General features: G+C 38.6%; 6 protein-coding genes across 11 annotated transcripts; 3 read left to right on the top strand and 3 right to left on the bottom strand.

The window, feature by feature from the left end:
• The first annotated feature begins 4,851 nt into the window (after positions 1-4,851).
• LOC114316209 (Pentatricopeptide repeat (PPR) superfamily protein) lies at positions 4,852-10,941 on the top strand. 4 transcript variants are annotated; one of them, XM_028262876.2, is made up of 5 exons: positions 4,852-5,134; positions 5,352-5,552; positions 5,645-5,881; positions 7,951-9,918; positions 10,215-10,941. In XM_028262876.2, exons 1-5 carry the CDS (start codon positions 5,098-5,100, stop codon positions 10,820-10,822), a joined length of 3,051 nt encoding a protein of 1,016 aa, XP_028118677.2. In that variant the 5' UTR covers positions 4,852-5,097; the 3' UTR covers positions 10,823-10,941. The 4 variants fall into 4 exon arrangements, with proteins under 4 accessions (XP_028118677.2, XP_028118676.2, XP_028118675.2 ...); XM_028262875.2 differs by having other exon boundaries at positions 10,209-10,941; XM_028262874.2 differs by having other exon boundaries at positions 7,951-9,963.
• Positions 10,942-50,016: 39,075 nt separating this feature from the next.
• Positions 50,017-58,103, bottom strand: LOC145793707 (uncharacterized). Its single transcript, XM_082876574.1, has 9 exons — positions 55,535-58,103; positions 55,133-55,440; positions 54,654-55,058; positions 54,365-54,553; positions 53,662-54,034; positions 53,343-53,575; positions 53,013-53,065; positions 52,738-52,961; positions 50,017-50,162 (listed from the first exon to the last, which is right to left on the bottom strand). The coding sequence occupies exons 1-9, from the start codon at positions 57,102-57,104 to the stop codon at positions 50,017-50,019; spliced, it is 3,501 nt and encodes a 1,166-aa protein (XP_082732700.1). The 5' UTR covers positions 57,105-58,103.
• Positions 58,104-59,355: 1,252 nt separating this feature from the next.
• Positions 59,356-62,746, bottom strand: LOC145792976 (protein FAR1-RELATED SEQUENCE 5-like). The gene is made up of 2 exons (XM_082875118.1): positions 62,373-62,746; positions 59,356-62,096 (listed from the first exon to the last, which is right to left on the bottom strand). The coding sequence occupies exons 1-2, from the start codon at positions 62,375-62,377 to the stop codon at positions 59,825-59,827; spliced, it is 2,277 nt and encodes a 758-aa protein (XP_082731244.1). The 5' UTR covers positions 62,378-62,746; the 3' UTR covers positions 59,356-59,824.
• Positions 62,747-103,325: 40,579 nt separating this feature from the next.
• On the top strand, positions 103,326-127,178 carry LOC114316208 (UPF0481 protein At3g47200). 3 transcript variants are annotated; one of them, XR_014333359.1, is made up of 2 exons: positions 103,326-103,792; positions 104,501-107,312. XR_014333359.1 is itself a non-coding variant. In XM_028262872.2 (2 exons), exons 1-2 carry the CDS (start codon positions 103,710-103,712, stop codon positions 126,960-126,962), a joined length of 1,284 nt encoding a protein of 427 aa, XP_028118673.2. In that variant the 5' UTR covers positions 103,353-103,709; the 3' UTR covers positions 126,963-127,178. The 3 variants fall into 3 exon arrangements, 1 of the variants encoding a protein (XP_028118673.2); XR_014333360.1 differs by having other exon boundaries at positions 104,314-107,312; XM_028262872.2 differs by lacking the exon at positions 104,501-107,312 and adding an exon at positions 125,762-127,178 and having other exon boundaries at positions 103,353-103,792.
• Positions 127,179-131,276: 4,098 nt separating this feature from the next.
• Positions 131,277-133,993, bottom strand: LOC114316227 (protein transport protein SEC23 E-like). Its single transcript, XM_082876573.1, has 4 exons — positions 133,971-133,993; positions 132,432-132,513; positions 131,913-131,978; positions 131,277-131,519 (listed from the first exon to the last, which is right to left on the bottom strand). The coding sequence occupies exons 1-4, from the start codon at positions 133,991-133,993 to the stop codon at positions 131,277-131,279; spliced, it is 414 nt and encodes a 137-aa protein (XP_082732699.1).
• Positions 133,994-139,113: 5,120 nt separating this feature from the next.
• Positions 139,114-141,669, top strand: LOC114316207 (Pentatricopeptide repeat (PPR) superfamily protein). The gene is made up of 2 exons (XM_028262871.2): positions 139,114-139,660; positions 140,219-141,669. Exons 1-2 carry the CDS (start codon positions 139,229-139,231, stop codon positions 141,389-141,391), a joined length of 1,605 nt encoding a protein of 534 aa, XP_028118672.2. The 5' UTR covers positions 139,114-139,228; the 3' UTR covers positions 141,392-141,669.
• Positions 141,670-144,179: the final 2,510 nt, after the last annotated feature.

Here is a 144,179-nt window from a genome sequence, read left to right as displayed (position 1 = left end):
CTTTTTTCTATTTTTAGTTTATTGCTCCTATTCTTTAATTAATTTGTTGACTACAAAAGTCTACAAGGAGTGGGATTCTTTATCCCAATTTTCACTCTCTTCTGTTCCCAACAAATGAGAATTGAGACATTATAATAGAGTTTATTTAATGCAGTTTATTATAAGTTAAAAGTTAATAATAAAAAAATATAAATTAAGAACACCTATTATTTAGTTTTTGCTGTTTGGTAATATTTACGTTTTCAGTTTTTTGTTTATATTTACAAAAATTTAAAAAGCTCAAATAAAAACTTGTTTGGTAAAATTTTTGATTTATAAATCAGTGGTCTCAGTTTATAAATTTGGCCAAAAAATGAAAACACAAAAAATGTGTTTCCATTTTGAGTTTTCAGTTTTTTTTTTTTTTTTTACCACCCAACACTACCCACCACCTACCACCATTTTCCACCACCACCCACCCCCCACCACCACCTGTCACCACCACTCACCACCCACCTGCCACCACCCGCCATTACCACCCACCTGCCACCCACTCGCTACCATCACCACCCACCCCTTGCCACCACCACCACCCATCACCCACCTGCCATCCACCACCCACCACCCGCAACTACCATCCACCGCCCGCCACCACCACCCGCCACCTACTTGCCATCACCACTCACCACCCACCTACCACCATCACCAACCACCACCAACACCAACCACCCACCACCCACCACCACCACCATCACCACCACAATCACCCACCCGCCACCTACCTACCACCACTACTCACCACCACCCACTCGTTACCACCCACCACCGTCACCCACCCACCCACCACCACCCGCCACCTACCCACCACCACCCGCTATCCGCCACCCACTTGCCACCACCACCCGCCGCCGCCGCCACTGCCACCGCCACTGCCACCCCTACCCACTCGCTACCACCCACCACCCGCCACCGTCACCCACCCAACCACCGTCACCACCCACCACCCACCCGCCACCACCCGCCATCCGCCACCCACCTGCCACAACCACCACCACCGCCGCCGCCACCCACTCGCCACCACCCGCCACCCGCCACCGTCACCCACCCACCCATTGCCACCACCTGCCACCTACCTGCCACCACAACCTACCCGCCACCACCCACCACCACCCGCCATCCGCCACCCACCACCTGCCACCGTCACCGTCACCGCCACCACCACCACCACCCACTCGCTACCACCCGCCACCATTACCCACCCACCTGCTACCATCACCCACCACCAGCTACCCACCACCCACCGTCACCACTTTCCACCACCGTCTTTCGCCGCCACTTGCCACCACTTGTCATTTTTCACTCTTTTTTATATTTTTTAAATTTTTTAAATTTTTTGTCAATTACCAAACACGTTTGTAGTTTATGTTTTTCTAAAAATAAACAAAAAATAAACAAAAATCAGTTTATAAAATTTTTGTAAATATAAACTGAAAACGTAAACGTTACCAAACACACGGTAATCATTTTTTTTAACTTATTGAAGTTATTTCTAATAAATTGTTAACAAAAATTACAACAAACAATATGTTATATATGTATGCGACTCATACAAAGAAAGTTTAAGACAATAGAAGATTAAAAACAAGGGCAAAGAATCTCATTTCTTATTACTACAATAGTGCACAAATGCATGTCCAGAACAACTTTATGCCATTGAATCATCTTTACAAAAGCACTGCTTGATTTTAGAACAATAGAACAAGTGTGTTTTTCACAAAATGGTATGGTTCCTTTACAGTTGGAGATAAATCCGTTATGAGCAAGGCAAGTCGAAGCGTGTGGGCTCATTATAAGTTTCATTTGTAATCTAATAGTTTCCTTTGTAATCTAGTCGTTCATTTTGTATTTATATATAAAAAAATTAAATTAATTCGATAACCATTGTTATTATAATTGTCATCGTGTGGGTCATTTATTATTTGTAGACTAAAGTTTTCTCCAACCAATAGTCCTATAGAAAACTACACATGTTATGGTTAACATAAATTACACTAAAAAAAAAAAGAGTGCTCCGTTTGGTAAATAATTCAAATTATAGTTCTATCTATTGATTTGAGTGTGTTGTTTGTTTTGAGTTTTTAAATCATAATTCTATACCAATTTCTCAAAACTCAATTCAAAACATAATCATTACTTTTCAAAATTCATAATCAAACACATAATTCAAATTTTTTTTCAAAATTCAATTCAAATTAATATTTTAATATTTTAAATATTTAAATATTTAAATATATTACGATTTTTTTTAATTTTTTAATTTTTTGAATATTTTTAAATATTTTAATTTCAAAATATTATGATTTTAATTTTTAAAATTTTAAATTATTTTATAAAAATAAATTCAAACTCTATTTTATAAAAATATTTTTAAATATTTTAATTTTTTTATTATGTATTTGGTTACGATTTAAGTGTAGAGTTGTGAAAGTAGTATAGAGTTTCGAGTTATGTGTTTAGTAAGTTTTAAAAATAATTTCTTAATTGAGTTTTGTTTTATGTGTTTGGTTACGATTGGAGTGTAGAGTTGTTTTTAAATTTAAAATATTAACATTTTAAATTATTTAAATTTTTTGAATATTTATTTTAATTTTTTACTTATTAAAATTTTTAGATTATTTAAATTATTTAAATATTTATGATTTAAATTTTTTGAATATTTATTTTGAAAAAAAAATTATTTCCTTTATAGTATTTTCAATTAAAAAATTGATTAATGTTACTTTCTGTTAATAATAAATTTTTTTAATTAAATTTTAAAAAGAGTTTAATTATAAGTGTTGATCAGAGTTTTTAATAGTGTGAAAATAGTGTGTTTTGTTATGAGTTATAACAATTTGAATTAAGTTTTGAAAATTCTTTCCAAAAGTCATAACCAAACAAATTTTCTTACTTTACATGTCAAATCAAACTTTCAAAACTCAATTTCACATTCAATTCAAAACTCAATTCAACACTCTATTAAAAAATTATAACCAAACAAATTTTCTACACTCAAATCATAATTTCACAACTCACAAACTTAAAATACAACTCGTACTCTCAAATCATATTTACAAAGTTCTGCCAAACGCAACATTAATTTTGCTTTGAGAATAGATTTATTTGAAAAAAAAAACTTGTTTGGGGAGTTTTTTAAAATTATTTTTAGAAAAAATTCGTAAAGCAACTTACTTTTTAATAATTATTCTTAAAACGATGAATATTTTTAAACTTTTCATTTTTTTTTTGTTTTCAAATAATGCAAAATGAAAATAATACCAAAAAACTTGTCTACTTGAGAGTTCGGGAATATCATAGTGTGATTTAATTTCTAAACTAATAAATTAATAGAGTTAAAAGATATTTGGTTGAAACTATTACAAAAAAATATACATTTCTATTAATAAGTGTTCTAATAACATTAATTAATAAAATATTTAATGAGTAGTCAACTTTAGTTATCAAATTATTAAAAATAAAATATAAATAATAAAAATATTTAAGAACATTAAAAAGGGACTAAAAAGGGAGTATTGGGGGATATTAATGAGCTGGCTGGCTCCCTGATGTAATGGGCGTCTCTGTAGTGTGTTTTTTTTTTTTTTAAACATTTTCAGCTCGTTAGAGCTATTAATGCTCTGTTTTTAAGAGCTTCCAATCAGCTCTATATAGATAAATAAAAGGAAAAAAAAAATTGGAAAGTTATTAAAAGGTAAGGTAGTCTATATGGTACAGATTTTTCAGGAAAGAAGTGATATCGTGTAGTTCAGTACACAGGATACCACCCAACACGTAACGAAACGGTTTTGTCGTTTGCGGGTCGATTTTGACCCACTCGCACTTATATAATTTGAGAAAAAATTAAATTGTAATTGTTCACGGTACGGTTTACGATTTGTACAGATAAGATTTATAAATGTACAAGCAGTTATAGGCAGTGTACGATTTAGATTTTTTTCTTTAAAAATTAATTTTTGAGTTTTTTTTACATTTTGTAAATATTTATTTCGAGTCATTTTCTTTCAATTTTTTAAAATGTTTCAACATTAATAATTAATGAATTAAAAACAACAAAATTTCATTTTTGAACCTTATTTATTCCCTTTCTTTCAATTTTCTATGCAATCAAACTGGGTGTACTATCACAATAGTGGATACATCCAATTATCAATTGGTGAACATAGCAAGAGAAAGAAACAACCTTGCATTGAGACAATGGAGGAGTAATTTGAACAATGTGAAATAGATAAGATAGAATAGATAGATCTAGATAATGAACAAATGGCCCATGTTTTTTTTTTTTCAAAAAAAAAAAAATAAAAATATATATTTGGCTAGGTGCGGGCGGGTTGTGATGGGTGGGGTTCAAAATCGCAATCCGAAAATCTTATATATTTCAAATCGTACCCTATCCTATTCAATTTGCGAAAACCGCCAATACGTGTGTGATTCGGTTCAAATAGGGCAGGTCGGATAACCTCATGTCTAGCCCTACTCAACACTATTATAATTGAATAATACTATATGTACTAATTAGTGTATTAACAGATGATATAGCATAATTTTCGAGATTTTAGATACTTGTAATTTGTATAATGAGTAGGGTCAATAATAATATCATAACACTAATTAATACATATAGTACTACTGTTATAATTGAATAATGTTATATGTATTAATTAATATATCAACTTGTATACTTATATGACATAATTTTAAAAATTTTAATTATTTATAATTTATATAACGAGTGAGATTAATAATAATATCAAAATATTAGATTCATGAATTAAGAATATGAAGGGATAACAATAAATTATAATTAACAATGAGTGTGACACGTGACGTTCTGGATCAATATTTCCAAACAGATACCGTTCCTTCTCTCTCATCTCTCTCTCTCTCTCTCTCTCTCTAGACTATTAGAGGAAGATCATCACAGTCTTGACTTCAAGTATTGAGACTCCATTCATCTACCTAATTTTCTTCTTCATCTTTGCCCTGTCTGGTCGTATCACTATTTTCTCTTTCTACATTGTCTCTCTGTTTCTGCTTCTGTCTCTTCTCTGATTCAGATCAATGGATATCCAAGATCAAAGAAAGACAGCTCCTTCAGGTTCGCTTTCTTGTTTCTCCTAAATTGGGTTTTCTATCTTTTCTCTTTTTTCTTTCTAGTTTATCAAATATTCTTAATAAATGTGCGTGTAATTTTTCAATCCATAGCTTTATCTTCAACATTAGCTTCTTTAAATTTTTTAAAAAAATATGTGTTTTCTCAAGTATCTTGTTGTTAATTTCTTGGAGGTTTTAATGGGGTTTTGCTAAAATTTCAGGGCATGAGAGCCATGGGGTTTATCTATGTCGCAAATGTGGTTGGCCTTTTCCAAACCCACATCCCAGTGCCAAGCACAGACGTGCCCACAAGAGGATCTGTGGAACCATTGAAGGATATAAGCTGGTTGACTCCGGAGAGCATACCCATTTGGCTGTTTCAGACGATGAACATGGCTCTGATGATGATCTACGAACCCCGAGTGAGAATTCTACTTCTCATTAATTGTCGTTTATTTGTTTGATTTAGTCTTCTTGAATTAATTTGTTAATTTTGGGAAATGATTGTGTTAAGGTCCAAAAATTGTGAAGAAAAGCACTAATGAGTTCAGTAGTGGTGGAATTGGTGAGAGGTCGAATAGACCAGAAGATGAAGCGTTTTCTGATGCGGTTACTGAATTTTCTTATAGTGGGTTTAGTCCTGTCAATGAAGAGCGATTCGCGGGTGTCAGAGTGTCTGATAAGAATGTGGAAAATGTTGTGGAGGGTGATCCGGGCATCAACCGACAATTCAAGGTTGATGCAACTGCTGGTAAGCTATTAATGCCATTGGATAATTCTTTGATTTTAGCTTCTTCATGGATTTGACAATTGACATTGCTTCTGGATGATTATACCCAAAATTAATTAATGAATAAAGGCATATTAAGAGATAAGGTTTGCTGGATATTTATAGGTGTTACGTAAATGACTTCATTTCAACTCTGTGGAACTTGAGCTATTTTTGCATTTCACTTGCTTGTACTTTGAATATATAGCTTCTTTTTCCTTTTCTTCCCCACCCCCCCAAGGATAAGTGGGAAAAAAAATGTACTCTCTAGAAGGTGAAGGAAATTGCCTTGAAGATCAGGGAAGATTATTCATTAGTTGTAGAAGGAATGAAATCAAAAAGTCTCTATGAAGCCCATCCATGACAATTGGGATGAGGCTCGCAACATGATAATAACATATAAGAAATGTTGCATCTTTGGTATGAATATGTTACTGGATTACAGTAGGTTGGCATTTTCCTTAAGTCACTCCTAAAAAACCTTGTGTTGCTTGCTGATTGGGTAGTTAAAGCCATCATTTGATAGCTTTTAATTGTGATGCACATATTTAGTATAAAAGCATCTTGCTTTTTTATTGTCAAATAGCACCTCATTACTCTTGATATGTTTACCATGAAAACTAGGTGGTTTTTTACATTTTCACATTCAACTCGATGCCACCAGCCTTAATTTCAACCACTTGGGGGGTCCTTTTTCTTCAGCCTGTATGCTCTATGTAAAGCCATACACACTGTAAAATTTAATGTGTTCTTACTCATAGCTTCACTTTTGGCATTCCTTATGTCCTTTTCACACCTTTTATTTCACGTTCTCACTGCACGTAACCAGACTATCTTATGTTACTATCTTTCATATAATCTTTTATTGATGCTAATTAGTTTCACTTGGATAAATCCTTGATACCTTTTCTTATATTACACTCATGTTGCTCGATTTCTTTGCCACTTCACATTTTTTAAACAGGCTGTCAAGCATTCCTTAATATACAACATTTTCGTACATGTCAGTTTGATAGTTATTTCTTGGTTGCTTTTTGTTTGCCGTAAAGCAGGTAACAAATGAACTCAACTCAATAAGCCTGAATACCAATTAATAGGGGTTGGCCACAAGCATTCATTTCTTTATTGGCTGTATTTAAATACTATGTCCTTAGCTCACATGTGTGTTTAACGATGGACATGTGTCTAAATGATGGACATTTGTCCCCCAAGTATTTGACTCGTGTCGGAAAGTGTCCAACTAGTATAGGTGTCTGACATGGACACACCATCTTCTTAGAAGTGTTTGTGCTTCTTAGACTAGTGAAACAATGAAATTTTAATGTTTCCATCGAACACACTGAAACGCATGAAAATGCAATGCTATATATTATAACAATGAGTTGTTTCGACACAAATTTATTTTTCATAAATATTTAAATTAAAAAAAATGATAAAAGCAAAATTTTGATCCTTGTTTTGAGGCCAAGGCATTGTGTCGTTATCCTAGACCAGATTGACTTGACCTCCGGAGCAATCAAGACATGTGGGAGTGTTTTGTTGGTCCATGTGTCACCACATCAGGCTAACACAGTAACACTCGGGTTTAGGATGAAGATAACATGGAGATAAATTGTGATGAAATGGCAGTGCCACTTGTTGGGGTGGAGCCATGTATCCACTCACAAGAAGTAATAGTTTTTGCTGTTTATATATTTAATTCTTTTTTCCCGACTTATTAGACTACGCTTCTGGTCAGGATCAGAGCATTAGTAGTTGGAACAGGTTATTTATGTCTGATTACCAGATATTGTCCCCCTTTTCTTTTTACACTCATCCCTATCTTGCAGTAAGTTTGTCTTTCTTTCAGTTTTTGTTTATATGTTTTTCAATGCTATGAAATGCTACCTAAATATTGCTTGCCAGTTTGTTTGACCGAGTATTATGTATGTTCATTTTGTGATTAGTATATTCTGTTGTTTGACATTTGTGATTTTTTTTACAATTGTCATTCCACTTCTTGTGTTGGATTATTTACAGTACCAGTTCCGATAACTTTATATGTAATGTAGGTACTGTCCAACTACCCAACAGTCCAACAAACAGCAGTCAAATGCACAATCCCAAGGTGCTAGATACTGAAACCGACCTGTTAGGAAGTGCTATGTCCGTTGAAGATATTTTGTCAAGCTGTAACTCTGATTCGGTGGTAAGTTCCAACAGCAAGACTGAGGAACTTGCTGTTGGGAACAGCAGTGTGAATGGTTCAGCAGGTGATTTGTCCCATATTAAATCTGAGACATTCACAGATTCACCAAAAGAAACAAATGTTGGTGACCGTGAGATGCAATCTTCAACGATGCTTCTTGAGCAGGAGACTGATGTAAAAGGGTGTGAAGAAAGTAACAGAGATGAAGTCTTATCTGACGTTGCAGTCACACCTAATCAAACTACAAGCGAAGATCTAAAAACTTCAGATTCTGTAACAGGGGACCAAATTGTGGAATCGCAGGAAAAACAAATTCATGAATTTGGACCTGTGATGTCTCTGCATAATCTCACCTCTGAAGTTAAATCTTGTGAGCACATGGAGGTTGTGGGTAACACTGATCATATTGAATCAGATTCTGCCCAGGATAGAGATGTTGTTAGTCATGGTGATTCAGTTGATGGATACTGCATAAAAGGGGAAGAGAATGAAAATGCCCATGTTCTTTCAGTAGCCAATATACCTGTGGTAGACCATCCAGAGATCATGGTTGAAGATTTCCAAGACCACAAAGCTGTGAAATTGAACTTCCCTGCAACTCTAGACTCTGGTGAAGTACTTGAACCTGTGGTAGATGATAATAAGGATACCTTCTATGAGGCGAACAGCTCTAGTTTCGTTTCAAATCAGTCAGATCAACACATCCACTTATCTTCTGCAGAGTTGCATGCTTTGGAAGGTGACCTTAAACAGGAAGCTGGAGGCAATAAGGTTTTAGTTGCAGAAATACCTGTTGAAGGGGAAACTGATACTTCAGAGTTGAATCTTAGCAGTGAAGACCTCAGGCCCAACGGTGTAGAAGCCTCTCTGGGGACAACTATGAGTTGGGAAATTCAAACGGATTCCCATCTTGAAGAACAACAACCGCACGATTTTCATGCTGATTCATCACAGGACATTCTGCCAGAATCTACCACAATGGGGCTCTCTGATGTGATTCCTGTGGCTATATCTGCAGATGATGCAGTTAGTCATAAAACTGACTTAAGTGTAGGTAACAATGCTTATGATCAGGAGAAGGATAAAACTGAAATATGTGATACAGATGGAAAAGAGAGTGGGGAAGAAGTTAATGTAGAGCTATCAGCAAACATAAAAACATCCTCCGAATCTGTGGACGATTTTTCTGTGTACAAAGTTAATCAAACTACCAACTTTATTGGAGAAAAGTCTGCAATGGAAAATTCTGATCTAGTTGAGAATGAAAGCAGAGATATGGCTGTGCAGGAAAAACCTGAAACAAACTCGAGAATGACCTTTGAATCTGCATGCAATCTCTCTGAATCCGAAGTTGTAGATGATGGAATGGATAAAGTTATGAACTTGCAAGAAACTGAAACCACCACATATTTTGTTTCAGATTCGGGTGACGTTGGTCCTGATGCAAGCCACTTGAGAATTACAACACAAACTCATTCTGGTTCACAAAGTCAGCAGGATGAAAATTCTGAGGATGCCATGAAAGAACCCAAGTTCAACAGTAAGAATGAAGTATTGGCAGACACGGTTGGTGTGACGTGTGAGGGTGCAAAATCAAATAATGATAGTGGTGCTGAAGCATCGCAGAAAATTTCAGAAATTCCTCCAGAGCATTTGCCAGCAGAGTTGGGTTTTAGCATGAAAAGCTCTGCTACAGTTGACAATGGCTATTGCAGGGATGATGTTTTGGGTGTTTCAGGCACTAGTACTGAACACCTGAAGGAGGAACGTGATGAAAACTTTACCAAACAACAAATTGAAGTTCCCGCAGTTGATGTTTCTGTTGATTCAGGTAGCCAAACTGATAGTTTGGAGGGAAACTGGGGTTCTGTTTCAGGTACAATCCCATGTTTCTTTAGATGGGAAAACCAACAATTGAAATCTCCCTGCAAAATATTTTTCTTATTTAACCTAGTTATAAGTCTGAATCATAGTTCTGTAGCCTCCATACACAATCTCAGTTTCTGTTCATATAGTTGTCCATTTTGCATTACAAGCTAAGTTTTGATTATAGTGATTCCAGCATTTGATATATTGAAGTCCTCTCTTATATTTAGTTTGTTTGCTTGCTTTTTGTGGAAGGAGCAGTGCTTTCTACCCAATCAGATGCAGTGGCTGCCATTAATGCTCAAGCTTTACCAACAACTGCATCCGAAGCACCAGCACAATCAGAGATGCAAAATCCCAAAACTACCTTTGAGGGACACCATTCTAATAAATCTGATGTTTTTGAACCCCCATCTTTCATGACATTGGTTGAACGTGGAGACAGGGTTGACCAGAATGCTGCTTCTGATGACATCCAGGCAGGGTTTCCGTCTTTTACTAATGTTGATAACCAGTCACAAGGAAGGAAGAAAAATGAAGAGATTATTGCCAAGGTAACAAATTGGAGCACTGGGAAACAACACATTCCTTTGAAAAGCCTTCTGGGTGAAGCCAATCTTGAAACCAAACTGAAGTCCCCTATCCCAAAACAAACTCCGACTGTGACAAAAAGCAATGATGGCTCAGCCGCAACTGTGAATTCAATTCTGGGTCCTGAAGCAACCGCCAATCAGGTTGCCGCTCAGAGAGAGATGGGGAAGGAATGGAATTCTCCAGCAAGGTATCTGTCTGACAATAAGAAAGAGAAGAGGAAAGTCAAGGGGAGACCATATTGGGTACCCTTTGTGTGCTGCTCTTCAGTAAATTAGGATCTGTAATATGTTTTTGTTTTTGGGAAGTACTAAGTAGGGGATGTGTAATATCTTGGTTATCTTTGTAGAGACATTTATAGATAAGATGCAAATCCCATTGCACTAGTTTCAGTTAAGATTGCGCAGGTGAACTATGGTCACTGATTATTGAACTGCAATAGTGCTTATGTGGTATTTGCAGTAATTGTGTAGATTAATGCTGCTGTAGTTTTTTTTTTTCCGTTGTCGTCTTGATTAAATCCCACCCTGTTCATACAGAGTCCCTTGTTCTACATGTACCAGGTAATTATTGGGCCCTAGTCTTTCACGTGACTTCGAGGGGAGTGGGGGCTGGAACTTCTAATCATTGGTCTATCTCTCGACATTTGAATTTATGACTTGATCATATGGAAATTGTAGGTTTGGCCAACTAGCATGATTTTGTGCGTTGATTTTGGAGTTTTTAGTGTAATATGACACTCGTATGTAGCATTTGATTGCACTCATCTCATACACTGCAGCATTTATACCATTTAGATTTGGTGTTTGTTTGAGGTTAGTATAGGATTTTTATGTCAGATGGTAGCTTCGAATTGTAATAGTTGTATGTTTCGGTGTTTGGTTTTAATTTTTTGAATTTAATTTTTTAAAAATTGAATTTTTGTTTTTAATGAATATTTTTAAAATTTTAAGCATTTTTTTTAAGATGTATTTTACTTAGATGTATTTAAAAAATAAAATATTTGTAAAAAAATATTTTAAAAAATTAATAAATACACAAGAAAACGAAAAATATATTTAATTTTTTTTTTTATATTTTTTGTATTTAATAATTTTTTTAAAGTTTTTTTTTAATAAATATTATATTTTTTAAGTATATGTATGTTAGATGTATTTAAAAAATAAAAAGATTTAGTAAAAATTAAAAAAATATAATTTTTTTTTAATTTTTTAAAATGTAAATTATGAGTTACGAAACCAAACAAGGTGTTGCTTTTTTATTCAAAATGGGCTTATGATCATTTTAGGGCTATGGATGGTACCTTCATTAGTCGTCAGGCTCAACTTGTGCAAGAATGTTGAGGCTCTATTTTTCAAAACTCGCATTTAATTATTTTTAAAAATAAATAAATAAATTTGATTTAGAGTTTATCTGAAATATATATTAGTGTGAAAGTTAATTTTAAATTAACTCAATTCAATCACTAATAAAGACATGGACTTTTCTCATGTGTGCCTTGCATATGGTATGCAAGGCACTTACACCCTTCCATTTTGCATTTACACATTTATATGTATTGGGTTATATCAAAATATTTGGAAACTTACACATTGGTGACCTGCTAAGCAGGTCACTTTCCAGGTAAATTAATAAAATAATATATTATATGACTAAAGGTGTAAATGGTCACAAGAAAAGTATAAGTTTTCAAGAAAGGCGTAAGGAATTTCAGAAAAGGCGTAACTGATTACTGAAAAGTATAAAGAAAGTATAAATCATTTACACCTTTTATGAACACTTACTCCTTTTGTGTAAGAATTTTTGGCATAAGATTTATACTCTTTGCTTCGAACATACACCTTTTGTGGAAGCCCAAGTTAAAGCTTTTCGGAAGTCACTTATACCTTTTGTGAAAAAATAAATTCATCAAATTTACACCTTTTGCTTCAGCTTATACCTTTTCGTGGAACTGCTTATCTTTTTTTTGAAAAGTTACTCCTTTTGTGAAATAATTTTTCTCATAAGATTTATACTTTCTTTTTCTTCAAACTTACTCCTGTTGTGAAAGAGTATATAACCACAAAAGTATAAGTGTTATGCCAAAAATTCTTACACAAAAGGAGTAACTTTTCAAAATATATATAAGCACTTCCACGAAAAGGTATAAGGTTAAGAAAAAGGTGTAAATTTGATGAATTTTTTTTTCCACAAAAGGTATAAGTGACATCCGAAATAGGTTTAAATTGGCCTTTCACAAAAGGTGTAAGTTCGAAGAAAAAGTATAAATCTCATGCCAACAATTCTTACACAAAAGCAGTAACTTTTCAAAAATGGTGTAAATATTTTCACGAAAAGTATGACGGAGTAACATTTCAAAGCGTTGATAACCAGAAAAGGAGTAACAAGGGGTTCATTTCAAAATGTTCGTAAACACATAATGAGTAACATATGTTCATCTGAAAGTAGTAAACACAGAAGGAGTAACATTTCGAAGTGTTCATAAACCCAATTGAGACAACCACTGAACAAATCAAAGGGTCGTGACCCGCGCTGACCACCCAAGCGTCGGTGGGCTCCGGTGCTCACAGCCTTCTGAGATTGGCACCTCCACCGCAAATCAAAGGTTTTTTGAAAGATTGGCTATCGATCTTGGTCTCTCTGTGTCAATGTCGGTCTCTCTCTGTCGATCCTTGTTTATCTCGGTCTGTCTCCAGCGATCTTGGTATGTCGGTGTCCATGTGGGTCTCTTCTCTGTCGATCTCTGTCGATTTCGGTCCCTCTGTCGATCAGTGTCCATCTAGGTCTCTATGTCTGTGGATCTCAGTCTATCTCTCTCTCTCTCTATCTCTCTGTCCGTTGCTCTATACTAAAAACGGTATCTATATCTGTCGATAACAGTCTGTCGATCAGTTATACCTTTTGTGGAAAAATAAATTCATCCAATTTACACCTTTTCCCTAAGCTTATACCTTTTTGTGGAAGTGCTTATATTTTTTTGAAAAGTTACTCCTTTTGTGTAAGAATTTTGGCATAAGATTATACCTTCGAACTTACACCGTTTGTGGAAGGATAACTTAAAGCTTTTTCGCAAGTCAGTTATACCTTTTGTGAAAAGATAAATTCATTAACTTACACCTTTTGCTTAAGCTTATACCTTTTCGTGGAAGTGGTTATATTTTTTTTGAAAAGTTACTCCTTTTGTGTAAGAATTTTTGGCATAAGATTTATACCTTTTCTTCGAACTTACACCGTTTGTGGAAGGCCAACTTAAACCTTTTTCGGAAGTCACTTATACCTTTTGTGAAAAGATAAATTCATCAAATTTACACCTTATGCTTAAGCTTATACCTTTCGTGGAAGTGCTTATATTGTTTTCGAAAAGTTACTCCTTTTGTGTAAGAATTTTTGGCATAAGATTTATACCTTTTCTCCGAACTTACACCTTTTGTGGATGCCCAACTTAAAGCTTTTTCGCAAGTTAGTTATACCTTTTGTGAAAAAATAAATTCATCAAATTTACACCTTTTGCTTCGGCTTATACCTTTTCGTGAAACTGCTTATATTTTTCTTGAAAGTTACTCCTTTTGTGAAATAATTTTTCTCATAAGATTTATACTTTTTCTTCAAACTTACACCTTCTGTGAAAGAGTATATAAGCACAAAAGTATAAATGTTATGCCAAAAATTCTTACACAAAAGGAGTAACTTTTAAAAAATGGTGTAAGTATTTTCAGTAAAAAGTGTAAGCTTAATCAAAAGGTGCAAAATTAATGATTTTTTTTTCCCCAAAAGGTATAAGTGACTTCCGAAATAGGTTTAAGTTGGGCTTTCACAAAAGGTGTCAGTTCGAAGAAAAAGTCCAAAGTATAAATCTTATGCCAACAATTCTTACACAAAAGGAGTAACTTTTCCAAAATGTTGTAAATATTTTAATGAAGGAGTAACATTTGAAAGCGTTGATAACCAGAAAAGGAGTAAGAAAGGGTTCATTTGAAAATGTTCGTAAACACAGGAGTAACATATGTTCATCTCAAAGTAGTAAACACAAAAGGAGTAACATTTCGAAGTGTTCATAAACCAATTGAGACAACCACTGAACAAATCAAAGGGTTCGTGACCCCCGCTGACCACCCAAGCGCGGTGGGCTCCGGTGCTCACAGCCTTCTGAGATCGGCAACTCCACTTGCACCGACGCCGCAAATCAAAGAATTTTTGAAAGATTGGCTATCGATCTTGGACTCTCTGTGTCGATGTCGGTCTGTCTCTGTCGATCCCTGTTTATCTCGGTCTGTCTCCAGCGATCTTGGTCTGTCGGTGTCCATGTGGGTCTCTTCTCTGTCGATCTCTGTCGATCTCGGTCCCTCTGTCGATCAGTGGCCATCTAGGTCTCTATGTCTGTCGATCTCAGTCTATCTCTCTCTCTCTCTCTCTCTCCGTTGCTCTATATTAAAAACGGTTCTCTTTTACATTGACATACTTGGTTGGATTTGGGGTCGGAGTCGCTATTCCAAGCCTTCACAGACTCGTCTTCTCTGAAACGGAGTTCTACTGGGACAAAGGCCAAGCCCTCCGAAACGCCCTTGTCTCTCACATTGCCATTATCCGAACAAGAAAAATACAGTGTGATTGGATTTTAGGAACTTACAAAAAAAACGAAACTTGGACGTTTTGCGAAGTTACTTACATCTCTTTGTGGCATAGATCCATATGTTTTCTCCGAACTTACACCTTTTCTAAAAGTCCAACTTAAAGCTTTTTTGGAAGTCAGTTATACCATTTGTGAAAAAATAAATTCATCAAATTTACACCTTTTGCTTAAGCTTATACCTTTTCGTGGAAGAGCTTATATTTTATTGGAAAAGTTACTCCTTTTGTGTAAGATTTTTTGGCATAAGATTTATACCTTTTCTTCGAACTTACACCGTTTGTGGAAGGCCAACTTAAACCCTTTTCGGAAGTCACTTATACCTTTTGTGAAAAGATAAATTCATCAAATTTACACCTTTTGCTTAAGCTTACACCTTTCGTGGAAGTGGTTATATATTTTTCGAAAAGTTACTCCTTTTGTGTAAGAATTTTTGGCATAAGATTTATACCTTTTCTTCGAACTTACACCTTTTGTGGAAGCCCAACTTAAAGGTTTTTCAGAATTCAGTTATACCCTTTGTGGAAAAATAAATTCATCAAATTTACACCTTTTGCCTAAGCATATACCTTTTCGTGGAAGTGCTTATATTTTTTTTGAAAAGTTACTCCTTTTGTGTAAGAATTTTTGGCATAAGATTTATACCTTTTCTTCGAACTTACACCGTTTGTGGAAGGCCAACTTAAACCTTTTTCGGAAGTCAATTATACCTTTTCTGAAAAGATAAATTCATCAAATTTACACCTTTTGCTTAAGCTTATACCTTTTCGTGAAAGTGCTTATATTTTTTTTGAAAAGTTACTCCTTTTGTTTAACAATTTTTGGCATAACTTTTATACCTTTTCTTCGAACTTACACCGTTTGTGGAAGGCCAACTTAAAGCTTTGTCGGAAGTCACTTATACCTTTTGTGAAAAGATAAATTCATCAAATTTACACATTTTGACCCTCTCGTGGAAGTGCTTATATTTTTTTTGAAAAGTTACTCCTTTTGTGAAATAATTTTTGTCATAAGATTTAAACTTTTTCTTCAAACTTACACCTCTTGTGAAAGAGTATATAACCACAAAAGTATAAACTTGATGGCACAAATTCTTACACAAAAGGAGTAACTTTTAAAAAAAAATATAAGCACTACCACGAAAAGGAATAAGGTTAAGAAAAAGGTGTAAATTTGATGATTTTTTTTTTCCACAAAAGGTATAAGTGACTTCCGAAATAGGTTTAAGTTGGCCTTTCACAAAAGGTGTAAGTTCGAAGAAAAAGTATAAATCTCATGCCAACAATTCTTACACAAAAGCAGTAACTTTTCAAAAATGGTGTAAACATTTTCACGAAAAGTATGAAGGAGTAACATTTCAAAGCGTTGATAACCAGAAAAGGAGTGACAAAGGGTTCATTTCAAAATGTTCGTAAACACAGAAGGAGTAACATATGTTCATCTCAGAGTAGTAAACACAGAAGGAGTAACATTTCGAAGTGTTCATAAACCCAATTGAGACAACCACTGAACAAATCAAAGGGTCGTGACCACCGCTGACCACCCAAGCGTCGGTGGGCTCCGGTGCTCACAGCCTTCTGAGATCGGCACCTCCACTGGCACCGCCGCCGCAAATCAAAGGTTTTTTTGAAAGATTGGCTATCGATCTTGGTCTCTCTGTGTCGATGTCGGTCTCTCTCTGTCGATCCCTGTTTATCTCGGTCTGTCTCCAGCGATCTTGGTCTGTCGGTGTCCATGTGGGTCTCTTCTCTGTCGATCTCGGTCCCTCTGTCGATCAGTGGCCATCTAGGTCTCTATGTCTGTCGATCTCAGTCTATCTCTCTCTCTCTCTCTCTCTCTCTCTCTCTCTGTCCGTTGCTCTATATTAAAAACGGTTCTCTTTTACATTGACATACTTGGTTGGATTTGGGGTCGGAGTCGCTATTCCAAGCCCTCACAGACTCGTCTTCTCTGAAACGGAGTTCTACTGGGACAAAGGCCAAGCCCTTCGAAACGCCCTTGTCTCTCACATTGCCATTATCCGAACAAGAAAAATACAGTGTGATTGGATTTTAGGAACTTACAAAAAAAACGGAACTTGGACGTTTTGCGAAGTTACTTACATCTCTTTGTGGCATAGATCTATACGTTTTCTCCGAACTTACACCTTTTCTGAAAGTCCAACTTAAAGCTTTTTTGGAAGTCAGTTATACCATTTGTGAAAAAATAAATTTATCAAATTTACACCTTTTGCTTAAGCTTATACCTTTTCGTGGAAGTGCTTATATTTTTTTGAAAAAGTTACTCATTTTGTGTAAGATTTTTTGGCATAAGATTTATACCTTTTCTTCGAACTTACACCGTTTGTGGAAGGCCAACTTAAACCCTTTTCGGAAGTCACTTATACCTTTTGTGAAAAGATAAATTCATCAAATTTACACCTTTTGCTTAAGCTTACACCTTTCGTGGAAGTGGTTATATATTTTTCGAAAAGTTACTCCTTTTGTGTAAGAATTTTTGGCATAAGATTTATACCTTTTCTTCGAACTTACACCTTTTGTGGAAGCCCAACTTAAAGGTTTTTCAGAATTCAGTTATACCTTTTGTGGAAAAATAAATTCATGAAATTTACACCTTTTGCCTAAGCTTATACCTTTTCGTGGAAGTGCTTATAATTTTTTTTGAAAATTTACTCCTTTTGTGTAAGAATTTTTGGCATAAGATTTATACCTTTTTTCGAACTTACACCGTTTGTGGAAGGCCAACTTAAACCTTTTTCGCAAGTCACTTATACCTTTTCGTGGAAGTGCATATATTTATTTTAAAAAGTTACTCATTTTCTGTAAAAATATTTGGCATAACTTTTATAGCTTTTCTTCGAACTTACACCGTTTGTGGATGCCCAACTTAAAGCTTTTTCGCAAGTCAGTTATACCTTTTGTGAAAAAATAAATTCTTCAAATTTACACCTTTTGCATCGGCTTATACCTTTTCGTGAAACTGCTTATATTTTTCTGAAAAGTTACTCCTTTTATGAAATAATTTTTCTCATAAGATTTATACTTTTTCTTCAAACTTACACCTTCTGTGAAAGAGTATATAAGCCCAAAAGTATAAATGTTATGCCAAAAATTTTTACACAAAAGGAGTAACTTTTCAAAAATTGTGTAAGTATTTTCAGGAAAAAGTGTAAGCATAAGCAAAAGGTGCAAAATTAATGAATTTTTTTTTCACAAAAGGTATAAGTGACTTCCGAAATAGGTTTAAGTTCAGTTTCACAAAAACTGTCAGTTCGAAGAAAAAGTATAAATCTTATGCCAACAATTCTTACACAAAAGGAGTAACTTTTCCAAAATGGTGTAAATATATTAACGAAGGAGTAACATTTCAAAGTGTTGATAACCAGAAAAGGAGTAACAAAGGGTTCATTTCAAAATGTTCGTAAACACAGAAGGAGTAACATATGTTCATCTCAAAGTAGTAAACACAAAAGGAGGAACATTTCGAAGTGTTCATAAACCAATTGACACAACCACTGAACAAATCAAAGGGTTCGTGACCCCCGCTGACCACCCAAGCGTCGGTGGGCTCCGGTCCTCACAGCCTTCTGAGATCGGCAACTCCACTTGCACCGCCGCCGCAAAGCAAAGATTTTTTGAAAGATTGCCTATCGATCTTGGACTCTCTGTGTCGATGTCGGTCTGTCTCTGTCGATCCCTGTTTATCTCGGTCTGTCTCCAGCGTGGGTCTCTTCTCTGTCGATCTCTGTCGATTTCGGTCCCTCTGTCGATAAGTGTCCATCTAGGTCTCTATGTCTGTTGACCTCAGTCTATCAACGGTTCTCTTTTACATTGACATACTTGGTTGGATTTGGACTCGGAGTCGCTATTGGAAGCCTTCCCAGACTCGTCTTGTATGAAACGGAGTTCTACTGGGAGAAAGGCCAAGCCCTCCGAAACGCCCTTCTCTCTCACATTGCCATTATCTGAACAAGACAAATACAGTGTGATTGGATTTTAGGAACTTACAGGTTTTCGGGGGAAAAAACCGAACTTAGACGTTTTGCGATGTTACTGACATTTCTTTGTGGCATAAGATTTATACTTTTTCTTCGAACTTACACCGTTTGTGAAAGCCCAACTTAAACCTTTTGTGTAACAATTTTTTTCATAAGATTTATACTTTCGCTCCGAAGTTACACCTTTTGTGGAAAAAAAAATTCATCAAATTTACACATTTTCCTTAAGCTTACACCTTTTCGTGGAAGTGCTTACACCATTTTTCAAAAGTTACTCCTTTGGTGTAAGAACTTTTGGCATAACATTTATACTTTGTCTTCGAACTTACACCATATGGGAAAGCCCAACTTAAAGCTTCGTCGGAAGTCACTTATACCATTTGTGAAAAAAAAAATTCATAAAATTTAGACATTTTGCTTAAGCTTACACCTTTTTGGGAACATATTTACACCATTTTTGAAAAGGTACTCCTTTTGTGTAAGAATTTTTGGCACAACACTTATACTTTTTCTTCCAACTTACACCTTTTGTGAAAGACCAAGTTAAAGCATCTTCGGAAGTCACTTATACCTTTTGTGAAAAACAAAATTAATGAAATTTACACCTTTTGCTTAAGCTTACACCTTTTTGGGAACATATTTACACCATTTTTGAAAATGTACTCCTTTTGTGTAAGAATTTTTGTCATAACATTTACTCCTTCTGTGCTTATACACTCTTTCACAGAAGGTGTAAGTTGGAAGAAAAAGTATAAATGTTATGCCAAAAATTCTTACACAAAAGGAGTACGTTTTCAAAAATGGTGTAAGTATTTTCTCGAAAAGGTGTAAGCTTAAGAAAAAGGTGTAAATTTGATGATTTTTTTTTTCCCAAAAGGTGTAAGTGACTTCCGAATAAAGCTTTAAGTTGGGGTTTCACAAAGGTGTAAGTTGGAAGTTAAAGTATAAATGTTATGAAAAAAATTCTTACACAAAAGGAGTAACTTTTCAAAAATGGTGTAAGCCCTGCCACGAAAAGGTGTAAGCTTAAGCTAAATGTGTAAATATTTTGTTTTTTTTATCACAAATGCTATAAGTGACTTCCGACGAAGCTTTAAGTTGCCGCTCACAAACGGTACAATTTCTTGAACAAAAGGAGTAATTTTTCAAAAATGGTGTAAGTATTTTCACGAAAAGTATGAAGGAGTAACATTTCAAAGTGTTCAAAACCACAAATGGAGTAACAAAGCGTTCATTTCAAAATGTTCGTAAACACAGAAGGAGTAACATCAAGTGTTCATTTCAAAGTATTCGTAGTAAACACAAAAGGAGTAACATCAAGTGTTCATTTCGAAGTGTTCATAAACAAATTGGGACAACCACTGAACAAATCAAAGGGTTCGTGACCCCCGCTGACCACCCAAGCGTCGGTGGCCTCCGGTGCTGACAGCCTTCTCAGATCGGCACCTCCATTGGGACCGCCGCCGCAAATCAAAGGTTTTTTTTCTCTCTGGCTATCGATCTTGGTCTCTCTGTGTCGATGTCGGCCTATTCTCCGTCGATGTCGGTCTCTCTCTGTCGATCCCTGTTTATCTCGGTCTGTCTCCAGCGATCTTGGTCTGTCTGTGTCCATGTGGGTCTCTTCTCCGTCGATCTCAGTCTATCTCTCTCTCTCTCGCTCTCTCTGTCTGTCCGTTGCTCTATATTAAAAACGGTTCTCTTTTACATTGACATACTTGGTTGGATTTGGACTTGGAGTCGCTATTCGAAGCCCTCCCAGACTCGTCGTCTCTGAAACGGAGTTGTACTCAGAGAAAGGCCAAGCCCTCCGAAACGCCCTTCTCTCTCACATTGCCATTATTTGAACAAGACAAATACAGTGTGATTGGATTTTAGGAACTTCCAGGTTTTGGGGGGAAAAAACGGAACTTACACGTTTTGTGAAGGTACTCACATCCCTTGTGAAAAAACTTACACTATTTGTGAAAAGGTTACACATTTGTGAAATAATTTATTTTATAAAATTTATAGACCTTTTCGTTGAAATACTTAAACCTTTTGTGAGATGTATTAGTAAAAATCATGTCTATTAAAAAATTTACACGTTTTATTGGAACTTACACTTTTTATGAGAACAGAACTAAACCTTTTTTGAAATAAGTTACATCTTTTGTGAACATGCTTACACCTTTTATGGAAATCTGAATTATATTTCCCTAAATTTTAAACCTTCAATGGGAAGTTACACCATTGTGACATATCTTTCATGTTTTGTGAAAATTACATACATGTTTTTGAAAATATACACCTTGCATGGAAGGAGTATTTGAATAAAATTTATACCTTTTGTTAAAAACATAAACCTTTTCTGAATGATTACACCTTTTTGTGGGAATGCTTACACCGTTTCTGAATGGTTACTGTGAATAACTTTTTCATAAAATTTAGACTTTTTATGGGATATTACAACTTTTCTGCCAGCAAAACTTACACCTTTTTAAAAAATTTACACCTTCTATGGAAAATTTGTTTTCAGCAAGTTTACACCTTATTTTAAAAGCTTACACCTCTTCTAAAAAGGTACTCCTTCTGTGAAGCAAACATGTTTAAAAAATTGTACACCTTTTAAATAGGAGTTACATCTTTGGTGAAGACAGTTAGACCTTTTTTGAAAATTTACACGTTGTATGGAAAATAAGCTTTTGATAAAGTTTGTTACGGCCGTTTGGTAACACTTACGTTTTCAGTTTTCTGTTTATATTTACAAAAATTTAAAAAACTCAAATAAAAACTTGTTTGGCAAAATTTTTGATTTATAAATCAGTGATCTCAGTTTATAAATTTGGCCAAAAAATAAAAACACAAAAAATGTGTTTCCATTTTGAGCTTTCAGTTTTTTTTTTTTTTACCACCCAACACTAGCCACCACCCGTCACCATTTTCCACCACCGTCTTCCGCCTCCGCCACCACCACCCACCCCCACCCCCACCACCACCACTACTGCCCACCACCCACCACCCACTTGCCATCCAACCGCCACCACCCACCACTTGCCATTACCATCCACCGCTCGCCAGCACCACCTACTTGCCACCACCCACCTGCCACCACTAGCCACCCACCACCACTTGCCACTCACCTGCCACCACCACCACCCACCACCCACCACCACCATCACCTATCACCCACCTGCCACCACCACCTGCCACCCGCCACCGCCACCACCACCACCCACTCGTTACCACCTATCACCCGCCACCGTCACCCACCCACCCACCCACCCACCACCACCACCACGATCCGTCACCTACCCGCCACCACCCACCACCATCTGCCATCCGCCACCCACATGCCACCACCACCCGCCGCCACCACCACCACCACCACCACCACCCGCCACCGTCACCCACCCACCCACCAACACCACCCGCCACCACTCGCTATCCGCCACCCACCTGCCACCACCACCCACCACCCGCCACCATCACCACCACCACCTATTCGTTACCACCCACCACCCGCCGCTGTCACCCATCCACCCACCCACCCACCATCACCACTCGCTATCTGCCACCCACCTGCCACGACCACCCACCACCCGCCACCATCACCACCACCACCTATTCGTTACCACCCACCACCCGCCGCTGTCACCCATCCACCCACCCACCCACCATCACCACTCGCCACCACCTAGCACCTACAACCACCCGCCATCCGCCACCCACCTGCCACCACCACCCACTTGCTACCACCCACCACCCGTCACCGTTACCCATCCACTCAGCACCACCACCCGTCACCTACTCGCTACCACCACCCACTACCCGCCACCACCACCCACTCGTTACCACCTGCCACCATCACCCACCCACCACCACCACCACCACCCACCACTCACCGTCACCACTTTCCACCACCGTCTTCCGCTGCCACTTGCCACCACTAGCCATTTCTCACTCTTTTTTATATTTTAAATTTTTTTAAACATTTTGTCAATTACGAAACGCGTTTGTAGTTTATGTTTTTCAAAAAATAAACAACAACTAGTTTATAAATTTTTTGTAAATATAAACTGAAAACGTAAACGTTACCAAACACACCAAGAAATTATTTGACAAAAGGTATAACCTTTTCAAATATGGTGTATGTTTGTCCGTAGAAGGTGTAAATGACCATAGAAAAGATGTAAGTTTTGTTTTTCACTAAAGGTGTAACTTGAAATAATAAGTGTAAATTTTACGAAAAAGGTTTTTCCACAAAATGTGTCATTTTTCAAGAAGTTGTAAATATTTCCGAGAGGAGGTGTAAATTTTTGAGAAATGTTAGGGATCATGAAAAGTCTCTCATGAAAATGATCATGAAAGATTTGTGACCCTTAGATTACCCTGATTAGTGTGTGGTGCTTTATTCTAAGTGTAATCTAAAGGTCACAAATCTTTCATGATCATTTTCATGAAAGATTTTTCATGATACCTAGCATTGCTGTAAATTTTTAGGAAAGGTGTAAACTTTAGGAATAGTTGTAAACTTTGTGATTTTTTACAAAAGGTACAAGTTCCCAAATAAGGACCAATCATCGAAGCTGAATGTTTCGTTTTTACAAAAGATATAAGTTCCCAAAGAAGACCAATCCGAATTAAAGCTGAATGTTTCGTTTTTAGAAAAGATCCAAGGTGTAACTTTTACTAAGAAAATTAATGTAATGTAAAGATATAAAGTTCCAAGGTGTAACTTTTATGAAGAAAATTAATTTATAAATGATGTCAGTTTTCATTAAAAGGTGTAGGTTGTCAGAACAAGTATAAAACTTTAAAAATTGACGAAGTGTTCAGAAGAGGTGTAAGTTCCGTCGGCCCGTCCGTCTCTCTTCCATCTCGGACCTCTCTCTTTGTTTGTCTTTCTGTCTGCCCGTCTCTCCGTTGTTCCATTTCCCCGTAGCTGTAGGGTTTTACAGAGAACAATATTTGAGTGCTGAGCTTAAGTTCTTGGGAAGGCTAGCCATGGAAGTGGATGCGTAAATACTTTTTTTGAGTTGATTTTTGTCGGTGGAGCACACCCGTAAGGGTTAATCGAGCACCACCGTCGGTTCGTCTGATTCGGTTGGTATTTCCTTTATTTCGTGCTGGTACATTATCTGTCTCCTTGTTTGTCTTCTATCATTCGCATATACCTTCACACCCAACCCGAAATCGACCCAATAGGAACTGTTCTGTACTCCATTTTGGTATTTTGTGCTATTCGAATAGGAACTCTTCCCTCTGCTAACCGAAATGGACCCAATAGGAATTGTTCTGTACTCGATTTTTGTATTTTCTCCCTTCCGAATAGGAAGTCTTCCCTCTGCTATCAGTGCTGCAAGTTGAACATAGGTATGATAGTAGTTAGCAACAAGCATAAAAGGTGTTCTGCATTTACATGGCGAACTTGTTATGTTGGGTTATATATAACGAAAGAAGACTTTAAAAGAAATTTGTGTAATGTTGGCACGGGAAAAACAAATTTTTTTTTTCGAGTAGCCAAAAAAGAAAAAATAAGAAACTCGATAAACAAACAATGACTAATCTTGTTTCCGCAACAGGTAGCACACTCGGTTGAATTGTGCTTTAAATTTTGTTGTACTCGGTGATTTTATATTGCCGGAACTTATGTTTAGAAACAATCTGTGGTACACGGACTCTTCAAAATAGATCAAATACCCGTGTCGGACACCTGAGAGTCGGACAAGGGTATGGGATATGTGTCGGATACTTTTCAACGGACACTTCTTATATAATTGTATAAAACACAATTATTATATGTGCAAATTATTGTGAAATTACTATAAATGTGATTTTGACACCGTGAGTTACATATAGTACCATTTTATGGCACATATTAGATTAAAAATATGATATTTTTTCCCCACACCGTGTACCATTGAATGTAGGGTTAAGATATAATGAGTCGGACCTGTACATGCATACCGCACCTGGGACCCGTACCCGAGTCCGTGTAACACAGTAAACAACTCTTTCTTTCAGTGCTGAAGTTCATGCATAGTTGACGGTATTCAACTTAAAACATAGGAAAGCCAATTGAAAGAGTTGAAATGAGGATGACGATTTCCAAATTTTGTAGAGAGCTATTCGTTCCCACACCCAATTCTGAATCAAGAGTTGAAGCATTCACTTTCATGGCTAGCCTTTCCAACAACTTAAGTGGCCGGAGACGATGGCTGAAAACCAATACCTTCTCCCCACCTGAGTCGGAGAACCCTAACAGATTAAGGAAGAAGTTTGCCTTCAGTCCTTGTCTAATATCCATCTTTTCTAAGATGTGGTCCATCCGGGCATCGTCAATGCCCTCTGTTTCTGTGGTTGACGTGTCTGTAGGTGAAATCTTTAGGAGGGATCTCAACTGTGCGTGCACATACAGTGTGCTCCCATCCCAGGTGATGTTCAACTGCTTAACGAAGTTGTTCAGTTCTTCAACTTCACGAACTGTCGTAAGGGTGAGGTGAAGAAATTCAGAGAAGTCAACAAGCCCAGGCAATTCACGAAGAAAATCTAATTTGTAGAAATGGACAACCTTGCCTGTCATTGCACGCAACTTTTGAATGACGGTTACCTTTCTCTTGAAGTTATCATCTTGCATATATATACAGCAGTTACATTTGAAGAGGAAGGTAGCTGTCATTCATGAGTTGCGGGCTGTTTGAACTTCATTGAGCGTAGAAATGAAATGCGTACTCTCATTTGTCTTTTTTATGACCTTCGTGCAGAATGAGAATGGATGGGTACGTTAGTAATATTTTTTGGCAGGCAGTGGCAGTCTTGCTTGTTTCATTGTCACATACAATTGATGAAACTTGTTTGTACGCCCGGAAAAGTGTTCTTCTCTGATCTGCCCACTGTCTGAGCACCCGAAGGTAATGGAGCATGGGCCAGGATTGACCCACCTCGATTCTCTGCAACCAAGTTGCTCAGTAGGAAATTGAAGCCCTCAACTTGATGGCTGGCCTTGCCAACAACTTAAGTGGCCGGAGACGATGGCTGAAAACCAATACCTTCTCCCCACCTGAGTCGGAGAACCCTAACAGATTAAGGAAGAAGTTTGCCTTCAGTCCTTGTCTAATATCCAACTTTTCTAAGATGTGGTCCATCCGGGCATCGTCAATGCCCTCTGTTTCTGTGGTTGACGTGTCTGTAGGTGAACTCTTTAGGAGGGATCTAAACTGTGCGTGCACATATAGTGTGCTCCCATCCGAGGTGATGTTCAACTTCTTAACTACGTTGTTCAGTTCTTCAACTTCACGAACTGTCGTAAGGGTGAGGTGAAGAAATTCATAAAAGTCAAGAAGCCCAAGCAATTCACGAAGAAAATCTCATTCGTAGAAATGGACAACCTTGCCTGCCATTGCACGTAACTTTTGAATGACGGTTACCTTTCTCTTGGAGTTATCATCTTGCATATATATACAGCAGTTACATTTGAAGAGGAAGGTAGCTGTCATTCATGAGTTGCGGGCTGTTTGAAGTTGATTGAGCGTAGAAATGAAATGCGTACTCTCATTTGTCTTTTTTATGACCTTCGTGCAGAATGAGAATGGATGGGTACGTTAGTAATATTTGTTCGCAGGCAGTGGCAAACTTCTTCCTTAATCTATTAGGCTTGTCCGACTCAGGTGGGAACAAGGTATTGGTTTTCAGCCATCGTCTCCAGCCGCTTAAGTTGTTGGAAAGGCCAGCCATGAAGTTGAGGGCTTCAATTTCCTACTGAGCAACTTGGTTGCAGAGAATCGAGGTGGCTGCATCCTGGCCCATGCTCCATTACCTTCGGGTGCTCAGACAATGGGCAGATCAGAGAAGAATACTTTTCCGGGCGTACAAACAAGTTTCATCAATTGTATGTGACAATGAAACAAGCAAGACTGCCACTGCCTGCCAAAAAATATTACTAACGTACCCATCCATTCTCATTCTGCACGAAGGTCATAAAAAAGACAAATGAGAGTACGCATTTCATTTCTACGCTCAATGAAGTTCAAACAGCCCGCAACTCATGAATGACAGCTACCTTCCTCTTCAAATGTAACTGCTGTATATATATGCAAGATGATAACTCCAAGAGAAAGGTAACCGTCATTCAAAAGTTGCGTGCAATGGCAGACAAGGTTGTCCATTTCTACGAATGAGATTTTCTTCGTGAATTGCCTGGGCTTCTTGACTTTTATGAATTTCTTCACCTCACCCTTACGACAGTTCATGAAGTTGAAGAACTGAACAACGTAGTTAAGAAGTTGAACATCACCTCGGATGGGAGCACACTGTATGTGCACGCACAGTTTAGATCCCTCCTAAAGAGTTCACCTACAGACACGTCAACCACAGAAAAGTATTCTTCTCTGATCTGCCCACTGTCTGACCACCCAAAGGTAATGGAGCATGGGCCACGATGCAGCCACCTCGATTCTCTGCAACCAAGTTGCTCAGTAGGAAATTGAAGCCCTCAACTTCATGGATGGGGTTTCATCTGGTTTTTGTGCCTAGGATGAGCACCAATTTGTGTCACAGAAGAATCGTGTCCTGATTGTTTAACCCCGTCATGAAATAGTTCAGTTGCTTCTTTGTCATTTGTAGGCGGGCCTTCATAAAAGTATGTGCGTGTAGTCCTTCAGCCCTAAATGAAAAACACAATGTAGTCCTTCCTCTTGAATATTTGTGAAATTATGCATTTATCGCTTGTACACATAATTGTTTTAATTGTAAGCTGTGTGAACGAAATGCAAAATTTCCATGTGTGCCCTTTCTTTTGTCTGTTTCAAAATCTGTATATGTGTTGGGAATTTCTGCGTGTTGTTGTCTGTGTTTACACAAAATTTTAAGGTTAACAGCCACATGTTACAGCCGTTTGTTTGTGTTCCTGTAAATATTGATTGCAATACTTTGCAGGAGTTGTCGTCATTGCATCTGATGGATATTGGTCACCTCGCACCAACAATGTTAGTTTTCTCCTTAAAGACTTGCTACCAGTTGGTTTCGTACATATGTTTGTAAACAAACGAAATCCATCACCAAGGAATACGCTGATTTTTTTCCGGATCAATTCTTACAGCAGCCCTTGTACTTTTGTGTTTGTGTTATTTGTTTTGCACAAATTTTGAATGGCCTCGCTTTGCACCATCAATTTTGAACTTTTGTTTCAATTACGTCCATTTGATTTCAACTCTTCACTGTTTTGTATCAGAAAATATGCATATACGTGGCAACTGTACTTTTTGTTGTAGTCAACTTATAACTTTACTGAACTTACATAATCTGAATCAATTGACATTACAATCTTTGTTTTAAAAATGACAAACGGCATTAGCAATTTGACCGAAAATGTCCACGAAATTTGAAATGGACTGTCATAATTTAGGTAGTTTAAAGTGCATCGATCGAAATTAGATGACGGACAAAATGTGTACACCACCCCTGTAATTTTCCCTTCAATCTAATTTGTATGATTTGCTCTTTCATAAGGGGAAGGAAAAGATTGAAGACAATTGCCGAACAACATATCCAAATGTCCGACACTATCGCTGGCTCTTGTCGAAAGCGGCCAGTTGCACCATTCATTTGTTACAGGTACTAGTTGTTTATTTTGACAATCTGGAATTACATATTTCGTACTGAAATTACGCGCCTCGTCGAAGTTCAGTTTGTGATGTTTCAAATTGGTTTTGTTCCGCATGTCTGAAAATGTTTAACTTGGTGTCGATTCAGTCCCGGATGTACGAAAGCTGTCTTATGCCGATTTCGGGGCCAGCGTGACATAAAAACTTGCATATATATATATATATATATATGTATTCATATTTCACATTTAGTGATGATAAGCTTGACGATGCTTGCATGCAGCCAGCAACAATTCAAGGAAATGCAAGGGCCAGACAACACTCGACGAAAAATGGTGAGTGTTGAAATCTGTATTCTCTATAATACAGTATGATGGAAACACATCGTTGGGTTGCTATCCACACGCTGTATTGAATGGTCGTAGTGGGCTTGTGATTGTTTCGCGTTTGTAGGATTGTAGCATGTAATAATGTCACCTTCCTATTGTTTTTGTAAATTTCAATTCGTTGTAAAAGTCCAGCTACGTTTTGTCGCTGACTTTTTGCTGCAACTGTTATTTGTATTTGCAATCTTATTTAATTAGCAACAATGCACGCGGATTGCGTTTCGTATAAAGTTGTAGTTACAGTAATTTCGGACTCATAGTTGTTACTTGTCTTGTACGTCTGTCATTTTCTTGGTTAAAGACTAGAAAGAAGATTGGGGAAAGGTGGAAGGCACTCCCCTCTGATGAGAAAAAGAGGTTTGTCGAAATGGCTAAGGCGAGCGCTGAGGAACACGCCAAAGTAGTACCATGTGCACCGAAGTCTGAAAAGGTCATTACGTACTTCATGTTTTCGTAAATGCATTTGGCTAGGTCCTGCTTTGCTGACATTGTTGGTTGTATTTTTGTATTAATTTAAGGGTAAAAAATGTGCAGGGTAAAAGGCAACTCCGCATATCATTGAAGTCAATTGTTGAGCTAGTTAACCGGTTCAACGAAGCACAAAAGCAGGCAGTCATTGACATTGGGTTTGCTGGCCTCCTGGGGATGAAGTGTACACGTATAGATCACGACTTGTGCGCATGGTTGGTACAGAACTTCGATCCTGACAGTAGTTCATTGAATGTTCATGGTTGTCAAGTCTGGCTCACGTGTAAGGCAGTTAATGTTTTATTGGGAATACGGTGTGAAGGCGATGACGTGCAGTTGGCTGGGTCATTGGAAGCATATCCCAATATCTACGATGAGGTTGGAGTTGTTAACGGAGTCATTCCTTTGAACAAGTTGAGACTTTATCTGACCGAGACTGCTGGTGCGGAGGACGAGTTTCGGCGGAAATTTGCGCTGTACATGTTGGGGGCCATGTTGTGTCCTACCACAATGACCGGGTTGAAGCCATCGTTCATTCATGCCGTGAAGGACGTGAATCGTATGCGAGCTTGTAATTGGGCAAAGTTGACACTGCAATTCCTTCACAACGGTGTTCGCAAGTATAAAGGTCATCGCGGTGCAACTGGATGTGTTTTCCTGCTAATGGTATGCCAATACCTTGAATTTTTTTTCCATTCCACCCTTCATGTGTTTCATGCATTGTTCTGTCATGGTTCAACAAATTGGCCTTGATTGGGACATACAATGGTACCTGCTTTGTGAGTACGACAAACAGCACTCTTCCTGACCAAGTATGGTACTTGCAGAAATAAATTTTGTGTGAGTACCGTCATGAATTTAAGAACAAAGAGTACAGGGCAAAAAGTATGCTGAACCTCAATGGAGGAACCAATGAAAACTACGTTGCGAAGAGGGGAACATGTACATAAATTTTTTTTCTTGGTTTCATCAATAAAGTCCTTGGTGTGCTGTACAATTTTTTCCCCAAAAAACATTGCATGATATGTGCCTATAAAGTTGACAGCATCCTCAACAAAATCGGTATGCTATGTACGTTCCACTGCAAAATTGAGAATAATGAATGTCATTGTTACTGAATATAGTTCATTTCTGTGGGAAGAACAACTTAATTATGGTATGCCCCTTAATGTCCACAGCTGTTGTACCTTGATTGTGTTTGTCTGAGCTCGACTACGACGCGGTCCACACCTCGGCTTCATGATTGGGGTGATACCCAAATACGGGAGACGCTGCGACGTATCAGAAGGAAGCAAAATTTCCCAACAATTGCGGTAAGCACTCCTACCACTGTGCACATTTCACACCATCGACCCACTTGTCTTCAACATACAATGTCAGACTTCATTTATGCGTTTCTATGATTAGGTGGAGTTTGATTACAGTAACGCCGATGATGCTGACATAGATGCATGCCATGTCGAGAACCAACAAACAGGACAGTACAATGAAGTCCGTATGAGCAATTTGGAGTCCGACATTCGTGAACTGAAGGAAATGATGAAGCAAGTTCTCCACAACCAAACAGATTTAATGGAGATGTTGCGACATTTCGAAGGCAAGCAAGTTGTTCGCAATGACAAGGTAATCCATCCAAGCATTACGCAATTTTCACACAGTTGAGCCACATCATTTGAATATGGTTTGTAAGACTAAGTTCACGAATGTGTATGTATAATTAGGTGGAAGGCAATGATGTGTGTATCATTAACCTCTCCTCCAATGTTGCTCAACTGAAGGACATGCTGAAGCAACTGCTTCAACGTTTCAGTTTAGGCTGCAACGAACCGTTCACTGAACAAACCAATTTACGTGAACTGAAGCAAATGCTACACCACCTCATCGAAGGTATATTCTCTACACCGCAACCGGCAGGCGTGGCCAAACAGGGTGTGGACCCTGCTGTTGGAGTCGAGGCGCATGAGGATGGCGTGGTCAAACCATCGGACGAAGTTAACCCAATGGAGTGTAATATTTCAGATGTACAAGGGGTGGATCACCAACAACATATTTTGAAGGGAACCTTGGCAAGGGACAAAAGTCATTTGCATGATGGGCACAAGCTGAACATCGAAGAAGGTGGCGACAACAACAAGAAGGGAGGCCTTCAGTCAGGGGAAACATATGAAACTGAAGATAAATACAGTCCTGACCTTCAGTCAGTGGGCGTGAAGAACGTGGCGTGCGATGTGCATACTTCTCCTACTAAGCTTGGCAAACCATTGGGAGCAACTGGAATCGTTAGAAGAAGTGCAAAGGGAAGACGAAAAGGAAAAGGAAAAGGAAAAATGTGCGGAAGTGGAGTTCAAGCCACTGAGGTCGGGGATATGCAATTGTGTATCGATAGCAAAACAAATAGTGGAGTTGACGACAGCAGTTCACCTGTGGATGTTGATGGTGTGGACAACGTGAACAAGGTACAAATACTGCCTTTAATGCCCCACAAGTTGTGAATACCCAATTCATGCCCACATCAATAATGTGAATCGGTAATTTTACAATCATCTGTGTTGTATTGTACTAGTTGTCAAAGAATTGCATGTTTGCAGTTATGACTGCTGCTATATGTTAGTACACATTTCTAACAAACTCCGCACCAAGCATCACAAGTTGGGAAAACTCTGGGGCTCACAGTTTTTACATCATTTCACGTTTTTTTTATGACTACAGACCTTGTAATATAAGCTTCAATATTTTTATGAAATGTGTACTGTTAGTTGGCTGTTTATTTTTGTAGGACTCGTTGACGATGTTGGACAGCGAAGGGTTGTTATCGGCGGAGGAACAAAAACTTCTTCACTATGTATTTGACGATAGCAAAAATGAAATGTATTGTTTCATTTACTACTTGCAAATTTTCAATGACAGTCCACTGTGAAATAACTATCGTTCTAAGGATCATTTATTGCTTGTAGGGACATTGTTGTTTCCATGAATCTTCATGGACGGGCATGTGAAGTTGGCACCCGGCGTGACATGCGCACGCTCAAACCAGGGTCGTGGCTATCCGACACTGTAAGTGTTGGCTGCACAAATATGAATCTGCGTTTTTCAGTACCCCTAACTCAGAAACCTTTCTAATCAACTTGCCTTGTGTCTTGCATACAATGTTCTAGCCAATCAACTTGGTGGTGGTGCAATTGACTAATCGACAGAGGGATTTACACAATGACGGGAGGCACACTGATTGGTTCTTTCCCGTATATCTGTCGGTAAGTAAGTGTTTAAAGCTACGTTGTGTATTGTGTATGACATATTTTGACAAATGTTTCCGTCAATGACCTTTACGCATTACACATGCAGACTATGATTCTAAATAAAGATATGCAACCTCTGGACCATGAACATATCGTCACATCATTTTTCGGACATGACAGATACACTGGTGCGATTGATGCATGCCAGAGGGTAATATCAATGTTCATCCCGTTATATTAAAACGAAAATATGAAAGCCATTACATGTTTGCATGGCCTCTAAACAAGGTCTGCCGTTGTGTTTTCGTGTAGATTTACGTGCCTTTCAATTACAGAGGAGTGCATTGGTTGTGCGTTAAAATTGATATGGTGGACCGTGTAGCCTACCTATTCGACTCAGTCCCATCCAACCGACCGAACAAAAGGAAGCTAAATGCAGCTAAAATTTTGGTATGTCCTTCTGGTGCATTTCTGAACACTACAAAAAACTTGAACATCCTTTACGTAAACCAACTTCAACCTTGTGGAACAGGTTGAAACTATGCACGACTTGCTGCAACTACACTTTGGAAATGATTATGTTACAGACGTGCGTACCTTCCACCGCTGCATGTTAGACGAGAGGCCAGTACAACAACTGGACGAGTAATCCACAATCCCTCCCTCACATTAATGTCTAAGCTGCATGACTGACTTAATGAACCTATTACGTATTGACGACAACTTTAATGTGAAATTATTTTTTGTAGCACGTTTGACTGTGGGATGTTCGTCATCAAATTCATGCAGCAACTTGATTTAAGCCCCGGTCCACACAAGGTACATTCTACCGCTTAATTTTCATTTGTCAATCAAATCCTTCCTCGTACGTCCTCCAATTTTAACTGATTTGTCTTACGATTTTTGTGGACAAAGTTCGCTCCCTCTGTGCGTCATAAGTTGTTGGTTGACATCGTTATGGATGTCAATAATGCAAAGATCGCAGAGTAGCGGGACTGCCTTCATATGAGCAATGCCACAAGCTAGGCCAGTGATGGGAATGGGCTGCCAGTACGCCACTAATTTGGGTGGCAATAGGACTTTAACTAATTTTTTATTCTTTGATTTCAATATGGATGTTAATTATGGGTCCCCAGTATTGTTTTTGCTAGACGATGTAAATATGGACCAACTGTAAACATGGATCAAACATGTCGATGTAAACATGGATCAAACATGTCGACGTGGCTGCTGACTTAGTACTGTTTTGTTTACGCATGTTTCTTGTTCGGATGAATGCGATTGTAACTGTATATAATTTACGGCTGCTTTTGTTACCGAAGTTAATTTATAATTTAATTACAAAAAAGGGAAAATTAATTTTCAAAAATGAAAGAAACCACATTATGAATGAAAACTCAATACTCTTCGTAGGTAAGTTATATATCAGCCCATTAGCACATATGACTCCAGCCAAACAAAAAATTTCATGGCTTACAGGGAAGGATAAAAAAAAAAAAATCAAATCTACATATCTGCTGCATCATCAGCAGCGTCTTCTGAAGAGTTGTCCGTACTGTCTGACTGACTGTCCTCATCCATTGTCTTATCAGACTTCGCTTCGTCCGCCGCCAATTTGTCATCGGTCAGCCAATCAACGTTCTGCTTGATAGCGCCGACTTGCCGCTCCAAACTTGACAACCGTGTGTCCACTTCATTCAGCCTTTCGTAGATAGCTTGCAACTGCTGGAATACAGGAGCAACATGAGCTTCAACAATAGCTTCAATCTTGTTCGAATCAGACATTTTGTAGGAATATGTGTATGGTTTATTTTACTGACTACTTTTTTAAAGGAATGTACAGATTCATAATATTACACAACACTATGCTGTAAGTATTTGTAATATATGGTACATGACTTGTATGTTTGCAGAAGACCTCATGCATTGTGACATACATCGTATTAATTTCTCAAACTGGCCGAATTCATCTTGCAAAAATTCGTTCCTTCTTGCATGCACCAAGTCATCCGTTCAGTACCCCTGATCGTCCATTATTTGGCATTTCCAACACAAATGCATTGTACCTTCCATCAGTACTATCCCACTGTCATTGATTTCCACACCCACAGTTCATCATACAGTCACATTCGTCATTTGTATTTGTGCCCCAACCCAATTACATGTCTACTCATCCATAAAGGTTAGCAAAATTGCTCTTATCAGATACATATGCCGTTCCAATTGCACCGAACCTTTAAATGCAATACCCGCAGTCATTAAGTTGCTTTTACGCAGTTTGGGTAGTTGTTGCCACCAAACAACAATAAGTGTGTTCACGTCTTTAAACCTACCACCAACGTATTAATGACTATGGGTTGAAGGTAATTTAACATTTACAACCAACCACAAAAAAGGTTGCAACCAGTGTTGTTTCCTTTGCATTTGGGTTTGTTTTTGCGTACATATATTCTTCGTGAACCTGCGAAAACAAAGTTGGACTCAATCAAGAAGCTTCACACCTATGGATGCACACCACGGTAAATGTGGTCGTGGACAATCACTTGCAACGGCTGGCAGCTCCCGACCGAAGTCACCAGAATTGGATTATGCAGGTGGGTATATTGATTCCTTCGGTGATCGACGTTTCTTTGAAACAGGGTTCCCACTGTGGAGTTTTGAACCTCTACGGGATTACAACTGCACCCCAATACAAGATGCTTGCCTGGGGAAGTATTTTGGAATTCCAGTTTCACTGTTTGCCAAACGAGTTCAGTGTGAACACCACTGTCGATGTGCTTTTCTGAAGGTCACAAAAGCCCGATCGGTTGAAATGCAGCGGCAATTCCCTCATGTCAGCGACTCCCAACTTAGGCATCGTTTGCAAAGTGAGGTTGATCAAATGACTCGTCGACTCATTAGGAACTCACAGATAGAGGATGCAAAGGCAGAGTCGAAGATACATGGATCGAACCCGGCATCTGCGATAAAGGCTATAATGGAGGATCCTGCACTGGTGTCGGACCCTGACCTTTCAGATTACTCAGACTCCGAAGTTGTTGATTTGAGCAAGGATTAGCAGACCTGGACATGTGTATGACATAGTAAGCGTAGTCTTGTGAGATGGCATCGTCGCGCGAAAATAAACGACTTAAAAACTAACAGACCGTCATACTCTGCTAACCATTGCAACGGTGCATGCATTAACGTCTTCATCAAAATGATTTGTTGAAGGTATTTTTTTGGGTCACCGTCCTCGACTAAAATATGTCTTATGATTTTTGTTGGTACGATGACAAGGTAATTTTTTTGTAATGTCAATGACCGATATCAGAAACTATCATTAACCTACGTTTTGTTGATTACTTCATGTTTGTGAATCGTTCAATATGGACAACAAGGTTTAAGTGTCGGAATCATTGACTGGAATCACAAGCTGTAATTGCAAACAAAAATTGTGCACAACCAGCCAACGGTCTCATACACTCTTACCATCAATATGGGCACAAAATGTTTTGTTTTTTCAAAGACGACGGTTGTGTGGAAGCATACCCCATGGGGTCAACCTGTGCATTACCAATTTTTCTCCCATTGTGCATTGTTATGAACTAATCAACTCCCCTTCAAACAAAAAAATATACAATAGACCATGCAGAAACAGAGTATTGATATTCATTAATGAAGAAGTCAGCACGATGGTGAAGAAATGTACCACGCATCCTACATCTGCTTTCAACTTGCTAACAGATAATAGTTGAGGCCACAGATAAGTGACAAACAGATACTAGTTGACAGATAACAGATTTGCCAAATCTGTTAATTACAAACAAACCTGCAACACATAACAGAAGTTGTTCATTACAACCAAAATTGATGCACCCAGATAAGAGAACCTGCAACAGAAAACAGGCCACAGATAAGTGACAATGCACCGAAAAAATTCAGTCATCCACAAACCATCCACAAAATTCATCCACAGAGCATCCACAAAAATGAATCCACATACCATCCACAAAATTCGTCCACAGATCTGCCAAATAGCATCCACAAAGCTCTTACAACGACACCAATGTTTCCCAAAATTCATTACAGACTAACATTATAAGTCACATCATAATAACTTATAAAATTCATTCCGTACATTCATTCCATAATAAAATTCATTCCACAAAGCTATTAAGTAAGTTACATAAGTTACATCATAATAAAATTCATTCCATAAACATTACTTACATAATGAAGTACAATACAACAAAAACTGGTACAAACTTCCATTCAATTTCCCAAAATACAAACAAGTACGAAAGTTACATGATCAAGTACAAAATGATAGAAGGGCTGTGCTACATCCCCCGAATTTGGGGGCCCCTAATCCCCCGAAAAATCAGAACAAGGCAAAAAAAAAAACATGCCCAAAACGACGTTGCTTTGGGCATTAGGGGGATTAGGGGGGGCATTTTTAGGGGGACAAATCATTTCTCAATGATAGAAAATAGGAAAATGATTTGTCCCCCTAAAAATGCCCCCCTAATCCCCCTAATGCCCCAAACGACGTCGTTTTGGGCAAATTTTTTTTTTTTTTTTTTTTTTTACCCTTTTTTTTCCCTTGGTTTGAAATTTAGGGGGATTAGGGGGCCAAAAATTAGGGGCATGTAGCAAGGCCCTAGAAAAAATAATGAAATACACCATCGCTTTGATTATATTTTCTATCCTTTCAAGCCTTCGACCATGGTCATTTCCCAAGTCATGAAGCCGCGTCCTTACATCGTTGAAGTGTTCTACTGTTAAAGCATCACCAGCTCTAGTGTTGGAAGGGATTGTGGACATAACGCCTTCATCATCTTCAGCCACGAAGTTAAAGTAATTGCAATGGGGAGTGGGAGTGGTACTCTACAATGCATGACAATCAGTTAGTTGAATACGACAAATATTACTGTGACTACTAAAGGATTAAAATTTCCAATACATACTTACATATTTTGATGGGCAAACAAAGCACAAACGCCCTTCATTTCCATTCTTATTGTTCTGACAATACGTATGGCAGCGGTTCTTCCACAATTGCACAGCCTCGTTTGTAATCTTATGTTGCTAATGTTAGAAGAAGAAGCCATTTTTTAAATCCGCATACATGAGAAATTTGTAGTGGTCTGCTATGCTTCTGTTTGATGGGGTTAATAGCAGGTTTAGCTTAATTTGAGGGACAGAGTGTGTCTTTACTGAAAACATCTATTTGTTCAAACTGCCATGTTTAATAGCATTTGCACAGAGGTTACACAGACTAAACTGTTAATAGCATTTGAACAAACATCGCAGCTCAATGTACACACGTAGCATTTTGAAACTGAACAAATACAGCAGTTTCAAACATAGCATTTGTGATTAATTACACACATGTTACACACATAGCATTTTCAATCTGAACAAACATGGCAGTTTTACAAACATATCAGGTCAATGTCAAGTAAATTATCAATCACACATGTTAAACAACTATTATCAACAAATCATGCTGAAGTGAAATGATTAGGGGCAGATTGTTGGAGACTGTGATTCAGTAGTTATCAAACTGAAATAGTTATCAACAAATGACACATGTGATTTTCAACAAAGCACACTGAAATACTTATCAACAAATCAGTAATAGTTATGAACATTTAAGTTCAGTTTGATAATAGTTACCAATGTTGATAATAGTTAATTGAAGTCACGCAGCTAACACATTAGTTGATAGCAGTTCATTACAACAATTCATGCGTGATTGACAACAAATTCAGCAAAATCACATTATCAATCACACATTGAAAATTACACAACTATATGCATTCGTTCAACTAATTATCAATCTGCATAATCATACTATGTTCTGCAAAGATGTGATCCTTTCATTTTATGTTGGATCAGTTTCTGCGTATTCATACTACGTTCTGCAAAATTTATACTTTAACTCTAAAAGGTAAATGCATAAATGTTCGTCACAATATGTGCCGCATTTTTCAAGCATACCATTTATCTATCTGCATAACAGTAATTTTCAAATATATTTTGTGAATCACAACCCTAACTTTTTTATTTCAGCGTTTGGAGGACGAACCTGGTTCATCTATGGCCTGAAAGCCCACGTTATCGTCAACAAATTCCTTCTCTACAGCCGATGGTGGTCGCGGTCGAGCTATGGTTCGCGAAACAGAGAAAATGAGGGCTACAGCGGTGGGTTGGGTTTACGAGTGGGTGGCCGTCGGGAGTGGTCGCCGGTGAGGCTGGGTTCGGTGGAGGAGGAGTGATTCGGTGGAGGAGGAGTGAGTGTGACAGTGAGGGGGAGTGAGAATGAGATTGAGGTGTATACTCTGTATAACCTGTATAGCAGAGCGGGAAAACGGAAATTTATGTTTGGTTTGCATTTGGGAGACGAGTTTTAAAGAAAAAATTTTCTAAAAAATTGTTTGGTTTTAGTTTTTGTAAAAAAAATTTCAAAATCACTTTCTCTCACTTACATATCAATCAATCACTTTTTCTCTCTCCTCTCTCCTTTCCAATCACTTTTTCTCTCACACACATCTACTCAAATTCTCCCAAAATATCAAATCATTCCAAACTCCCAAAAAAACAACTCTCCCAAAATACACAACCATTGTTAACATAAATTTCAGAACATAAACCTTACACTTTTGATCATTTACCATGTGTATTATCAAGAAATCAAGACAAAATGACATACCTGAATCCATTGATGAACGGTTAAACGGAAGCGTGATTATCAATGAACTCTTTGTTATTGATTATGTTATTGCCTTCTAATCCTTTCCCCTTTGGTGCCTTATGTTTTTCCTTGAGAGGATTTATAAAATAAAATGGCAGTGTTCTTCTTTTTTCACCTTTTTCACTTGGGAAGGAATAGGGACCATAACCTTTTAAAGGTTGTAATTGGTTTTCAAAACTGAAAGGTTGTGGAAGTTAAAAATGAATGAAAACTAACTTTAACCATTATTGGTTTTAATTTCTATTTATTGGTTTTCAAAACTGACCCACCAATGGTCACGTATACTAATACAGCTAAATGACATAGATCAATCATGGATGCGTAGCATGGAATTACATGTCATGTGATCCATACATGCCTATTTCCAACTGGTCCTACTTAACTTTATTGAGATCAATACTTCACAATACGTAACAGAGCGTAATAAACAGAATATTTCATTTCTGCAGAAATTAATCAAATTACATAGATAAAACTCAAGGCTGACATAAAGCAGTAATATAAATACAAACTCCCACTAAACCAGAATGTTCTCAAATAGAACAACACCCATCTGAGCAGTGTGCTCATGAAAAACCTTGGGTGGTAGTCCCTTCGTAAGTGGATCCGCTATCTTGCAGTTTGTCCCAATGTGCTCTATGGAAATCTGTTCACTCTGCACTCTTTCTTTTACAACTAGGAACTTGATATCAATATGCTTTGATTTTGTCGAGCTCCTGTTGTTATTTAAAAGAACAAACCCAAAAAAATTTTAAACTCTCTCCCCAAATTTTTTTTCAAAAACAACTCTCCCAAAAACAAACCAAACAGTCTTCATTTTAATTTTTAGTCCATAAGCCCCTCCTTGTGCCCGTCCTTGCAGAGCCTTCGGGCCTACTTTTAGGCCCAATTTTGATAATCCAAACCGTTCATATTTTCTGATTTATTCAGTATATCATACCTGTAAAAAATCAAGTTGATTTATTCACTGTAACGCCCTAAAAATTTACCCATTATATATATATCAATGACATGCATTATTTAAAGAAAACACTTCAATAATTCATTATAATATTCATCAGAGTCTTACTAAACAAAAACATTACATGTAACATCAAATTTAATGCCCTAACGGCTTACATCTTTCCAAGCCAACACTTGGACACAAAAGTATGAGTTCTAACTCAAATATAAATAAAGCCCTAGGCTTGAGTGTTTACATGTACTAACAATAAAATAAAACAAATAACTAGAAATAGTCTTCAAAGTCCAAGTCCTTCAAAGCTAAGTCCTTGGAGGTAGCTTATCACCTGAACCTGAAAATGATGTTCCCATAAAGGGTGACCCACAGCCCAGTAGAAATATACTAAACCACATATAAGCAATGAATAAAGCAATAGCGTTCAACAGATGGTTAACCAAGATAATCAATTACTTCATTTTACAGTCTCCTGACACTATTGTCTAAGATACGTTTTACTTTCCAACTTTATCAACATGGCTCAGAACCTGGCCAAACTTACAACAGTGAATTATATATATCATATTCACATTCTTCCAATATCAACAAACAAATGAGACTCAAGCTCAAATCAAAACACTTCATACTTCCAGATTGATACACATTTTAGTGTTGTATCAATAAAACACTTCTATATAAATAAGCACACATAAAAGTGATGCTAATGGAGTCCATCCCCTATCTCCTCCCAAACAAAATCCGGTTTAGAGGTCCATCCCCTATCTTCCCCTAAACCGTGGAGTACATCCCCTATCTCCTCCCACACAAAACAATGTATGCAAATGCAATGCTCAATCAATACACGTATTTTCTGTATCAATGCAATAGTCAAAAATTAATGACTTAACCAATGTGATTAGTTTCAGTTATTCCTAATCCACATGCAATGTCTACAACAATCATGACTATCCTCCACCGATAGCCCAAAACAGTTATTTCTAGACTGGAAATAAATATATCAATATCAACAATTCAATAGGTGAGTGATTTAAATTATACAACTACTCCATTTAATCAATGAATTCCTCAATTTCATGAATTTAACAAAATTCCCCAATCTCCTAAAATTAATTATACAAATTAATTCATTATTACAACTAGGGTTTTTCCCAAAATTACCAAAGCATTTCCAACATATCAAAATACCAAAACTTAGAACAAAACTTATAAGATGGAGTAGGAAATCCCTACCCTTGAAGAAAAGAACTCGAATGGAGAAGATGACGAAAACTAAGGTGCTCCAAACCCACGATTGTTCAGATTAAACGGAAGCCCTTGACCCTCTCTATCTTTTTAACAAAGGACTTAGGGTAGAAATACACTCTAAGTAGATCAAACCTACGAGAGAAGGTGTGTAGGGAGAGGGAGAAGACGGTTCTAGGGTTTTAAAATCAAAAAGGAGATGAAAAACGATCCAGAAAGTCGGATCACGGATTTTTATACCAGTCGCCCCGCTCGAGCGTGGAAACCCCCGCTCGAGCGCCACTCACAGACTCCCGCTCGAGCGGCGAATGCACACTCGCAGAATTTTTTGCAGACAGGTCCCCGCTCGAGCTCCCAACTCCCCGCTCGAGCGTCATTCACGACTTCCCGCTCGAGCGTCTAATCCCCCACTCGAGCGGCCAACACTACACAGGACGTACTGGATGGGTGTATTCCCCGCTCGAGCGTCCAAACCCCCGCTCAAGCGGACAAGCCAAAATCTGGGCAACTAGACTGGGTTCCTAAGCTCAACCAACCTACTCCAAATCTTCCCAACACAACCCAAGACTGAAAATAAGGATTAAAGGGTGCAAACAACATACTCTCAACAATCAGCTCCACAGAACCTAAGTCTATATATAACAAGTAAAGAAAAGGGAAACCGGGATCGCTATATTCACTCTCTCTGCTTCCAAGTCCCTATGGAGCCTCCCTTTCTCCTCCCTGCCTTGGCGCGCTCGCCCTCCAATTCCCTCTAGAGATCGCCTACTCTGCTATCCACCTCGTCCTTCTGCCTGACCAGCTCCTCATTATTGCTCATAGCCTCTTCATGTCGCTCGACCGCGGCGGCACAGGCTCTTTGGGCCTCGTCGAACTTCTTCTGCTCGCCAGCAAGTTGGAACTCGAGCGACACAACCTGGCGGCGTGTGTCCTCCAGCTCCGCCTGAACCGTTTGCAGCTCAGTGTGGGCGCTCTCCCAACTTGCACTCTTCTCCTTCAACTTTGCAAGCTGGGCATTGGCCTCATCTGCCTTGAGTAGGGCCCCTGCTAAGGTGGTTACCTCTATTTGAGCGAAGTATAACCCCCTTAGCAGCTCAGCCTCGTTGAATCTGGATGCCGAGCGCAAGGCTGCCTCTTCTACAATCCCTACAAGGCGATCTGCCCCTGCTCTGGCTGGGCCTTCTTCTCCATCCAGCCGCCCTGCGGTCCTACCGACTCCTCCTTCTTGAGGTAGAAGACCCCCCTGAGGCTGTCCCTCCCTCCTTGGCCCAGGGCCAACAGCCTCATCCTCCACTTGCCTTTCGGGGACGACCTTTGCGCCCCCTACGGCGATCGCCGCCACCACTGGCACCACCTCCATGACCTTTGAGGCAAGCATTTATTACGACAACACCTCTCTGTCGGAACAGGACCCCCTTACCCTGAGCAAGGTAAGGTACAGCATAGGCTTTCGGCAAGAAGAGCAGGTCGGAAGGGACAACGAAATGATGAGAAAAGGATATAAGCAAATGTTGTAGACAAGAAAAAGGTTAAGTTCTCTATTTGGAATCCTCTCCCATATACTCTGCTTCTTTCCAACAACTTGCTCGTCGGAGAGTTCGCTGGGGGACAACTCCGTTCCCCGTTGAACTTGCCTGCAGGTTATCTGGTGGGCTTGATCATTTGGACACGGCCTGGAGGAGCTTAGACCTGTCTGATCCATACACTGGGACAAACAACATTAACACATAATCAGTGCAAATTTCCTGTCACAAACATCATATCCAAGTACAACAAAATCTATTACTTTGAAAACACAAAAAATTAAATTTAAAAAATATGAAAATACTAAAATAACATAAAAATAGCAACTTCCTAACCACCTTTTAGGGCTGGTTTGGCATGTTTACAAAAAGTCAAAAGTCAAAAAGTCAATATTTTTACTTTGATCACATTATTTTAAGTCACATCACCTCTCACACACATCATTTCAACCCCTAACCCAAACGGAACTCATATTTCAGAAAAAGTGAAAAAATACATTTATTTATATTTAAAAAGTGAGGAAAAAAATTGGACTAAAAAGGTGCAATTTTTGTCTTTGTGGATGAAAAAAATGTGGATGTTTGGGTTAACTTTTTGACTTTTATAAAAAAATGTGTATTACAAAATTGTATAAATTAATGTGTAAGGCAAAATTAGAATTCGGAATTGTGTAGGCGTAATTTTTGACTTCCTGTGAATAGTAATAACTTTTTGACTTTTTGATTTTTTTTCCCAACTTGCCAAACTTGGCCTTAATATGTAGTGTCACGTACGTTTCCGTTTCCCTCCCAAATTTGGAACAAAAACCAAAGTCGGCAGACAGCGCTTTTGAAATCCCACAGACGCAGTACTTTTCATGATGACACACATGCCGTAGCCTTTCTAATCTCACCAACTCATTTCCATTTCCCATACAAATTTCGGCTACTTTGCTGTCCCTCATTCTCTCTCCATTTCGGTTTTGCTGTCCACCTCCAGTAACACACTCTCTCTCTGTGTCTGCATTTCGACTGCGCCAGGTCGCCGACGGTAACAGTCGCCATTTTCTCGGGCATGTGTGAGTCTGTCTATTTTTTATTTCGGAGCACATTATTATTATGACCTACTGTGTTCCACTCGCACGACATTACCATTTATGAACTATGAAACTGTTCCTCCTTAGGTAATTGAAACCATACGTACGATTAGGTATACAAACTACACGGGTGACAAACTGATATTGCCATTGAGGAGTTCCAAACTGACAGACGGTCTTCGTTGAGCAGTGTAGTCGGGTTTTTATTTCTCTGTATGAGGGTAAGTTGCGTATGGGTGCTGTTGGGTTGAATGTCCGATGTGGCCCTGTTTCAAGTGTGCGCATTGGTTGTTGATTCGGGCTTCAAGTCGTAAATACTAGAAAACGAGTACAACATATGGCAAATTAATTTTCGTAAAACAGTGGCATGCCATATCTGCATAAATTAACGACAACATATCGTAGTTGAAAATAAACGAAAAGTACCACTCGTACAATGCACGTACGACTCAATGGTCCGTTGATTGTAAGTTGTTAACAGTCAATTTCGTTTTGTTACAATGTGGGAGTAACGTTCTTTCTGCATCCTTATGAATATTGCATGCAATTCTTTGCAGGAATTATCGTAATTGGATATGGGCGACATCTCAGACAATGCGAAGCAACTGCGAGTTTATGTCGTTCAGTATTTGATACATTTAGGTTTGCAAGGTTATGTTTCCTGTACCTACTAAATACCACGGTCTGTTCGTCTATGGCATATTGTGCCGTTATGTACTGCCTTCAGGAGGTTGTGCGATTTGAGTTTGACACATTTGCGATAGCCTCAAATTGCACCATGAATTTCGTGTAATGGATTAAAACTGTGTCGATTTCTTACCAGAATATGTGCACATACGGCACATGTCGCGTATTCTGCGGAGAGCATTTGTGAAATCCATAATTCACTGAGTTATACTAAACCACTTCGGTTCATCATTTTCGGTGACAACGGAAAACGACATTACCAATTTCACGAAAATGGCACAACTTTTGAAATGAGAAGGCAAGATTGACTAACTTGAAAGTTAACCGACGAAGATGATAGGATGCACAAAACGTACATACCACCGATGTAATTTGGCCTTGAACAAAATTTCATTTACGCTGATATTTGTTACAGGCAAAGGAAAACATTGAAGGCAAGTGGCAAAGGTTCAGGAATGGAAAGGGTTGACATTACCGAGCCCCCTCGTCGAAAGCGGCCACTTGGGCCATTTATTTTTTACAGGTTCGATCCGTGTCCTTCAAAGCGGCTCACAGTACGAATCCCTCTCGTCAGGAACATGTGACAGTATTTTTGCACAATTCTGCATTACATATTTTGAACTCATAGCTTGCGCCTGTGCAGATTTCAGTTTGTACTCAAAAGAAATTAAGATTTTAGAGACCAAAAGTAAGGGCCAAAATAATTTGGACCATTTATAATTGTTGTTGCAGAAATGATGTGGTTATTATATTTTTAGCAACCAAAATTGGACATTACGGATGCATTATTATGTAGTTGGGACCAAATTTGTTTGTGTCACAAATTGTGTACGTATATGTATATATATCCATCCATATCTAACATATACTTGCGCCGAAATTGACAATGGTTGCAGCCAGGAACAATTCAAGGAAAGACGAGAAGCAGACAACCCCGGACCAAATATGGTTAGTGTGCAGACATGTAGTAAGTAGAGTACCGTGATGGAAACACGTGACTGCTGTGATAGCAAAGTATGGACTTCTATTCCATGCGCGCACCAGTCATGTGCTTCCATTGTGTCGCATTCAGCGATTTCCAGCAGTCATAGAAGCCATATTGCATGTTCTTATAAACTCCGATTATGTGTAAAATGCCATGTCCATTTTTATTTCAACTGTGTGCGAAATAGTAATTTGTATGTGCAAACATATGTAAATACCAGAAAATGTGCACACATTGCGAGTGATACAACTTTTGCTGACAATTATTTTGGACTTACAGCTCCTATTTGGACTTACACTTACAGAGCCGAAAGGATATTGGGGAAAGGTGGAAGGAACTCCCCTGTGATGAGAAGAAGAGGTTTCAGGACATGGCTAAGGCAAGTGCCAAGGAACTGGGCGAAGAAGTTGCAAAGAAATCTGCAAAGGTACTTACGTGCTTAGTGTTTTCGTAACTACATTTGGGGAGGACCTGCTATCGACACAATGTTGGTTACTTTTTTGTATTAATGTTCACGTTAATCACATTGCAGAGTAAAATGCAAGTCCGCATATCATTGAAGGCAATTTTTGATATCGTGAACCGGTGTAACGAAGCACAAAAGCAGGCAGTCATTGATATTGGGTTCGGTGGCCTCCTGGGGTTAAAGTGTACCCGTATAGATCACAACATGTGCCAATGGTTGGTACAGAACTTCGATCCCGACACGTGTTCGTTGACTGTTCATGGCCGTCACCTGAGGCTCACCTGTGAGGAAGTGCATGTCTTATTGGGTATACGGTCAGAAGGCAATGACGTGCAGTTCACTGGTTCAATAGACGCATATCCCAATATCTACGAAGAGGTTGGAGCTGTTAAAGGAATCATTCCTTTGAACCAGTTGAGAGTTTATCTGACTGAGAGTGATGGTGCGGATGACGAGTTTCGGCGGAAGTTTGCGCTGTACGTGTTGGGGGCCATGTTGTGTCCTACCACAATGACCGCGTTGAGCCTGTCGTTCGTTCATGCCGTGAAGGACGTGACCGGTATGGGGGCATGTAATTGGGCAAAGGTGACACTGCAATTCCTTGTGAAAGGTGTTCGGAAGTATAAGATGAAACTTCAGCGCCAGGCAACTGGATGTGTTTTCCTTCTAATGGTAACGTAATCGACCGTTGTTTGTTTGTACCATGCCGATTACATATTTCATCCATTGCTGTGCATATGGTTCAATAAAATGGCAGTCGTTGCGAAATACAAACTTACCTGTTATTGAACAGCATGACAAATATACCTGTACGGGCCACATTTTTTGTAACCACGAAAAGCTTATCTTTTGAACCGGAAAGCTGCATGGGGATTCTGCCATCGAGACACATAAACACATACATATGATTGTGTTGTAAGTTGTATGCATTGTTAGCGAATACGGATTACTTTGCTCGGAAGTGTATAGTAAATATCTTTTCCCCCTTACAATGCAGCTATTTTACTTGGATCGTTTTGCCCCTCCCTGCAAGAGTACGTCGGCTACTACACGCTCCATCCCTCGGCTAAATGATTGGGGTGATGCCGAAATACGGGAGACGAGGCGACTTATGGGAAGGAAGCAAATGTTGCAGCAACATCAGGTAATCAACCCATTCGTTCTGCACATTTGACAGCATTGCCCCACCTGTGTTATGGATAACGGTGACAGACAGAATATGTGTTCCTATGACTAGGTGACAAGCACCGACAAACAGTGACCCATTCCTTAGCGTACGTCATATTTTCAGTTTGTCCCTCCCTATTTACTCTGAAATACTCAAACTTTTGGGGGGAAAACATGAAGTTTCCATGTGGACGATGTTGTAGCCTTACAAATTCAATTTTATGTACTACTTCTGTTACGAAATGAATTTTCGTTAAGCCCTGAAGTCAGATTTTTGGAAAAGCTTGAAGATTTTGGTTTTTTAACCTTGTAAAAAGGTCAAAACATTGTCGTTCAGTTATTGTTAGTTAGTTTGTAATTGAAAGTTTCTCTTTGTTTATGTAATTGGGAAAAGGTAAAGTGGTAAACATGGGATCGACTGTGAAGTTTTTATCCACACCAGATGAGCATCATTTACAACAACATTTTTTTTCCATTTCAGACGAATGGAGTAATTAATTTTTATTAGATATATTTAATATGTAAAGTGTGTACACATATGTTGTGTGCAACTTAAGAAAGCAGACGGAAACTTTACGATTCACAGTTGAGCTCGATTAACGATTCAGTGCATTACCATTTTCATTTATGATTTGAATCCCGATTTGACAACTATGTTAGGTGGAGTTTCATCCAACAAAAGCAGAAAGCAACGACATTGATGACGCAATTGACACACACCATGTCAATAACAAACAGAAACCACGGATTGATGATGTTCGTTTGAGCAAGGTTGAGACCGACATTGGTGAACTGAAGGAAACCATGAAGCAAGTGCTTCACAGCAATGCGGAAATAAGGGAGATGTTGCTCAATTTTCGAGGGAAGGAAGCTGTTCACAATGCAAAGGTAAGCAAAAGCAATCAGTACACATGCTTCACACAGTTCACAGAGGTTACTTGAAGATGAAATATCGTACCAGGTTAATGTATGTGTTTGTGTGATTAGGTGGAGTCCACTGAAAGAAATTGTAACATTAACATATCCTCCAGCATTGGTGAACTGAAAGGAATGCTGAACGAACTGGTTGTAGCTATATTGTCTGGGAAACAACCGTTTACTGAACAGACACACATTGCTGAAATGAAGCAAATGATGCAGCAAGTGCTGGCAGGTTTATCGGAAACAGCACAATTGGCTCGCTCAGAGGAAAAGGGTGTTGACCCTACCATGGGAGTCGAGTTGCATGATGGCGGCGTGGTCTTCCCAAATTATTATGGTAGCCCAAATGAGGGTAATGTTCAAGATTTACAGGGGGTGGATTGGGAGGACAATTATGTGAATGGAATGTTGTCCAATGAGATAATTGATATGCACGTTGGACAGTTGCGTACCGTCCAAGAAGTTGGGGACATGCACAACAACCGTCGCCTTGCGTTGGAGGAAACATACGCAAGCGAAGAAAGCAAATCTCTTTCAGTTCAGTTTCTGTCCATGAAGAACGTTGCAAAACAGGGTTTATCTTCGTTTGATGATTTGCAAACCTTGCCACCAATGCGAGGAGAAGCAGACAATGTGCATCCTTCTGCTGGTAAGGTTACCCAAACATTGGGAGCGGGACAAATTGTAACAGGCACACGAAAGGGAAGAGAAAGAGGAAGAGGAAGAGGAAGAGGAAGAGGAAGAGGAAGAGGTGTTGAAGCGACAGACGTAGGGGATATGCATTCGTGCAACGATAGCAAAATAAGTACTCGACTTACTGCCGAAAAATTCCCAAGTCGCCACATCACTTCACCTTTCGTATGTTTCATTACCAATTGATGCCGACAGCATTACTGATCATAATAGAACCATTATTTGTGTTGTATTTTAATATTTGTCATTCTACTGCAAGTTTGCAATAACAAATGCTGTACAATTGTCTTACAGATTTCGGACAAACTCCTGTCCAAACTGCACAGGTTGGACAAGCGGTTCCGTTCAGAGGTTAGACATCACTTCACCAATTTTAGATGCATAAGGATGTGTTATGTACTTTGCAAATTACATTTCTGAACAGTGGTGAGTTAGTTAATTGTTTATATTAATAGGAGGAGTTGATGTTACTTGATTGTTTATATTGATAGAAGGACTTGATAACACTGGAGAGCAGAGAGGTTTTATCAGCGGCCCAAGACGAAGTTGTTGACTCTGTACTTGACGACAGAAACAATGAAAGGTACGGATGAGTTTAGTACTCGCAATTAACCTGTTCCGTAGTATTTGTGAAATAAGTTTGAATTCCACAATTTTCATGTGTCGTGCTATGTTTATTTGATTCTTGTAGGTATCAGTTCTTTAATTTTTCATTCTCTATGATTTTGATGGGTTTATGATGGGTTTATCCATGTCGTATGTAGGATTCTCTTTGAATTTAATGCAGTGGGCTACGGAAAGATCAGTGGCTAAATTTCCTGTCTGAAGTTTTCTTCTTTTGGTCTTATCCTGCACACATGTACCTATTGGGAAAATTGCAAACCACTGATATTTTCACAAAAATTTTAACACATTCATGGAAACCTTTATAATTTTAATTATGAAACTTAATAAAGTTTACCAATGATTTGCAAATTTTTTTGAGAACTTATAATGAAGTGCAATTTTCCCTACCTATTTTCTTCTACTCTGCTTACATTTTCCATTTTGATCATTTTGGATATTGTTGGCTCCAGTTTGTAAAAAACGTGTTTCTTTTTTTTTAACTTGCTGACCTGTAAATGAGCATTTCAATTTTCACATATTATTTTAGCAAATACTATTGGACATGTCATGAGTTGTAATATCTAAAACTTTGTCTTTTCATTTTGTTTTTTAAAAACTAATCTTCATTGGATTGGAGCCTAGTAGAATCAGGAATATCTGCCATAGTTGTACAACAGGAAAAACTAATCTTATGTTGTAGAGTCAAGCCAGATACGTTTAAGTTTTACTAGGCTGTAGGTTGCTTCTTACTGATTGATGTATACGTTTTATGTAGGGACATTGTCGTGTCTATGAATCTGCATGAAATGCCTTGCGAATGTGCTACGCGACGTGACATGCGCGCGCTGAAACCAGGGGCATGGCTATCCGACACTGTAAGTCGTGGCATCTGACAATGTTATTTCCACTATATTTGCATGATGGACATATCCATGTAGGGACATTGTTATTTCGTATTACATTTAAACAAATGGCAAACCTTATTTCGCAAGTTGCCTGGTCTGTTACAATGTTCCAGCCAATCAACTTGGTCGCGGTTCAATTGACTAACGGACAGCGGCAAGTACACAAAGACGGTAGGCATACTGCGTGGTTCTTTCCAGTATATTTGTCGGTAAGTAAGTGTTTTAGGTCGGTTGTGTATTGCAGAAGACATATTTTCAGAAAACTTTGGCTGACTGAACTTTACACACTAAACATGCAGACTTTGATACTAAATCAAAAAACTCAACCTCTGAACCATGAAAATATGGTCAAATCATATTTTGGACATGACAGATATACTGGGGTGCTTGATGCATGTGAGAAGGTAATATGAATGTCCATCCCATTGAAGCGAGTAGATTTAATATGGACGTCGGTAATATGAATGTCGATCCCATTTACTTGAATGCCAATGTAAATATGAAAGTGCGTACATGTTCGCATGCCCTCTAAACAATGTCTTCGCTTGTGTTTATGTTTATGTGTAGATTTACATGCCTTTCAATTATCGAGGAGTACATTGGGTGTGCCTAAAAATAGATATGGTAGACCGTGTGGTGTACCTATTTGACTCATTGGCATCCGCCACATTGGACACCAACAAGTTGAACACAGCAAAAATGTTGGTATGTCGTGCTGAATTTCACAAATCTACTTCCACACTGTCACATCCTTCACATAAACTAACCGTCTCATTCTGCAACAGGTTCAAACAATGCATGCCTTACTGCAACTACAGTTTGGAAATGAATATGCTGTAGACATGCGTACCTTTGAGGTGCGCATGTTAGAACAAAGGCCATTACAACAGCTGGACGAGTAATCCACAAACCCAGCGTCACATTGACTTCACTCTTGAATCACTCATTTAACGAACCTGCTTATATTTTACGAGAAACTGAATGTTACATTTCATTTGTAGCACTTTCGACTGTGGGATGTTTGTGATCAAGTACATGCAGCGGCCTGATATACCCAGCGGTCCACACAAGGTACATTGTACCGCTTAATTTCCAATTGCGAAATAAATCCGTTTATTCCCTACCGCTGTAACCGTACCTGATTTGTGTTATTCGCTTTCTGTACATAGTTTCATCCTTCTGTGCGCCGGAAGTTGGTGCTTGACTTCGTTATAGATGTGAACAATACAAAGGTGGGCGAGTATCGTTCGTGCATGTGATTGATTGCAATTACAACAAATAGTGCAGCGATTTTATCATGGCCTGCCAGTACGAGTGTAATTTCGATGCCCAACCACAATTGGATTACTGCATCAGCTTGTCGTGACAACTTTTTAGGTCGCAGCTGTGATAATACTAATTTCCTACGCGTATTGATTGTACACATAATTCCAATGTTTGGGACTCGAACAAACGAGGGAAAGTAGTCATGTTTGTTTGCTTTTATCGTGGCCTGTACGTAATGTGATACACATAATTCCAATGTTATGGGTACAGTACAGAACAAACAATGCAATGTCATATTTGCCCAAATGACTATACTAATGTTTGTCCAGTGCAATGTGATATTTGTCCAACAAACAATGCAAGTTGAAAGTAGTAATGTTTGTTCGCTTTTACCACATGAATTATGTTTGTTCGATTTTTTTTAATGCCATGATTTTGTCCAAAACAAAGCAAAAAAAAGCCCACAGAACAAACAAATAGCGGTGACTATAATGCACTTTGAAGGGGAATTGATTACTTCATAAAAATGCACAAACGGTGAAAAATTGCACAAAAAATAAAAACAACCATACAACAGACCATTAAAAACACAGAGTATTGATATTCAATTTTTTTTTTTGTTCAGCAAAACAAAAAATTGTATTGATGGAAAAGCACATACAAGGTGTCAATGATACATCAACAAAGAGGAGGTTGGAGACCAACGAAGAGAAACAAAAACAGAAGGAAAACAATAACAATGTAACTCCAAGCCCATCCTCACAAAACCACATAACAGGGCAACCAGATGAAACTCCAAGGCAGCATGAACAAACTTCAGACCATACAGCCACCATTGAGACTTGAGCCTGAACCTTCAACCTCCATTGAGACTTGAGCCTGATCCTTCAACCTCCAAAAAAAAAAAAATTAGTACAGCAGCAGACCAACAATTACAACAAGGCCCGCAGCAGACCTCCAATAACTTTCCCCAATCCAACAGCAGACTTCTAATACAGCACACCAAAACATCATTCAAACAATTGCAAAAAGGCCAATATGCAGCAGCAGACTTAAGCCTATTCGTTGATCCCATATAGCAGCAGCAGAGTACATATATAGCAGAGCAGATTTGAAGCACAGCAGAGCAGCAACCAGAAATGAGCATGCTTGACCCCATAAACTAAGCCAGAGCAACAAGCCAAAAATAAGGCAAAGCATAGCAACATTGAAGCACAGCAGAGCAAAAGTAGCCACCAAGAAGATATGGTAATACCACAGACTGACCAAAATCCTGCATACCACAGCTTGACCAAACTCCTGCACCCCAGTTTCAAAAAACACCAAACACCACCCCCTAAATGAGACTTTGATACTATCCAGAATACAATATATGTCGTCCACTGAATACTGTAGGCCTCTATAACGTTGCTTACAGCAAAGTGCAACCCTCACTTTCACCATCTCAGCCAATTCAGGCCCATCAACAATCTTATCATTAAAAAGGCAATCATTCCTATCTTTCCAAATCATTCCTAGGTGTGCAATACAAAAGAATACATATATAAACTAGCCTAGGATTTGGGGAACAGAACGCCTAGAACACCCCACTCTGATTGAGCATCTGCCAGCATGGCTTGGGCTTGGTCCAACTCAGCTTTAGTTGTCTGAATGGATGCAGAACGATGTCTAATTTGGGAGAGCATCATCCTTGCTTCTTGATTAAGCTGGTCGTGTTGCTGCTGCAGATGAGCCTTTCTTTGCCGGACAGAGGCAAGTTCTGCCATGAGTTTGGCTTCCTCAAGTTCAAGTGCTGAGTGTTGCTGAAGAATGACTGCAGAGGTCTGCTGGCTGAGTTTGAGTGAAGTAGATATGGTGTGGGCTTCGTTTAGGAAATCCTTATTGGTTTGAATATCCTTCGAGCAAGTCTGAACCATCTCTGAAAGGGTTGGCCATTCTGTGATGATCTTGGCCAATTGCTTTAGTTGAATGGGGTTGAAAGGATTAGGGGAGAGGTTTACAACAGCAGAAAGACAGGCCAAGGTTTCATCAGGTTTGTGGAGAATGATTTCTTCAACTGGGGTGTTAATGAGGTTGATGAAGGTGGTTAAGGTTTGTTGAGTTTCAGCATCAAACAGATGTAGCCTTTGAGGCAATGGGGATATTTCGTCTAGATCTTGTTGAAGAATAGAAACTTCGGCCCAAATATCCTGGCATGGACCGACGGCCTGTGAACATTAATAGTTTGGTGAGAATATATGCTTGCAAGTAATAAAGAGTAAATAGGATGAGGTTGGCAATGGTAGTACCTGTCCTGATATCGTGCACGCAGACGGTTGGCCTTGTTCAGCTGTGGTTGTCGCATGAGGACGAGTTGTTTCTGGTACTGATGAGATGGCAGCATCAGCGCCTTGAGGGTGTTTCTCTGGTTCTGCTAGCAGGGGAAAGTCATGAGGACCTTCAAGTTCTGTCTCGCCCATTGGTCGTGGAGATGAGTCCTGTATTATGTCCATCCCTATAAATTGGAGAACAATACCAGTTACTTAAAGAGAAGTTTTTTTTTCCCAAACGAACAGTAACATTTGTATTTCTATTTACCTTGGTTGTGGTGAACTTCTGTTCAGGGGATTTTGTGTTGTCATCTGTTGGAGAGGATTGGCTGTTGATTGAAATGTCAAATTCAATCCTCTGTGATTCTTTGTTTGACGTTTGGGAATTGGAGGGGTTGGATGGTGATGGTTGAGGGCTAGAGACAGAAGGGACAATGTGTTGAGGAGAAGTGGAAGGATGTTGTGATGCAGACTGTGTGGATTGCTGTGGCGAAGACTGTGAAGCAGGTTGTAAGGAAGTTTGTTGCGATGCTTCAGGTGGTGGTGGAGTTGGTTGTACAGTGGGTTCTGTGGGTACATTACTGATTGGACTGGGAATTTGATGAATGTGTTGAGGAGAAGTGGAAGCATCGTCATCATCAGCAGCAGCAAGGAGTAATCTCCTTCTTTTTCTCTGCACAAAAGTAAGTGATCAGTCGGGCGTGAATGCAAATTCAGATGCTGTAAATATGTAAAGTGAAGGCTTACTTGGTAGAGCTGCCCTGAAGGATTTGATGTTGTTTCGCCAACCATTTGGCTGAGAGGGATATCCCACTCACTTAGGTCTGTGCTTAGAGCAGGAGCAGTGGAAAGCTCTTCTCTCTTCTTCGCCGTGACCTCTGTCTCAGCAGGGGTACGGGTGGTAGCTCCTCTCTGTGCTTGTGTCTGCGCGGCTGCGAAAGAGTCTGCCATTAATTTCGGAACTGAGGGGGTGTTTGTCTGAGTAGTTGCATCCATTGGATCCTTGCCTTTACGTTGGTCCCTAACCAATGGTTCAGCAGCAGGCACAATTTTGGCTGTCAAGGGTTAAACAAGTTAGTGTTGTAGAGAAAAAAACAAAACAAATTGCATGACACAGTCAGGGATATGAAGTATATGAATGAAGGATACCTGTAGCCTTAAGCTTGGAAGGCGAGGATATGCGGCCCTGAATATGAATACAAGTATCGTTAAGGCAGCTTTCAAGTGGCTTGTAGAAAATAATGGCAGTCATAAGTCCCCACCAATGGTCAAAAGCAGCCGAGCAGTCCGAAGCAGGTTTGAAGAAGAAGGGGCCAAAATCTTGGAAAAGTTTGGTGTTCTCTGTCAGAATGGATTCAGCTTGTGTAGGATCTTTCAAGTGGATTCTGGACCCAATCTCCTCATGGATGGTTGGGTGGAAATAAGGATAAGGGATAGCCTGGGAAAGACCAAATTGCCTGGACCATTGATTGGGACAGTATGTCTCAAAACTGCAGCTGGATAGCTTGGCGGAGGATATGGAACAGCCAACCAAGACATGTCTACAGGTGAGAATGTGTCTCCAACTCTCATTTTGTTCTTGGACTTGCTCATTGTGTAAATCAGAAGGGTCTGTGAAGAGGAAGCGAAGTCTACTGGAGGAGAATTCAAAGTTTTGAAATGGCATGTACAGGTTGGAAGGTCTCTGCGAAGGAAGGTTGTAAAACATGGTAAGATGATTTGTGAAAGTGAGTTTTGAATGGCTGTTATAAGTGAGCAGTTGCTCAGCATAGGAGTGGCAAACAGGTTTCAAGGTGTTAGGTGGTGGGGGTCGTGCCTCAGGGAAATAGGCATACAACCAGGCCTGGAAGAGCCAGAAGGGGCCACCACAGTTGCCAGAAATCTTCTTGTCGACAAAGGAAAATAGGGCCTTGTAAAGGGTGGCAAGAAGATAAGGGGCTAAAGCCATAAGTTGGCCGTCTTGCATACACAAGGCAAGGGGGAGGTATTCTTTCGTGATCTTGTACCCAGGGACACAAAAAAGAAACTCACAAAGCCAAAGTAAATAAAAAGCAGTTCTTTCTTTGTCATCGACAGGGGAACCACGCTTGCCTTGGTATTTTTTGGCAAAATCTGTATAGCACATGTCAGTGTTTAAAGTAAATGTCACTTTTGGAGGCTCAAGGAGAGCATGAATTGGATTGCCCAAGATTGGCAGACCAGTCAAGTGAGCTACATCTAAGATGGTAGGGGAAATCATACCAAAATTGAGGAGTAGGGAGTTACTAGACTGCGACCAAAAGCATGCAGCAGCAGCAATCAGCCCTTTCTCCACGTCATAAATTTTAGTCGACAGTCTAATTGCTTCAGTAATGCCCTGGTGCTTCCATACTTCGGCGTCGTGACCTTCAATTCTCCTGGCCCAGCTTCGCCAATCAGAGTCTGGTGACCTCCACCCTCTGAGTGGGTTTTTGCTGACATTCCAGTTAGTCCACTTGAGTCCAGCTTGGTTGAGAAGAAGGTTCTCACCATTACCAAGGGGATAGTATGGAGCTAGCTCGTCTGGGAAGTAAGACGCGAAGGTAGGGCCTAGAGTAGCCTTAGCGACAGAGCTTGGGCTGGGCAATAGGGTTGCAGCAAATTTTAGAGGAGCGATAAGTGCTCTGATAGGGTCCGGGAAGCGGAGTAGGTCTTCATTGTTCTCCTCAGCTGGAGATGGTTGAGATTTTTTCGGTGCCATGGCTTAGGGTTTTGTGGTGCTCTGGTTTTGAACGGCAATGGTTGAGAAGAAGGAGTACAGTCTGGGGAGTTCGAATCAGAGGGAAATGAAGTGGTTTGAAGTTGAAAGGGTGGGTCTTTTATAGCTTATGATGGGGCTAGTATATTTAAAAGCTCTTACATTGGGCTGTACTTTATGTTTGTTTTGGGCCCAAACAATGGCCCCCTCGTTGAAGTTAAATATCATATGACTTGGACCCCCATGACCCCCTCTCTCTCTGATTGGCCACTTTCTTTTTTTTTTTTCAATTTCTTATTTTTTTTCCTTCTCCAAACAGCAGCCCCCACGTGTGTGTGTGTGTGGGGGGGGGGGGGTGGTGATTGGGGGGGTCTCAATCACTTCCGCAATATTTAACTTGAACATGGGGGCCATTGTTTGCACCAAGTTTTGCCAGTCTCTGTCGACAGATGGTCCACTTAATCGAGGGCATGTGGCCAAGTCTGAAGGAATGTCCACGACCTGAAAGTGGGCTCTCTGCATGTGGGTCACCTAGAAGTGATAGGGGAAGTTTTTACCACCAGTCACGGAGTTAGCGGGCACACTTTCAGGAGGAAGCATGAGACAAAGCAGGAGCCTTGCTCTGTCGACAGAAGTTTAAAACAGTTGGTGGCCATGAAATAAACACAAGAAAAGGGAGCTCAACAGAGAGAAGTGGAGGTTTAGTATTGATATCCGTATACTGTTTTTGTGGCCCATCATTGCATGATCCCACACGTCTACACCATAACTGCCACTGTAACTGCCCCGACTTCGAATCTTCAAGTCCACTCTGCCAAATATTGACTCTTCCCTGTCGACCTTCCTTTTCACCATTGTGGGGCATGTCCCTCATCATTATGAGACAAAAATCGACAGAATATTGTCCACTAAACACAACCACAGTCCTTGCAAACTGGGTCAATGAACCGCAACACTTGGCCACTCACAGTTACTGCCCCTGACTATGAATCATCAAACTCTGCCAAATATTGAATTTTCCCTGTAATTTAATCAAAATATATTCAATGTCGGTAAACTTGAAAATACGTTTGAAATAACCTTTTTTTGTATTGTAATGACTTAAACACAATTGTTGTCCTACATTTTACGTAACGAAAATACACAACTTATTTATATCAAAAACAAAATATACATCTCGGGTTTATAATCAAAAAAATGGGAACTACTTTTTTTTAAAAAAAAAGTTCACTCATATTTTCACCTACATTCTGATTGGATATTAGATTAAAAATTCCTCTTTGCACCTATTTTTCCCACATCCTCCTAACAGCTGCTCCATTCAACTAACATTGAATCTTGCATGCCACCTGACTTACACGCTGGAGCAGTTACTGGCAGTGCTCATGGATTTAGTGGCCACCCTCCAAGAGGAAACATGAACGAATTGGGAGTCTGTATCTGTCGAGGAAAGGCTAAAAGGACCTGGGCACAGGTGGTAACTTCAATTATATGCACTTCGACAGGTGGCAACTTACTTTCTACATTGTAACTTCTGTGTAGTTTTTTCCCTTCTACTTTCTACTTTGTTACAAACAACACAACAACACAACAACTTACTTTCTACTTTCTACTTTCTACTTCGTTACTTTCTACTTTGTTACCATCACTTCATCGAAAGAAGTCTTCATCCATTTCAGGCATTTGAACCAATACCACAATTGCTTGATTTTCTTCTTGAACTTGTCAACTTTAAATTACTGCTTCGTTGTTGTCCATATAGGCCCACCATAATTTTACTAACAATAAACCCATAGTAAACATTAAATAATTTCACAACTCCTGTTCGTAACTCGTAATTCATATACCGATCGGCATGGAGATAAAGTAACGAGTTCGTTGGGTTACTTTCTCCAAGTAACACCCAAAATTAACTGCCACTTGGATTATGTACAAAATGCATGTGCTGGTATGTAATTTTGCAAACCCACTTGGACAAAATTCGTATTTTACTCGAAATATAATACTAATTTACGGACACAAGTCATAATAAATCAATACGAAGCGAAACACATCGTTAGTTGATAAACCACACCGCAAAAAACCCTTCAGTTAGATCCAACCAAATATGGAACAGAAACAAGCAACCCGCAATAGGAATCTTGGAATACAGACATAAGCCAATTCCCCACCCAAAACAACACACAGACAACCCATATATATCTCACCTCACCTTCAGTTAGTTTTGAAAATGACAAGTCACTGCAAACACAAATGACAACATCACTCTAAACAATATGGGAAATTTACAACTCGTGGCCTTGTACATAAGTAACGTTGTGCCATTTCCTGGCATTGTACATAACCAATTATTTACACGTTACGTACAGCAATCCGTGCAAAATGAAAACTACATACATTATTTCCATGTGTTTTCAATAGCTAAGGGAATAAGTAAATCATACAAATTATACAATTACCTGATTCACCTCATCAATTGTGTTCGAATCATTTTTCCACACTGCTGCTTCAACACTACCGTATTGGCCCACAGGCTGCTTGGAATCAGGAGAAACATCAAAAAATAGTCGCCGTTGCTTAATGTGCGGTGTACTTGGATCCACCAACCCAGTTTTGCAGCGAACGGGCAATGACTCCGCATTGTACTCACGGTCAGTTATGTGGGGTGTATCTGCATCTGAGTTATTACCCACTGTTCGGCTAAACCGAACCTTAGGACACGTTCACTTTGTGTGCCCAATGCATTTGCAATTCCCACATTTTCTTGGTCTTCGACAGTTGGACGAGGCCCGTCCTGGGTTCCCTTTTGTCTTCACAACATCAGGATCTTCTACTCCAAATTGTCGACGGAATGAATGTTTCCCTTTGTCTCCATTCCCACCGTTCAAATTCCTCTCATATAACTCCTTCATCCGGCTCGTCATCGGAAGACATGCATCCCTAGCATCCTTGAAACCTTCCGTTGATTGCGAGGCATAGAAACACATTTCGTTGTAGGAAGAACACAATATCCCATACCGGGCCGTCTGTGTTGTAGTGCTATCAATTGAGGGTTGAGGCCATTGCTGGCCATCCTTGCTTGCAGCCCTTGTCCATCTATGCAGCACACAAGTTGGGGGAATTTGCGTTAAATTTTCAGCTTTCATAACACATATCATGTGGCAGCAAGGTAGCCCCAACGACTCAAACTTCATGCAAGAACATCTCATTGCAGCATCCATTGGACTGTGTGTTACTATCCATGATCTGTCCTTCACTCTGTACTTATGAATATAGTAGCATTTCTGACCATCCGGCAAAGGGAACACATCCTTCACATTCAACTTCCCCTCTTCTAAGATTTCATCACGGAACATTCTAAATATATTTCGGGTGAATAGCTCAGCTCCATGTCTCTCTATATCTCGCAATGGAGTAATCAATACCGGAAAAGTGTTATTTGTTTCAGCATCATCTCCAGCCTCGTTATACCTTATCCTTGCAAGAGCCCGATCATAGTGCCTAACAAATTCATATAGCTTCAATTTGTGTTGGAGGAAGGGATTGAAATAAGCATTCATACACTCCGAGCGCTGAGTGCTCTTCATCCCAGCAAAGAAATGTCCACGCATATATGCCTCAGCCCACATATGACGCTTCTCATATGTCTCCAACACCCAACTGTTGGTTTGAAGTCCAAATTCTTCAACCATTGTCGTCCAGCCATGCTCAAACTTTGTCTCATCCGTTTCCATGTCCATGCACTGCTTGAAAGCATGTGCAAAGCCACTTATGTGAACATTTGAAACAGCATTTTTCCCAAGATGCCAATTACATAATCGATGTCTTGCATCTGGAAATACTCTTCTGATTGCCTCTCGCATCGACTTATCCCCATCTGTCAGTACGGACACAGGTGCTTTATTGCCCATCGCCTCCATAAATGTTTCCAAAACCCATGTGTATGTCTCAATTGTCTCATTAGCTAGCAAAACACATGCAAATATCGTGGTCCTAAAGTGGCTAGTCACACCAGCCAACATGACAAACGGTTTCTTGTATGCATTGGTTCTGTAAGTTGAGTCAAATATCAACACATCACCAAACTTTGCGTAGTCGGCCCGCGATTTCGAATCTGCCCAGAATAGATTTTGTAACTTGTTATCATTACACACATCATACTTGTAAAAAAAACGTGCATCAACATCAAGTTTTGCGCATAGGTAAACCAACGCACCCTGCGCATCACCATCCTCAACTTCTGCTCTACGTTCGGCTTGAATATGGTTGTGCAGATCCGTGCGGATGAAACCAACATTCTCATAAGACCCGGACTGATTTACCATATAGTCCATGATTTGGCTAGTCTTCACACCGACATTGCGCATAGCCATTGCTTGAGCTTTGTCACCGCTGTTTAAACTGCGATGTGACCTCAGATACATCACACAGTGTTGTTCCGCCAATTCATGGTTGTGGTCTGCGACGAAGTGAGTCACAACATACTTTCCCCCTTCACCAGCATCCGCATCGTACCGTATGCGAAATTGGGCTTTGCAACCTACTCTTGTTAGTGCCTTGGGAGCTCTACTCTTCTCAGCAACACGGTCCAAGTATTTTGGTAATCTCTGACCTTCCCTTGAACACAACCACAGCCTACTAACGACCTTTCCCTCTTTATTTGTGTTAAATCTGGATTTTCGTATACTAAATCCCTTGGCTTTAGCATACGCATTGTAGAAATCTTCTCCATCTTCGACCGAATCAAATTTCTGTTCCAGAATAGCACGTTCAACATCACCAACCATGTCATTGCGATGAGCATCGTCAACCATTTCTTTTTTCACATCGGCTCCGCCATCTTCAACGTTCATGTTGGTTGCTTCTTCATTGCTCGGACCAGCTTCGCAACCATGATCAGGTTCTGCCCGACTTTCATTCATCAAACGGATGTCATCTGCTTCATTTGGAATGTCATAATCATCACCTTCCCTTTTAACTTCCGCTGGGGCCATACTGCACATGACATTACTACCAACAATTACTTGATGACCGAAAATTGTTAACACAAACACAAACATGACATTTTCACACGGGTTACCTGTTTGTGCAAACACAAACACTCGCTTGAGAAACAGAAAGAGAAAGGTTAGCTGCCAATGGAGGGGTTTCCGTTGGAGCGAAGCGTAGAGCGGTTGAAGTTAGGATGGGGGTTTAGTTGAGGGAAAATAGCTGAAGTGAACGGGCCAGAGAGACAGAGAGGGAGACAGAGAGAGGGACACAGCTCCATACCTCATATCTAGTTCGAGAGAAGGGCTTCACTTCAGCAATGGAACCAACACAGCCTTCTAGTTACGTTGTTGTTGGAAATCGCCCGTTATACTGTTCCCTACAGAGCTTCGTCAATGGAACGAACCCAACAGGGGCTTCTCCCTGTTAATGGAAATCAACGGTTACACTGACTCAACCTTACACAGAGAGGAGAACAGAGAGAGATAGAGACGAAATACAGAGAGTGAGTGGGATGCAATCATGCAAATACAAGCATTAACCGGTTGCCCCGGTTTCAACTTTTTCACGATTAAACAATTCAATGGTCTTGATCAATTATTGTAATCTAACGGCTAACAATTGGGTTGCATATGGTGTGCAACCTTAAGGGGGTTGCACACTTAAGCATGACCTATTAAGAATAATAACTTTTTTTTGCATATTTAATTTGTTATTCATAAATTATTTTAATAAGGATTAAACATTGCCACTTGTTTACTTGCATGCCATATAGGGGATGAGATCCAATTATGTGCCTTGGACTTGCAAAATTTGATTAGACTCCATAGAATGATTAGAAGAGAGAGAGAGAGAGAGAGAGAGAGAGAGAGAGAGAGAGAGAGAGAGAGAGAGAGAGAGAGAAAAGCCTCATTGGTAGCTCGAAAATAATATGGCTCGAATGGCCCGAGTCCAAAACGACGTCGTTTTGAATTTTATTTTATTTTATTTTATTTTCTTTCTTTCTTGTGTTTTTCTGAAGATGAAGAAAAAGAAGATGAAGAAGAAGAAGAGACAAGAAAGAGAGAAGAGGGAGCTGGGCATCATCATCAACATCTTCATCAACACATCATCATCATCAATCAACAACATTTTCATCAACACATCATCATCATCAATAACGACATCATTATCATCATCATCAACAATTTTTTTTTTCTTTTCTTTTTCCTTCATCTTTAGATCTAGATCCACTAGAGATCAACAACAACAACCAACAATCACCACACAAAAAAAAAAAAAAATGTAGAATCTGAAATAGAAGCAAGAGAAAACAAGGAAATTATAAAAAATGAAAGCAAGATTTTTAAAATTTGTTTTTGGGTTTTGTTTATTTTAAGAAGTTGGGGCAAAATAAATTTTAAAAAAAGGAGCTCTAAAAGTTGAGTGTAGAGAAGGGATTTGAGTACAGAGAAAGGGAAATGAACAAATCAATGAAAATGGAGGCCTCCACCCCGTCGATCTTTCTTATCTTCCTCCTCCGCCATCACCGCCATCTCCATCTTTTCTCCTTCTTCTCTCTCGCCTCTTCTCTTCTCTCAATTTGTATTCAAAAGCAAGAAAAAGGCAAAAAAAAAAAAAAGAATACCAAAACGACATCGTTTTGGGTATTCGAGACACTTTCGGGCCAAATTTTTTGAGCTACGAAGTATTATTGATATATATATATATATGCTACTCCTTTGATTAGAAAATGTAAAGGAAATCTGCGAAGTGGAGTAAAAGAATAAGAGGAGGAGGTTAAGAAGGATGCATATTTTCCTACCATTTTATCGTTCCATTTCAATCCTACAATTAATTAAGAAAACCCTAACCCTCTCATTTTTTTTTTGTTGAAAATTTCATATTATAATCATATGATAAAATGATTAAACTTGTGGATAGAATTTTATTTATAATTGTATGTAAATTTATGATTTGTATATCAAATATTTGAAAATATTGATAGTCTTAAAATCATGGTATTATTGTGGAATTTGGATTTGCATGTGTAGTTTATGCCATTAAAAAGATTATTGAAGTTTTTATTTGGCCCTTAAATCTGTCAGAAAGTTGTACGAATTTTTAAAAAATTTTATACTCAGAATTTTGAGATGATTTCTTTTACAAAGTTGTTTAGAATGATGTCTAGTTCGTCCACGAATTCTTTCAACAATTATTGAGTTTTTTACGAATTTATATAAATTTTTAACCAAATCTAGAACTGTAAGACAGATTTTACTATGTGTTTAAAAAATCATTAAAAATTTTATATTAAACCAAATCTGGTAATTTCTCAATAAAAAATGAAATTTGAGAAGTATAGTTTTATAATAAATTTTTATATTATGGATTTAATTTATAAATTTAAGTATAGAATTTAAGAAAATGTGATAAATCTGTGTCATGAAATTTCTGAGAATTTTACGAAATTATTTATAACTTATTTTTGAGAAATTCTTTCTAAAAAATGACCTAAACATGTTTATTGAATATTTTGTAGATTTTCACGAATTTTAGAATTGTATAAATAATTTATTTATAATTTTTATTACCTAAGGTATATCTTGAAAATTTCTGGGCAGGTTTAAGATCATTGCTTCAAGTAACTAGTTGGATAAAAATTAATTATTGTGTTGGTCTAATTCATTAAATATTGTAAATTAGTAATCCATGTATGGGTGTATTGTGGTTTATGTAATATTGTGTTAGTCTAATTTTGTAAATGAAAAATCCATGCATGTGTGTGATTATGGTTTATTTTCTTTGTATCTAAATTATTATTTCATACAATGGTTTAAATAAATTGCTTATTTAAATTTTGTACATTTATTTATTATTGTGTGACATGTGTGTAACTTGACTTTTTCGCGCCCCCTTTCGGAAGGTTTGAAAGAAAGCCCTACAGTTCGGACTCCCGCGGTTCTGAATTTAATCTCACAAGTGTAATATGAAATTGATAATCACCAAAGAGTCCAAATTTGACAAATCTTTTGGAAAATCAATTTTGAATCAAAATATCAAAATTGGACTGCTTTGCCAGATACAGAGCCGCTATCTAAATATTTTATTTTTGGAAAAATTTAGAAAACCCATGACTCGTGCCAAAGGCCACGTGTCCGTCATTACCAAAGTTGCCTCGGCTTGGGAACTTAGGTACGAGAAGGAAAGGTCATGAATTGAGCACCCCCACTCGCCCGATCAAAGATCGGCCTCTACTAATCATAATATGATTTTTATCAACATTATATGCTCTTGTTCCGGTTATTAGACTAGCATTACTACGTGATGCGCACAAGCAAGTATAAACTAGTTTGCTCAAGTTGGAACAATTCAATTTCATGTTTGTTTGTGAAAATGACTTGAATTTGCCACCTCAAGTGGGCTCAAAGTTTGCAAATTTGCCACTAAACAAAGTGGGTTTAAAGCTGTGAATTTGTCACCAGACATAGTGGGCTTAAACATATATTCGTTGAATTGTTCCAATTCAAGCAACAAGCCTTAATCCATAGGCATTCAAACAGTTATAGCAAGTAAGCATTTAGCTTTATGGTAAGCATGCTAGATATGGTAATCACTCACACTCATGCAAGTATGCTAAAGTACTAAAAACTCACCTAGTACTCTAGGCCAAGAAGATATGAATTAGAAAAAATATGCATGATTCCTAACTATGCCAAATGTCTTATGCAACACATGCGAAGAATGCAATTAATGGGCTCGACTACTAATATGACATATGAATCAATTTGATAACATACGTTCAAACATGTATTCGAAGAAGTATTTAAACGACAATGCAGTTAGAATGATATGCTGAGCCTCGGTGCATGCAATACAAAATGAATGGATGCAAGCATAAGGTATGCTAATTGAAACATGTCCCTAATCTAACCATCAAAAGCGGGTAAATAAAAGGGAGAATGACGTGAGGTTGAAAGACATACATATTATTACATTACGCTCTCACGAAGGAGAGTTCAAATGAATAATCTAGCTAACCAAACTAAGCTAAGCTAATTAAGCTAATTATTACAAAACTTGAATAAATAGCTCCACTAATTAACTAATTTATTACAACACTTGAAATGAATAATGAACTAACTATCTAAGCTAATTAATTAAGAAAACTTGGCTAAGCTAATAAAATATTTACAACACCAGCTAATTAGCTACAACTAATTAGGCTAATTAAATATTACAATACAATTTATTCGCAACTATGCCAATAATACTAATGAATTAATTGCATTTGATAAGAACATAATGGAAGATGGAAAAAGGTTGTATGCGCATTGTTTGAAAGCTACTCTGTCTGCCCAGGCCATCTCTGTTTCACCTTTAGCCACTGCCTCTGTTTTTGCAAAATTGCACTACTGGCCACACACCAAGGGCCGGCCGTGCATCACTGATGGTCGGCCGGGTATATAGATGGTTGGCCGTGCATCAATTTGGTGCAAAGCTTTGTTGCTGTGTTTTGAGGTAAAATCAGTGCAGATAGAGCATTCTCAAGCTCTGTTTGTCCTTCCTTCCTTCTTTGTCATGGGAAATCCTCGAGAGTGGGTTGGAATTGATTCCAAAACCATCAATGAGCAATATGATTGCTTGATGATCTCGGATTCAATTTTGGACAAAAGTTGATAAAAATGTAAAGAATAAGACCACCCCCCCCTCTCGTCATAGTATGAACTCAAAAAGGAAGGTTTCCATGCTTCAAGAATCATCAAAATGCTATGAATTAACATGTGACGACTTTTGACACAAGTAACTTGGCATAAAGTCTAGCCAAGTTGAAGCAATTTTAAGCCATTTTCTTTATGTGTGTTGAATCAAGTTTTAAACCAATTTTATTAGGTCTTGCCATTCTTTAGTCCATTTGTATATGGTGATGTTAAAGTCCTCTAAACAAGAAGTAATGTCAAACAAGAGGTTCTTCTAAAGCATAAGAGAAAGACCACACCGTTGGCAATGAATCTTTGGAAAGATTAAGCCATTAAGTGGGAACCTTTCTTACATGATTCAAACAACCTCAATTGGTTGGAATCATTCTCAAGTATGAAAGAGATGAATGATGGATTGATTATTAAACTTAGACTCTTAAACATGGAAATGAGTAAAAGAAAGCTATATAACAAGCAACAAGTTACACATGCTAACTTATAAGATCACAAATGTACTAAACAATGCATGAACCAATTGAAAAGGCTTGGACAACCTTAAAACAACCATTAATACATGAAAAACAGAGGTAGAACATGCTTAAAAAGAGCTTGAAAAGCTAAACAATAAAGAAAAGAATTAAGGCTAGTAAGCAAGAATAAGGAGGGGTGGCTAACCCCTCAACTTTTGAAGCTTCAAAACATGATTTTTAGCCTTTGTAAACCTCTAAAAATCAGTGTAAATATCAAAGGAAAAGAGTAGGAAATAGAAGGTTTGAGCTATAAGTAAAGGTGTAGAAAGAGCAATCTCTCTCTACTCTTTTTGTAACTCTTCAAACCCAACCCCAAACACTTCAAATAAGCTCAAAACACTTCAAACCAACAAGAACTATGAAGTAAGTGAAAGGAAAGAAGGCAAGAGAGAAAAAAACAAGCTTATACCTTTCAAGGGGTAAGCTTGTTGTTGATGATTCAAACTTGGTTTCAACTCACTCTCAAGCTTGGATTATGCTTCTCCAAGATCAACCAAGGCTCTAGGGTGATAAGACAAAGTTGTATATGGAGTATAAAGATGATACAAAGAGGTTAGGTTAGCTCAAAGCTTACTTGCAATGGAAGAAGGAGGAGGCAAGAGCTCTCAAGGTGTATATATGGTTTCTAGATTTTTGTTCAACCCTTAAAACAATCCCAGAGCTTCTTTTTTTTTTTTTTTATAGAATTCGAGCTCAAAAGGTGATAAATATCTTAAAAAATGGACAGTTGGTGACCTTCTGCCCAGAACAGTGTTTATCGCCATCGAGGACCGGCCAGCCATTCATAGCTACGGTCGGCCATCACTGATGCACGGCCGAGCCTTGATGGCCTCCCCTATTTTTTGGTTCAAACTCAGCTCAGGGTGAGAAAAGGTCCAAAAATGAAACTCAGAAGTTCAAACAAGGTAAATGTTGAAGATTTGAGGTTATTTCGGGAGCCTGATTGAATTCGAATCGCTGCGAATTCACAATTTAACTTTCATCATCAAGTGTATTGAATCAAGCGTCTAAGCCTTGAGGGCGGTCAAAAATGGGATGTCTACAGTTGGCCCTCTTTGACAGAGCTCGAAGTCATAAAATGACATGAGTGAATGTCAAAGCCTAGAGACGACCCATTTTGACGAAGCTATAAGACTTGGACAAGAAAACAAGACATAAATAAATATGTTAGGTTTTTGTTCTTGGCAACCCCGTTTGACAAAACTCCTTTACGTTGTATTTGATTTCGCACTTTTTATTTCAGTGAGGCTATGAGTGTTTAGGTGCGAATCCAACCTGAATTGTACCTTGCAGAGAAGTTTGTGATGTTAATACTTTCAAGATTGCCATTTCGCTGATTATGATGGGGATCGAGCTGCTCGGTCAGCTGGCGGGGGTTGAGGGGGCAGCACCCCTTGGCGGGTCCGGGGCAGCGCCACGGCGGGGTCGAGGGGCAGCGCCCGCGAAGCAAAATGCAAAATTGCATTCAAAGTTGCCTGTCCGCCCTTGCTCGCTCGAGCGAAGAAGTCCTCGCACGAGCGAAGGCTGCGTCTGTGTAAAAGCCTGAAAGAGATGAATGTATGCTCGAGCGAAGGACGCGTGGCTCGAGTGAAGCCACTTATGGAAAACACGCGTTTTTGGTTCCTCGCTCGAGCGAAAGAGTCTTCGTTCAAGCAAGCATTGCGATTCAGATTTCTATAAGTACGTGTTTCTATCAGATTTTAGGATTACTTCTCCAGATCTTCTTCTTGGGTTCTAGGGTTTATATCTGGGGATATTTTGCTAGTTTTCTTTAATGTTTTGATTGAGTATTCAACTCATGGTTTAAAGAGTATACATCAAAAGGATTATTTGTTTGTTCTACACAAAAGAGAGAGTTGTTCTTCGGTGGATTCTGAAGAATTCGAGCCTGAAGCTTTGGTGGATTCCGGAATGGCTCATCGTCAAGACAATTCCGAGGTGAAGACGGGGTTGGAAGAGGCACATAGAGGTTGGTTCAATTCGGGCGTGGATTTGCTAGGTAATTGAGAGTATACAGTGGCTCATCGTCAAGACAATTCCGAGGTGAAGACGGGGTTGGAAGAGGCACATAGAGGTTGGTTCAATTCGGGTGTGGATTCGCTAGGTAATTGAGAGTATACCTGTGTAATTCCTTTATATCTTCTTAGTGGATTGTTTTATGGCTGTTGCCTGTGGTTTTTTTTATCACAATTGGAGGTGTCCAATTGTGGTTTTTTCAGGTAAAATCGTTGTGTCGATTTATCTTGATTGTTTGATTGGGATTGTTATATACTGCTTAAAATTGATACACAATCACAAATCAACATATAGGGGATTTTTAGATTTTTCAAAATAGTTGCGCCCTTAGGCTGCCTACGTATCCCTTTACAAGGAATCAAACCAACGTAGTTCTGGGACAAGATGCAAATGATATGCATGATGCAAGAACATAACTTATGATCATGCAATAGGCTGCGCAATGAAACATTTGAATGCGAATGTAATACAAAGAAAATGCCACAGTTAAACAATATCAGGACCCAAACCCACCCCTGTAGGTTTAGCGTCATGACCGGCCAATAATCACAGATTACCTATGGCCTCCATACAAACAAACCTTTCCTATAAAGTACGGGGCTCAACGGAAGTCTAAAATGTTATAGAATTCATCCATTGAGTTGTGCATATATAAGGAGAGCAAATATATTAAGCCAGATTTTGTTTAAAAAATATCTTCATCAAAAGTACAAGCCATGCAACACAAGTACAATTCATGTTTTACAAAACGTAACCCCAACTATCTACAAATACAAAACCATTAACTATATAAAAAGGGGTTAGACAAGCATGGCTCCTCCCGAGCCTGATTACTTCACTCAGAAACTCCACAAAAGGCTGACTCAGGTAGACTCAAGGCTATCTAACTCTGATGTTCAGCTTGCCCACCTACATTTACATATATAAATAATTAGTGAGTTAGTGCTCAATGAGTAATAACAAAATAAAGAGGTTATATGAATGAAGTTCGACAATATTACGAATAACAAATTTTGACGTCAATATCCATTTGAACTAACATGTATTACATTTGATAAAATAATAATGTTGTTATAGCAATAGAACCTCGAGGGTCAGTCACAATGTCATATCCAATTATCCAATCGGCCACGGTATTAATCTCCCCCGGGCAAGGGTCAATGTGCCGTGGTATTAATCTCCCCCAGGTAAGGGTCAATACGATTGAGTCATGAATACATTTTCAAAAGGGAACTTCATTCTTCTATAAGAACTAGAGTTTCAATATCCCATTCATATATCGATTATGATAATCATAACGCTTTCGAAATAAACATAATTGAACATATCTTTATAAGGTTATTACTCACAGTGGTTTGAGTTGTCACTACGCCTCGGTCATCCACCTAGACGAAACACATAACAAAGTACAAATGAAACTCCATTCGTTTTAATTCAATTCTCTTCATACCTCTCTAACTTATTGTATGATTATATAAGTCCAAAAAGGTGCCTACGAATGTTAGGAGTGGCATGAGGATGCAAATATACACTTAAAAGAGTTGGTAAAATTTTGCTGAAAACAGGATCTCCGCTCGAGCGCAACTTTCCACGCTCGAGCGGGGGTTCAAAACGTAGGTGGTCGCTCGAGCGTGACAACCGTCGCTCGAGCGGTCTGCAAAAGTACAGGATACATGAAATTCCCGTTCGATGGTCGCTCGAGCGGAAAACTGAGAAAAATGGTCCTCGCTCGAGCGCTACTTTGGTCGCTCGAGCGGATTATAAAATTTCAGAAACTTCTGGGAGTCCGAATTCCTCGCTCGAGTGTGTACTCCCCTGCTCGAGTGGACATCACGAATTCTGGAATTTCCAGAACTGTGCTTGAAGTTCAAACATGGCACTCAAAGCTTCAAATCTTTCATTTTTGGTATAAAAACATGGAGAGTCACTATGTAACATGAAAACACTTCCAATTTGAACCAATTTATTCAAAATCATGGCAATTTCTCAACCATTAACTTCAATTTCAAGTTGTAAAATAAGTCTAACTCAATTTGAGTATACATTTCACCAAAACATGTTCAAAATATGATCAAGTGACATGAGAGGCATGAAAACATGATGGATTCTCTAAAATGATGTATAATTGTGCCATGCATGAATGAATTCCATGAAATTCCAACTCAAATATGCATGCATGTAAGCTATTCAACTCTATTATTCAATTTCTTGATATTCATAGCTTATTTTCTTTAATAACATGTTAATGAGTACAAATATGAGAGGAATTCAACTTCTATATGCCATATCTACATGAATTAGTGATAAATGTCATACCTAGTGTTGAATTTAAGTGTGGTTTTAGCTTGATTCTTCAATCCCCTAGCAATTCCCTTCAAATTCTCATTCCTCTCTCTAAAGTGTTGAGTTCAACCTCCCTCTCTCTCTCTCTCTCTCTCTAATCTCAGCCCAAGAGTGTATAGAATGAGTTCTTAAGTTAGATTGAGCCTTATATACGATGTAATTAGCTTAGCCTAATCAAAGTTGATTAAGATTAATTAACTAAGCTTAATTCTATTCAACCCAATCAGTTTGTTTTAATTATTTTGATCCAAATCAAATTTTAATTAAAGTTGCCATAAAATTCCAAATATTCTAATGAGCCTATTGGGTTAGTCAATTTTAGTTTCTGAAGTCGTTTAGGCTCCCAATTTTCGACTCTATGTCGTCAATTTAAATAGATATCCTATATATCAACAGATAGTTGCAGAATTAAACATGTAATCACATAACCAAGCACATAATTATGCAATTAAACTCATTAAAATTGTATAATATACTAGTTTGGAGGTCAGGGTCATCACAAACAAACTGAAACAAGGCATAACAATTCAAATCAGGAAAATAAGTAAGTAAATAAACACGCCACGCGCCATGCGTGAGAATCATGAGCCAAACCACATTTTATGTAGAAAGGATGTAAGAAAATTAAAGCTTAACTACGCAACGTGCATGAAAGACGAAGAGTGACATAACCGTCGGGCACACCCAAGGTCTTAACCAAGATCCTAACGCGTTGTACGTGTGAGAAGGAAAATAGTGGTGTGAACACTGGGACGTACCCGAATGTTTTTAACCGAAGGGTGGTGTGAACATTGGGACACAACCCGAATGTTTTTAACCGAAAGGTAGTGTGAACACTGAGCATACCTAAATGTTTTTAACCGAAGGGTGGTGTGAACACCGGGACGCACTTGAATGTTTTTAACCGAAGGGTGGTGTGAACACCGGGTGTACCCAAATGTTTTTAACTGAAGGGTGGTGTGAACATCGAGACGCACCCGAATATGTTTAACTGAAGAGTGGTGTAAACATCGGGCATACCCAAATGTTTTTAATCGAAGGATGGTGTGAACACCGGAACGCACCCGAATGTTTTTAACCGAAGAGTGGTGTAAACACCGAAACGCACCTGAATGTTTTTAATCGAAGGGTGGTATGAACACCAGCCGTACCCGAATGTTTTTAACCAAAGGGTGGTGTGAATACTGGGACGCACCCGAATGTTTTTAACCGAAGGATGGTGTGAACACCAGGCGTACCCGAATGTTTTTAACCAAAGGGTGGTGTGAACACCGGGACGCACCCGAATGTTTTTAACCGAAGGATGGTATGAACACCAGGTGTACCCGAATGTTTTTAACCAAAAGGTGGTGTGAACACCGGGACGCACCTGAATGTTTTTAACCGAAGGGTGGTGTGAACACCAGGGCACCCAAATGTTTTTAACCGAACGGTGGTGTGAACACCGGGCGTACCTAAATGTTTTTAACCGAAAAGTGGAATCCTAACGCATCATACGTGAGATGAGGAGGGATGATGAACATACGAATCGCATGAACGCGACTTAGAAGAAAACATACATTCTTAATGGAGATACATAAAACCAAAATTAACAAAGTGCTACAATAAAATGAAGGCCAATTTGCCACTGTGTTAAAACAAATAGGCTCCAAGCTGGATACAACACACTACATTCCAATCCGATTGCCAAATGGATGATAATCTTACTGTGGCACAAATGATTTAAACTAGAACTCCTCTGAATGAACCGTACATACAATATCGTCTGATTACGATAGATCATAATAAAATAAACTATGATTCAGTCCAAGCACATTTGAACAAATGCAGTTAAATAAACAAGTTTTAAACAAAACAAATGTGCTCACACAATAATAATAAAAACAACTCTTCTTTTCTTTTTTTTTTCTACTCTTTTATATTTTTTACTTTTTCTTTTTCTTTGTCTGTTTTTTTTGTTTCTTTACTAACCATGAACTTTAATCAATACTAGAAATATAATAATAAAAACAAAACTAAACTAAATAAACAACAAAAGAAAACAAATAAAACTAAATTCACCAAAGGCCGGCCAGGCCTCGCCGATGCACGACCGGGCCTTGACATAGCTGGTCGACCTTCGGCAGCAATAGCAGGGCAAATCGGTAAAACCGATGCTCGTGAGTTTATAAACACAAAATAGCCCCTCTTTCTCACATACCCTAGGTCGAAAAACACCCCTCTCCCTCTCTAAACTCCCTTTCTCTCTAGATTTTCACTCCCCTTGAGTTACCCAATAACCCTTGCAAAATTTTTCTTTAAAACCCTTTTGATCCTCCATCTTTTGAACCGATTGAAAATTGTTTTGATTGAAGTTTGGGTTTTCACTTTGTTTTCTCTCACTTTTGCCCACATTGCTCATATTTTCCTTCTATCCCCTATTGATTTTCTACAATTTCTTCACTTTCTCTCTCTTAGGGTTTGGAATTTAGGATTTTACCTATTTTCACTCATCCATTTCACTTTTTCTATGGCTAGTGATGAGGTTTCCATTCTGAAGTCTGCCATAGGTATTGGTGCTGCCCTTGGTGCAGATATGGAGGCAGAGGAAGCCGCTGCATTGCCTCCCCTTGCCGAGAGGCCTTTTGGTGCGGCCACATACTAGCCCTGTACACATATGCCACTCCTGGCAGCATCTTGAGATTCGAGGGCTTCATTCCAGGGTTAGATGAGGACACTCTACTGCGAGAGCCCATAGAGCATATATCTGTCGACGCTTCCACGGTATACAACTCTCCCCCCATTTTACTTTGCATACACGTTGAAAGTTGAACTTGATGAACAAACCACTTATCTCTGTTATACATTTACTGATAAAACTTTCAATTGATAGGTGATCGCCAGGAGGATAGGCGGCTACAGCTTTATATCCGGCCCTTGATGTTGGTATGAGTGTAGATATCTCATTTTTAACCGTTCTTAAGACTTGGGCGCTACTAATTGTTTACTTGGTGATGAAAGATGTGCAGTGTAAATATTCGATTTCTTCAGCAAGAAGAGCTTCAAATCCCAACTTCACACCCCTTTTTGGGCCAAAATGATTTTGACCAAAAGATTTTAGACCTTAAAACCCTCTCTTTCAAAATGGTTTTTGAAAGAGTTCCTACAATGTTCCGACGCTCGCATTTTGTTAAATGTTGCGCTTTTCGATAAACTGAGCAAGGACAAAGTGGAAATGAATAAAAGAGAGGTGAAATCTTTGAAAAATCTTTCAAAACACTTTTTTTAGGGGTTTGGATTTGAAGAAAATGGGAGAGGAGAGAAGAAAACTAGTTGAGGAGAAGTTTGGCATAAATCCAGGTAGGATCAAAACTGAGCAGTCTTCACTAAAAGAGGCATATCTTTTTGTATACTTGAAATTTTGGTGTGAGGATGACACCATTGGAAACAAGAATTCAAGGGCTTCAATTTAGGCTCAAGAATGACCTACAAAGGAGTTCAGATGAAGGAGTTATGTCCAGTTGAAGTCAGGTCCCAAAAGTAAATTTTTTTGGCCAACCAGAGCTGGAGCAGGCCATAAATGGGATTTTCTGGCCATGTGCCACATGAATGGCCTTTTTCGACCCCCTGCCATCCAATAGTGATCCATGTCGGCCAACAATGGACATGTGCCGGCCATCGATGGAAAAAGTCAGTTTTTTTGCAGATATTTGTTCTCTAGCTGTTACAGGTGTCCCTTTTGGGATATTTTTGACCTGGAGCCTTATTCTTCTATATATATAGAGAACTCTCTATGGTTTTAGAGGTTAGAAACATTTTAGGAGTGAAATATTTTGAGGAGTCTCTCTCTCTACATTTCTCTCTCTCTTGAACCTTTGTGCATACAAGTGTAGATACACTTCTCCTTTGCCTATACATCCTTGACCAAAGTTGCTTATCTTTGGGATGAGATTCCTTGGGACCTTCTTTGAGCTTTAGAAGGTGATTTTAGCTTGATTTGGTGCCTCATTTGTGCTTAAAGTGTGCTTGGCTTCAAAAGGTATAAGACTCACCCTTTAAGCTTGTTTTTGCACACTTGTTTTGTTACCTTTGCAAACTATTTTTGGCATGGTTTTTGGCATGTAAAAAGTTCTATTTTTCAGTTCTAAAAATGGTGGTTTGAGTCTTTGTGATTTAGGGGGTTGTCCCCTCTTTTGGCTCTTTGGCTTGTGAGGCTTTTTGTGCCATCTTTCATCACCTTTCTAACCAACTCTTTTGGCCTTTTAACCAGTGAAACTCAAAGGTTTTTCATTGGCTAAAAGCATGTTTTGAAGTCTAAAAATGGAGGGGTTGGTCTCCCCTCCTTGTGCCTCACTTGCATGCCTAGTTAGCATCCTATGGTAGCATGTTTTTGTAGCTTATCTTAGCTTTATCTCAGCATGTTTTAGCTATTGATTTAGCATGATTTAGCTCTGTTTTGGGCTGTCTTGGTCATATGAGCCTTGTCTTGTGTAGTTGTAGTGCAAATGGCTTCACTAGCTTGGCATTTTGGGCCTCTAAACATGTTTTGCTTAGAATGATTGCATGTTAAAATGTCATTTTACATGTACTTTCAGTGTTCATAGCTCTATCACATGCTCATTTGCTTCACTCTTTAATTGCTTTTTAGAGTTACTTTGAGACTTGTTTGTAGCCTAACATGTGAGCATGTTTTTCTACTCTTTTGTGCCTTAATCTCAGCAAGTTTTGGCTCTTATTTTGGCATGTTTTAGCTCTATTTTGAGCTGGTTTGGTCAGTTGATCTTTGTATTGTATGCCTCTAGTGTAGTGCTCTTCACTAGTTTGTTGTTTTTGGTTTTTTAACATGTAGTATTATTTTTCATGCCATTTCAGCACTAAAAAGTCTGCAACCTCCTTCATTTCTTCACTTTTCCATTTTTTTTGAGGGTTGGTTAGTCTTAAGGTTGTGTATAAGCTTGAGATTGAGACCTGTGCTCAATGGTTTTAGCTCTCTTTTGAGGATTTTTACTAACCAAAGGCATGATCTCTCTCATGTCTTAAGCCATCTTTTGGTTGACCCCTCTCTTATTAGAGGACACTCATCTCGGAAAAATTGACTAAAGAATGGCTTGGTAATGTTAAAATGTGCAAACAAAAATTGGACAAGTAAAACATAACCAAGATAAGTATGTTGTGTTTGCATTGCATTGTGTTCAATAGGACGTTATATTGAACACAAGAAAAATTGGTTCATTTCATACTTGAAGTGATGAAATGAGCCAATCTTCCTTTGTCTCCATTGCCTTTGATCATCCATGATAAGGAAGTGGTCAAGAGTCTTGTTTTGTGCATTTATTAAAAGTGTATAACTTGGATCTTTGGCCATTATGCATTGAAAATGCTTGATTGGTGGTTTTGGATCCAAGAATGCCACTCCTTTGATGTTTTGAGATGATAAGGAGAGGGTGCAATACAAACATGTCCTAGAAAAACCCTCTATTTTCCTCTGTCTGTGCTCTGTTACAGTGTGGCAATTCAGCACACCAATGGCCGGCATTGCTTCATCCTTGACCGGCAACACACCCTTTTGGCTGGCAGATGGCCGACAGTAAGTCTTCATGGCCGGCAAGCCACTGGTGCATTCCTCAGCATGGAATTCGTAAAGCAGAGCAGAAAGTTCTTGGAGTAACCCTACAAATAGAGCCTCTCAAAATCAAACCGGTGGGCTTTTTGGGGCGAAAACCGAGTGCGTGCATATTCAACTTTCCAAAGCAGAGTTGAGGCAGTGTAGTTAGTGCTTTACATGTTTAGTTAGCATGATTTTGTAATTTAATTAATTAGCTGCTAATTAGTTAAGTGTTGTAATAATTAGTAAGTAGTCTACTAGTTATTTGATTGGTTTGTAATAATTAGTCTAATTAGTTTAATTAGATTAGTTTGATTTTCTTTGCTGAGTGTAGCTTAGTTTATTTATTTGGACCCTCCTTCGAGAGGGCGCAATGTTGTAATAAGCTTGCGTGTGTGTGTGCATGTCTTCTAACCCCACTTCTTTCTCCTTTTTACTTAACCGTTTTCGACAGTTAGTTTTAGGGCACGTTTCAATTAGCATACCTTATGCTTGCATGTTTGCATCATTCATTTGTATTTCATGCACCGAGGCTCGGCGCATCATTCAAACTACATCGTATTTCAATACTTCTTTGAATACGCGTATCAAATTGTTACATTCATATGCCATCTTAGATAACCGAGCCAATTTAGTTGCATTATTGCATGTGTTGCGTTAAGCATCTAGCAGAGTTAGAATCATGCATTGTTTCTAACTAGTTTTTTTGTTTTGGCTCGGAGTACACTATAAGTTTTATGCTTTAGCATACTTGCATGAGTGTGAGTGATGCCATGATAGCATGCTTGCCATGAGGCTATTTGCTTAAATGATTAACTGCATGAATGCCTGTGAGTGAAGGCTTGGTTGTTTGAATTAGAACAATTCGATAAATGTGAGTTTTAAGCCCACTTTATGAAGTGCAAATCATGTTTTAAAGCCCACTTGAGGGTGGTAAATCCGCGCTTTAGCTCATTTGCGAGTGACACTTTCAAACCATTTTCGAAAACAAACATGAGCCGATTTGTTCCAAGTCTTGTGACTTAGTCTATACTTATATGTGTGTGTCACATAGTAAAGTTAGCTAATAACTGGAACAAGAACACATGTGTTTATAAAACAACATATCATGCTTAGTAGAGGCTGATCCTTTGATCGGGCGAGCGGGGGTGCTCATTTCATGACCTTCCCCTCTCGTACCTAAGTTCCCGAGCTGAGGCAACTTTGGTGATGACGGACATGTGGCCTTTGGCATGAGTCAAGGGTTTCCTAAATTTCTCAAAAATAAAATATTTAGGTGGCGACTCTGTAATCTGGCAAAGCAGTCCAATTTTGGCATTATTTGATTTAAAATCTGATTTTCCAAAATAATTTGTCGGATTGGACTCTTTGGTGTTTATCAATTTCACATTGCACTTTGTGAAATTAGATTCGGAACCGTGATAGGAGTCCGAACTGTAGGAGACCAATTCATGCCTCTCCGAAAGGGGGGCGTGCGAAGAAAGTCGAGTCTACAATGAGTGGCTTCCTATAGAGGTCTGCACTTTGGTAGATACTGCTGGCTTTGGGCCTTTCTGCTCTGGGCTCATATAGATAAGGGCCGAGTCTTGGCTTTATGGGGACCTGGTAGAGAGATGGTGGGACATCACCGGCTCATTTCACTTCTCTTCTACTGGGAAGATAACACTCACCCCATGTGACTTCTCGATGTTGACTGATTTACAGGTTAGGGTCAGCGGCCTAGTTCCTTTCAATCCAGATATGACTCAGTGGAGAGATGTACAGCTCCAGCTTCTTGGGGCGATCCCAGATACTACCAGCTACGGGATGGTACGCTACAGCTAGTTCTTGGAGCACTTATCCAGCACATAGTCAGCCACTGCAGATGAGGTTGCTCAGTACACCCGTGGCTTCCTCATATATCTTCTCGGTACTACCCTGTTTGCAAATAGGGTAAATACCGTGGGATTATATATTCTAGGGGCATTGGTACATCTTCCTAAGGTGGCGGATTACGACTGGGGTGGCACAGGTCTGGCCACCCTATATTGCTACATGAGCTCCGTCTCCCGCTGCAAGACAGATTCACTCGGTGGCTACTGGAGGGTTTGGGAGGTACACTATACACTCACCTTTCTGATATGCTTTAAATTCTGTTCACTGTTGCATTTCTTGCTCATCTAATCCGTTTTCTCATGTCATTTATTTGCCTTTGGTTTGCAGCTTTGGGTCTACACATATTTCACCTCGTTAGCTCTAGTTCCAGTAAGACCGATTGAGTTGTCTGTACCTTGATCTCGGTACTACTACTCGCGGTTCGAGCGACGTCGCCTTGTAAATCACACCTTCCCATATTTCCGTCGCTTCTTTGACACTATCACGGCAGATCATGCATTGCACTGTTTCCCACACTACATGGTCACTCTTATACTATTGTACTGTTATACTGTACCATATTATCATTCTCATACTGCACTGACTTTTGACACTGCACTAATTCTAACACCGTACTGCTATTCTGACATCGCAGTGATATCTGACACTGCACTGATTTTCTTATACTACACTGATATCTAACATTGCACTAATTTTCTCAGGTTGACTAGTACCCTTGGGCAGGCATCCCCCAAGTGTCGAGGGCGACCTACATTGCTGTCTGGCATGCTTCCATGATGAGGATCTTGTTCGAAGGCCCTTTTAGTCCGGCATACTACTTGGGAGAGATATTCATCGGCCAGACGCAAGGTGTTGCTGACCCTAATATTCCACATCCTCCTTCTCCCGGCATGATGGTGGTAGATGATTTACAGGGTGGTCCTAAGCTCGACCTCTTGATGATAGGTGAGGACAGCGATCATCACCATAAGCCCAGAGACTTTATGAATTTCTTACACAATCGGGTGATGGCGCCTCTTACTCTAGGCATGGCTCGAGCTGTGCTAGAGATTGCTGCTGCTCTTGCTGCTGAGGCTGGCGATGCGCTCGTTAGAGGTGCCCCTGTCGTTGCTCCCATTCCTGGATTGCCTGTGATTTCCACCAAGATCATATATATGCGTCTAGACGAAGTGATCGAGCAGATCCCACTTGAGCCCATCGAGGAGAGGGACCGCAGACTTGTGTTTGCCCCAAGCGTTAAGCAGGTACGCTTTCTTTTTATGCTAGTCCATGCTGTACTTTAGCTTATTCTCAACCATTACTGTTCACTGCTCAATTAGTTCTATCTGTTTTTCTCAATTTCTGTTCTTTTGCAGATTCCCCGGGTGTACGGTGACGAGCTTCTTTGGACGATCGACTAACTACTCATCATGGTACGAAGGAGGCAGACGACCTTAGTCACCCATGGGATTGAGGTACATTCTGTGTGTAGCCGACTGTCGTTGCATATTATACACTTCTGATCACTCTATCTGATATCTATTCTTTTTCAGTTTGATCCGGCGCTAGCAGTGCCTACAGGACCTTCCGCAACTAGTAGTCGGAGACGGGGCCTAGTGAGAGGCCGAGGAGGCGCTGATCGGGGAAGAGGTTGAGTGAGACAACGCTTACCTTTCGAGGAGTCTTTTGACGGGTCCACGACCCCGGAGGATAAGGGAGAGGAGATTGACCTACAGTCGAGCAACCCCAGCGATGACAGTGATGCACTTCCTCCACAGCCGAGGAGGAAGAGAGCGAGGATGGGCTACTAATGGCGATGATGATTTTGCTTTCATTTTGCTTTTGCTTTTGCTTTTGCTTTCGTTTTGTTATGTAGTTATAAAACTAGCTTTGGATAGACCTTTTTGTTTTTCAAAAACTTTCTTTTATTTTGGTTGTGTTAAACGATGATCGAGGTTGGGCCTGCCAGTTATGAAAGACAAGTTTTGTTGAATAATCTCTTTGCACAATATGATGAACTGCATTACCCTTGCATTTGTAACCTTCGGAACTATGAATGCCTTGCTCTTGAATTGATTCATGAATCGAAAAATGACTTATAACCAGTTAAAACATAAAATACAACTCGATAATGGAAAAATGAAATGAAAACAACTAGAAAAAAACTAACAAACACTTGGTACAAACAAAACAAAACTCAAAAGTACAGTTAAAGTCCATTCGAACAAAGGTTAGCTTTCGCTGCAACAGATTTGCACTGGGCTAGCATCAAGACCCAGCCGAGCTTCACTGATGCACAACCAGCCATCAATGTGATGTCGGTCAGTGTTGTCCAGCTGTCATGCTCAGCTCATTCTCAGACTCTATAAATAATGCTCCCATTCTGTTTTTCGGGCAAACTTATAAGTCCTTGATATTTTGTTCTAAAAAATGGAGATGTTACTTGTCAACAGACTTCGGGATTGGATAGCTGCTTTGGATGGCTGGGAAAAGATGAATTTTTGTGGTTTTGGCCTAAATGTCTTTTTTCCTTTTAGCCACAATTCTCTTTGCTTTCCGTTCCTTCATGCCGCGGCTAGCTGCTGGAACCCGATCACACATGTCTTTAGCTTCGGGGGAGAAGAAATATACCCGACAATTGAAGAATTTCAAGCATTAATGGAATCCCGACGCGATGAGGAAATCATACCTTAACCCCACTTTGGCCCCGTCCAAGCTTTGGGGCAGATGTGCGGGCTTACTCTACACGAGGTTTGATCTTTAGTCCACAATGGAGAACTGGATATTCCCAGTCTGATTCATCGATTTTCTAACATTGGTGATCGAAGTAGCATTCTTTGGCGAGGTTTTAGGCAACATGTCCTTTGCTTGTGTATGCTGGCACACTTCCTTTTTGCCCTTAGTTTTGGTGAATTAAGCATTCAATTGGTCGAAGTGGCCCAAGGTTTAAAAGAAGGCAATAGTTGCATTGGCTTGGTGCTGGTTGAGACTTTGATGGGCTTAGATGCCTTCCATTTGCGAAAGACTACCAAATTCGTAAGGAGTCCACTACTTCTTCAGGTAATGTTCCCACCCTTTTTCATATGTGTTCGTCACATCACTCGGCACTCATGCTTTGTTTTTCTCTCAAAGTCCTTTTCTCACTTTTCTCTCAACATATATCTCTCTATTCTTTAATCTCTCTTTTCTTTCATCCCTCCCCAGGTGTGGCTTATGAATAAGTTGAAGGTGGTGGATTCTTGCCCTGAGTACTCAGCTCGAGGATACTTCTTCCGCAGCAACTAGTGGATTTCCAGAATGAGGGATGGTGGTGCCACTGGATGTGCGACAAGTCTGCTGTTGACATTATTTAGTGTTGCCCCTGGCTTAATCTGACCGAAATGATCTACAACATGACTCGGCAACCTGGCATTTAGCTGATCGGCCTAACACACTCTACATTTTATTTTCCATTCCGGTTCAAGCGTTAGTTTGGACATGATCAAACTTGCCTAGAGGAGGGTGTAGAGTACCCGATTTCGTTCCCCGTCCGAGGTTCACATTTGGCTAGGTACCTTACTACTTGGAGGACGAGAGAGCTTTTGGCTCCCACCCCTAGTTTCAACTGCGTCCTTTCTGGCGATTGTCTGGCTTGGCTCGAGGATGAGGCACAAACCGAGCCCACTTTGGCATCAGAAGCTTCCATGAGCACAAGCGGGGGACGCAGGAGCACCTGACTCATCTATGCCCCTAGTTTATTGCTTTGATCTTACTTTTCATGTTTTTTGATGTAATAAAAGCAACTTTGATTTGTATTGAAAATTGGAGAACTTTGTATTGAAATCAATGAAATTGAAGTTGTGAGCACTGAAAGTTTTCCTTTTGGTCCAAAAATGGTCTGAGTTGTAAAAGGTAAAATTTGAATAAAACCGACTTTTATTAAAAATTTTCAAAACCATTTTCGATAAGGCTCATCACTTGACACATACGGAATCAATCCTCGAGATGTATAACTCCAAATTCGAAGATCACAAATTGCCCCTTGATTGAATAATACTGCTCAGCACTGTAACCAGCTCTCAGAATAAAGATCACAATCGAACTCTCAGATAAAGAACAGACAAAGATGACCTGATTAGACACATGGACAAGACAGTTAAGTTGAAGGTGTTTACGGCCGGACTTCAAGATAAAGTTGCCTACGTATCCCGAAGATGGGAATCAGGCCTTACGTAGTTCGATTCGGGTTTACTCGAGTATTAACACCCTCCTTTTGCAATCTAACTTTTGCCAAGGTTGCCCTTTAGGGTTTTCAACCTTACGAGCTTAGTTGTTCTTTATTTCTAATTTTTGCCTAAGTTGCCCTACTGGGTTTTCGGCATAGCGAGCCTCTCAAGGATAGTATTTCTTTAACTTGTCCATGTCGATCGGTTAGGAAAATTCTAGGCCATCTAGGTCCATGAGAGTAACAGCTCCACTCGACCAGATAATTTTGATGATGTAAGGACCAGTCCAATTGGGTCTGAACTTGACTCTAAGGTCATGGATAGGAGCTCGATTGTCTTTCAGCACCAAATCCCCTTCTTTGAGATTTTGGGACTTAACTTTCTTGTTAAAAGCCCTGGCAATCCTTCTTTGATAACCCTGAACATGGTACAATACTTTCAGCTTTCTTTCATCAAATAACATCAGCTCTTCGAACCTGTTCTGTTGCTAGTCCGCCTCTACTTTTTTAGACTTAGCCATGACTTGCAACGACGGGACTTCTATTTCGATTGGCAGAACAACTTTCATCCTATAGACAAGAGAGTAATGAGTTGCCCCTGTAGACGTCCGAATTGAAGTTCTATAACTGCAGAGTGTAAATGACAATTTATCCGGCCAATCCCTGTAGGTCTCAACCATTTTCTGCAAAATATGCTTGATGTTCTTGTTGGCGGCCTCAACAGCTCCATTGGTTTGTGGCCAGTATGTAGATGACTTATGAAAAGCCACATTGTATTTCTCCAACAAGTCTATCATCTCTTTTCTTGAAATGAGAGCCATTATCTAAAATGATCTCGTTTGGGACTCCATAACGGCAAATGATGTTATTTCAGATGAACTTAGCCACATACGTTGCTTTCAACACTGCATAAAATTGAGCTTCCACCCACTTTGTAAAGTAATCAATTGCCACTAGAATGTATTCATGCCCATTCGACCCTTTCGGTGTGTCTGCCCCAATGACGTCGATTTCCCAGACTGAGAAAGGCCATGGTGAAATCATGTTGTACAACTTCGACGGCTGGATATTTATGTGGTTAGCATGAATTTGGCATTTGTGGGATCGTCAAATGAAACCGATACAATCCTCCTCCATGGTAGACTAGTAATAACCTTGCCTGAGAATCTTCTGGGCTAACATTACTTTGTTTATGTACGCTCTGCCCTCTCCACCATAGATGGCCTCCATTAGGCGCTTTGATTCCTTTACTTCGACACATAACTTGTGCATTCCCAGATGACCTCTTTTGTACAGTTTACCTCCGCAAATGATAAATTGAATAGCCATCTGCCGTATTGCCCTTTTGTCTTTGTCATTTGCCCCTCGTAGATAAACCTCATTTTTCAAGAAGTTCCAGATATCATAGTACTAAGGGTTTTGATCTTGTATTTCATCTATTGTGGCGATAGTCTCGTAGGCTGACGTATACCTCTGCTCAATGATAATCGGACGCATCCGGACTCCAAGCGAAATGTCTATCATGGATGATAGAGTTGATAAGGCGTCAGCGAACCTGTTGTTCTCTCTCAATAGATGTGTGAAAGTTAATTTTTAAAACCTAGGAATCAGAACGTCCAGGGTTTGGTGATAAATCTTCGCTTTTTCTTCTTTGACCTTCCAGTCTCTATTGGCTTGAGACATAACTAGGTTCGAGTCCCCGATGACGTCCAACCTTTTTGCCCTTAGTTTTAGTGCAGCTTCCAAACCAACGATACACGCCTCGTATTCTACTTCGTTTTTGGATACCTTGAACCGGAGTTTGAAGGCTAAAGGTATATGAGAATTGTTGGGTACTATCATCAATACACCTATCCCACAACTATATTGATTAGACGCTCCACCAAAGTACATTGTCTCTTCTTTAACTTACAGAATAGCTTCATTTGGGAACAGTATTCTACTGCTCTATCCCCTTCTACTGGGTGATCTGCCAAGAGCTCCACTACAGCTCTCCCCTTGACTGACTTACGAGTGACATACTTTAGATCAAATTCAGAGAGAAGAAGCAACCAACGAGCTAGCCTACCCGTAAGCGCTGGTTTCTCAAAGAGGTATTTGATGGGATCTAATCTTGAAACCAAAATTACAGAGTGAGCTAACAAGTAGTACCTCAACTTCCTGGTAGCCCATACAAAGGCTAAGCAAGTGTAACAACCCTGACCTATGATTAACGTTAATTCATGCTTAATTACGCCTAATAAATAATTGAAGTGAAATGTTGCATCATATGTTGCCTTGTGTGTATATATATCTATTTAACATAGAAAGACCTGTTCATGTTTTTATTTTAGTTTGCGAATTAAAGGCTGTATCGGCATCTAATTCAGAAATTAACTTGATTTATGTGTTAATTAGAATTTTTAGAATTTTATGGTAGGTTCAATTGAAATTTGATTCGGAACAATTAAATTGGATTAGTTTAATGCCCATTTGGTTAGCTTTATTGAACCATCACTAGTTAGCCCATATAAGGCCACTACCAAGCCAAGACTCCCTTTTACCCCTTTCATTTTTGAGCCCAATGTGTGAAAAGAGAGAGAGAGTGAGAGAGTTTGAAGCCAACATTAAAGGAGGAAGAGAATTAAGAAGAAATTGTTGAGAGTGAAGAGGATTTGAGAGTTTCAACTTCAATCCTTGTGAACTCAAGTCTCTAGGTAAGAATTTCATCCTTAAGCCTTGAAATTTAGACTATAATGCATGAACACAAGAGAATTATATTGATTGATGCAAGAATTGAGTTAGAAATGAAGGGTATTGAGCAATACTATGCATGCATGCATATTTTCTCACATTTTGAGTTCAACTCCCAAGAATTCCCTCATGCATGTCTTGAATTCACCTTTATTTTGGGATATGATCAAGTTTCATGTTGTTTTATAGCATTTGATCATGTTTTGAGAAGCTTAAGTTCAAAGCAATTCATGCATGTCATGATCATGGATCATACATAAATTTTAAATTGATTTTTTGCACAATTGGCAAGCTATTTGGCCATGATTTCTTGAAAAGATCCTTAATTGATGATGTATTATGAGTTTCTAAGTGTTCCTTAAGTTTTGGCCTAGAAAAATCAAGTTTTAATGCTTAAAGATTGAGTTTTGAACTTAGAGATCAAATCTGGAAATTTCAGAATTTGCACCTACGCTCGAGCGTAGGGGTTCACGCTCAAGCGACCACTCTAAGTGTGTGTACTTCCGCTCGAGCGACCTGAAGCCCACTTAAGCGTGAAATGCATGTTCCCAGAAGTTCATATGTTTTGCAGATCGCTCAAGCGACAAAAGTCACGCTCGAGCGAAGGTCTGAGTCTCACGCTCGAGCGGGGATCGAGCGTGAAAATCAAGTAACTAGTACTTTTGTCAAAAGTTTGCAGACTGCTCAAGCGAAGAAAGTTACGCTCGAGCGGACCCTCACATTTTGCATGTCTGCTCTAGCGAGGAAAGCCACGCTCGAGAGTGGACTCTGTTTTCAGCAAGTTTTGAAAAATTATTCCAAATACATTTTTGCATCATCATTCCATCCTAGGCATTCCTAGGCCAAGATTAAGACACCATAATGAGGACAAAGGCTAGAAGCACACTAAGAACAACGAAATAAATTATGTACACTCCGAGTATGTGTTTCAATGTGTGTATTTGTTATGTTATATAGGTCACGCGCTGCTAGACATTTAATTTGCTTATTCTGTCTGTTTACCTTGGAGCCTTTGTTATCTGTGAGTAATAATTTTGTAAAGCTATGTTCAATTTATAAGTATTTTCTGAATTATATAACGTGATCTGTTTTCTGAAATATTATCTTCTGTATGAATGAATGGTTTTCCAATGTTTCTAAAATGTATTTGTGGCATTCTTAGCTTCAAATGACATCTGTTATCTGTTCTGTTACGTCCCAATTATGGGTCAACTGTACGTCTCATGAGCCAACTGTTATGGATCCTTATGTATACGTCATATTTATGGGCTAATTGTATGTCTCATGAGTCAACTGTACCGTCTCCGTGCACGTGAGTCAACTGTATGCCTTTATGGTCGTCCCTTTATGGGTCAACTGTATACCTTTATGGCCGTCCCTTTATGAGTCAACTGTATGCCTTAATGGCTGTCCTTTCATGGGCCAACTGTTTCTGCTAGTGCTAATGAATGTGCCACGTATGATTAACTGCAAGTTCTAATTATGATTACGATTCTGAAACTGTATCTGTTATGTACTATGATTTCTAAACATAATTACAAATTCATTTCTGACAACTATTGAATTCTGTTTTCTGTAACTGTTATGGACAACATTCATTAAACCCCTTTACTCTGTTATTATTCATTAGGCTCCAACTCACTATTTATATTATGTATGTAGGTGAGAAGGCACTTGACCAGGCCCATAGTTGACGGTCTATGTTTCTGTTTTGTTAGCCAACTACCGTGCCTCCTAAGGAGGTTCCTTTTGAGAGGGTTATGTCAATGCTTTAGTTGGGCTTGTTTTATATATCTGTACTTGGGCTAAGTACCCTTTGACCCTATCTGTGTAATTGAGTGACGTAAGACTAATGTATTTTTGACGTCACATCTGTATATATATAAGTTTGTTTTGAAAATTTATGTCCCATGTATGTCTGCACAACTCTATGGACTATGTTAATTTTGTATATTTGCTTTCGCAGCCCCTATCTTATGTTATCCTGTTCAGAGGCCTTTGGTAATCCAATGATTACTGGCCGGTTACGACGCTAAACCCATAGGAGCGAGTTTGGGTCGTGATAGCAAGCTTTCTCCAACGGAGTGTAACGGGTCTCATAATCCAGCATTTTCTTGCTCAAGTAATAGATGGCTTTCTCCACCTTATCCTCAGATTCTTGAGCAAGCATGCATCCCATCGTTGTATCTGTTACTGATAGATATAAAATCAAAGGCTTCCCCAGCTCCAGCGGTGACAACACAAGCGGATTCCGAAGGTACTGCTTAATCTGCTCAAAAGTGAATTGACATCGACCATTCCATCAAAATTTCTTTCCTTTCTTTAGGAGACCAAATAGTGGTTCACAAGTCAAGGTTAATTTAGAATAAACCGTCTTATGAATTGCACTTTACCTAGAAAGCCTCGTACCTCCTTCTCAGTCCTTGGTGGTGTCATTTCTAGGATGGCCTTGATTTTAGAAGGATCTACCTCGACGCCCCTTTGTGTGATCAAGAAACACAGTATTTTCCCTGCTATTACGTCGAAAGCACATTTCTGTGGATTCAACCTCAATCTGGATTCTCTGATCCGTTGAAAGAATTTCTTCAAGGCGGCATAGTGGCCCTCTCTTTCTTTGGAATTGACAATCATATCGTTCACATACACCTCGACCTCTTTATGGATCATATCATGCAGAATAGTGGTTGCAGCCCTTTGATAGGTAGTCCCGACATTCTTCAGCCTAAACGGCATCACCCGATAGCAATAGGTTCCCCACAGCATAGTAAAAGCGATTTTCTCTCTGTCCTCGGGCGCCATCAGAATCTGGTTATACCCAAAAAATCCGTTCATGAAGGAGAGCAATGCATGACCCGCAGTGAAGTCCACTAATTCATCGATGTGCGGCAAAGGAAAGTCGTCTTTCAAACTGGCTTTGTTCAGATCTCTGAAGTCCACACATACTCGAATTTTGCTATCTTTGTTCAGCATTGGGACAATATTGGCCAACCAAGTTGGATACTCAGATACTTCCAAAAAACCTGCGTCGATCTGCGTGGTGACCTCTTCCTTAATCTTCAAAGCCCAATCTGGACGTATTCTCCATAACTTCTGTTTAACGGAACGGGCCTCTGGGTCGAGAGGGATCCATTACTGTATAATCTCAGGATTGATTCCAAACATATCCTTGTAGGACCACGCGAAAACATCATTGAAATATTTTAATAAAGCGACTAAGCGCTCGCGCTCCTCCGAGGACAACGTAGACCCGATCTGGACCAGACGCGGATTCTTCTTAGTACCCACATTAAAAGCAATGATTTCATCAGCAAGGGGTTTTGCAAACCTCTTATCCTCCCGATTAATTAAAATTTTCAAAACTAGAGAAATTCCTTCCTCTTCATTTTCATTAAAATTTTGAAAGTCCTGATCAATGCAATAAACAAGCGGCATAGAGAAATACTTAGAATCTGCAGTGGCATTCTCATTCAAAAGGTCCAGCTCATCTAGTTCTTCGGTTTCAACCGACTCAAAGAAAAAAGAAAAGGATGACCTGGGCAAAACCTTGGCATCCGAGTTATCAACCCCAGGAATACCGAACCCAGACTCAGAAGAACCGGAATCTGATTCCGACACCACAGACTCTGTGGAATCAGATTCTAGTTCACTACCCGACTCAGAACTACTAGAAAGTAGCCCTCCTCTAGCTAACAAACGAGGAATGGTGCGTCAGATGCATCCAAAATACTATTAGAAGGGTTCATACCCAGTTGGTCCCCGATCATGGAAATTGTCAGGTTATCCCCCAAACTCTCTGAGTCGATCGGAGGATCCGAAAAGAGACATGCCAGTATTGCTCCTACTTCAAGCTCGTTGTTATCAGAATCATTTTATGTGCTCTTCTCAGCTTTAGCAGTCGGTTTAGCCATTTCCTCCGTATCACTGTCTTGCAATTGCAAGTCAAAGAAAATTTCAAAACCGGAAACATGCTGCTTCTTAGAGTTGAACCAGGGTTCGGGAAAACCGCAAAATGGGAAGTCCTCTCCCTCCCGAACAAAATGACCATTTAGGGTTCCCTGGATTGGTCTGTGCACAAGCTTATAGCACTTCTCGGTCTGCTTAGCTCTGGCCCTGCTTGCCATTTCTTTTCCTTTTCTAATCCAATCATCTTTGGTGGGCATATAGCCAAGATCAAAGACATGTGGATTATGTGGCACATCAGCCAATGCAGTAATGCTCTTCCGGTCACTTCTTCCCAAACCCATTCTTGGCACATGTTGAAGCTCGTTCATGAAGTAAATTGATTGGGCACTGACATACAAGCCCACATCAACTGCCAAGATGGTTTGCACTGCCCAAGCCTCAGCTAGGGTAAATCTAGAGAGGAAAGCATTCTCCTTGCCATGAACAATTTCCAGCACAGGTGTAGTTACCTCTGGCGGAGGATGTATAGATGAATTCCCAAACACAATAGCCATCCCCTTCCCATGGGAGTATTTCAGTATTTAATAAAGGGTAGAGGAGACAACTTTTACTTGGTGCAGCCACAGTCTTCCTAGTAGTAGATTGAAAGTCGCCGGCACATCCAGAGCTGGGCCCACTTGAACTCTGATCTGTACTGTGCCAATCATTTCTCTACTGGTGTTGTCATACGCCCGAATCACTTAGGCTGTAGGCACGAAATTTGCTGGTTTCAAATCGATGGCATAGGCTGTACGGGTTGGGCAGTCGTTGATTGCTAACCCAGTATCGACTAATACCACGGGCACCCATTTTTCTCTGCACTCTACAGATATGTACAGATGCTTGTTGTGTGTTGAGCCTTCTGGTAGTAGTTCCTTGTCTGAGAAGGTTAAAGTTGGCACAGCGCCTCCTGAGAAGACTAATCCAACGAGTTGTTCTGGAGTAGTTTCAATGGACAATTTAGCTTTATCCATTGCTGATAGCACAACCTGTCGGTGCACGCGAGAAGCCATGAGCAGACCCTAGATTGAAATATTGGCTTGGATCTTCTTTAACTGTTTCAGCACCGCTTCTTCTTCTAATTGCTTTTCCCTCTGCTTCTCTATCTTTTTATCTTTCTCGGAGGCTTCAGCTTGGTCTAAGTGCGGGGGCTTGAAATACTGCCCACTCTTCGTCATATGGTCCACCTCTTCAGAGTAGCAAGTATTGTCTGGCAGGTCTTCACCCCAATCCTCGTCAGTATGGGCCAGAAGAAGATCATCGTCCTCCCACCAAACACCTCCGGCAACCGACAAACAATTGCCTTGTTCCGATCTAATTATTCTCTTATTAGAAACATCCCCTGCAGGGTGTTGAGCTGTTCTAGCCTTCTGTTTGTATTGATCCCTTTCTTGCATAAACAACTCCAACGCGACTTCCTACTTTGTATCCAAAGTACTTATGACGCCTAATTCCTGAGCTAAATTATTGATACTGGTGCTCTCCGACAATTTCCCCTTATTCTTGGCCATTCCGACCACTAAAGTTACTCTTGCTCCCTTTTCTTCAAGTTTTGGTTTGGTTTCTTTCTCTTTGTTAGGCTCGTCACTAAGCCACCCGGAGTTGTCTGTCGACCCATTCAGATCAAACCAGTCAATCTGCACGTCTCCATGATCTTGTTCATCATAGAACTGGAGATTGTCTAAGTCTTCTTCCAGCTCCACTACATCATCAGACCTTGGCTTGGGCCATCTTCTCGAACCACATTAACCTCTGCCGCTGTCGGTAATACCACTTCGGGTTTGGCTTGATCCACTAGCACAATGTAACAGCACGGGTCATACACCCCTTATATAAATCCACAAGGCTCTCAGGTAACAAACTGACACTCTCTTCCAAGGCTAACCTCCATTTTTCTACCATTGTCACCACCACAGGTTCAGGTTGAGGTATGGATGTGTCCATCATGCACAAGTCCGTGATTTTCAGGAATGAACACAGCCAGTTTAGGTAGGTGGGAGGGGGTAATATATACGCTAGGGTTATATGGGATGGCCAGTGTATGTATTAGATTTAAGTGCCGGGGTGGAAGAACTTGGTTGTGGGCTGGTGGTTACATTTGGGCTTTGGAGTGGTACTATCACCTTGTTGTCAATGAGATCTTGAATCTCATGACGCAGCCTGTAGCATTGGTTGGTGTCGTGACTGTGTTGCTGGTGAAAAGCGCAGTATTTAGCTAGGTTGTGTTTAGGAAGAAGAGGATCGGGTAGTGGGCATTGTTCTAACGGCTTAAGGTGCCCCTTTTTAATCAGCATCCTCAAGGCTTGGGATAAAGGCATATATAATGGGGTAAAGACCCTTTGAGATCGGGCTTGGCTGTTTGAGGTTTGTGGATTTGTACTTGCGAATGGATTGGCAGTTTTGGGTGTTGTGATGACGACATTCACATCAGATGGTCGTGCAGTTATGCTTCCACTCATGGTTGCATTAGAACTGCGTGTGAAAGGTCTCTTAGGCTGCTTTTTTCCATCAGTGATCAACCCCTGTTTCATTGCATCTTCAATCTGAACCCCTATCTCGTGAAGCTCAGTGAATGTGAACAATGGCAAGACAATCATCTTCTGCAATAATTTCCCTTGCAGATTGCGGACCACCATTCTGATTTGATCATTTTCTGACGGCCTAGTAGTCATCATTGAAGCCTTGGCCCTCCATCTTGTTACAAAGTTTGAGAAGCCCTCCTTTGGCTCTTGACGGGTTGCTTCAAGATCTCGGGTTGTAACCTTGATCTGGGTATTGTAGAAGTACTATGAGATAAAGTCCTCCGTCATTTCCTCCCAACTCTGTTTCACAGAGTCCTTGAGTTTTGCAGACCAAATAGCCGTTATTCCTGACAAGGTTTGGCCGAAAAGTGATAACTTTTAAAGTCTGGTAAGGCCTATTGGTCGCAGGATATCAGAGAACAACCGCAAGTGAACCATGGGATCCCTAGAGACATTGAACCGGTCGATATGTGGCATTTTGAACTGGTCCAACAAAGTTACTGCAGAGTTGGTATATCCATCCTCGATTTCAGGGATTGAGTTCACACCCTGTGCCCACTTGAGAAGTTTCTCCAACTTGTTGACCTTTAGTACCGTCGGGTCAACTTTAAATTTGAACGGCGCCTCAGTTTGGTACACCAGTGCGTTGGAGGCTTGTGGTGGAATGGGGTCTACCGGGTTGCCCAAATTCTCTTGGACATTGACAATAACTCTGGGTGCTGGAATACCCACTGAAGGTGCATGAGATGCAGAAGCTACTGTCGGCTGTGGTTACTGTTGCTGCAGCCTGTTTATCACTTCTACTTGGTGGGCTGTAACTTCAGCTTGGCAGATAGCATCTTGCTGCATGTTTTCCACTGTTTGTTGGAGATGACGGATCAAGTCCTCTATACTGGCTGCAGGATATTGAGTCATTTCAATAGGTAAGTGATCTCTTACTGGCCTGGATGTAAAGGATTGTCCATGATTTGATGTAGGTGATTGCTGAACGGGTGAATTATGCCTAACCCTTCTCCGTCTGGTAACTGGTGGGAGTGAAGGAAACACAGGCTATCCTCTGACAAGATCCCCAGATCTGTAAAGTCTTCTAACGTGGGTCCAGAGTTCTTGAGGGGTAACAGAACTGTCCAAAGCAATTGTGATAAACTACCTTGCAAAAAAAAAAAAAAAAGCAAAAGGAAAGCGAAAATCAAAAATCGCACAGCACCTCAGCTCAGATATTAACAACACAGTTTTAATCAAAAGTTGTAGCACTGTACTCAACACTAAATTCTGCCCCCAAATCTAATCCTCAAATATGATACCCAAACTTGCCACTGATACGCACATTTCTGTAGAGTTTCACTCTAAAAGTACATACCAGTTAAGTAAGAGCCAAAACACCCTTATGAGGGGGTAAGGCTACCCTGTCCTAGTTTTGTCAAGAACTAGGGTTCACTATTCAAGCAATGTGGTTTTCATGCAATCCTGCATTCGGGTAAGAAACCTATCCTAGTTTGGAACAGTCTCTATGGCTTTTGATATGCAACTAGGCCGATTGATAAAAAAGGGTACCTCAGCAAGACTACCTAATATACTTCTCACACCTACCACCGAGAAGTGAAAGGAGGATCAAACAGTACAACGGTAGTTTAGATCCAAGGGTTGTGTTCCCATCGTGGCAAAGCCTGCAACCTGTCAGCCTTTTGGGAAGCTTTTTCAAGCAAGCCTCTAGCAAACCGTTCAGGAATAGCAGATGGCAAACACAGTGACTTAGGCATACCAATGCAAATGCAAATACAAAGAAGCATATAAGTGTAGATAAAATGTCATATCATGAGTTCGAGTCAAGTTCTCCAATTCTCCAGCGGAGTCGCCAGAAATTGTAGCTCAACTTTTTCGCGCCCCCTTTCGGAAGGTTTAAAAGAAAGCCCTACAGTTCGATCTCATACAATTCTGAATCTAATCTCACAAGTGCAATGTGAAATTGATAATCACCAAAGAGTCCAAATCTGACAAATCTTTTAGAAAATCGATTTTGAATCAAAATGCCAAAACTGGACTGTTTTGCCAAATATACAGTCACTACCTAAATATTTTATTTTTGGAGAAATTTAGAAAACCCATGACTCGTGCCAAAGGCCACGTGCCCATCATTACCAAAGTTGCCTCGCCTCGGGAACTTAGGTACGAGAGAAAAAGGTCATGAATTGAGCACCTTTGCTCGCTCGATCAAAGATCGACCTCTACTAATCATGATATGATTTTTATCAACATTATATGCTCTTGTTTCGGTTATTAGACTAGCATTACTACGTGATGCGCACAAGCAAGTATAGACTAGTTTGCTCAAGTTGGAACAATTCAATTTCATGTTTGTTTGTGAAAAGGATTTGAATTTGCCACCTCAAGTGGGCTCAAAGTTCGCGAATTTTTCACTGAACAAAGTGGGCTTAAATGTAATGGCTTGGGTTCTAATACGTATCGAATTGGTGTAAATTGGCGCCTGTCATTTTAAAAATTGTATGGTTATCGGACTCTTGACATTGATGGGTTGGAAAGTGAACCTTAAATGTTATAATTGAAGACCCTTGAGTGATGTTTAGAACCTTGATTGAAGTCTTAACAAGGTAATTAGATAAGAATAAATCAAAAGCCCCAAATTTGAGTTTTTGTTTTTGACCAGCCTTCACTCTTTTGCCTTTTTCTCTTTTTATACTTTGAATTTGGATGTGAGGCTAGAACCAATGGAAAGCTTGTTTCCGGGGCTTCGATTTGGACACAGGAACCACCTAAAACAGAGTCCAAACGAGAGAGTTATGTTTGGTCCAATTTTGAGTTTCTGTGCTGAAAGCATGCTCGCTCGAGCGAGATTTTCTTCACTTGAGCGAATAGTGCAATTTTTAGAAATTCTGAGAGCTTCTTTTCTCCGCTCGAGCCAAGCTTTCTTCACTCGAGCGAAGAGTATGAACTCAGCAAGTTTTAAAATCATTTTTGGTCCACTTTTTCATTATTCTCTCTTGCTTATTCTCTCTGTTCTTCCTCATTTCCACCATTATTGTGGGTTTCAAGCTTGAGTTTCATCCCTTTCTTTTCACTCTTCACCCCATGTTCCTTGTATCAAAATGAAGAGCACGCCTAGGGCTTTCAATCTATCTAAGTGGATCATGTTTTCGTTGAAGTCAAAATTTTGAGTTTCTCTCTCTCCTTGTTTAAGGTAGGGATTTTCCTTACTTCTCTTCAATAATATCTTGTGGATAGATGTGTGATAATTTATATTTCATAAAACCCTTATTTGAGGAGATTTTAAAAAAAATACATGTGAAAGAAGCTAGGGTTTTTAATTTTTGGAAGTTGAATTGATGATTTAAGTGAAATATGAAATGTTTGGGTCATGAGAATGTGGTTTGGTGTCAAATAATTAAAAACCCTAATTTATGTTTAACCCTAGTTATGAAATCTATATTGGGAATGAAAAAAGCTTCAATTGACCTTTGATTTATGAAATTAAGTTTATGTTTTGTAGAGATGAGAATAAATAATGATGAATAATGGTTGGAAAATAACTATTGTATAGAAAGATTATGTGGGAGAAATTAAGATGAGTAATTAAATTAATTAATTAATTAGGGATAATTTATGATGATTATTGTGTTGTGAAATAGAATATGAAGACTTGATAATAATATGGAAAAGTTAAGAGACCATTGGAATATAAGAATTGAGAATGCTTCTAGAAATGTGTCATATGCTCTTAGTAAATGTGCTATTGGATGAATTTTGTAATAAAAAAATATGAATGTTGTTATTGGTTTTGTCAGGATGGTAACAACGAATGACTTGATGAATACTAGAGAATGTTGTGAAACAAAATGAGTATGTGTTATTGAGCTAATAAGTAATGGAAATGATGAATGAATGTGTTGGCTTTGCCCACAAATCATAATGAGCAATGACTTAAGAAATTGGTGGATTGTGAGGTTGCCTTGGGGTCCGTTTCCCGCCGTAGTTGAGCCGGCAAAGCGTGGTGCTTAACAAAAGTTCCACTTTCCTTCCGATGTAGCGCTCGGTAAAGCGTGTGGGTTGATGAAATGTGCAAAGGTTCCGCATTCCTTTCGGCTTGTGACCGGTAAAGCATGAGATTCCGCGTTCCTTCCAGCTTGTGACCGATAAAGCATGAGGTTCCGCATTCCTTCCGGCTAGTGACCGGTAAAGCGTGTGGTATGATGTTAAGGCTTGATAATGGAGCCGGTGTCTAATTTGGATTGTGTGGAATGATTATAATGAGATTTGTACATGTGTTTGAGATAATGGAAAGTGAATAATCTTAATTGGGTAAATTCGAATGTATGGAATTGTATGGGTTCTTTTTATGTGGATTATAATGGGTTATGATGTGTTGTGACATATAGGAGAATGACTCATTGTTATGTTTATACTTCTAGGTAAAATTAGCAAGGGATTCTTGAAAAGACTTTTTTTGAAAAATATATTTGACTGATACAGAAACAAAAGAAAGAGCTTTTTCTTTGAAAAGTTTTCATGAATTTCTTAATGAGAATGGTATTACCTATATGTATTGTAATTCGATTATGAAAAGAGAATAATGAATTTTGTTTATATCACACTTTAGCATTTCATGACCAAATGTATCTAGGGACCTTATTGTTTAGAATCAGGGAAGATTCATGCTGGACTTCGTGTTCATCCTAATTATTTTAACCATTTTTTAGGAACAAAGTTTGGAACAAAAGACTGAGGATTGAAGAGTTTATTTTCTCTTATATTGTCATAGTGTAAATGAGAGATGTTTGTTGTAATAAGAGATTCATGTGTAATTCAATGTGAACCTTGACATGTATTATTGTTGTATTTATTCGAGAGAGAATAATATTATTATTATTCCATGTAATGAGTATTTGTAATTATAATTGTAGTTAATAAAGTGGACTTGTATGGAGGGTTTTGGTTATATTTTCGAGTAATAGAATTTGGGACGTGACATTAAAGCTATGAATTTGCCACCAGACATAGTGGGCTTAAACATATATTCGTTGAATTATTCAAATTCAAGCAACAAGTTTTCATCCATAGGCATTCAAATAGTTATGGCAAGTAAGCATTTAGCCTTATGGCAAGCATGCTAGATATGGTAATCACTCACAGTCATGTAAGTATGTTAAAATACTAAAAACTCGCCTAGTACTCTAAGTTAAGAAGATATGAATTAGAAAAAAATATACATGATTCCTAACTATGCCAAATGTCTAATGCAACAAATGCGAAGAATACAATTAATAGGCTCGGCTAATAATGTGACATATGAATCGATTTGATAACATACGTTCAAACATGTATTCGAAGACATATTTAAACGACAATACAGTTAGAATGATGCGCTGAGCCTCGATGTATGCAATACAAAATGAATGGATGCAAGCATAAGGTATGCTAATTGAAACATGTTCCTAATCTAACCATCAAAAGTGGGTATATAAAAGGGAGAAAGACGTGGGGTTGGAAGACATACACATTATTATATTATGTTCTCACGAAGGAGAGTCCGAATGAATAGCTAACCAAGCTAAGCTAAGCTAATTATTACAAACTTGAATAAATGGCTAAACTAATTAACTAATTTATTACAACACTTGAAATGAATAATGAACTAACTATCTAAGCTAATTAATTAAGAAAACTAGGCTAAGCTAATCAATATTTGCAACACCAACTAATTAGCTAGAACTAATTAGGCTAATTAAATATTATAACACAATTTATTCACAACTATGACAATAATACGAATCAAATAATTAATTGCATTTGATAAGAACATAATGGAAGACGGATGAAGGTTGCATGCGCATCACTTGAAAGCTACTCTGTCTGCCCAGGTCATCTTTATTTCACCTTTAGCCACTGCCTCTATTTCTGCAAAATTGCATTGCTGGCCACACACCAAGGGTCGGCTGTGCATCACTGATGGCCAGCCAGGTATACAAATGGCTGGTCGTGCATCAATTTGGTGCAAAGCTCTGTTTCTGTGTTCTGAGGTGAAATCAGTGCAGATAGAGCATTCTCAAGCTCTGTTTGTCCTTCCTTCCTTCTCTGTCATGGGAAATCCTTGAGAGTGGGTTGGAATTGATTCTAAAACCATCAATGAGCAATTTGATTTCTTGATGATCTCAGATTCAATTTTGGACAAAAGTTGATAAAAATGTAAAGAACAGGACCACCCCTCCCTCTTGTCATAGTATGAACTCAAAAAGAAAGGTTGTCACGCTTCAAGAATCATCAAAATGCTATGATTTAACATGCGACGACTCTTAGCACAAGTAACTTAGCAAAACGTCCGGCCAAGTTGAAGCAATTTTAAGCCATTTTCTTTATGTGTGTTGATCCAAGTTTTAAACCAATTTTATTAGGCCTTGCCATTCGTTAGTCCATTTGTCCATGGTGATACTATAGTCCTCTAAACAAGAAGCAATGTCAAATAAGAGGTTCTTCTAAAGCATTAGAGAAAGACCACACCATTGGCAATGAATCTTTGGAAAGATTAAGTCATTAAATGGGAACCTTTCTTACATGATTCGAACAACCTCAATTGGTTGAAATCATTCTCAAGTATGAAAGAGATGAATGATGGATTGATTATTAAACTTAGACTCTCAAACATGGAAATGAGTAAAAGAAAGCTATATAACAAGCAACAAGTTACACATGCTAACTTATGAGATCACAAATGTACTAAACAATGCATGAACCAGTTGAAAAGGCTTGGACAACCTTAAAACAACCCTTAATACTTGAAAAACAGAGGTAGAACATGCATAAAAAGAGCTTGAAAAGCTAAACAATAAAGAAGAGAATTAAGGCTAATAAGCAAGAATAAGGAGGGGTGGCTAACCCCTCAACTTTTGAAGCTTCAAAACATGATTTTTTGCCTTTCTAAACCTCTAAAAATCAGTGTAAATATTAAAGGAAAAGAGTGGAAAAGAGAAGGTTTGAGTTATAAGTAAAGGTATAAAAAGAGCAAGCTCTTTCTACCCTTTTGGTAACTCTTCATACCCAACCCCAAACACTTCAAATAAGCTCAAAACAGTTCAAAACAACAAGAACTATGAAGTAAGTGAAAGAAAAGAAGGCAAGAGAGAAGAAAACAAGCTTATACCTTTCAAGGGGTAAGCTTGTTGTTGATGATTCAAACTTGGTTTCAACTCACTCTCAAGCTTGAATTATGCTTCTCCAAGATCAACCAAGGCTCTAGGTGATTAGACAAGGTTGTACATGGAGTATAGAGATTATACAAAGAGGTTAGGTTAGCTCAAAGCTTACTTGTAATGGAAGAAGGAGGAGGCAAGAGCTCTCAAGGGGTATATATGGTTTCTAGATTTTTGTTTAACCCTTAAAATAATCCCAGAGCTTCTTTTTTATAGAATTCGAGCTCAAAAGGTGATAAATATCTTCAAAAATGGACAACTGGCGACCTCCAGCCCAGAACAATGTTTTTTGCCATCGAGGACCGGCCGACCATTCATAGCCAAGGCCGCCATCACTGATGTACAGTCGGGCCTTGATGGCCTCTCTTATTTTTTGGTTCAAACTCAACTCAGGGTGGGAAAAGGTCCAAAAATGAAACTCACAGGTTCAAACAAGGTAAATGTTGAAGATTTGAGGTTATATTAGGAGCCTGATTGAATCAGAATTGCTGGTAATTCACAATTCAACTTTCATCATTCTATGTATTGAACAAAAAATCTAAGCCTTGCGGGCTGTAAAAAAATAGGTGTCTACAATGTGTAATATTTTATGTTGGGAATTTTAATGAGTTGGTATAACATTACTTGGTGATTGAAATTTGAATAATTTGTGATTAATATAAAAATTAATTGAAATGATTAACTATCCGGAGTTAATATCAGTAGTCTAGGGTGAGCCCTGGTTTTTAATAATTTTTATATAATTGTGTCGCAAAACTCTAAGATGGCATGAGACTTATTTGAACGCTTATCGATATTTGGTTTTGGGATAAGGGTGGATGTACGGGTGGCACGCAAGGAGGTTACATACCCTTGGCAGACCGTTCCCTTGGGGCAGATCACGGATGCCACGGCTTGGGTATATAACTCTGGGTGTGGGTGTCCTTGGTAGTTCTTGAATATTTGACCAAAGGGGTTTCCAAATTAACCGTGGCCATGACTTAGTGGTTGGTAAGAAAATCTCTTTGGTGAGATTTTGAGTGTCATCTAAACTAATAAAAGTGTCATCTAAACTATATTATCATGCTATTAATTCCATCATTTTCTCTTAGTTGTCATGATTATTATCTGATTAATTTTCTCTTAAAAAGAATGGTAGGTTAGTTATGTTTGCTTACTGTGTTGCAAAACTCATGGCATATATTTTGTTGCCTTGATGTTTTATGCCAGATTATGACGAGGAATGGACTGAAACCGAAATTGGGGCCGCTGCTAATATAGAACCGTGGCTAACTTGAAATCAAGAATATAGCAAAATAAAATTTTATTATCTTTGATTTAGTAATTTAGAATGTTATAAAGTTGTTGTAATATTGTATGCGGACTTGTGATTTTGTTTTGTTGTTAAACTTTGACTATGTGAGAATTTAAATTTCTCTAATTAATTATTAAAATTTTATTTAGCAAGTTATTTATTATTTAAATTTTATGATGTTCAAAAATTTTTTTTTTGAGGCGTCACACTATTCATTTTTAGGGTCATTAATTCTGTGGTGGGATCTTGGATTTGTAGAAATACAAGAAAAGACAATATGAAAAAATAAAATGGATTAACTGTTTGTAGGGGTGATTATGAATCCATCCAATCTGATTGAATTGATCTAACTTGATTAATTTTGATTAGATGCGTGTCTTTTGGTAGATGGATGAGGATGAAATATTTCAAAATTTACGGATAATATTCAAATGGCAGAACAACTATTCCGTACCCGTATGAACCCAATTTGCTCGTAGATGAAATTCAAAAAAAAAAAAAAAGAAAAAGAAAAAGAAAAAGAAAAAAGAAACTGCCAACAAATAACAACATAGAGTAAAAATAATAAAATATATATTTTGTGAAAATGAAAAATAATACCTTAAAAATATGTATGCGTGGTGTCATAGCTTATAGACAAATAATACATATTTTTTTAGATTACTAGTTAGGAGAAATTTACAATGTGCACCCTTTTAAATGGTGTACATTGTAAAAAAGTAATGATTTTTTATGATGAACATTATGATTGTTTGTGATGTGTGTTATGACAAAAATCACAAAATGTTATAACATTATCATTCTTAACTTTAGGGTACACATCATAAATTCACTATTTATAATTTTATTACAAAATGTCATAACACACATCATAAACAATCATAACGTTCATCATAAAAAATTATAACTTTTTTACAATGTACATCATTTAAAATGATGCACATTGAAAATTTCTCCTTTTTGTTATGACATTTTGAGATTTTGTTATGATATTTTTCAGTGAAAAAAAGTTATGACTTTTATAGTGAAAAAATTATGACATGCACCCTAAAAGAGGTGTATATGGTATGCCTTTCATAACTTTTTTCACAAAATTTCATAACTTAAATGTTATGAAAGGCATACCATATACACCTCTTTTAGGATGCATGTCATAACTTTTTCACTATAAAAGTCACAACTTTTTTTCACTGAAAAATGTCATAACAAAATCTCAAAGTGTCATAATAAAAATCACAAAATGTCATAACATTATCATTCCAAACTTTTAGGATGCACATTAAAAATTCACTATTTATAATTTTATTACAAAATGTCATAACACACATCATAAACAATCATAACGTTCATCATAAAAAAATTATAACTTTTTTATAATGTACAACACTTAAAAAGATGCACATTGCAAATTTCTCCTTTTTGTTATGACACTTTGAGATTATGTTAAAAAAAGTTATGACTTTTATAGTGAAAAAGTTATGACATTTTGAATTTAAGTTATGAAATTTTGTGAAAAAGTTATAAAAGGCATACCATATGCACCTTTTTGAGAGTGCACATTGTAACATCTAGACATTGTAAAAATTATGAATTATAATTCAAAAAAAATACTTAAAATTTGTAAAGTTCAAATCACCAAACTGATTGCATCAATCCGCCAACCTGCACGGCCTACTCAATCCATATCCGCCAAACCAGTGCACGGATGTGGATTGACATTTTTCAATAGGCCTAATTTTGAACGGATGGGACAGGGAATGTCACTTGCGATCTCCAATCATTCCTAACCGTTTGTTATCATTTTCATTTTTCATTTTCTGTTTTCATTTTTTATAATCATAAAAAAACTTGTTTGATAAATTGTTTTTTTAATATATCTTTTATTTTAACAGAAGACACTTTTTAAGAAAATTTTAAATTATATATTTTAAGTCTTTTGAATTTTTCTTTTTGTACAAAAATGAAAACAGTGGGTGTTATTAGAGCACTTAATAAAATCTTTAATATATTTATTGATATGTTTGTTAATATCCCTAACATTAATATTTTTTTAAAAAAAATTATTGATAAACATAATATATTTTTACATAAAAACCTATTTACGGTTAGAAGTTTTGACAATATGCATTTTGATTTGAAATAAAAAAAATTATAAAAGGTTGCACAATATATTTGAGTCATGCTAATAATAACTGCATACGAATTAAAAATGTCAAAAAAAAAAAAAAAAGAGAATCGCAATACAAAATATTTTTACTTTTACTTCATACTTTTTCGACATTTCAGTTATTACATTTTTTGTCACATTTTTTAAAAATACATAGTATATAAAAATTCTGTTGATATAAGCAATTGAAAGAGGACAGTAGCAGCAGAGACATAGACATGCCAGTCAACCTGGATATCTCCGGGAAGGCCACAATGACCTTGAAATCCACTTCAACAAGAACGACAATAACAGCCTCTGCAAAACCCTACCCATGAAGACCCATACCACACTCACCAATCCTACTTCCTCTACCAATCCTCCTTCATCCCCACTTCACCTGAAAAGGAATTCCCATCATCATCATCACCAAACACCAAAGCATGTAAACCGCAGGAACAATTCCAGAAAACAAACAACCCACTTTGTGGACACCTTTCGTGAAAACAAGGACCTCAAAACCTTACTTGAAAAGCTCAAAAGAGAGTTCAGACCCTCTTCAGATGCTCAAAGATGATGGGGATTGGACTAAAGATCACTTCTGGACTGTCCTCAGATTGCTCCTACAGTCCTCAAGATCCAAGGAGGTTCCCCAGGTCACTACTCTCTCTCTCTCTCTGGTTGTGAAATTTTGGTTTTGGGTTTTTAATGATTTCGTTGGCTTGATTAATGTTTCTCTTGAATTTTGCAAAAATAGTTGTTGGTTTTTTCTGAGTAAATCAGGAAATACATGTTTGATTTTGATCAATGTGTGCGTTTATACTGTTCTTTATTTATTTATCCTTTTCACTTTTATCTCCTGGCTTTGTTGGAAATCTTGGGAAATTGATTTGGGGTTTCTCTAAGTTTGGTGTTTCTTTGTCATTTGGAGGTTAATTCTCTGTTTGGTTGCCAGGAAACTGAGGTAAACGAAAATTTGAATCTCAGGATCAATTTCTTTGGTTTCTAAAAAAAAAGCATCTTAATTAACCCTAGTATGACTTTGTTTCCTCTTATTCTGTCATATTTCTAGGCAGACAAATCAAATAAATCTTTTGTGTGTGTGTGTGTGTGTGTGCGTGTGTGTTTTGTTGGGATTCTTAGCATGGAATTGAAGTCTCGAAGTATATGTGGGTAGGTTTTTGATTTGTGGAAGAACATTGAGAAATCACGGATTAATCTATTTAACTACGAAAAGATTATAGGATTACTAGTTGAGGAGGGACTAATGGAAGAAGCAATATCAGCACTTCAAGAATTGATGGGTCTTGGGCTTAGACCTTCTTCGGAGATCTAAAAATTCCATAATTCATGGTTTTTGCTAGGAAAGGGAGGTTCGAAGATGCTTTGTGTTATCTCAAGAAGATGGAGGAAATCAATTTGAAGCCAGATACGGAGACCTATAATGGGCTTATCCGAGCATATGGGAAATATAGAATGTATGATGAGATGGATCAATGTTTGAAAAAGATGGAGGCTGATGGGTGTTCGCTGGACCACATTACTTATAATTTGCTAGTCATTATTAGGATCCAATGAAGATGTACGGAGTGGCCTGGAAATTTATTTTGTTTTGTCAAATGAAAACGGAAAATAGAGCAAATCAAATTATGAATGGTAAAATTTGTCTTGAGTTTTTCCCTTTATCTCTCAATACGATTTATGTATGGGAAAGAAATAAACCTTTTCGTATAATTCTGTTGACCAAGTCTACGCTCCTCCGTACGGCGTCGCCTTATCACCTGAAAACACAAACGTGAGCTAGCCGGCGGGTGTGTGCCGGAAATCTCTCCGATGCCTAAGTCAGCAAACTTGACAAATAGACAAAGCTCTGTGAATTCAGAAAGCAAAGTTGTGTGTTACCTCCTCCAAGGTGATGTTGTGAGCTTTTATAAGTTTCGTGTGGCACAATCCTAGTAGGACTTCTACTCCTCCATGCAGAGTCCTGCTAGGATTCATACTCCTGAAGGACAATGCTTATCCTTCAACAGGGGGCCTCACTGCTTAAACCAAGTAAGATGGTTTTATCTTGGCCGAACTACCATACGACCAGAATAACACTACCATATTATACAGGCAGGTATGGCCGATCTGACTACTAGTTCGGCTCTTCCTTTCCTTGCTTTTATCCCGACTGCGAATGCTAAGACCGAGCTATCCATAGAAGTGTCAAGCCGAACTAACTCAAACTTCCCTGAAGAAGGTTCTCTCACTCTGGTTAGAGGAGATGACCGGGCTAATTCTGTAATATGCCGCAACCGAGCTACCCCCAAGCCTATCTGACAACCGAATTAATCGTGTACTCCTTTTAACCGGTGTATCCACTGTCTTTCGTATTTGGACCTATCTCGGCCCAACACCCAGCTCGGCCCATTTTATATACATAAATTACCCTCTCAATTGCTCCTTAATTCCATCTGCATAGCACGATAGGGATTATCTGTTCATCAGCCGAGCTACAGTCCCCAAACCTTCTAGCCGAGCTACAACCATTTAGCTTATCCTACCGAGCTAAACTTAAATCGAGCCGCTCTCATCCGGTCACAATGTCTTTTCAATCACCAAAAACTGAATCGCTTCCTATTTCGTATACACGTGGCACGTTCCCATTCGCGGAAGGCAGCTGTCAACGCCGTCTTCGTATTTCACAATTTTTGAACAGTTCCCGCCCTTTCTCTCTCTTTCCATAAAACAAACATTCTGCCTTTGAATCATTCACCTACACTTTTCACCTTCTTCTCTCTTCGTGCCTCTGCTTCTCCAACCTGAGTTCATGTTCTTCGTTGGTGCTGTCGCTCCCATCACCAGCTTCATCTTCTTCTGGTAAGCTTCAAAAAATCTGTTTTGTTTTTCTTCTTTCTGCTTTCGTTTAATCCATTGTAGTTTGTTTTTGAAAAACATATTTTGTTTTGCCCTGTACTTTTCTGGAAAAAACTTAACCATAGAACACTTGAATACATGCAATATCCTGTAGAACACTGGTTTTTGATCAAAAATCACCATTTAACCGAACTAGGACACTGTTCGTGCTAGGTGTAAGTCTTATCAAGACATACCCGAACTAGAACTTGTGAATAGATCAATAGTTTTAGTAAGTCTCCATCTTCTGATTGACTTTAGCCGAGATAAAATGCACCGAACTAAGTATGAAATTAGCATAACGGAAACCTTAGCCTTCGACCGAGCTGAGTCTTCAGGGCTAAGCCAGCTTTCTTAGTTTCTTAAACCGAACTCAGAAAGCTGCCCCTAGAGACTCAACCGAAGCAACCAAACCCGTAGTCCGAACCGAGATAACCAACCCCTTGCTCAATCTGAGCTGCCCAGCATCCTGTTGACACCGAGATAGAAACTGTAGCATCCCACATAGCCGAAGTAGGACTTTATCTTGTTTTTATTTGTAGCACGGTCCGATGATCTGTGCTTAACCCCTATGTTTTTCACTTTGCAGACTTAGGTTGCCCAAGCACTCCTCTGCGCGCTCAACCGAGCTACTGAGCACATTCTTCCGACCGAACTAACTTATTAATAACTTATACAATAAATGGAGAAGTATAGGTATCTAGTAGACACTCCGGGCGACCTAGCCGAATTCAGAAAAGACTACCATATACCTGATGACGTTCACCTGATTTTAGCCGGAAAGGATGTCATTCCTTGGGATAATGAATGCTTTGTCCCCTTCACCCTTTTGTCAATTATTGAAACCGGACTATGATTTCCAGTCCAACCTTTAATCTGCGAGTTTCTTAGGCAAACTAGATTATGCCCTACCCAACTATCCACCAATTCATACCACATTATAATGGGAATAGCCGAACTGAACCGCCAAGCCGGACTAAACCTTGGCCTGGCTGAAATCTTCCACCAATACTCCATTGGTTCAAAAGAAGATGGGTGGGTCTACTATTTAAGAATACGACGTCGCCGAGAGAAGATAATAAAACACACACCGGATAAAGACTTAAACGACGACGACTTTTTCTAGGTGTCTGGGAACTTTGAGAATCATTAAGCCCAGATTCCTGGCCGACCTATAAACTGGAAAAAATGAGAACTCGGTATACTTACATCGGTTTTCTTGCTTGCTTTATTATATCTCGGTTTGTTAATCTCTTAGCCGGACTAACAGTTGTCTTCTTACGCAGATTCTGCCCACCTTCACTCTTTATACAGCTACCCAAACCTAGCCACTTTGCGCGCCGCACTACGGTATCCAGAACGTAGTTGGGCCAAATTGCTGAAGTTCGAGCCGACCTACAGATACAGTGGTCGTCGAAAAGCCAGAGTGACTGATTTTCTTCTTGAAGACGCCCCAGAGCCGGACCCAACCTTACCACAAATCAGACTAATTCCACTAACTGCTGAAGAGGAGATGGCCAAAAAGAACAGAGTAAGGGCCCTCTTGACCGAGACCAACAGGGCCGAAGTACCACCAGCAAGTCAAACCCAAGAAGCGGTGGTGGCGCTTCCTACGCAACAACCGTCCTCATCCCACCGAACCAAGCAGGCCCGGACTACCGAAACTGAACAACGCTTGGTTGATGAAGACGAAACTGTTCTTCCACCGAGCCCGCCACCGAGCCCCCAACCAGAGCCTTCTGACCGAACTACCAGCAGCTGGGCACTAAAACTTACCTTCAACAACCGAGATATCCAAGACTCTGACTCGGTTGTTGCTGATAAGGACCACCAGTTGGCCTTCAACCTGGCCAAGAGTGTGTGCCTCTCCAAAGATATGGAGCACCACCAAAAGCAACTAAACACCGAACTGAAGGCCATCCGGTCCTCAACAAAATCGATGATCCTGGTAAGTAGCTCTGTCCGTTTTTCTGTCTAGTTTTTTCAACTTTTACTTCGGCTAAAGGGAAGTCTTTGTTTTGTCAGGCCATTCAAAAAAACAATATCACTCATAGGAAAGTGCTAGAGCTCAGGAAAACAACAAGGCAAGCCGTGACAGAAGCCGAAGCGAAGACGGCCGAGCTAGAGGAGGCCAGAAAGCAAATGGCCGAGCTACGAGCTGAGAACGGCCGACTGGCCGGACTGGTTAGTTCGGCCGAAGCAGAAAAGCAGAAGGCTGCCATCGCTCTAAAAGATAAGTATCTGCGCGAGCTGGTGAAGCTTGAAAAGAAGAAAGATACCGAAATAACCCAGCTGAAGGAGAGCGCAAAAGGAGCCGAAAAGCAAGGCTTCAAGAAGGCAGAGGATGCTTATATCAAGCAGTGCGAAGCCGCCAAGGAACTTTTCTTTAAGTGCGGCTGGAGGGCAGCTCTTGAGAAGCTCGGTCAAGATCCGCAGACCGAGGTTTTCAGCCCTCCAGCCTACTTCATACCGAGCTCCCTAGTGGAGTATGCTGATGCCATTCAGCAGCAATTTCTTGAAGGCTCAGACTCTGATGAAGACTCTGCCTCTGAGGACACTCTGGTTGTCAATGCAAACCAGTCAGTTCGGTTGGAGCCCACGGTGGAAGACCTGACTATTGAACTACCAGGTGAAACTGTGGCTCTGACCGAAACCACCCTTGTGATCGAGAACGAGCTCCCGCCTGAAACCGGTCTTCGTGTTGATGTTGATGCTGCGTTTGATGCCGAAATTGATGATCTTTTCATTTGATGTTGTACTTTTTTTTTTCTTTTTTTTGTGTCACTTTTGTCTTTGTAACCGGGCTATGCCCCTCCTTTGTAATTGCCTTTTGAAGAATGAAAATTTGCTTGAACTCTTACTTCGGTTGATCTGTGCGTTGTTCTTATGAGTTTTCCATGATCTTTATATTTTCAACTGTTATCTCGGTTTTTGCTGCTCAAACTAACTATGCTTACCAGCTAACCATTCCTTAGCCGACATAATTACTTCGGCTGAGGAGTACTCATAGTTGGTTTAATCCAGCCAACCACTCTTCAGCCATACCCTTGCTTCGGCTGATGAGTACAAAGAGTTGGTTTAATCCAGCCAACCACTCTTCAGCCATACTTACTTCGGCTGAAGAGTAACAAGAGTTGGTTTATTCCAGCCAACCACTCTTCAGACATACCCTTACTTTGCCTGAAGAGTACAAAGAGTTGGTTTTATTCCAGCCAACCACTCTTCAGCCATACACTTACTTCGGCTGAAGAGTAACAAGAGTTGGTTTTATTCCAGCCAACCACTCTTCAGCCATACCCTTACTTCGGCTGAAGAGTACAAAGAGTTGGTTTAATCCAGCCAACCACTCTTCAGCCATACTTACTTCGGCTGAAGAGTAACAAGAGTTGGTTTTATTCCAACCAACCACTCTTCAGCCATACCCTTACTTCGGCTAAAGAGTACAAAGAGTTGCTTTAATCCAGCCAACCATTCTTCAGCCTTACACTTACTTCGGCTGAAGAGTATAAAGAGTTGGTTTAATCCAGCCAACCTCTAAGTTTTTCTAGCCAACTTAGAATAATGTTTGGTTATTCCGACCAAACGTCCTGCAGCCTCGATCCTTATCCTGGGCTTAGGAAGGGTGTTGGTTTAGTCCAGCCAACCTCTAAGTTACTTTTTTCCTACTAACTTAGAATAGAGTGTTTGGTTATTCCGACCAAACGTCCTGCAGCCTGGATCCTTATCCTGGGCTTAGGAAGGGTGTTGGTTTAGTCCAGCCAACCTCTAAGTTAGTTTTTTCCCGCTAACTTAGAATAAAATGTTTGCAATGTACCTAAATTTCACTAAAGCTAACTTTTACAGAGAACAACTCATGCTGAAAAAAATCGCTTGTTTTATTGAAGAAAGAAAAAATTACACATGTTTGAAAGAGAAAAGCTTAAAAGTAAAATAACTTGAGATTGGTCGTGTTCCATGGCCTAGGGATTGCTTTGCCATCCTTGTCTTCTAGGTGGTATGCCCATTTGCCTGCTAACCTAATCACTTTGTAAGGACCTTCCCAGTTTGGCCCTAACTTGCCATCTCCCGGTATCAAGGTGTTTCCCATCACTTTGCGCAGTACCCAATCGCCGATCTTGAATTGTCTTGGATGCACTGTCTTTTTGTATTTTCTAGATAACTCTTGTTGGTATGAGGCAATGTGAGCCAGTGCTTTTTCTCTTCTTTCTTCCGCAAGGTCGAGTTCTAATGCGATGGCTTCTCCATTCAAGTCTGGATCAAAATTTTTGCTTCGAATTGTGGGGAGGCCAACTTCCAGTGGGATTACTGCTTCCATTCCGTAGGCTAAGGAGAATGGTGTCTCTCCTGTTGATCGTCAAGGTGTGGTGCGGTAAGCCCATAAAATATGAGGAAGTTCGTCCGCCCACTTGCCTTTTTCCTTTTCTAACATTTTCTCCAGTCCATCCAAGACGACTTTATTTGATACTTCTGCTTGGCCATTTGCTTGAGGATATGCCGGTGTAGAATTATAGAACTCTATCTTGTACTCTTCACAAAAGCCTCTGAAGATTCTGCCGTCGAATTGAGTGTCATTGTCAGAAATTAGGGTTTTGGTATACCAAACCGAGTGATGATGTTCTGCCAAACGAACTTCTTCACATCTTTTTCTTTGATTGATGCCAATGCTTCTGCTTCCACCCACTTTGTGAAGTAGTCTGTTGCTGCGAGAAAGAATTTCCTGTTGCCGGGTGCTGTTGGAAGTGGTCCTACTATGTCTAAGCCCCACATTGCGAAAGGCCATGGGCTAGTCAATGGTAGGAGTTCTCTAGCTGGTTGATGTATTTGGTGTGCGAATTTCTGGCATTTCTCGCACTTCTTTACATATTTCTCTAAGTCTGCCTGCATGTATGGCCACCAGTATCCTTGTGAAATAGCCCTGTAAGCTAGCGATCTTCCTCCTTGATGGCTTCCGCACACCCCTTCGTGTATCTCGTACAAGAATGCTTCCACTTTGCTGGGGTGGACACACTTTAGATAGGGTCCTAAAAATGACTTTTTGTATAATGCCAAAGGTGGGGAGAGCCAAAATCGCTGTGACTTTGCTCTAATTCTGTTGGCCTCTTTTTTCTCTTCTGGCAAGATGCCGTCTTTTAAGAACAGGATGATGGGATCCATCCAGGATGGGCCTAGTTCTGCGCAACATACCTTTTCTACTTCGGGGTCTTCGATGCTTGGTCTTGGTAAGTAGTCGATGAGTAATGAGTGAGGGATGGATGTATCTGCCATTGAGGTAAAGCCCGCTAGTTCGTCTGCTCTGCTGTTTTCCTTCTTGCCGATTTGTTCTATCCTTACTACTTCAAATTTCTTGATCTCTGTTCTGACTAATTCTTGGTACTTGGCCATCCTATCATCCTTTGCTTCATAGTCGCCTGAAATTTGGTTTACCATCAGCTGTGAGTCGCTGTAGACCATTAATTCGGTGGCCTTCATGTAGTATGCTGATTTGAGTCCTGCGAGAAGTGCTTAATACTCCGCTTCTTTGTTTGATGCTGGGAAGCCAAGGTTGATTTCTTGTTCTACAACCAGGCCGTCTGGTGAGATAAGGACTATGCCGAGTCCTGCACCATGCCGGTTGGATGCTCCATCCACAAAGAGCTTCCACATCTCTCCAACGAACAACTTCCAGCAAGTGGAGGGGTCAGATGATGTCGTGGGGTCAAGAATGTTGCTAGTGTTTTCTTCAAGGTCCATGGTTGTTGTTTGTCCCTCGCTATCTGATTGAACCAAGTTTTTATTTGTTGGTGAGTCTTGATTTGTTGAAGCTTGGTTTGTTTTTTCCTTGCTGTCTTTAGTCTGGTCTATCCTTGAGTCTGACTGAGTACCTTTTACTAGGGATTGCGCTATTCCGGCGCCATCTTCCATCCCTAGTTTGGTTGTATCAGTTAGGTCAGCTGGACAGATATGATGACTTCCAGGAGTAAACTCTGCGACGAAAGCTGCCAGAGATTGGGCTTTTACTGCGGTTCTAGGTTGGAATTTGATGTCGAATTGTCCCAACTCTACTGCCCACTTTAAGATTCGCCCAGAAAAGTTCGCCCTCTCAAACAAAGCTTTTAGTGGAAAAGCTGTGAGGACAATTATGGTGTGGGCATGAAAGTAGTATGCCAATTTCCTGGAGGCCATCTGTCACGCCCCACTTTTTATTACTCGAAGTATTACTAATTTCATTTTAGAGATAACATGCGGAAATAAACTCGTATATTCAACTTGTAGAAGTGAATAACATTGCTCTCATTCGTATGCAAGTAAATACAACATGAGAACACTAAATAAATTGCCCTTGGGCTTACATCATTAAAAGTCAAGAAGAAGGGTATAACCCTTTTACATAAATGGCATTCCGCCAACACAAAAGAGGCTCCGTGGCCAACAAATAAGAAGATCCAAAACCTTGTAGAACATCCTGGCTATCACCTGAAAAAGATTCAACAACGTGGGATGAACATATAGTCCAGTAGGGATGTCAACATGATCTCCAACAATAACAACTTACAGATAGCTATGATCATGAATGTTCATTCTCATACTAGAATAGTAATGTGGCAGTTTATACAAAATATACATAAGTATGAACTTTTCTCGAAAACAGCCATTTTATTCGACGCTATAAGCGGTTCACCTTTTTCCCTTTCCTTTTTATTACTCATTTTTCCAAACTTTCATAACTATAACAGTTTTAGAAAAACAATTTCACCAAGCCCATCCCCCATTTTCCGTACTTACAACAAAATGACCTTTTTTGAAAACATGTTCACAAATACCCCATTTTCCTTCACACTTTCCAAAATCTCAAAATGGCATTTTGGTTTGTTCCCAATACATTCATATCAATACATGCATGCCTTAAATAAAAGGGAAATAACAAATCATCAACATGTATATAATCCACAAATGAGGCAGCTCGGCCTTTCAAAACTGTAACCACCACAACCCATAACATACTTAGACACACTGACGATAACAATTAAAACTTTGCTTTACCGGCTATATGCACAGTAAGCTAAGGATATGCCAAAGCGATAAGCGAGATAATAACTCATTTTAAACATTTCATACCTCATAATAGATACACATTTTAGTCCTGTATCAATCTCAGACAAAAACACTTCCATACTTCACAAATAATACACATTTTGGTGTTGTATCAATATCAAACAAAAACACTTCTATACTTCACAAATGATACACATTGTAGTGCTGTATCAATGTCAAACAGTTTCCGGTTTAGAGGTCCATCCCCTATCTTCCCCTAAACCGTGGAGTACATCCCCTATCTCCTCCCACACAAAACAATGTATGTAAACAATTATCATATACAAATTCCTCAATACAACAAAGCATCAATAACAAGTGTAATACATACACATAAACTATTCAATAATGTTTAACCAACACAAGTGTAACGCATACATCACAATTCAACACACCAATGTCATCCTCCACCGATGACCAAGGACAAAATCTCTAGATGCATGTATTCAGTACACCTAATAAAAGAGACTCAACTCTCAAGCAAACCTTAAACCCAACAACGACACTAGTACGATGGGTAAGGATAAAACCCCCAAATGTGTGTATTCGACACTCATGATACAATAGTTTAATTCTCAAGTTTATTTTCCGAGACTCACATAGAGTTAACATTTCATTTACCATTTTCAAGATCAACTTCATAATTTTCTTAAGTCAACATGTTCCATCACTTATTCCAAAAACACTTTTCCCTTTTCACAAAATCGATTACATTCTCTTCATTTTACAAAATCAATTCCATGGATAATAAGCCATAACCCAACTTGATTCAATACGTTCATTTCAAAATAACCCCAATACCATAATTAATCCCTTAACTGTTAACACCTCCTACACAACTCATATTAACAATAGAAATTTACTAACATTGTTCAACCGTAAATCCTTTTTATTTTACCAAATCAAAATCCGTAAATCCTTTTTATTTTATCAAATCAAAATATAATTTAGGGCTTTCTCTTCTTTCAACAATAACATACTAATTTTACTCTCTAATTAGTCCAAACCACAGTCAGTGATAACAAAACCATTCTCAAACAACCAACCCTAGGTTCCCCTCATGATTTTCAAACAAATCCAACATGGATATGATTTTCATGCAATACAAAATTACCACATGTCTATCTATAGACGGAGTATTGAAAAAGAACAAAGAAATCCCTACCTCAAATGGAGAAAATGAAGGCCAAAAACCAAAGTGCTCCAAATCACCAAACTTTCAGATTAAAATGAAGCCCTCAACCCACTCTACCTTTCTTACAAAGGACTTAGTCTAGATTTACACTAGAGGGAGATGAAAACCTAGAGAGAAGGTGTGTAGGGAGAGAGAGAAGATGGTTCTAGGGTTTTGAAATCAAAAGGGAGATGAACAAGTGATATTGAAAGGTTGTTACTAAAGCCCATTAATTGGAAAATGAAAGGGCAAGTTAGAATTAAATGAACACTAACTAGAATTAAATGAACACTAGTTAGAAATATGAATGGACAAGTTTGAATATGAATGGACCACTAATAAGGGTAGTAACTGAACTACTAATAAGGATATTAAATGAACAAGTTTGTAACCACTAATAAGGATATTAAATGAACCACTAATAAGGATATTAAATGAACCATTATGAAAATTTAATGGACACTAACCCTTGGTTTCCAAACACAACCAACGTGTTTTAAACCTACCCAACACGACCCAAGACTCATATACAAAGAGTAAATGAAGGAAACTAGAAAAAGACAACAACACATCCACGGAACCGAGTCTGAAATACAATTAAACAATGAAAGGAAAACTGGGATCGCTATACCATCATTAAGGCTAATGCCAGTTTTTCCAGTGGCAAATATCTTGTTTCGGCTCCCAACAATGTCTTGCTGACATAATAGATGGGCAGGTGTTGGATTCCTTCTGCATGAACCAACACTGCGCTAACTGCGTGCTGAGAGACTACCAGGTACAAGAAGAGTTCTTCACCAGGTACTAGGGTAACAAGCAGTGGTGGGGAAGACATATACTCCTTCAAGCTTTCCAGAGCTTGGTCGCATTCTTCATCCCACTCAAACTTGGCCTTTAAGGCATGAAAAAATGGTCGTAGTCTATCTGACGACCTGCTTATGAACCGGTTGAACGCAGCTGCCATATCGGTGAGATGCTGCACTTCTTTCACTGAGTTTGGTCTCTCCAAATCTTGGATTGCCTTGATTTGAGAGGGGTCTGCTTCTATACCTCGGTTGGTCACAAGGAAGCCCAGGAATTTGCCAGATCCTACTCCGAATGCACACTTGGACGCATTGAGGCGCAACTTGTACTTCTTCAGGATCTCAAACATCTAGCCTAGGTCCTTAAGGTGGTCATTCTCATCCTTGCTCTTGACCACCATGTCATCGATGTAAGCCTCCACCGTTCTTCCTAACAATGGTTCAAACATCTTGGTGACCATTCGTTGGAATGTCGCCCCTGCGTTCTTTAGGCCAAAGGGCATGACCTTGTAACAGTATAGTCCTCTTGGAGTTGTAAAAGAGGTGACCTCCTGGTCTGGTTCGTGCATGGCGATTTGGGGGTAGCCTCTGTATGCATCCAGAAAGCTAAGTCGGTTGTGCCCTGCTGTTAGGTCTACCAGTTGATCTATCCGTGGTAGAGGAAAGCTATCTTTTGGGTACGCCTTGTTGACTGTTTTATAGTCGACGCAGACACACCATTTGCCATTCTTCTTTGGCACTATGACCGTGTTGGAGATCCATTTTGGGTAGTGCACCTCTCTAATTGCTCCTGCCTCCAGCAGGTTACCTACTTCTTCCGCCACTATTTCGGCATGGTGAAGTGCCGATCTGCGAGTGCGCTGAATGACTGGCCTGGCGGATGGGTGGACATTGAGTTGGTAACAGATGAAGTTTGGATCAATGCCTGGCATGTCGTAGGGTGTCCAGGCGAACACTTCGATGTTAGAGGTTAAGAATTCCAGGACCTCTAATCTCTCAGTGCTAGACAACGATGAACCGAGCAAAAAGAACTTATCCGGGTTCTTTTCATCTATTTTTACCTCTACCAAGTCCTCCACTGCTTTCTGATCCGCCGCTTTGCCGACATCTGCAAATAGCTCATTACTCTCTGGTTCTTCCACCGAATGAACATATCCTTTGGCAGCGCGGCTGCCATTTACTGTGACGAAGCATTGCTTCGACATGATCTGATCTCCATAGAATTCTTCAATTACTCCGGTGTCGTTGGGAAACCGCATCACTTGGTGGTAGGATGACGCCACTGATCGCATGGCATGCAGCCATGTTCTGCCCCAGATGATGTTGTAAGTGGAGGGGACCTTCAATACCCAGAACTCCACTTGTTTTGTCACGCTTCCTGCCCTAACTGGAAGAATTATTTTGCCGACGGGCCATTCTGGCATAGAGTTGAACCCAATTAGGGGTGATACAACATGCGCCAAGTCTTTGTCTTGTAGCTTCAGTTGTTTAAATGTTTCGTAGTACATGATTTCACATGAACTATCCTGGTCAATCAGAATCCGCTTGACGTCAAAATCCTTGACTCGGAGAGTGACGACCAGGGCATCATTGTGAGGGCAATATATCCGTTCTAAGTCTTTGTCTGAAAAAGACATGACTTTTGTTTCCTCTGTCTTCCCCTTCTTGGTGGTAGGTTGGGCACTTAGCACCTCTCTTAAGTGTTCAGCCTTTTTGATTGATCCTCTGAGCTCGCATACACGCTCAGGTTCAAAGACTCCATGTATCACATTGATAACGCCTTGGGGTGGGGCATCGACTGGCATCCCGTTGGGGTTATTGTGATCCTGGGGGGCTGGTTGCGTCCCTCATTCAATGTACTTATCCAAGTGGCCTGTTGCCATCAACTCCTCCAGGTGTTGTCTCAATGGTGTGCAATTTTCAGTGCGGTGTCCCTTTTCTTTATGGAAGGTGCACCGTGATCTTTCGTCATAGTCCTTCTGTGCTTCCCCTAGTTTGGCTGGCCACTTGACGAAAGGTTCATCTCTTATTTCGCTCAGAATTCGGTATATCGGTTTTTTGAACACCGTGGTTATGGCAGTGCGGATTCTCAACCATCTTTTATCCGGGTTTTCTCCGTTATCTCGTCTGCCACGTCCGTTTCTGTTACTTCGATCTACCGTGTTGACCTTTGCTGAGGTCTTCTTTTCTGGTACTGTGGTTGCCCCAGATTTTGCTTTGGCACGTGCGCCATCCTCTTCAACCCTGATGTGCTGATGCACTCTTTCCATCAGGGCTTCCATGGTGAGGGGTGGCGTCATGGTGATTGAGTCCCTTAGTCTGTTCCCGACTGGAAGGCCTCTTTTATACTGCGCAATGGCAAGATTGGTGGGGCAGTCCCCAATCTGATTGAATGTCTCCCAGTAGCGACTATTGTAAGATCTTAGGGTCTCTTTATCGCCCATGTCGATGGAGAGTAGCTGGTCGATCTCCACCGAGGTTTTAGTGTTTGTTCGGAACCTTATTACGAACGCTTCTGCCAATTGTACCCAAGAGGCTATGCTGCCCTCAGGAAGTTTCTTGAACCAAGTCAAGCCTAGGTCGCCAAGGCTAGACGGGAAGAGTATGCACATTAAGGCCTCGTTTCGCCTGTAAACGGCCATGACTTGGCGAAAGTGGCTTAAGTGTGAGTACGGGTCCGTCTTCCCTTCATATGTAGTGAATTTCGGCTGAAGGAAGCCTGATGGTAGGGGCGCGTTTTCAATCGCCGGAACAAACGGCGAAGTCTGCAGCCTTGCTAATGCTTTGTCCGTTGGTTCGTAGGCAGGGTGAGGTATTGGCATTCCAACCTCGACGCTTCCATGCGTCCGAGGAGCCAACCGTTGTAAGGCAGAAACTCTGTGTGGATCCCTTGCCCTAGTATCCTCCTTGCATCGTGCTTTTTCTTCGAGCACGGTTCGTAAGTCGGATGATCTGGGTAACTCCGTTTGTCTGGATCTGGTTTGATGCGAATGTGAGGGCCAATATGTGCTTCCTTCAGTGTATGACCTTTCAGATCTCGTCCTCTCAGACCTGGAGTAACGAGTTCTGGAAGACCAGGATTGAGTATCGCCTGTTCTGAGGCTTCTGCCTTCTCCTTGCGAGGGTGTGGTATTTCTGCTACGATTTTCTGAGTAGCGAGGGGGCGTCTTGTTTTTGCGCCCCTCTCCTGTCGCCACTTCTTTTTTCTTCATCTGGCGCTTCAAGGCCTCTATGTCCGCCGCCATCTTTCTTATTAATTCATTTTGCTCCTTCACGCGATCTTCCAGAGCTTGAGGATCAATCGTCCGCCTTTGCCTATCAGGACTTTGCAAACGAGAGTGACGGGGGCTGTTAGTTCGCCTCACCTTAGTATCCCTCCTGGTGTTATGTCGTTGGGGCTCCAAGTCCGCCATGGGAGGGACAGAGGGTAATCCTTCACGCCTTGCGCCCCCATCTGGAGTTAGCTCGTCGACGGCGGACTGCGGCAATTCTTCAATGTGCGCCATTGTTTGTAATAGAGGAGAAGCTTTTAGTCAAGAGGTTTTGTTCTGTCTGTAATTCCCACAGACGGCGTCAATTGTACGGGAAAGAAATAAACCTTCTCGTATAATCCTGTTGACCAAGTCTACGCTCCTCCGTACGGCGTCGCCTTATCACCTGAAAACACAAACGTGAGCTAGCCGGCGGGTGTGTGCCGGAAATCTCTCCGATGCCTAAGTCAGCAAATTTGACAAATAGACAAAGCTCTGTGAATTCAGAAAGCAAAGTTGTGTGTTACCTCCTCCAAGGTGATGTTTGTGAGCTTTTATAAGTTTCGTGTGGCACAATCCTAGTAGGACTTCTACTCCTCCATGCAGAGTCCTGCTAGGATTCATACTCCTGAAGGACAATGCTTATCCTTCAACACCCCCCTCACTGCTTAAACCAAGTGAGATGGTTTTATCTTGGCCGAACTACCATACGACCGGAATAGCACTACCATACTATACAGGCAGGTATGGCCGATCTGACTACTAGTTCGGCTCTTCCTTTCCTTGTTTCTATCCCGACTGCGAATGCTAAGACCGAGCTATCCATAGAAGTGTCAAGCCGAACTAACTCAAACTTCCCTGAAGAAGGTTCTCTCACTCTGGTTAGAGGAGATGACCGGGCTAATTCCATAATATGCCGCAACCGAGCTACCCCCAAGCCTATCTGATAACCGAACTAACCGTGTACTCCTTTTAATCGGTGTATCCACTGTCTTTCGTATTTGGACATATCTCGGCCCAACACCCAGTTCGGCCCATTTTATATACATAAATTACCCTCTCAATTTATATTTATATTTTTAAATAAAATAAAATAAAAATAACATTTAAATTGTTTGAGCCACTTTGTCAAGCCATATAACATTGTCATTGTGGCACTATAACAATGTTATTTTGGCACCAATATAAATACAAAGTAATGTTTTGATTTATGCATTTGAAGTGATCTAACACTATTCAATCAACAAATAACTCATGTTTACGACTTTTGTCATGATTAATTCAAAATAATAATATAAAATAATAATTTGAAATCATTCGTTTTTTTTTTGTCTAATAGGTTAATTGAGAATTGTATTTTTTAAAATTTTTTTAGGTAAAAAAAAAATGTTTAGGAATGATTTTTTTTTTTTTAATTCAACTGTAAATCATTGAAGTGTTTATTTGTTTAATAGCAATTTTTAGCTTTTTTTCTTTTTTTTTAAAATATTTTTTTAATTTTTTCTGTGACTATCTGATTTTTTTTAGCTAAATAATTATGTTGTCAACTGGTGTGTTAATGAAGCCTGTCGCTTACGACCTCCTTGGGCCTGTCTGAAGGATGGGTGAGGCTCTTGGGTCTAGTGATGTTGGGCAGGCTTCCCACATCGGGAAGTTTGGATTTTGTGTGTGTATGTAGGGTTCATGGGAGCCTTCCCCAGTCAACAATTGCCTAGGTGTTGGTTTCTTGTAAGTCTCGCTCTATTTATCTCACGTCCAAAAAAAACGAGACATTAATTTTTTATATTTTTATAATTCAATCTCAAGTTCCTTCATTTCAACCAAAAGAAGCCTAAAAATAAAATTTAAAATGCATTTCTATGTATCAAAAAAAATTGTACAGAGAAAACATTTCTCTTGCTTTTGTTTTTTTTTTTTAAAAAAAAAAATCAATTGAATGATATGTAAGGAAAAAGAAAATCAATGGGTCCATTAGTTTGGTTTCGAAATCAATTTTAAATGAGTTTTTAAAATTTGAAAATTTATTTAGTTATATATTTTATAAATAAATTTGTAGTTTTGTGGTTGGAATTTTGTAATTTGGGATGATTTGTAATTTTTATTTTTACTTATTTATTTATTTTTGTAGTTGACTAGATAAGTGTGGAAAAAAAAATAATTGATTGATGTGTAACATGTGAGAGAATGAGGGAAGAGAAAGAGAAAATAATTGATTAATATATAAAATGTGAGAAAATAAAAAAAGAGAAAGAAAAAATAATTAAAAATAATTTTAAAAAATTATAAATCAAACAAGTTTTAAATTTTAAACTCAATTTAAAAAATAAACCAAACAAGCCCAATATTTTGGGTGGCCCTTGTTCTCTAGTTGATTACCTCTCGACCAAAGATGTACGGAAGTGGCCTAGAATTTACTTTTTCAACAATGATTCATCCCCCTTTTTCCCCCCACCCCCTTTGACCCCCCCTCTCTCTCATTGGTTACTTTTTCTTTTTCTTTTTCTTTTTTTTCCTGCTCCTCCAATCACCACTCGCCACGTGACAAAGGGGGTCCCAAGCATTATTCTTACTTTTTTGACAAATAAAAACGGAAAATAAAGCAATTGGACAATAACCTTTTGAATATATATATATAGGGTCCGTTTGACAAGTTAGTTTCAGGCTATTTTAGCAACAAAAAACAAAATAGGCTATTTTAGCAATAACAAACAAAACATTACATCCAACCCATAATTATTATACTCTTCTCTTACAAAAAAAATCAAAAAAGGTAAAAAGTCAAAAAATTCTTCCCAAACTAACCTTTTTAGCCCAGGCTAAAATAGTCATAAAAGTCAAAAAACCAACCCACTTTCCAAACTGAGGCATAGTTTGATCTTTGTAACAAGATATATCATGTGTTTTAATTTTATCAATTTAAATTTAAATTTTTTGATTTATTTTCTATCTAAATTATTAGGTTTTTTTTTTTTAAGGGTCCCTGATATTAACACTTTATAGTATAAAGGACATTCAACATTTTCATAATGTCTAAGGTCCCTCAACATTGATCCAGAAAAATTTCAATCCAGAGAAATTCGCTCTAGAGAAATTCTGGACTTCCCAAAGAATTTCTCTAGGTTCAACCTAGAGAAAATTCAAATTTTTCTGGGTTCATTTTGACCAATTTTCTTTGGTTTCAAATTCAAATTCAAATTTCTCCGGGTTCATTTATCAACCAGAGAAAATTCAAATTTCTCTAGATTTATTTTAACCAATTTTCTCTGGATCACAAAATCATTTTATGAAATCATTTTGACAGACCTTAGACTAATTTCTCTGAGTTCAAATTCAAATTCTTCCTCCAGAGAAATTCTTTGATAGCCTTCATCATCATCATCATCATCATCATCATCATCTTCTTCTTTCTATATCAAATAAGTAGTTGTAGTAGCATCATAAAAGCCATATAAGCAAGAGCACTTTGATGGCATCAACACAAATACACAACATGACAAATGATTAACTGGAGGTAGCATGAGGCAATAACAAAGCTTCCAGAGAAATTTGAACAACCAGAGAAATTTGAATAAACCAAAGACCTACCAGAGAAATTTGAACAACCCAGAGAAATTCCTTGGTCCAAACCATTGCAAGGTTTATGTTCTTAAATCTGTTGTTTAATTAATAGTAAATGGCTGTTGTTGTTGAAGGCAGAGAAAATGGTAAACAAATCAAAATTTTTTTTAAGTAAACCAGAAAGAATTTTTTTAGTTTGGAGAGAATTTCTCTGGTTTGGACCAGAGAAATTCAAAGCTAGATGGTTGTTGTTGAAAAACCTTAATACCAGGGACCAATCCAGTGAAATTTCAGTTCAAACCAGAGAATTTCTCTGGACCACCCAGAGAAATGTGCATCAATCAGCTGTGTATTTGTTTCAATCTACATCATTAATTGACAGAATTTTATAACACAAATGGCTGCTCAAAGAAGCACAGTTCCGGTGTATCTTAAACAATGGTGGCGTTGTCAAATGGAAAGCAAGTACTGCTAAGTTAACCACATGGAAAAAATGTTAAAACTGCTTCACAAATAAGGGTGCCAAAAACATGAAAGGTGGCATGAAGGTTGCAATTGTATGCTGCCTATTATTACAACACTGCTCAATTTGTATCATGAAGGAGTCAAGATTACACATAGCATTTCAAAAACATAACAGCAACAACAGGGACATGAGATTAACCATAACCAAGCTTTGAAGGAGGATCAAGCAAGTCGAATCTTTCGGGATTTCCCGTATTTGTTTTCTCAGGCCGGTGATCTTACAGTCAATGACGTAGAATAACTTCTGAATAATTACAAACATCTCGTTTTCAATTATGTTTGTCTTTCTAAAGGATTGGGTGTTGCAAACCCTTCTCCTCCGTTGTCGGTTTCGCAAAGTCAATCCCAACATCAAACTGAAAATGTGAAGGAATCTGAAGATTCAAGTGCAGTCTCACTGCTTGGAGTGGAAAATTCTGAATACAAGATACCCTAAGATGAATCAGTAGAATCTCAAAGTGAGGGAAATAATGAGATTTCCCACAGTTAAATCAGTAGAATTTCTGGATATATATATGTGCTGACATTGTATATATATATATATAGATGTATGTATCATATATATATATACATTTATCAACAATGAAGAGATAGAACAAACTATAGAACCAAAGAACGTTGCTTCCGCAGAGTCAGCAAAGATCAACCTCGAATCGGTGATCACGAACTTTCAATCGACTCCTCTGCTTCCATTCACGACTCGGCCGATGTGTTTCTCGCCATCGTCTACTTCGAATTCATCAGAGATCGCTGCTGTCGAAGGGATGGGATTTGGGGGTAGGGTAGACGAAGATCTTGAAGCTTTTGTTCATTTGATTGTAGGGGAGAGAGAGAGAGAGAGGGAGGGGAATCGTGGGCAAAGAGTCAAATTTGTCTGATATATGATTAGGAACCTTAGACATAAAAAAATAATTTTGTGGACCTCTTCCATTATGAAAAGTGCGGAGGGACCTTAGACTAATTTTTTCAATTATTAGTCTATTTTTATTAAGTAGAATTGACAGAAAAAAAAGTCATTAGACTCTAAAATTTCTAAAATATTTTTTTTCGTTAAATTTAATGACATATATATATATATATATATATATTTGTTAATTTTACCTAACAAAAATTGATAGATGGTTTACATTACAAACAAATCAAAAGTTTAGATTTTAAATTGACAAAATTAAAAATTAAAAATTTATTCTGTTATAAGGGTTAAATCTAAGATTTTTTTTTCTTTTCACTATCATTTTTTTTAAAAGAGAAAAATACACAAATATAATTTGTGAGACAATAATATTGTTAAGTTTTTGTAATTGGCAATCTTGTTTGACAAAACTCTTTTTAATTGTAATTTTATTCAGTGAGATTATGAGTGTTTAGATGTGAATCTAATCCGAATTGTGCTTTACAGAGGAGTTTGTGATCTTAATCCTTTCATTTTTGTCACTTCGCTAACTATGGGAATCGAGTTGCTCGGTCAACTAATGGGCATTTAGAGGGCAGCACCACGGCAGGGTCGAGGGGCACCGCCCCCGAAGCAAAAAGTAAAAATATAGTCAAAGTTGTTTGATTGCTTGAGCGGTCATTTGGGTGTTCGAGCGAAGAAAATGATCATCTAATATTTTTTCTAGAGCGCCTGAACTTCTAGGAAGAAAGTTTCACCGCTCGAGCAATGAAAGTTGCGCTCAAGTCGTTAGCCTATATGTTTCGCACCGTCTTTAGTCACACTGCTCGAGCGGTAAAATGTGCACTCGAGTAATCTGCTCGATTCAGTTTACTATAAAGTGAGTAGTTTGCTGTTTTTAGGGTTTGAGTCGTCAAGATTTTCAGAGAGAAAGAAAAAAACAAAGTGTTTTATATCGGAAGCTATTTTATATGAGTTTCCTTGGTATATAGAAAATGATCGATTGATCAACAAATTTCAGATTGTCGAATATCAAGGGTTGTAATTATTGTTTCGTTTACAAAAAAGAGAGTTATTCTTCAGTGAATTCTGAGAAATTTGAGCTTGAAACTTTGGTAGATTCCGGAGTGGCTCATTATCGTAGATTTGACATCAGCGTTGTGAATTTAATGTTGGATAAGACAATTTCGAGGTGAAGACAGTGGTGGAAAAGGTACATTGGGGTCGGTTCAATTCGGGCATGGATTTGTTAGGAAATTGAGAGTATTCTTTTGTAATTCTTTTTTGTCTTCTTAGTGGATTATTTTATGGTTTTGGCTCGTGATTTTTTTTTATCACAATTAGAAGTGCCCTGATTGTGATTTTTTCACGTTAAATTGTTGTGTTTATTTGTCTTTGATTATTTTATTGAGATTATTATTTATTGTTTAATAATTAAAATATAATTACAAATCAATATTTCAAGAATTTTGAAAATTTTCAAATATTTTTTAAAATTATAAGTTGTGATAGTTGTGTTTTTAATTGAAATGACTGGACCACAATTATTTTGTATGAGAATTTTCTAAACCAGAAAACAGAAAAAATAAAAATAAAAATAAATAAATAAATAAATAAATTGTTCTAATAGGCATTATTTTTCCGTTAAAAATCTAACATTAAGCCTTTATTTGGGAATATTAATTTAGCCTGACTTTTTAGTTTTTTTAGTTAATTTAGCCGGGCTAAATTAGCTCAATTTGGGGGGGGGGGGGAGAATTTGGCTTTTTTTTATTTTGATTTAATAATTGTGAGAAAAAAAATAAAATAATTATGATTTAGGTGTAACATTTTATCTAATTGATTAAATTAACTTATTTTATTCTTTTGTGCTTATTTAGTCAATTTAGCTCTTGCCAAACAAGACCTAATACTATAAGACTTGATTACATAAAAATTATTCAAAATTATCTTTTTATGATTCAAATTTATTCTATTATATACATGAACCGTCCATAACATAAATTCAATTCTAACCATACATTCTAGTTCAAGATAGTTAAGGTGGGATACATAAAATTATTCTTTGTTTTAAATGAGAGACCAACCTGTTTGCTGCACTGTAGTAAGGTAATCCCTAACTTCATTCCTTCCTAAAGTCAGGAATGACGGGATTCAGAAGTAAAGCATTACTTCCTTATTGAGCATACACTTTAATAAAGTAATTCGCTCGCGGCGATAGTAGATGAAATTTCATGATGCTAGCCTATCATAAGCTAGGCTATGTGATGAACACAACTAGTTTTGTTGCTTGATCAAATTGTAAAATATTATTGAGATAGAATGGAGCAAGAACATGACAGTCAAATAGAAATTGGTCTCTCTTCTATAGAAATTGGTCTCTCTTCTCGACTGCATTCCCTCAAAGAGAGTCTGGATAATTTGGTTGATGAATCTTTTCCCGATATCTATAGAGTTCCAAAAGAGCTCCGTGCAGGCAATGAACAATACTATACTCCCACTACAATTTCTATAGGCCCTTTGCACGCCGCTTCTGATAATCCAAGTTTGACTGATGAAGTCAAACTGAAAAAAAGGGCGCTGAAGCTCTTTCTTTCTGATGTTCGAGAAGATGTAACTTTGGATTTTCTCATTGATTTATTGAAAGGAATAGAAGGAGAAGCTCGAAAGTGCTATAATGCAGAGGAGATTAAAGTGGAATACTCAACCAGTGATGAATTTGTGGAGATGATGTTACTCGATGGTTGCTTCATCCTTGCACTGATATATGGAGGAGAAGATCCTGTGTTCATGGGCAGAGCAAGAGGACCGCTCTTCTATAGTATACAACAGGATCTACTATTACTTGAAAACCAACTTCCTTTCTTCGTGCTCGAAGCTTTATGGAAAGCAACCCTACCACACCACGACCACCAACATGAGCATGACAGGAACCTAATCCAATATGCAGTTCGGTCCTTCATGTTCTTATTGCCAGGAGAAATCCATGGTTTCAGTCGATATGAAGAGATGGAGAAGCCCAAGCATTTACTTGAATTAGTGTTGTTCGCCTTATTTCCTCTTCCTCCTCGGAAGGACCATCATGCCATCAAAATCTACTCCATACTTGAGGATATTCCTAAAAATATGTCCGAGCTAGCACTATATGGAATCAAGATTAAATCCAATAACCGTGGCGATTCCCTTGTAGATGTCAAGTTTAGAAATGGTGTGCTCGAAATCCCTGCTCTGGTAATTGAAGAATCAACAACCTCACTGTTTAAGAATCTTTTAGCTTTGGAGCAGTGTCAAAACCAGAAGAGATCTTCCTTCACATCCTATCTCTTTTTTTTGGATGCTCTCGTTGACACTGACAAGGATATTGATCTACTTCTTCAAGCAGGTGTCCTGAAAACATGGTTAAATGACAAACAAGCTTTGGTATCCCTCTTGAGCGGTCTCGGTACAAATCTTTTATTTTCCATACAAGACATGGTGGCTTTCGAAGATATTTTTGCGGGACTCAAAGAATATTGCAGCTCGCACGAATTGCATGCTTGTTTAATGCGTAATTATTATGCATCAAGGTGGGATATCCTAAATAGCATTCTTATCTTCATTTTCACCGTCACCCAAGCTGTATTTGCCGTCGTCTCTTACAACCCCAGAAAGTAAGACCAGACTCTCCTTCTCAACCCATGCCTTCTACTGAAGGTTTGGTCTCCTCATCTCATGGTCAAATTATTCTCAATTAATGTTCCTTTGATTGAATGATGTTTGTAGTGTTAAATATTTCTTAGAAAAAATGTTTGAAGATGATATGTTGTACTGGAACTATTTTGTGGTTTGTTTGTTATTAATAAAGTTCTTATATTTGCCACCAAAAAAAAATATTTGTTAGAATGGATCAAGAGTTCTTGGGCTGCATGCCTCACAAGTTTCTCAAGTCTGGTTTGATCTCAACTTTTCTTTTATTTCCCTCTCCTAAATAATAAGATTTTGTGTATGACACATTAATTTTTTTGGTAAATTAAAATGCTAATTGCCTCATATGGCTCTAAAAATTACATCATGTCTCTTAAAATTTCTAATCGTATAACAAATAACCTCATTTATTAATCAACTATTAAGTCAATTAACACTTTTTAATAATATCAATAATATATTTCAATTAACAGTTTGTACGAGAGGATTCAAGAAAGTTGTTGGAAAATTCAAAGATCTTTGAAGATCCTTGAAGGAAAATTCGAATTCTCTAGAAGATGATGAGAGATTTAGATTCTTCAATAGTCTCAACTAAGAACATAAAAGCAAAGAAATGATGGAGATAAGAGATTGGGTGAAGAAGAAGGCAAAGTAGCTAGGGAGAGAATAATGGCTAGGCTCTCCCATGGATCTCCCACTTTCACTCTCAAAGTAGATAATGGAAAAGGAAAATTAGTTCTTTCTCAAGAGTTATCTCTCCAAAATCCATCCCTTGTAAAGCTATGGGTGGGTGCTATTTATAGACACCCCATGATGTAGGATAGAGCCCATTTGCAAGGCACATGGAGAATATTCTCTCTAACCACCTTGTCCGAGGATGAGGAAAACCTTCGAAGAGGAGATCAACCTCTCGGCGAACCCTTCTTCTTAGCCACACCTAACCAATGATCCCCAATCATCCCAAAGGGTCAGGGGTAGCCCAGAGGACGTCATGCCGCAGAAGGGTCAGGGGTAGTTCAAGAGAACGCCCTGTCGCAAATATTACTGGGTCTCAGGGACTCCCTAGATCCTGCCACCTCGACCCGGGTATAGACTAGTTTAACCGAAGAGTGAATTTATCTCCACTCACCGTCCTCGGGATTAGGTCCTTTGTTCGGACTCCATTACACCCATAGTTCTGGTACATGGATCCCGGAAAGCTCCGAGTCCGCAAGTCTTCTGGGACTCATTAATGGAACGGCTTCTAGATTGCATCTGAATCCATTCAAAGCCAAGTGCTTTGGATCTCTAGGTTCGTGGATCAGAATCCCTTCAAATCCGAATCCGAGCCCGAGCCCGAGCCCGAGCCGAGTAAGTCTCTAAGTTCGTAGATCCGAACCCTTTCGAGGCTTAGAGCAATTCGGCCCGTTTGATGACGATAAGTCCAGGCCCACCAATCTTAGACTTGCGATAAATTCGGGCCCACCAACCTTGGACTATTGGGCCTAATTAATTTAGTGGGCTCAAATTAGCTCCTCTTACACAGTTTTGATAATTTAAGAAGATAATTAAGAATTTTACTTTTTCTATCAACTCTATTAAATGAAAAATTCTAACAAAAAGTATTTGTAATTTCTAAAATTATCGAGGACAATTTATATTTTAAGCAGACATCAGGGGGTTTATTTGCAATTTATTTATTTTTTAATTCTTCCTCCATCTGGCGCAGGATAAGGGGTGCTAAAGTTTACTGTGCATGTTTATGTGCTAGAGTTTACTGTGCATGTTTATTTGAATCACATGGTAAAAAGTATGATTAGTTGCTACATGCAATGCAATAATCAATCAATATTACCTAAATAATTCTGAATTTTCTTTTTAATTTTTAACTCTAGATTTTCATTACAGAGAGATTATTTAAGCATAAAAAAAAATTAACTAAAAAATTTGTCCCCTTAGTGGTCAACACGTAAAAAAATTATCATTTCCCTTCATATTTTCATTCCAAATCAAACAAAAAATAATTTTACAGAAAAAGTTTAATATATACTTTTCTCAAGTTATTGAAGAAGAAAAAACATCACTGTGCAAATCCTTGACATTTTGAAGGTCTTCTGCTAGTTAAGTATTTATGCTATGTTGAAATCATGAATTTTGATAAAAAATAAGGAAAGAGAAGAAAATGGAGAAATTTTTTTACATAAATTTCATTCACATTTCCTTTCTGTACAAATCCGACCTCAAATTTTTGATCCAAACAAATCTTTAATGCTGTGTTTGGATCATAAATTTGGGTAGATGTCAGTTACTCAATGAATAGAATAAACCTACAACGATCAGGTATTTAGGCTGTGTATTTGCAACCACAAAAGGGAAAAGAGAAAGGAGAGTTTAAGTACAATTGCAATTGCAACCACAAGACAAGACAAGACAACAACAAGAAGAGGAGACACAAATGAGCAAGAGATAATTGGTTGTATATTTCAGAACAGGAAAAAAAAAAAAAAAAAAAACCCCCACAAGAAGCAAGTTTCTAAGACTTTCCAACCTAGGTTCTATCTAGTGTATAAACTTAAAATTCCGATACACAGAAAATCTTCCAACCTGAGTTAATAACTTACAGAATATTAAAATAGAATAATGCTGACTAACCTTGCTGCTGTTGCTTCTGGAGCATGATTGCCCTTCAACTTCCATTCTCATCCTTTCTTTCCATAGCTCTCAAAATCAACTGACCTTGTGTCCCTTATTCTTCTTTCAACGATATGTGCTTTCCTTACTGTTTGAATAAATGTTACAGTCCGACCTTTCATCTCATGAAACAATTGAAAAGAAAGGCTTAGATCTTGATAGAATTTCACAAAACAAAGAACCCATGTATGATATGAACAATAAATCTCCCAACTCTTTTTGTGGTCTCAAGAAGATTGCACAGCCAGCCTCTGAACATGCTTGAAGAACACTTGAAGACTGACATCGTCTGTGAAGATCATTCTGTGCCAGCTGCCATTTCATGAGCATTACTATACCTAGCTGATGGGTTCAACTTTGCTAATAAAAATCTTGCCTGCTCAGCATGTCATGAAATCATAAAACAAATTTGTTCGATTTCCAGTACACTGCTTTGATAATTCAGCCCTTAACGATAAAAATTGAGAAGCAATTTTAAAATTGTACGAGGAAAAAAAAATTATAAGCGAAATTTGTTGATCTAAAAATTATAAACCTAAAAAAATTTAGATGCGATAGTTTACTTATGAATTAGATTGAGTTAAATAGCTTAATCATGGTGGATTTGAAATAACTATATAAAACTAGTTATTTGAAATCATGCAAGGGATGATCTTTCTAGCTAGAAGGATCCTACTAAAATATACATATCTTCTTCCATTATTTTTTTATCCATTTAACCTAAAAAAATTCCTTGATTGGAAATCCACATCTATCCAAACGAACCCTTAGGATCAGCAAAGTCAGTACTACATATCACCATCTCAGATTCCCAAGTAGATTACAGATATTTCACTCACATAAACATGCAAATGCATAAAATATATCATTATGATGGTGAATAATGATAAATCTGAGGTAAGGGCAACAATTATGACCTGGGAACCATGTTGATCACAGATGACCAATCTTGGGACAGGAAAACGTTCCTGGATGATCATTTGAGCATCATCATGAGGAGCTCGCAATAACTCTGCAAATGCCTATAAGGGGGGAAAAGTTGTAATTCATTAGATAATAAGAATTGATTATACTTTTCTGAAAACAAAGCTCGTTTCCATAGCAAATATCCAAAAAGGCTTGAAGCTTCATCTGACAAAAATAAATAAATAAATTGGTAAGAAAAGCGGTTTCTGAATACAATATATTATTACAATAAAATCAGCTTGGTTATCCACTAGAACAGTAACATGTAACAACATTCAAATGGTCCAACATATGCAAAGCGAAGTTTAGCAGATAAGATTCGTTCCCAGAGCAGTTGTTCTTGGTCAATTCGTATCAAGATTTCTCTACAACTGAATTAAGAGAATGGACTTAGGAGTGAGATTTAATTTGGGGCAACTAATTCCTTGAAGAGTTGACCCATTTTGCTTTGTCTTAGGTTTGATCTAATAATCGTTTCATTACTACTCATGCAGACCAAGGAAGCACTCCCCTCGAACGCGGAAGTGGGTATACAAAAGAAATCAATTTGATTGCATCTTTACGATATCAAGGTGTTCTACCCAAGGGTAGCACGTCATTTTGGGGCCAGCTTACCTAATGCTTTCATGGACCCAACATAAACATAGGTCAAGAGTATATGGTCACAATTACCTGCACAAATTGCGACCGCCGCAGGTTGAACATAAACTGAGGGAACAATGAAAAACACGGGTTTAATGTAAAAGATGTTGGATCATCCTTCCGGTAGTCACCGAATTTCGAACAGAGACGAATAAGGTTCCTATCCAACCACCGTGTGGCATCAAACCCTTCCTGATGAATGTAAAATCCATCAATGGGTAGGAAAGTTAGATACCCATACACAAAAGTCTCATGAGGAACAAGAAAACAGAATTAATCAGAAAAGAAGTAGAAGGCAATCAAAAAGTTGCATGTGTTCTTCTATAAGAAGGAAAGAGTGACGTAATTTGATTAACCACAAGGTTAAACAGAATCCAATTCTCACGTATAATTTCGAGTATTCAGGATAAAGGTTCTTTTTCTATAGAAAAAAATTAGTGCAAACAATGCCAATAACGATCTCCATACTTCCTCGCAATGATAAATGAAAATAGACTTCCTTTGAGAGTGAAAATTAACTGAAACATGAAACCACCACAAGTAATGCACCAAAAGCTGAACTAAGCATATAGATCATTTTGTGAGTGTTAGTTTCTGTGTCTGTAAAAAAATGAAGACAATTTTTCGAAATTTGTAAAATACCTCCATCTCCATTCTAGAAGAAGCTAATCTTGCCATCACTACAGCAGCAGTCTCCTGATCAAATCCCTGTACTAATTCCAGAGGCAAAATTCTTTCATGTCAGCAATGGCCTTTTTCAATTTACATAATTCCCACAAAATTTTAAAATGTCTAAAGAAGCCTATCCTACAAGTGTCGGGGAGAAGGGGACGCAAAAAAAAAAAGAGATTAACATATGCATTGAATAAAAAGAAACGTACAAGGTAAGACATCATGCATTGAAATATTAACCCCAAACACAGAAGTAATGCTCCATTAACAGATATAAACTAACACAATTCTTGTGTTTTCTATTTCTCCCACCCATGCCCACCGTATACGACAATGGTGCACAAACTCACTTTTTTGCAGTTATTTTACAACTTTTCATGCCTAATGCAATCATTTTGTTCCTTCCTCAAATTGTAATTATTGTGTTCCTCCCATCTTTCTGCAAATTTCCCAAAGAAGACAAAAAAAATTAACATTTTACCATCATACCTCTGAGCCAACAGCACTATCTATCCATCTTCTACTAATGGTTGTAACTCGCATCCTTGTTTGACCATCAGGACTTTGGTAACTGCATTTCAATATTTCACCAAACATTATTTGATTACATCAGAAGAATTTTCCTTTTTTGTTGAAAGGTAAAGCAAGTCAATGTATTTATATAACCCGATAGTTAAGGCAATAATACGCGTCAAGACTTCCAAGAATGAAGCCTGACGATAGATCTCCAATACACACTGTAAAGCCATACACACTGTAAAATTTAATGTGTTCTTTCTCATGGCTTCACTTTTGGCATTCCTTACGTCCTTTTTGCACCTTTTATTTAGCGTTCCTCGCTGAACATGACCAGACTATCTTATGTTACTATCTTTCATATAATCTTTTATTGATGCTAATTAGTTTCACTTGGATAAATCCTTGATACCTTTTCTTATATTACACTCATGTTGCTCGATTTCTTTGCCACTTCACATTTTTTAAACAGGCTGTCAAGCATTCCTTAATATACAACATTTTCGTACATGTCAGATTGATAGTTATTTCTTGGTTGCTTTTTGTTTGCAGTATAGTAGGTAACAAATGAACTCAACTCAATAAGCCTGAATACCAATTAATAGGGGTTAGCCACAAGCATTCATTTCTTTATTGGCTGTATTTAAATACTATATCCTTAGCTCACATGTGTGTTTAACGATGGACGTGTGTCTAAATGATGGACATTTGTCCCCCAAGTATTTGACTTGTGTCGGAAAGTGTCCAACTAGTATAGGTGTCTGACATGGACACACCATCTTCTTAGAAGTGCTTGTGCTTTAATGTTTCCATCGAACACATTGAAACGCGTGAAATGCAATGCTATATATTATAACAATAAGTTGTTTCGACACAAATTTAGTATTTTTCATAAATATTTAAATAAAAAAATGATAAAAGCGAAATTTTGATCCTTGTTTTGAGGCCAAGGCATTGTGTACGTTATCCTAGACCAGATTGACTTGACCTCCGGAGCAATCAATACATGTGGGAGTGTTTTGTTGGTCCATGTGTCACCTCATGAGGCTAACACGGTAACACTTGGGTTTAGGATGGAGATGACATGGAGATAAATTGTGATCAAATGGCAGTGCCACTTGTTGGGGTGGAGCCATGTATCCACTCAGGTTATTTATGTCTGATTACCAGATATTGTCCCCCTTTTCTTTTTACACTCATCTTAATCTTGCAGTAAGTTTGTCTTTCTTTCAGTTTTTGTTTATATGTTTTTCAATGCTATGAAATGCTACCTAAATATTGCTTGCCAGTTTGTTTGACCGAGTATTATGTGTGTTCATTTTGTAATTAGTATATTCTGTTGTTGGACATTTGTGATTTTTTTTACAATCGTCATTCCACTTCTTGTGTTGGATTATTTACAGTACCAGGTCCTATAACTTTCCATGTAATGTAGGTATTGTCCAACTACCCAACAGTCCAACAGAGAGCAGTCAAATGCACAATCCCAAGGTGCTACATACTGAAACCAACCTGTTAGGAAGTGCTATGTCCATTGAAGATATTTTGTCAAGCTGTAACTCTGATTCGGTGGTAAGTTCCAACAGCAAGACTGAGGAACTTGCTGTTGCGAACAGCAGTGTGAATGGTTCAGCAGGTGATTTGTCCCATATTAATCTGAGACATTCACAGATTCACCAAAAGAAGCAAATGTTGGTGACTGTGAGATGCAATCTTCAACAATGCTTCTTGAGCAGGAGACTGATGTAAAAGGGAGTGAAGAAAGTAACAGAGATGAAGTCTTATCTGATGTTGCAGTCACACCTAGTCAAACTACAAGCAAAGATCCAAAAACTTCAGATTCTGTAACAGGGGACCAAATTGTGGAATCGCAGGAAAAACAAATTCATGAATTTGGACCTGTGATGTCTCTGCATAATCTCACCTCTGAAGTTAAATCTTGTGAGCACATGGAGGTTTTGGCTAACACTGATCATATTGAATCAGATTCTGCCCAGGATAGAGATGTTGGTAGTCATGGTGATTCAGTTGATGGATACTGCATAAAGGGGGAAGAGAATGAAAATGCTCATTTTTTTTCAGTAGCCAATATACCTGTGGTAGACCATCCAGAGATCATGGTTGAAGATTTCAAAGACCACAAAGCCGTGAAATTGAACTTCCGTGTAGCTCTAGACTCTGGTGAAGTAATTGAACCTGTGGTAGATGATAATAAGGATACCTTCTATGAGGAGAACAGCTCTAGTTTCGTTTCAAATCAGTCAGATCAACGCGTCCACTTATCTTCTGCAGAGTTGCATGTTTTGGAAGGTGACCCTAAACAGGAAGCTGGAGGCAATAAGGTTTTAGTTGCAGAAATACCTGTTGTTGAAGGGGAAACTGATACTTCGGAGTTGAATCTTAGCAGTGAAGACCTCAGGCCCAATGGTGTAGAAGCCCCACCGGAGACAACTATAAGTTGGGAAGTTCAAACGGATTCCCATCTTGAAGCCTCACGATTTTCATGCTGATTCATCACAGAACATTCTGCCAGAATCTACCACAATGGGGCTCTCTGATGTGATTCCTGTGGCAATATCTGCAGATGATGAAGTTAGTCATATAACTGACTTAGTGTAGGTAACAATGCTTATGATCAGGAGAAGGATAAAACTGAAATATGTGATACAGATGTAAAAGAGAGTTGGGAAGAAGTTAATGTAGAGCTATCAGCAAACATAAAAACATCTTCCGAATCTGTGGACGATTTTTCTGTGTACAAAGTTAATCAAACTACCAACTTTATTGGAGAAAAGTCTGCAATGGAAATTTCTGATCTAGTTGAGAATGGAAGCAGAGATATGGCTGTGCAGGAAAAACCTGAAACAAACTCGAGAATGACCTTTGAATCTGCATGCAATCTCTCTGAATCAGAAGTTGTAGATGCTGGAATGGATAAAGTTATGAACTTGCAAGAAACTGAAACCACCACATATTTTGTTTCAGATTTGGGTGACGTTATGCGAGCCACTTGAGAATTACAACACAAACTCATTCTGGTTCACAAAGTCAGCAGGATGAAAATTCTGAGGAAACCATGAAAGATCCCAAGTTCAACAGTAAGAATGAAGTATTTTCAGATGGTGCCACATGTGAGGGTGAAAAATCAAATAATGATAGTGGTGCTGAAGCATAGCAGAAAATTTCAGAAATTCCTCCAGAGCATTTGCCAGCAGAGTTGGGTTTTAGCATGAAAAGCTCTGCTACAGTTGACGATAGCCATTGCAGGGATGATGTTTTGGGTGTTTCAGGCACTAGTACTGAACACCTGAAGGAGGAACGTGATAAAAACTTTACCAAACAACAAATTGAAGGTCCCGCAGTTGATGTTTCTGTTGATTCAAGTAGCCAAACTGATAGTTTGGAAGGTAACTGGGTTCTGTTTCAGGTACAATCCCATGTTTCTTTAGATGGGAAAGCCAACAATTGAAATCTCCCTGCAAAATATTTTTCTTGTGTAACCTAGTTATAAGTCTGAATCATAGTTCTCTGGCCTCCATACACAATCTCAGTTTCTGTTCATATAGTTGTCCATTTTGCATTACAAGCTAAGTTTTGATTATAGTGATTCTCGCATTTGATGTATTGAAGTCCTCTCTTATATTTAGTTTGTTTGCTTGCTTTATGTGGAAGGAGCAGTGCTTTCCACCCAGTCAGATGCAGTTGCTGCCATTAATGCTCAAGCTTTACCAACAACTGCATCCAAAGCACCAGCACAGTCAGAGATGCAAAATCCCAAAACTACCTCTGAGGGACACCATTCTAACAAATCTGATGTTTTTGAGCCCCCATCTTTCATGACATTGGTTGAACGTGGAGACAGGGTTGACCAGAATGCTGCTTCTGATGACATCCAGGCAGGGTTTCCATCTTTTACTAATGTCGATAACCAGTCACAAGGAAGGAAGAAAAATGAAGAGATTATTGCCAAGGTAACAAATTGGAGCACTGGGAAACAACACATTCCTTTGAAAAGCCTTCTGGGTGAAGCCAATCTTGAGACCAAACTGAAGTCCCCGATCCCAAAACAAACTGTGACTGTGACAAAAAGCAATGATGGCTCAGCCACCACTGTGAATTCAATTCTGGGTCCTGAAGCAACCACCGATCAGGTTGCCCCCCAGAGAGAGATGGGGAAGGAATGGAATTCTCCAGCAAGGTATCGGTCAGACAATAAGAAAGAGAAGAGGAAAGTCAAGGGGAGATCATATTGGGTACCCTTTGTTTGCTGCTCTTCAGTAAATTAGGATCTGTAATATGTTTTTGTTTTTGGAAAATACTGAGTAGGGGATGTGTAATATCTTGGTTATCTTTGTAGAGATGTTTATAGATAAGATGTTTCAGTGAAGATTGTGCAGGTGAACTATGATCACTGATTATTGAACTGCAATAGTACTTATGTGGCATTTGCAGTAATTGTGCAGATTTTGGGTTCAGTTGAATTGATGGCAATTATATGTCATGAGTAGCTTGTAATGCTGCTGTAGTTTTTTTTTTTTTCCGTTGTCGTCTTGATTAAATCCCACCCTGTTCATATAGAGTCCCTTGTTCTACATGTACCTGGTAATTATTGGGCACAAGTCTTTCACGTGGCCTCTAAGGGGAGTGGGGGCGGGAACTTCTAATCATTGGTCTATCTCTTCACATTTGAATGAAAAATGCTTGGGAGCAGTAATTAATAATTAGTGTTCCCACTAATTAGGTGGTAGTGGGTCTCGCCATTAATGATGTGATGTTTTGGTTTTGGAGTTGTATTTTTTTTTTTTTTTTTACTTTTTTAATGCATTAGTGCTATTAGTGGTGATGTTTTTAGTGGGATGAATCATTGTTGCATTTGAATTTATGACTTACTAAAAAAAATTAGTAAAAACAAAAATATATAAAAAATATTAAAAAATTAATTTTTTAAAAAGTAAATCCTGAATTACGAAACCAAACAACCTGTAGCTTTTTTATTCAAAATGGGTTTCTGATCATTTTAGAGCTATGGATGGTACCTTCATTAGTTGTCTGGCTCAACTTGTGCAAGAATGTTGAAATTCTACTCGTTTTAGGGTCATTAATTCTGTGTTGGGATCCTGGATTTGTAGAAACACAAGAAAAGACAATATGAAAATATAAAATGAATTAACTGTTTGTGGGGGTGGTTATGGATCCACTCAACCCGACTAAACTGATCTAACCTAATTGATTTTGGCGGAATGTGTGTCTTTCAGTAGATGGATGTGGATGAAATATTTTAAAATTCACGAATAGGGTTTAGATGGCGGATCAACCATTCCGCACCTGTATGAATCCGATTCGTTCGTAGATGAAGTTCAAGAAAAGAAAAAAAGAAAAAGAAGCTGCTAACAAATAACAAATAACTATACAGAGTACAAATAATAAAATATATACTTTTGTAAAAATGAAAAATAATACCTTAACGTTGTGTTTGGTTTGAGGAGTTGGAGAGGGATTTGGAAAGGAAAAGAGAAAAGTTGTGTGAAACTAAGTGAAATGTAAGTATATTTTATTTATATTTCACCTAATTTTTTCCTTTTCCTTTTCATTTCTAAATCTCTCGTCAAATCTCACAACCAAACACAACATAAAAATATGTATGTTTTGTGTCATAGCTTATTATAGACAAATAATATATATATATATATATATATATATTTTTAGATTACTAGTTATTGGAGATTGTAAAAATTATGAATTATAATTCAAAAAAAATGCTCAAAATTTGTAAAATCCAAACCGTCAAACCGATTGCATCCATCCTCCAACCTGCACAGCCCGCTCAATACGTATCCTCCAAATCAGTACTCGAATGTGGATTGATTTTTTTCTTAATTTTGGACGGATGGCGGATGGAATGCCATTAACCCAACTCGATCCGTGATTATTCCTAACGGTTTGTTATCATTTCCATTTTTCATTTTCCATTTTTTATAAACATAGAAAACTTGTTTGATAATTTTTTTAATATATATTTTATTTTAATAGAAGACACTTTTTACGAAAATTTTAAAATATATATTTTAAATCTTTTGAATTTTTCTTTTTATACAAAAATGAAAACAATGAGTGTTATTAGAGCATTTAATAAAATCTTTAACATATTTATTGATATGTTTGTTAATACCCCCAACATTGTTTATTTTTTGAAAAATTATTGATAAACATAATATATTTTTACATAAAAACTTATTTACGGTTAGAAGTTTTGATAATATGCATTTTGATTTGAAATAAAAAAATTATAAAAGGTTGCACAATATATTTTGGGTAAATTATACTGACACCCTCTGAGATTTATGTTTATTACAGTTCACCCCCTCACATTTGAGAAATTATACTGACCCATTGTTAATTTAATTTTATGTATGATGATCATCATGGTGAGGGAGAACTGTTATGAAACTTTAAACCTCAAGGAACAATCTGTAATGAAACTTTAAATCTCAAGAAAAGGGGTGTAATTTTCAAAATGTGAGGAGGGAACTGTAACAAACATAAACCTCAAGGGGTATCAATGTAATTTATCCATATATTTTTTAGTCATGCTAATAATAACTGTATATGAATTAAAAATGTCAAAAAAAAAAAAATCTGAATACAAAATATTTTCACTTTTTGGACATTTCAATTTTAGTACATTTTTTTCCCATTTTTTTAAAACTCGTGTATAAAAATTCTGTTTATATAAGCAATTTAAAAAGAACACTAGCAGCAAAGACCTAGACATGTCACTCACCCTGGATATCTACTGGAAAGCCACGCTGACATTGAAATCCAACTTCAGCAAGAACAAGAACAAGAACAAGAACAACAGTCTCTGCAAAACCCTACCCATAAAGACCCATACCGCACTCACCAATCCTACTTCCTCTACCAATCCTCCTTCATCCCCACTTCACCTGAAAAGGAATTCCCATCATCATCATCACCAAACACCAAAGCATGTAAACCGCAGGAACAATTCCAGAAAACAAACAACCCCCTTTGTGGACACCTTTCATGAAAACATGGACCTCAAAACCTTACTTGAAAAGCTCAAAAAGAGAGGTTCGGACCCTCTTCAGATACTCAAAGATGATGGGGATTGGACCAAAGATCACTTCTGGGCTGTCCTCAGATTCCTCCTAGAGTCCTCAAGATCCAAGGACGTTCCCCAGGTCACTACTCTCTCTCTCTCTCTTCCTCTCTCTCTGGTAGTGAAATTTTGGTTTTGGGTTTTTAATGATTTCGTTTGATTAATGTTTCTCTTGAATTTTGCAAAAATAGTTGCTGGGATTTTCTGAGTAAATCAGGAAATACATGTTTGATTTTGATCTATGCGTGGGTTTATACTGTTCTTTATTTATTTATTTATTCTTTTCTTTTTTATTTCCGGGCTTCGTTGAAAATCTTGGGAAGTTGATTTTGGGTTTCTCTAAGTTTGGTTTTGTCGTCATTTGGAGGTCAATTCTCTGTTTGGTTGCAAGGAAACTGGGGAAAAAGAAGGAAAACGAAAACTTGAATCTCGGGATCAATTTGTTTGGTTTCTAGTAAGTGCCAAAAAAAGAAAAGAAGAAAAAGCATCTCAATTAACCCTAGTATGACTTTGTTTCCTCTTATTATGTCATATTTCTGGGTGGACAATTGAAAAAGTTACAATCTTGTGTGTGTGTGTGTGTGTGTATTTTGTTGGGATTCTTAGCATGGAATTGAAGTCTCAAAGTACATGTGGGCAGGTTTTTGATTGGTGGAAGAACATTGAGAAATCACGGATTAATCTATTTAACTACGAAAAGATTATAGGGTTACTAGTTGAGGAGGGACTAATTGAAGAAGCAATATCAGCACTTCAAGAATTGATGGGTCATGGGCTTAGACCTTCTTCGGAGATCTATAATTCCATAATTCATGGTTTTGCTAGGAAAGGGAGGTTCAAAGATGCTTTGTATTATCTCAAGAAGATGGAGGAAATCAATTTGAAGCCAGATACAGAGACCTATGATGGGCTCATTCAAGCATATGGGAAATATAGAATGTACGATGAGATGGATTGGTGTGTGAAAAAGATGGAAGTGGATGGGTGTCCACTGGACCACATTACTTATAATTTGCTAATCCAAGAGTTTTCACGAGCCGGATTGCTGACAAGAATGGAAAAACTATATCAAATTCTCATATCAAAAAGAATGGATTTGCAATCTTCTACATTGGTTGCAATGCTCGAGGCATATGCCAACTTGGGGATCTTGGACAAGATGGAGAAGTTTTATAGAAAGGTTTTGAACTCCAAAACTTTCTTAAAGGATGATTTGATTCGGAAATTGGCTAGGGTTTATATTCTGAACCACATGTTTTCTAGATTGGATGACTTGGGACGTGATCTTTCTTCGAAAACTGGAAAGACTGATCTTGTTTGGTGTTTGCACATCCTGTCACATTCTTTTCTTTTGAGTCGGAAAGGCATGTACTCTGTTCTTCAAGAGATGGAATTAGAAAATTTACCTTGGAATGTAACAATCACAAATGTTATCTTGCTAACTTACGTGAAGATGAAAGATTTTAAGAACTTGAAGCTCGTACTCTCTGAAGTAGCAGCTCGACATGTGAAACCTGATATTGTCACCATTGGAGTTGTATTTGATGCGTATAAGATTGGATTTGACGGAATGCGAGCTTTAAATATGTGGAGAAAGATGGGATTTCTTGATGAAGCTGTTGAAATGAACACTGATGCTCTTGTTCTCACTGCATTTGGAAAAGGACATTTCCTAAGAAGTTGTGAAGAGATACACTCGTCTCTTGAAACTCAAGCTAGAGAAAGGAGAATATGGACTTATCAACGTCTCATTGAGTTGATGTTTAAACACAACAAAAGGCTTCATCAATTAATGGGAGTTGAACAGAGTTAGGCTATGCATTTTGTACCAGAATCAAAATTAACATGGGATTGATTGATTGTTGAGACATCCTGTGAAGGTGGACAAGAAACTTTTGCTGCATTGAAAAGATGTTATGAGCTAGTCAGTCTTTCGTAGGTGTTTTTAATGGTTTTTTATTTTTTTATTTTTTTGAGGGATTCATGGCTACAATGATTAGAAGTTAAGAATGTGTGGTATGATTGTATCTGATATATACACGATTGGATCATGAGGCCATTGAGCCTAATACTAACAATTTGTTGAGTATACTTTTAAGAGCAACTCCCTAATAAATGCCAAGAATACATGTCAAAGAATGCTAAAATGACCTTATTACCAATATATCCATTAATGAAAAGGAGAATATAATTACATCAATATTATAATGCTAACTATATTTTTATAAATTTCAAAAGGATCAATGGAAGTAATCAAATTTTGGCCCTTTCTGATGGCTTCAATTAGAATGGTAGGCAGGTATAAAACTAATCAAATATCTGAGATGGCCCATAATCCTTATCTGCTTCACAAGATTTATGTGATGGAGAATTTACATATTTTGGAAAATAAAAACGCAAATAGAGTACCATAATATTCAAATGGAAGACGATTCACATATGTTGCTTTCCCTTGAAGAGAATGTGGAAAATCTGTATCATCCCTCACCTTCCAACGCCAGTATCTACAGGAATCCGATGAACTCTGTAATGCAATAAAAAACACTACAATATAGGCCCTTTACATGCTGGTCAATCAAGTTTCCATGTCACAGACGAATTAAAATTTTGGGCCTTCAAGTCCTTTCATTCCTGTGTCCCACAACGAAAAGTTTGGGAGAATCTCATTCAGCAATTGAAAGGAATGGAAGAAAGAGCTCGCAGGTACTATGCAGAACTGATTGCACCAACCAGTGATGAATTTGTGAGAATGATGTTACTTGATGGTTGCTTCATTACCAAGCTAATACTAGAAATGGATAGAAATGATCTCCCCACATTCGTGGAAACTTTTAGAAATGATTCTGTATTTATGAGCAGAACCCGATTGCATTAAATACAACAAGATCTATTATTATTTGAAAACCAGATTCCTTTTTTCGTCCTTGAGGTTTTATGGGAAGTGCTACTATTCTAAGGTCCCCAACCACTAAATTCTGTGCGTAACAAGTACTCCATTGTCCAAAGTGCTCTGAGTTTCTTTGAAAACATATTACCAATGGAAATCGATATGAGAATGGAGCCTCAAAATTATTCACTGGTGTTGTCATGCTGCTCGAGCCAAGACATCTGCTTGAATTAGTGTTGCTCACTGCATTTTCTCATCCGGGGTGGAACGAACATTCTAGCTTGAGCAATTATACCGTGAGAAATGTGTCTGAGCTAGCTTTTTATGGAATCGAGCTCAAACCCAACAAGCAAGCCAATTCTTGCTTGGCAGATGTGAGGTTCGCTAATGGGTTGCTCACAATCCCGCCTCTGGTAATTCAAGAATCAACAACCTCTCTTATTATGAATCTTTTCGCTTTGGAGCAGTGCCCTTCTAGTGCTGTTCATATCTTCGCATCCTATCTCATGTTGATAGATACATAATACATTCGTTGACACTGAAAACGATGTTAAAACTATTTCTTAAAGCAGGAGTCTTGATTGAATAAGCAATGCAAATCTCTCCGCGCTCGATGGTGTGCTAATTTCATGCATTATTATGAGTCAAGATGAGATATCCTCAACAGATATTTTTTAAAAGTAGAACATAGTTATGATTTTAAGAATAAATTAGTATTTATTTGTTTACAATGGACAAAATTTCGGGTATATAATTACTCATATTTCATTATCTTGATTTTTTTGAATATGAATACGTTTTAAAAGAGTTAATTATTGACAGATCTTGTTACAATAAGAATCTGTGTACCATTAAGTTTTATAAATGTTTATATAGATCAAAAAGCCTTAAAAATTAATAATTAATAACGTTTTCTAAATCTGTCGCTAAAAATAATAATTAGTGACGTTTTTCTATAACGAATTTTATAAACTATCATCAAAAACTAATAATTAGTGATACTTTTTATAAATATTATACTTTTTATGTGTATTTATGTTAGGTGTATCTAAAAATTAAAAAAATGACTTAGAATATTAAAAAAAAATTCAGTGAAAATTTAAAAAAAAAAATACGGAAAACAAAAAAATTCAATTATCTGAAAAGTAAATCCTAAAATTCAAACCAAACAAACTTCACTGTCTCCCTAACTATATTTACCACCTTATAATCCCAAAAAGTAAAACCATTTGAATCTCTTTCTCAACCTGTCTCCTTCTATTGAATGTTTCTCTTTTTGGTTATGCTCAATGTTCTTTTGATTAAATGTTTTTCTTGTGATGGATTGTTTATTAGCTAGTATTGCTTTCCAAATTTATTTAAAATAGCCAATTCCCAAATGTGATTGTTTGTTCATTTTATTTTGTAGTTAATTTATCTCCCTCCTTGCTCATCCTAAATAGGCTTGAGTTATCTCGGGTTTGAATGGCTGAAAACTAATTCCTACATACTCTAAATTTAACGACGAGACAAATCTCAAGTGATCCCTTAGGAGAGTCAAACTCAAGATCTTAAATTTTATCTATAAGAACAATCCAAAAATATAATATTAAACATACATAGAAAAATGTTATACAATTTAATAAATTTTATAAAAAAAAAAATTGCCAACTTATATGAAATAATAAAATTTTGAAAATTTGAGACAAACTCATACAACAAGTTTTTGTAAGAT

The sequence above is a fragment of the Camellia sinensis genome, chromosome 6 (assembly GCF_055761805.1).
Source record: "Camellia sinensis isolate YWXY chromosome 6, ASM5576180v1, whole genome shotgun sequence".
Classification (NCBI taxonomy): Eukaryota; Viridiplantae; Streptophyta; class Magnoliopsida; order Ericales; family Theaceae; genus Camellia; species Camellia sinensis.
The sequence above is the reverse complement of the archived record's forward strand: the minus strand, read 5'-3'. Positions and strand labels throughout refer to the sequence as shown.

Excerpts from the sequence above, each read along its gene's own strand:
- LOC114316209 (XM_028262873.2), top strand. The coding sequence starts at position 5,098 with ATGGATATCCAAGATCAAAGAAAGACAGCTCCTTCAG. Across the intron at positions 5,553-5,644 it reads TGATGATCTACGAACCCCGA|GTCCAAAAATTGTGAAGAAA; the intron begins GTGAGAATTCTA and ends GATTGTGTTAAG. Across the intron at positions 5,882-7,950 it reads CAAGGTTGATGCAACTGCTG|GTACTGTCCAACTACCCAAC; the intron begins GTAAGCTATTAA and ends TATGTAATGTAG.
- LOC145793707 (XM_082876574.1), bottom strand. The coding sequence starts at position 57,104 with ATGGCACCGAAAAAATCTCAACCATCTCCAGCTGAGGAGAACAATGAA. Across the intron at positions 54,035-54,364 it reads CGTGCACGATATCAGGACAG|CAATTGGCCAAGATCATCAC; the intron begins GTACTACCATTG and ends ATTCAACTAAAG. Across the intron at positions 52,962-53,012 it reads GGTCTGCTGCGGGCCTTGTT|GATCAGGCTCAAGTCTCAAT; the intron begins GTAATTGTTGGT and ends TGGAGGTTGAAG.
- LOC114316227 (XM_082876573.1), bottom strand. The coding sequence starts at position 133,993 with ATGGACATAGCACTTCCTAACAG. Across the intron at positions 132,514-133,970 it reads GACATAGCACTTCCTAACAG|TTACCAAAGTCCTGATGGTC; the intron begins GTTGGTTTCAGT and ends ATTGAAATGCAG. Across the intron at positions 131,520-131,912 it reads CTTCTAGAATGGAGATGGAG|ACTTTTGTGTATGGGTATCT; the intron begins GTATTTTACAAA and ends GTTCCTCATGAG.
- LOC114316207 (XM_028262871.2), top strand. The coding sequence starts at position 139,229 with ATGTCACTCACCCTGGATATCTACTGGAAAGCCACGCTGACATTGAAA. Across the intron at positions 139,661-140,218 it reads GATCCAAGGACGTTCCCCAG|GTTTTTGATTGGTGGAAGAA; the intron begins GTCACTACTCTC and ends ACATGTGGGCAG.
- LOC114316208 (XM_028262872.2), top strand. The coding sequence starts at position 103,710 with ATGATGGGGATTGGACTAAAGATCACTTCTGGACTGTCCTCAGATTGC. Across the intron at positions 103,793-125,761 it reads GATCCAAGGAGGTTCCCCAG|AGTTCCAAAAGAGCTCCGTG; the intron begins GTCACTACTCTC and ends CGATATCTATAG.